The sequence below is a fragment of the Camelus bactrianus genome, chromosome 32, assembly GCF_048773025.1.
Source record: "Camelus bactrianus isolate YW-2024 breed Bactrian camel chromosome 32, ASM4877302v1, whole genome shotgun sequence".
Lineage (NCBI taxonomy): Eukaryota > Metazoa > Chordata > Mammalia > Artiodactyla > Camelidae > Camelus > Camelus bactrianus.
In genome coordinates, this window is record NC_133570.1 from 4342801 (window position 1) to 4484506 (window position 141706).

Here is a 141706-nt window from a genome sequence, read left to right on the forward strand (position 1 = left end):
TTTCCTTACTTAACACTTCCCTCTATTTACTTGGTGGTATTTGGTGATCGTGGCTTGAAGTCTGCCTGCCCACTGTTCTTTAAAAGCAGGTATCCCATCTGCCCTTTCCTGTTGTGCCCTTGTGTCTAGAACAGGGCTTAGCAATAGTAGGTGCTCAGTGAATAGTTGTTGAATAAATAAAGAATGAATAACAATGATTTTTTCAGCCTTGAGGAGATGTTTCCATTACAATGTTGTCTTATTTTCTTCCCTAAACATCCTTCTTCATTTCTAAAAATTCTTTATTGGTTCTGAGGACAGAATAAGAGGAATGACATTAGGTAGGGGCCTGTTTGGGTCTTCAAGCGTGTCGATCATACCTCCTTTCTCAAAAACGAGCCGACACACAAAAGGCCACATATCCCATGGTTCCATTTACATGAGATGTTCAGAATTGGCAAATCTGTAGACACAGAAAATGTGGTGGTTGCCAGGGGCTGGGGGCCGGAGGTGGAACAGACAGAGAGTGTTTAATGGGTACAGGGTTTTATTTTGGGCGATAAAAATGTTTTGGAACTAGACAGAGGTGGTGGTTGCACAGCCCTGTGAATGTACTAAATGCCGCTGAATTGTTCACTTCTGTGTTATTTCACCTTGATTTTAAAAAAGAATTAAGCCCATCATGAAAAGACACACATTGTCTGAGTCCACTTATGTGAATCTAAAGTCGTCAAACAGAATCAGAGAGGGGAGTGCTGGGGGCCAGGGGCTGGGAGGAAGGGGTGGGGGGTTAGTGTCGAACACGTATAGAGTTTCACTTTCGCAAGGTGCAGAAGCTCTGGACGTTTGTTGTGCTGTGGTGTGAATGTATTCACGCCACAAAACTGTGCACTTGAGAGTCATTAAGACGGTACATTTTATGTTGTGTGTCTTTTTAAACCACAATTAAAAATGTTTCAAAAGTATTAAAAAAAAAAAAAAACAAGCGCAGTATTACATACGTAAAATGTAACACTACGTATTAAGGTTTATTAGAGCCAGGTGCTGGCTAAAGTATTCTCTGTCCTTTCATGAGTGTTTAAAATATTCCACCATCAGGAAAAAAATTCTGAAATTAGTTCCTTAACATACACGGGCAAAAAACTGTCATCTAGAATTTTTTTTTTTTTTTTTTTTTTTTTTTTTTTTTTTAGCTTTTATGCAATTCTTGAGACTTGAAATGCAGCAATTAGGCTTTAAGTATCTTTTTAAAATTAAAAGCAGACCTTGGGGGTGGGTAGAGCTCAGCCGTAGGGCACATGCTTAGCGTGTCCGAGGTGCTGGGTTCAATCCCCTGTAACTCCGGTAGAAACAACAACGAAAAAGCATGCCTAATACGTACACGTGCTTTAGAAAACGCAACAGCATTGCTTTGATTATCGCTGTTTAATAAGCCATTCCGAACTTAGCAGTGGGACCCCGCGACGATCTGTTGTGATGGTGTCCCCTGGTTCCGGGGCGAGCCGGTTCGGCGGGGCGCTCTCCCACGTGCCTGGGGTCAGGGTTTCTCAGTCACTCGTCTGGTCCTGGGAGCTGGTCTGGGCTGGGACCTCCGAGGGGGCTGTTGCCAGAACGCTCCACGGAGCAACTTCCTGTGGTCTGGGGTCCCTCCCAGCGCGGCGGCTGGGTTCCAAGAGCCAGCAGCCCCCAGGGGCCCCCGTCACAGTCTCCACGTTAGAAACAAGCACGGCTGGAAGCTGTGACTTCAAGGTCACGTTGTAAGAAGGAGCCTGCTTGTCCTATGCTCTCTCTGTCTTCCCGCATCTGCTTGAATGTGGACCAGGTGCCAGTGAGCCTGCTCTGACCCCAGTTCACCCACGTTCAAGGTGAACAGAATTCGTTTCCACCCTTTTCTTCTCGCTTATGCCTTTTTTTTTGTCCCAATATGGTTAAAAAACACAGAACATAGAATGTGTCATTTTAACCATTTTTAAGTATACGTTCGGTCCTGTTAAATACATGCTCATTGTTGTAGGACAGATGGCCACCGCCTCTGCATCTTGCAAAAACCAAAAGTCATTAAGTAACAACTCGCCACCTGCCTCTGCTGAGCCTCTGGCCACCAGCACTCTCCTTTCTGTCCCTATGAGTTTGACTCCTCTAGGGACCTGGAGAACCTAAGGTGAAATCCTACAGTATTTGGCTTTTTTTGTGTGTGACTGGCTTATTTCACTTAGCATAACACCCTCAAGGTTCATCTACAACGTCGCATGTGACAGGATTTCCTTCCTAAATTTAAGGCTAAATAACGTTCCACTGTATGTATGCACTACATTTTGTTTATCTATCCATCAACGGACACTTGGGTTGGTTCTCTTTTTTTTTTTTTTTGCCTCAAAAAGTGACATTTATTCGAAGAAAAAAAAATGACAAGATGTCCATCCCTGGGCTCCCTTCCCACCCCACTCCTGCTGCCCCTCAGCACCCCTCTTCCAGGGTGGCTCCTGGCGGGGGCTGGGTAGCAGAGGGCCCCTTTCAGATGGGGTCAGCCACGCCGAGGGGCGACTCCCCGATGGGGGTGCTGTAGAAGGTCTTGGCGTCTCGAAGGGTCCTCTTATCTTCTTCTGTCAGCGTGTTGATGGCCACTGCACATCAGTGCCTCTGGCCTGTGGTCACGGACGAAGGCCAGCTTCAGCGTGTGAATAAGAGGACACAGAAGACTATCCAGAGAGACTTAAGCACACGTGGAGGCAGCCGAAGGGAGCCCCTTCTCCCCTGGAAACCTGAGGCATGCCAGATTTTATTCCAAGTAGCTAATTTCCTGATGAGGGGCGCCAGCCGGCCCCTTGGGGTTCTACCCTCTTGGCGGTCATAAATCATGCTGCTGTGAACATGGATGTGCAAATATCTCTTTGAGATCTTGCCTTGAATTCTTTTAGGCATATACTCAGCAGCGAGATGGCTAGAATATACGGCAGTTCTATTTTAACTTTTTGAGGCACCGCTGTACTGTTTTCCACAGTGGCTGTTCTGTTTTACAGTCCCACCAGCGGCGCCCAAAGCTTCCAGTTTCTCCACATCCTTGCCAACACTGGTTATTTTTGGGCTTTTTGTTTGTTTGTTTGTTTGTTTGTTTGTTTTGGATAGTAGCCATCCTACTAGGTATAAAGATATCTCACTGTAGTTTTGATCTGCATTTCTCTGATGGTCAGTAATGTTGAGAATCTTTTCATTTGCTTGTTGGCTGTTTGTGTATCATCTTTGTAGAGATTTCTGTTCATGTCCTTTGTCCATTTTTAAGTCGGGTTATTTGATGGTTTTGGTTGTGGAGATGTAAGATCTCTTTATATGTTCTGGGTAGTAACCCCTTACCAGATAGATGATTGGCAAATATTTGGTCCCGCCCTGTAGGTTCCTTTTCACTGCGTTGACTGTGTCCTTTCATGTGCAACAGACTCCATCTTTTCATGAGGAAATATCAAAAAATTTGCAGACGTGTTTTAAAGCCACCATAAGCGTGAAAGGGTTTTTTCGGGAAAAGGGAAAAAAAAAAAAAAGTCTACCTCTGCTCTGACTGCCCTCCCCGGAGATAACCTCTGTTACAGGACTCTTGTGTAGCTTCCCAGAGGTCTTCTTTGAGATGTTGTGATGTAAGGTTCCTGGAGAAATTGTGCAGAGTTTGTATTTCTGCAAAATGAACTTGGCCTCTCCGGAACAGGTCTTGCAGGAACTCATAACCCCCCGTTTGAAGCATAAGGCAGTCGGAGCGGGTGATTTGTAAAGACCTTGCTTTCCAGCGCCATTCTGTATGAACACGGGCCACATGCGGGGAAAAGGCACTTTCCCGCACGCTCTGGGGCCTCCCTCCACCCAGTTGATGGAGGCTGAGTCTTGCCTTGGACGGTGATTTCTTAAAGGAGAAAGCGTTTGCTCTGAGCAGAGTCTGAGTTGCTGTTCTATGGGAGTTTGTGTTTTGTTTCACTTATGTAAGAACGCAGTTCCTCTTGCTAGTTCTGTGCTGGGCAGAACTCTAATTTCAGTTCTCAGTTTTCAGAAATTACAAAGGATGTGAAATGTGGCACAGGAAGAAAACAAGAAAACAAATCTGCTGCCCGGTCCTCAGATGCTTCTCCAAGCTGAGATTCGTAGCATTGAATGAAAATGGTTCTCAGCTTTCAGTGAGCATCGATCACAGTAGGTCATGGCTTAAAAATGCAGAATTCTTGGAGTTTCAGCCCAAACGTACTGAACCAGTCTTTGGACTTGGCTACATGTGTACAACTTTGCTTTAAATGGGAGAAAAGATCCAATTTGCAATAGCAACCTTAATGATAAAATATTTAGCAGCCAACTCCCCGAGAAACGTGGAGGCTACAAATATAAAAAGTGTTGGGGGTGGATTTAGCTCTGTGGTCGAATGCATGCTTAGCATGCACGAGGTCCTGGGTTCAATCTCCAGCACCTCCATTAAAAAATTTTTTCTTAAGTGTTAAAATTCTGCTATGAACTGTTAAGAGGAAGCTGGGCTGAGTGGCAAGGTGATCTTCGTTCTTAGAGAGAAAGAATCCGTTTTGGAAAGATGTCAGAGTTCCCTCAATTTAGCCAGAAATCGATGCAATCCCAATGAAATAACCAACAGGGACTTCGGAGAAATTTGTGAAAATGGTGCTGAAGTACATTAAAAAAATAAGACAAAGAACAAGTTTCTACTGCACAGCACAGGGAACTTTATCCAACATCTTGTAGTAACCTATCAAGAAAAATAATATGAAAAGGAATATATGTATGCATTTGTATGACTGAACCACTACGCTGTACACCAGAAACTGACACAACATCGTAAACCGACTATACGTCAATAAAAAATAAATAGATAAATAAAAAGAAAACATGAACAAAAAAATAAATAAACCTAATTACCCCTCTGGAAAAAATAATTTAGAAAATTAAAAATAAAAGAATACATGATAATTGCCAGGAAACTTCTGGAAATGGAGAATAATGAGGGGAAATTAGCTTTCTTAAATATTACAGTGAATTATAAAGATGGAGTACTGGATACAGTTGGCCCTGGAGAAGGACTGAGCAGATTGACAATATTGTAAGAGAGAAAAATCCAGTGAGAGACTGAAGTATATAAAGAAACTGGAATGTTGAAGACGACTACTTTATTCTACAGAGAAAAGAGTGAAAATAAATGGGGTTGAGATAACTGGATTCCTTTCTTATTCCATAGCTGAAAACTAATTCCAAATAGAGCAGAGCTTTAAAAATAGAAACACCCACAAAACACCAGAAGAGAATGGAGATTTACAAGCAGTTCTTGCTTTGGGAGACTGTTCTGAATGTGGCACAAAATTCATAGAAAAAGTAAATTTCACGAGAAAATAAAATCGCGTCTTTTGCAAAATATCAAAAACAAAGCCAACTTGGAAAATATATTTGCAACCCCTGTGTGAGGCAAAGAGTTGATGCCCTTCATTTACAAAGAACGCTAACAAACAAGCCAGTAGAATAAGTGATCGGGGGAGGGTACAGCTCAGTGGTAGAGCGCCTGCTTAGCGTGCATGAGGTCCTGGGTTCAATCCCCAGTACCTCCCTTTAAAAAAAAAAAAAAAGATCACAGGAGGTCAGTGTGACACTCACAGAAGAAAAAATGCAAATTGCTGATAACCATGTGAAAAAATGTTCGGCCTCATTTATCGTGAAAGAAGTGCCGAGCAAAGTCGTTGGTAATTTTCCACCTCCCCAGTGTGCGCGGAGAGTTAATGATACACAACCATTGAGGATGCAAAAAAAGTACTTGCATGTGCTGTTAGTGGGAGTATAAGTGGTGAGCTTCTTTTTGGAGATTGGCTTGGGAAAGCTTTTCGAAGTGGGAAAGGTGCATACTTTCGATCCAGCGGGCACGCAGCTAGGTGTTCATCCCCATGGGTATGCCGGTGCCACTGGAGGTTGCCCCGCCAGGATCTTGCTCCTCCTTCCTCCTTCAGAGTAGAACCCTCTTCTCTACAGTGCAAGTGTCCTGCATCAAACCCCAAGTTCCAACAAGCCCCTAAAACAAGAGTTTCTGGTGACTTTTAAACAGAGACTGAAGTTTAAAGGACAAGGAAGCCACAGCTGGTTGGAAGGTCTTTCCAGGCAGAGGGAACAGCATGGGCAAAGGCTCTTAGAAGGAAGGAGTAGCAGCTGTAGGTGTGTAGAGTTCAGGATTATATCAAGTTGAGGGTTCTGGGCGGCAAGTTGGTAAAAACTCAATCAAAAGTGACTTGAACAATGGAGACCTTTGTCGTCCTGCATAACAAGAAGCCAGGAACCAGGCCGCTCCTGTGTGGGTTAATTTAGTACTTGACTCTCACCGTAAGGACCCAGGTTCTGGTTTTTCCATGGGCTCTCAGAGCACAGAATTGAATTAATCATCGTCCAGAGCTCATGCTACAATCTCATTTGGTCTGTAGAGGACCTGCTTGTATTCTTTTAAGAGTTAATTGGATTCCATCTGTAGGATTTGTGCAGGGAAAAGCAGATCCATAGAGATAGAAAGTGGTTGTCAGGGGATGCGAGGTGAGGGCAGGGAGTGCCTTTTAAAGGGTAAGGGGTTTCTTTTTGGGGAGATGAAATTTCCTGGAGTTAGATGATGGTGATGGTTGTGCAACGTTATGAATATACTAAGACCACTGAATGGTACACCTGAAAAGGCTGAACTTCATGCTGTGTGACTTATATCTCAATAATTTTTTAGAAAGGAGAAATCAACTGGTTATTTTAAAGTAATCCATTGTCCAAGACAAAAAACCAAGGCTTTGACAATGGCTGGGAGCTGTCTGACTCCAGGGTGCCCCCACCCTATTTTTCCTCACTGTCGTCCTAAAGCCGTCTTCAACATGGCCTGGTTTTTTTTCAAGCACACACACAAATGTACACAGAGATGCAAACGGTATGTGTCTTTTTTAAAACGTGTCGTTTTTACCTTGGCGTTATGATAATATATAATATTGTAAGGGTGCTAGGTGCTATGCCTGGGGAGGGCTTTGCAAAGTCCACTGGCCAAACACACTCAGGGCTCTGCGAGCCGGGGAGGGGGCGCCGAGGGGCGGCTGCTGGAGTCTGGAGTGGAGCTTCTGGAGATTATAAACTCTGAAAAAAATGATGCTGCCTTCTCCCAAAGAAGCGATTCAAAATAACCCCACGGTTCAGCAGTGATGTGGGTAAAGCAAGCCTAACAGCCTTCTAATAACCTTCTCACGCTGACCATTCGGGTGCATTTAAAAAATATAAAATATCAGAGTGTTTCCAGAATCTGTAAGAGTGGAACTGGCGGCTGGGGCACTGGTGAGGGAGGGGGCTGACCTCATCAAATGTGCCTTCCTGCTTCTCTTGAATTTTGTAGCACTCAGCCTCGGAAATCTGAGGATTCAGGTTCAGATCCGGGCTTGGTCACTTCACTGCTCTGTGCCTCAGTTTTCTCGTCTGAAAAGTAGGGATGATGCGGGTTCTGACTTCTGAGGGTCAGTGTGAGGATTCAGCGAGCTAAGATGTAAAGCATTTAGAATAGTGCCCGGCACAGCTGGGGCTCCTGAAGTATCAGCTGTCACTATGATCAATATTCGTTATGGGTTGAACCATGTCCACCAAAAAGGAGCGTGCAAGCCCCAACCCCCACAACCTCGGGGTGTGACCTTGTTGGAAAGTAGGGTCACTGCAGAGCCGTGAAGACGACGTCATATTGGAGTAGGATGGGCCCCTAATCCAAGCTGGCTGGTGTCCTTGTAAGAGACGAGACACGTTTTACAGTGTCTGTGGGTCAGGGATCCGGGTACAGCTTAGCTGGGTGTTCTGCTCAGGGAATCTGAAGACACACATGGCCACGTGATGACATGTGTCTACAGGCCAAGGAACGCCAAGGAAGCCAGCAGCCACCAGAAGCCAGAAGAGGCAAGGAAGCCTCTCCCCTATTGTCTCCAGAGGGAGTGTGGCCCTGCCCACGCCTTGGCTCCAGATTTTAGCCTCCATGTCAGAGAATGCGTCTCTGTGGTTTGGTTTTGTCTGTCATGGGGAGGATAATTCAGTCTATTTATTTTTTTATTATTATTATTACTTTTAATGGAGGTACTGGGGATTGAACCCTGGACTTCATGCATGCTAAGCACACGCTCTGCCACTGAGCTGTACCCTCCCCCCACGTCACCCCATTTGTGGTTCTTTGTTACGGCAGCCCCAGGAGACTGACACAATATCTATTCAAAATTATTGGATAAATTCATGCGAGCAATTTTTGAAAGCCTTGCTTCTCCATTTCTCCTTGTGCCCTGGGGGTGGGGCGGGGCGTCCTTTCCGAGCACCCACAGCTGAGACCAGGCAGTCCGGGTGGCTTGTGAAGGTGTTTGGCCTTTGTCCTGCAGGCCCTGAGAAGCTCCTGGAGGTTTTAAATCGGGGAGCGGCCATTTCCCAGGTGAGTTTGAAGAAGCTCTGGCGCCTGCGGGTGGAGGACGAGGAGACAGTTTAGGCCAGTGGGGGGTGGGTCTGTCATCCAGGCAAGACAACGGTGATTCAGTGATTCTCAAAGTGTGGTCCCCAAAGCAGTGGCAGCAGCCTCTCCTGGGAGCTTGTTAGAAATGCGAAATTATAAGCCCATCCAGGCACACTGAGTCAGGCGCCCTGGGGTGGGCCCTGCGCTGCGGTTTCCCTGTCCCCGGGGGGACACTGCTGTGCCTTGGGCGTGAGAACCACCGGCCTAACAAGGGCGGTGGGGATGGTGCGCCATAACAAAGTATCTCAAACTGGGGCGCTTCAAACAACAGAAATTTATTTCTCACATCTCTGGAGGCCAGAAGCTGGAAATCAAGGTGTCCCATGCTCTCCGCAGCCTCTCGGGGAGGATGGGGAGCCTTCCTCGCCTTTTCCGGCTTCGGGTGGCTCTTAGCACTCCTTGGCTTGCAGGCGCATCACCGCAGCCTCTGCCTTCATCACTGCACGGCCTCCCTGGTGTCCTCTCCTCTTATAAGGACACAAGTCATTGGATTTAGGGCCCACCGCAGTCCCGGGTGTCCGCATCTTCACTTGGTCGCACCCGCAAAGACCCTTGTTTCCGAATAAGTTTGCACTCCTGGGTCCTGGGGGTTAAGACTTGAACATATCTTTTTAAGGGGACACAGTTCCACCCACTACGGGTGGAGGGCCATGGAGGGATTCAGGAAATGTCAAAGCAAGAGGAATCTTAGTGACTAGCTGGGGGAGGGAGGAGGGAGAACAGAACGAAGAGGAGACAGACTCAGACACCGTGGCATAAACCGCAAAGCCTGCAGGGGCCAGCTGTCTAGCTTCGCTCTGAATGAGTTCCTTAGGACAGAGTTTCAGGAAGCTGATTCCAGTATCTTGGGACCAGTAAACACGCTGCTGAAATAAACTCCTTCCCACCTGAGAACCTTTCTCCATACCTGTGGGGCAGGTCTGAGGAGAGAGGAGCTGGAAGAGAAGGTGCCCTTCGCCCACAGAGCCTTGCAGCTGACGGCGCCAACTTCAGGTCAGGTGACACTTTGGAGCTAAAATCATGTTCAAGGTTACAGAGCCTGGGGACACCTGAAGCTGCTCCAGATCTCAGCTGTCTCAGAGGAAATGATGGGACAGGAGACACAGGGGGCCTGTCTCAGGGAGGAGGAGCTCTAGGACCAGTGCGTGCGGAGTCCCTCCCTTTGAACACCAGGGATGTTGCTCAAAGCATTCATTCTTCTGAAAGATTCTTCTCTTCTCTGCCTCCGATTGCCCGGGGCTTCTGATCCCATGGAGGCCTTGTGAAGACCCAGATCACTGGGCCTCATCCCACCACGTCTGATTCAGCAGGTCTGGGGTAAGAACCAAGAACCTGCATTTCTGTCATGTTCACATTGCTGAGAATGGAGAACCGGAGGCCCAGGTGAACGGCTCTGAGTGCTGGCTGCCCGTGGGAATCACACGGGGATTAAAGACTACACCAACCCTAGTGCCGGACCCCAGACCCCGGGACTCCCCGAGGATGGGGCGTGAGTGCTGGCTTTACAGCACCCCCGGGATTCTAAAGTTCAGCTCAGTTTGAGGTCGACAGCCCAGTTTCTCCTAGTCCATCAGATGGCAATTCAGGAAGCCTTCCCTGGCTGGCCTGGATAGGGTCAGGTCCCTCGTTCATTCATTCATTCCACAAACCAGGGCATATGTTGAGCCCCGCTGTGAGGACAGTCAAGGTCTTTGCGCTTGTGGTACAGTGGAGGAGACAGATGGAAACAATCAGGCTGGACAATATTAGGGTGCCATGAAATATAACAGGAAGCTGTCACAGGAGTGTTGCTTCAGATGGGCTGGCCAGGGGGGGCTTCTCTGAGGAGCCAGAACTTAAGGGAGAGCGCAGAGACCTGTGAAGAGTGTTTAGAGCAGTGAGCACAGCATGTGCCAAGGTCCTGTGGTGGGCACAAGCTGCACGCATCAGAAGAGCCACAGCAGGCTAAGGAGTCTGCATCTCGGGGAGTGGCAGGGGGAGGGGAGGGGAGCTGGACCAGGGCCAGAGCTCGGGGCCTTGTGGGCCCTGGGGAGGGGGGAGTCTGGGCAACAGGAAACCAGTGGCCGGTGTGAGCAGGAAGTAATGTGATCCTATTTGCTTTGAAAAGGTCCACTCTGTGAACTCTGTAATACCTTCTCACCGAACGGATTCCTTTCCCTGAGAGCATTTTTCTCCAGCATCATTATGGACTCATTGGTGTGACAGCAATATCTTTGTCCCCACTGCTCTGGGACCTGTGTGAGGCCATGGCTAATGCACCTTGTGGCCCCGCTCCATTTTCTTTCTTGAACATCATCTAAAATTATTCTGTGGGTTTACTTGTGGACCTGCTTTTGTGTTTGTCTCCACCCGCTGGAATGCTGCTCTAGGAAAGCAGGGACCTCTCTCATGCTCTCCAGGACCCAGAACCATCCCACAGAAGACACATAGAAGGCAGCTCAGTAAACATTCGCTGAGCATTGGAAATCCTCAGTGAATACAGTGAAACAAAGAACCGTGTGACTGAGTGTCCGGTGGTCCCCCTTGGCATCACCCCATCTCTGCCCAAATGGGAGTTTCTGCTGCTGGTAGCTGTGTGCAGAATGGTGTCGCCATCCATTACTTGCCAAAGAGTATTTCTGGAAACTGCTTGTACCTGGGTTCCAGCCACCTCTGGCAAACACCTCAGCCTGGTGTCCAGGAACAGTGTCCCACTTGGGAAAGAGACTGGCAGCTTTGCTGTTCTACAGCTGAGTGAATTTTTTAAAAGGGCAAGGGCCTTTTCTATCCTAAAGGATTGTTTGTACCAATGTTGGCTTCAAGAAGGCTCCTGTCTGGCTGCACAATGTCTGTCCTCTTGCTCTGATGCTGCGGAAGTTGCCTCCAGGCAGAGGCGGTGGGTGCTGGAAAGGAGGAGCCATGACAGGGGCTGCAGTTTTCTGGGCAGGATGGAAAATGTTGCTCTGGCAGGAAAAATAATGAAACAGCTGGGGGACTTGCTGCAGACAGAGCTGTTTAGTTAGGCTGAAGCACAAACACTTGGCTTTCATTGAAAAAAGCCAATGTCCCTCGGGCCACACATGGTGAGAGGTTAAGTGGTTCTCTTGACTTAGGAAGAAAAGCTTGAAAAACTCAGCTCAGATTTCAACAAACCAGGGCTCATACACTTTGGGCTTGGGAACAAAAGCCCTAAGAAATCGAGAAAGGGAGAGACAGAGAGAGAGAGAGAAACCTGAACTGTGGGGCTTTTGTCTGTTTTTAGATACTTCCCTAAAAGCTGCTGCCGTAATCATTCCACATTTCAGCTCTTTGAACCTGCAAAGGTCACTCTCACCCCAGGGCCTTTGCACCTGCTGTGCCCTCCGCCTGGAATCCGTCCCCGGGTTGGCTCTTCTTCATTCAGTTCTCTGCTCCAATGTCACCTTCACAGAGAAACCCCACCGTCCCTCCCTCCCTATCAAACCGCTCCATTTTCTTTCTTGAACATCATCTAAAATTATTCTGTGGGTTTATTTGTGGACCTGCCTTTGTGTTTGTCTCCACCCGCTGGAATGCTGCTCTAGGAAAGCAGGGACCTCTCTCATGCTCTCCAGGACCCAGAACCATCCCACAGAAGACACATAGAAGGCAGCTCAGTAAACATTCACTGAGCGAATAAATCAATAAAGCCGTTGATTGTGGCTGCTGGCTGCTTGCCGGAGGGCTTCTCGTCTGTAGCCATCGAAATGTTTTTGGCTGAAAGTACTGGAAAGCACCAACCGGAGCTGTTTAACAATGAAGACTTTTATTATTTCCATGCAAGGGTGGGTGGGGGAGTCCTTAAATGGAGCAGCTTGAGGGCTCTCAGTTTCGGCGATCAAGGATGGACATCACCGAGGACCCAACTCTATTCATCTTCCCGCTCCATTATTTTCGGCCATGCAAGAGGGCCACCGTCCACCAGGAAGTTCCCCGCAACCACCCCCGTGTCCCATTGGCCAGAATTCGGTCACGTGCCCCACCCCTAAGCCAATGATAGTGAGGGAGGGGCGTGCCGCGATCCGGATTCCCTTCCCACGGAGGCACAGGGTCCAGTTTCAGAGCATCTCTGGCTGCATCGAGGAAGGTGGATACTCTGCCATCAGGAAGGAGGGGGGTAGCAGAGAATGAATGCATTTGGGGAAAGCAACCAATGGCGTCTTAATGTTTAATTTCATCCTCACAAATACCCTGCCGATAGTGTACCCAGTATTTGACCCCTGAGAGGATCCTTTTTCAATGCCCCTCATCCCCTTAAACAATTATATTCAGTAAGAATCATTATACTCTAAATTTATTCTTTGGTTTTGAAACCAGAAAGAGGAAGACATTTCAATTTTGAGGATATTTCTTAAAATATTTTATGGGTGTGCCTGAGTTTGTGTACTTGGAGAAGGGGCATCCGAAGATCTCTGAACTAATCTCCATGTAGAATATAATGTTTAGTAAAGGATAAGTAACACAGATGTGCTAATTTGAAGCTTACTGATGAATTACAAAAACGCAACAATAACCAAGGCAATTGTTTAGTTACAGGGATTGGCCTGCTTTCTCTGAAAAGGACCAGATAATAAATATTTTAGGGTTTTGGGGCTGGAGAGTCTCTGTCACAAGTCTGCCATTGAAGCAGGAAAGCAGCCGGACTCTTACGGAATGAATGGAGCACGGCTGTGTTCTAATAAAACTTTATTTACAGAAACAAGCTGGGGGCCAGATTTGGCCTGTGGGCTGTGGTTTGCCAATTCCTGAATGAGAACTTAGACCAATAGAGGAATTTTTCTGGGGGAACGTTTTATCACTGACACTTTTTTTAGAGGTATTGACTGGTGGATGGTGATAATAAGTGGACTGACTTTGAGTGGATTTTATTATTGTTTTTATTTTTAAGCAATCTTTTAAACATTCTTATTGAAGGGAGGTAATTAGGTTTATTTATTTATGTTTAAATGGAGGTACTGGGGATTGAACCCAGGACCTCGTGCGTGCTAAGCACACAGTCTACCCCTGTGCTATAATCTCCCCTCAGCTTTCAAAATTCTTATTACTGTTGCTACAGCCCAGAGATGGATGGAACCTCCAGCATTCTCCAAAATGGGAGTGAGGTGTTCAGGATAAGGGTTTGGGTAGTGGATGGGGGTGACTAGAGTTCATCTTGTGATTCCTTTGCAGATCCTGTGAGCCCCCATCTGCTCAGGGAGTTTTCGGGTTCATGAGTCCTCTGCCCCCCCCCCCAACTTACTTCTTGGCCTCATTCCCACCTCTCCCCTCTACTGGGGTATTTCAGTTTGTTTATTTAATAAACACACTAAGGGTTAGAAGCCTTAAGGCCTCACAGATGTGACCTCATTTGATTCACACTGAGACAGGAGGGAAGAGGGCAGGGCACTGATCTATCTGCTGGGGCTGTGGGCTCTGTGTCCCGGGTGCACCTTGAATCTGTCCAGCTCTCCCGGGCTCCCCCAACCCACGTTGCTACAACCCAGGCTACTCAGCATAACCTCATCTCGTCATAACTGAGCCACACTTTTCCTCTTGACCCTCCAGCAGCAGCAGTCAGGAAGATGTATTTTTATCCTCTAGATAAAAAGGAAATTGTCTTAGTCCTTTCGGGCTGCTGTAACTGAATCCACAGACTGGGTGGCTTATAGACAGCAGACATTTATTTCTCACGGCTCTGAAGGCTGGAAGGCCAAGGTCAAGGCGCCGGCAGGATCTGTGTCTGGTGCGGACCTGCTTCCTGGTTCATAGATGGTGATGGGCTCTCTGTGTGCTCAACTGGCTGAAGACGGAGGGAGCCCCCTGGGGTCTCCTTTCTAAGAACACTCATTTCATTCAGAAGGGCTCCAGTGGTGGGGGGAGGGCACAGCTCAGTGGTAGGGCGTGTGCTCAGCACGCACAAGTCCTGGGTTCAATCCCCAGTCCCACCATCTAAAATAATTAAATAAACCTAATTACCCCCCCCAAAGAGCCCAAAATGGCTCCAACCTCATGATCTAATCACCCAGAGGCCCCCATCTCCAAAGACTATCACACTGAGCGTTTAGGATTTAACGCATGAATTTTTTTTTGGTGGGGGGAGACACAAACATTCAGTCTATAGTAGGAAGAGACACAAAAGTAGAGACAATTGTACCATGAAGCCCCATATAGCCATTTTTCAGATTCAACAAATATCAAGTTTTTTTGTTTTTTTGTTTTTTGCCACAGACGTTTAATCCATCCTTTTCTCTTTCTCTTTCAGTGAATTATTTTGAAGCTGGCCTCCACCACGGGGGCCTTTCTCCCCCACCCCCTATGGTTCACACCTCTAAGTGAGGGTGTCGTCCTGTACAATCATGATGCTTTTATCCCCCGTTCAAAATGAGCAATCATTGCAAGGTATTTTAAAACCTAGATCAGATCTGCTGCAAGACCTTCACAGCTAAGATTGGAATTCTTTACCCACGGCCTAAGAAAAACATGACAATTTAATTTATTGCACAGACTCTGAGAGTAAAAGGGCAGTGCTATCAATGATAAGTTGGGACAAGTGAAGTAAACTGGGTGGTTATGCTGTCTGGGAGGCTGGCCCTTCATGGCGCCATCTGTGCTTATCTGTTCCTTGAACAGACAGAACATCTCCTTGCCACAGGGCCTTTGCACCTACTGGTTGTTTTTCCAGAATGTCCTCCCCCAGTCTCACCCTTCTGGTCTCACCCCTCCACCCCCTCATTTCTCTGTGATGTTACCTCATTTTTTTCTCTCGTTAGCTCTTGGCATCGTATAAAATCCTTATTTATTTGCTTAGGTGTGTTTTGTTTTGTTTTGTTTTGTTTTTAAACTTCTCTCCCTTGCTAAAATGTCAGGCCAGGACAGAGAGGACCTATCTGTCTTATTAACTATCCCAGCCCCAGCCCCTAGCACACAGTAGGATTGGCACAGAGTGGGTGCTGAGTGGATATTTGCTACATGAATGAGTGAATGGATGGCTGTACGTCCCTTCTCTGGGCAGGCCGGGCAGGGCCAGGTGACCTCAGAGGAGCCTTCTGGGTCCTGGAACTGGGACCATCCTCATGTCTCCAGCTGTGTGGGCTGTGGGAACAGAGGACTTTCTTTTGGGTTCTGGCAGAAACAGCAGAATTATTAACTCCTGGCTGCCAGCTGAGCCCTCCCACATATTAACGCCTTTGATCTAGAAAGTGATTTTGTGTTGGAGGCTTAGCTCTCATGAGAGAGACGCTGTCTCAAGTCCTGAGAGGTAAAGGGCAAACGTGAAGGTCAACTGCCAGCTCTTAGAGAAGGAAGGTGGCTGGAGACTCCCAAGGTGGGTGATTCTGCAGGAAGCCGGGATTTGTAGGGGCTTGGCTGAGCCTCCTAGGGGATGTCTGGGGGGCTCTGGAGGCCTCCACTAATATTAATATTCACAAAATTGCTAGTTTCTGTGTGTTTCCAAAATGGTGGCAGCGATGGATGTGGGTGCCCTGGGTGGCACCAACATCAGCATGGGCAAGAAGTGCTTTGTAGTAAAAAATGGAATGCAGTAGCCCTCAGATGTGGGATATTATGGTTGGTAACTGTGGCATCTGCCAGAACCATGTTCCAGATCTTTGCATAGAATGTCAAGCTAGCCAGGCACCTGCTTCTTCTGAAGAGGGCACCATTGCACGGGGAGTCTGTAAACACTTCCACTGCATCTCCTGCAGGCTCAAAACACGGCAGGTGTGTCTGTTGGACAAAAAGGGTGAGAATCCTCAAAGTATGGGCACTAGAAAAAGGGAATTCTCCCATCAAGCTCAACTGTTTTGTTATTCATTTAATGACTCGCCCTCCTGTTACTTAATTATAAATTAGAACCGTGTCCTGCTGTTTCTTTTCCATTTGCTATTCCTGCAGCCACATCATACTCTGTGTCAAATAAAATCTAGTTGCCTGAACTCTAAAAAAAGTTTTCTAGGATTGTTAAAAAAAATGCAAAGGCCATTTTCACTTATTGAAGAAAAATAGCTCCTGAGAAATCATTTACATCAACAAGAGAAATTAGCATCTTAACAAAAATGTATCCAGGCAAACTCCTGCCTCAGGACCTTTGCACTGGCTGTTGCCTGGGCCTGCCAAGTCCTTCCCCAGATATCTACATGGCTTATTCCTGCACTTCCTTTAGGTCTTTGCTCAAACGTCATCTTCTCGTAGAGGCCCTCTCCCCACTGGGGGCACTTACTCTGTTCTCTTATTTTTTTCCCCTCAAGTACGTATCTTCCTCTAACACAGCGGTGTCCAACAGAAATGCACTGGGAGCCACCTATGCAGTTAAAAATTTTTTTTAGTAGGGCATTTTAAAAAGTAAAAAGAAACAGGCAAAATTGATTTTAAAAGTATACTTTTCTTTAGCCCAACATAACCCAAGGTAGTCATTTCAACATGTGATCAATATAAAAATAGTAAGATATGTTGTGTTCTGTCATTCACCGTAAGTCTTTGAAACCTGGCGAAGTGTATGACCCAGCACCTCTCATTTGGGGTAAGCACCATTTCCAGTGGCCAGTCACCATCCATGGCCAGTGGCCACAATCTTGGACAGCACAGCCTTGACATATAAAATTTACCAGTGATTATGTTTACCATTTATTGGTCTCGCTTGTCTGCTGGAATGGAAGATCCTCAAGGTCAGGGAGCTTTGTTGTGTTTACTTCTGGGTCCCCAGAACCTAGCAGCATGCCGGGCACACACTAGGTGCTCAGTCAACATCAACTGAATGAAGAAAACCAGCGAACCAGTGAGCTCTGGGACTGTCGTCACCCAGTGGTCACCTAGGTGGCAGGTGCGTCCAAATGCGATTGGTTCCTCTTCCTCCTGGCTTTTTCTTTTCTTTCTTTTTTTCCCTGTCCTTTCTCTCACTCTGCCCTCCCTCTATCCAGCTGCTCCCTCTTTTTCCTCTCTCTGCTTTTTCGTTTTCCTCAGCGAAGAGAGTCGTGATTCATGTCTGGGCTCTGGAGCCAAGTGACTTGTTTTCATCCCTCCTCTGCCTCTAACCAGCTATGCTTCTTCTGAATTAAGCCATTCAGCTTCCACGAAAAACATCTCCTGCATTGCCCCGGGGGGTAATAATAATTCTTCCTGGGCTGGGGTGTGGCGGACAGCATGTGGTGGCCTGAATGAGCGATGATTGCAATGAACACTGGCGCCTTGCTAAGTGTGTAACCTGAATTAACTCATTTAATCCCGTGAGTGCCCCAGGGGTGGGCACTACTGAGATTATCTGGACTGCATAGATGAGGAAGTAGCCAGGGCACAGAGAGGGTAAGCAACTTGCCCAAGGCCACCCAACTATGCAGTGGCAGATTCTTAACCATTGGGCTCTCCAGTGCCTGTTGATTAAGGACCTACCATGTGCCCGGCATTGTTCTCAGAGCTAGGGATACAGCAATGGACAAAATAGGTGGATTCCTGCCCTCATGGGAACTTTGTTATTCTAGAGGGGGAGTGAGAACCAGTGAAACGAGGAAATACAGGTATAACGGATTTGCCATTCTAGGGCAGGGGGACCGGGGTAGTGTGAGTGTGGATTGATAGGAAGGAAGTCCGCACTGAGAAGATGACATTTGAGCAAGGACTTGAAGGAAGGCCACAGGGAGGTTTGAGAGAAGAGCAGTCCAGTAGGGGGAGCAGTAAGTGCAAAGGCCCTGAGGCAGGGGCAAGGTAGCAGTTTCCTTGAACAGCCAGGAGGTGGAGCAGAGGGGGCTGGAGGAGAGGGAAAGACGAGGTCGGGGGCATGAGGGTGACCCTGCAGGCTGTGATGAAGACTTCGGCTTTTACTCTGAGTGAGGTGGGAGCCATAGGAAAGTTTTGTTGCTTTCTTTTAGTAACAGCTTTATTGACACATAATTCATATAGTATATAATTCACTCATTTAAAGTATACAACTCAGAGGGGAGAGTGTAGCTCAGTAGTAGAGTGCCTGCTTAGCATGCGTGAGCCCCTGGGTTCAATCCCCAGCACCTCCATTAAAAGAACTAAATAAACCTAATTACCTCCCCCCCAAAAATAACTAAAAAATTTTAAAAGGAGTGTACAATTCGATGGGTTTTAGTGTATTCACAGAGCTGTAAATCATCACCACAAGCCATTTTAGAGCCTTCCATCACCCCGAAAAGAACCCTGAGAGGTCACTCCTGATCCCCACCGACCAGCCCAGGCCAACGCTAGTCTGTTTTCTGTCTCTGTGGGTTTGCCTGTTCTGGACATTTCACATCAGTGGAATCAGACCACACGTAGTCTTTTGTGACTGCTTCTTTCACTCAGGGTAACGTTTTTAAAGTTCACCCATGTTGCAGCCTGTATCAGTGCCTTTTTAAAAAAAAATGCAGAGTAATATTCCACTGTGTGATATGGCAAATTTTATTTATCTGTTTATCAGCTGGAGGATATTTGGGTTGTTCCACCTTTTTGGCGACTGTGAAATTTTTGTATGGACACAGTTTTCATTTCTCTTGTCTATATCTAGGAGGGGAACTGCAGGGACTTATTTTAATTCCGGATGTAGTCTTTTGAGGAGCCATTTCCAGAATGTTTTCCAGAGGCCGTTTTAGATTCCCACCGGCAGCATATGAGGGTCCCAATTTCTCCGCATCTTTGCCAACACTCTGCCTAATTGTCTCTTGTTTGTTTTTGGGGGGGAGGTAATTAGATTTATTTACCTGTTTATTTATTTTTAATGGAGGTACTGGGGACTGAACCCAGGACCTCCTGCCAGCTGGGCATGTGCTCTACCACTGAGCTACACCCTCCCCCCTCCGCTAACTGTCTTTTGATTGTGGGAGGTTTTTTTTTTTCAATTGAAGTATAGTCAGGTTTTTTTTTTTTTAAATTGTATTATGCGGAAGGGTTTTGAGCTGAGGAGGAACGTCACCTGACTTGGTTCTTACAGGATCTCTCTGACATCCACACTGAGAATATTTTATGTTGTTAATCTTTCTTTTCCTCCTGCATCTTGGTCTTGCTTCATGCTGGCAAAGCCTCTCTCTAAAATATGACGAAGTTTCTTCTCCCACTTCTTAGGTCACCCCGCCAACCATCGGATGTGACTCCCCCAGCGAGGTCATGGCTGGTCACATGTGTCAGACACCCTTTCATCTTTGTCTTTCTCTCTTGTCAAGTGACAGTGTGGCGTGACACACAGACACTCCTGCTGTGGCCTTGGGGTCTCTCTTGGGTAAGCATCACGTACATTTGGACCTTGAAGACTTGAATGTTAGGCTGGGTGAGCTGGTCAAGGTGAATCAGTCCTTGCCGAGGGAGGCTGGGTATCGAGGAAGGGGGTGGCGTCAGGGTGAGTGCAAACACCAGATTTTAGTTCATTGGTTCATTCTCAAGAACTACAAAAGTCAGTGAACGTAAAACTATCTTCATAGCTGGTGGCCATTGAAGGCCCTAAGGAATCCAATGAAAGTGTGTTAATTAACTAATTAGTTACTTGATTAATAAAAGAATTAATTATCTTAAGCCTTCATTGAGTAGGTACTAGGTGTTAAGCATTGTTCCAGGTGCTGGGGACACATCCATTAGCAAAAACAGACCAGCTTCTCTCTCTCGGGAGTGGGGGAGACAAAGTAAACAGATAAATGCATAAGACAATTTCAGGTAAAATGGGGTGACAGGTGGGTTGAGACTTCCATGCTGGACGGATTAAACCGGGAAAGCCTGTCTGAGGAGCTTGTTTTGGGCTGGGACCTGGAGGAGGAGAAAGTGTCAGCCCTGGAAGGGTCTGAGGCAGAGGAAACAGCAAGTGCAAAGGCCCTGTGGCTGGAAAAAGCTGGAAACAGCAAGTGCAAAAGCCCTGTGGCTGGAAAAAGCTGGGGCTGTTTAAGGAACAGAATGAAGGCCCGGGAGGCTGGGGTAGAGAGAACAAGGGGGTGGAGCTGGGGGATGAGGACAGAAAAGTGAGCAGAAGCCAGGTGAGTTAGGGCCTAGGGACAGCAGGGGCAACAACCTCTAGCTTAGCTGTGCTCCCCCTTTGGGCACTATTCTAAGTATTGTCACATCCTCCCAACTCATTGAATCCTCCCAACAGTCCTTGAGGAGAAACTCTTATCATCCCCACTTGACAGATGAAGAAACTGAGGCCCAGAGAGGTTCAAGCCAATTTCCCTGGGACTCTAGGGCGAGAAACCCTGGAGCATGGACTTCCTGGAACCTGTTCCCATCTGACACCACAGCCACCTGCTCTGGCCACCTTTGCCCTAGCCACCCTGATCTAGGTCAGGGCTGGGTCCCTGCTGCTGGTGCTCTGGACAAGGCTGGGTCTCCTGAGGGGAAGACAACACCTGGCAAGGCTCTCTGGATAGTCCGTAGAGGCTTGATAAACACCGTCTCAGGCCAGGCTGTGTTGCTTAAGGACAGGCTGTGAGAAGGCTGCTTCCCTCCGGGGTTGAATAAGAGTTTCAGAAGGCCTCGGTCTCAGCCCTCAGGGACTGGCCTGCCGTACCCAGGTGTCGGGGACACTGCCCTCCCATCCCTGTGTGACCCCATCTAGAGAATGAGGGGGTTGGCCTACATCAGAGGTCCAGAGCACCATGCGGGGTGTGGGGTGCAGGCCCTAGGAGCAGGTCAGGCGGGGGCGGTGGAGGACTGCAGGGGAGCGTACCTGTTTGATTTTCCTGGGGCACTTATCTGCAATCATCCATCCTACATTGGCTCACTCACCCACTGTGTCTCCCTGTTCAGTCGGAAGCAGGAACTTAGATATGTTAACCTGACCCCTCTGTGTCTGTTTCCTTACCTGTAAAATGGGGCTGCTGTGTGCAAGGCACTTAGCACAGGGCCAGGCACCTAGAAGGCTCCTGGCTGGTTCATTCTAGAATGTTCATCGGGAGCGAGCATTCCCAGCCTGGCAGTGTTCAAGCGGCTACTGGGGGCAGGACAGGGGGCCGGAGAGACAAAGCTTCTGCCTGTATGTAGCATTCAAGTTCCAGGTGATGGTGGTCAGAATGATAGAACAAATGAACGAGGAACATGCCAGGTGGTGCTGGGTGATAAGGGTGAGGGGTGAGCTGGGAGAGCTGGCGCAATTTTATTTCACACAGGGTAGACGGGGAGGCCTTTCTGATAAGGTGGCCAGCAGCCGTGAAGGAAGGAGCTGGGCAGATATCTGGGGGAACAGAATCGTCGTGGGTGTACAAGGCCCCGAGGCAGGAGTCTGTTAGACTTGATCCAGGGAGAGAGAGGCTGGGAAAGAATGTGTGTGCACGTGTGTGTAGACCGGCGCGCGCGCGCACGCGTGTACGTGTGGGGCTGGCGGGGGGTGGGGGGAGGTGAGGTCTCAGAGGTGGGGACAGGGGCTCTGGGGTTTCTGCCAGAGGAGAGAAATTCCTACTAAATATGAACAATGATGATGCTCACGACAGAGGAAGTGGGAGGGGAGGAGGGCTGAAGAAGGGGGCAGGAGGAGAGAGGCAGAGGAGGAGCGGGGAGAAAATGGAGAGGTGGAAGAATCAGGGATAGGAGTGAGCTGGGAGCAGGTGGGCATGAGGACGGGGAGAAGGGCTGTGGGGGAGGCGAGCCAGGCCCCACGTCTCACGCGGTCCACGCGCCCTCCACTGCTCCCTCCCGCGGAAACTGACGCACGGGCGCGGGGCCAGCGGTCGTGGCCCCGCCCCACTAGGACCGTCCGATCCGCGACCCGCCCCGGACACGCCCCTTGCTAACTTAGGCCCCGCCCCGTCGCCCCGCCCGCTGGCGCCCGAATCCCCGTGCCCCGGGCGTCCCGGGGGCGGTCCGCCCCAGCGATGGCGCATAAAATCGCTGGCCACCTGCCTGGTCGGTCCTCCGTGCGCTGCTGTCAGGGGCCCGCCGAGCCGCTCCGGTCCCCGGAGTTGCTGCCTCTGTCGCCTGCGTCCCCGTCTCCTTCCCCCGACAAGCGCACAGGAGCCCTGCCAGCGCCGCGCGGGTGCTACGGCGCGCAGACATGGGCAGCCACGTTCGAGCGCGCCGGGCGGCCGTGGCGCTGGGCTTCGCGGGGCTGCTGTGCGCCGTCCTGGGCGCCGTCATGATCGTGATGGTGCCCTCGATCATCAAGCAGCAAGTCCTCAAGGTGGGTGAGGGGCCCGGCCGGGGGTCTGCGTGTGCTGTCCTGTCCGGGGCTGGAGGGCACTGGGCGCTGAGGAGAGCCAGGAGCGCATCCGCAGCCTGTGGGGTGGCGACCTGGAGCCGGGATCTGCCCTCTGGGCCCAGGACCCTGAGCACCAGGGTCTCCACTACCGAGGACGCATGCTGAGTTTGGGGGCCAAGGAGGGCACCCAGGGCCTTTGCTGGAGGTCCAGGCTGGGGTTGGGGAAGCCTGAGTGAGAGACCACCTGGGAGCCTGACCTCACCTTAAGGGGTCTGGGGCCAGGGGGAGCCTGGGAGAGTGGCTGCTTTTCCGTGTTGCCTGGAGAGGAGCCCAGGAGCGAGCTCGCATGCCTCTTTCCTCTTTACTGTAGCAGCCTGTGCCACTGTCTGGTAAAACTAGGGCTGCATTTTGCTTGTTTCCTGTGAGCCCATGAGGACCGGAACCCTTCATTCATGTACTTCTGTGAGACTCACACGGGTGCCCAGGCCCTGATAGGTGGTCAGGAGAGCATTCTCTGCTATCCAGAATCTGCCCATACAAACCCCTTCTCAGAGGCAGAATGGGCAGCTCTGTCCTCCCCTGGCCCTGCCTTCCTGATGCAGATTGGAAATGATAAGCTGATTTTCTCCCCAGATTCACACAGAGGCAGGCATAAGCCCCAGGCTGCATAAGCAGGGTCCTTTGGGAGCCCACAGCCTGAGAGCTTTCCTCTGAACCTAACCTTATACACCACTGCCCTTTTAACCAGAGTGGCAAATTAAGGCCATCAGCTGGCCTTCAGACCATCAGACTCTGCCCTGGGTGTCTGGGCGGCCTGTCTGAATGAGCCTGGAGTTACAGAAGGACGGGGAGATTACAGAGTATTACGCTTGAGCTAAAAGCATTCAGAGCTTGGAACCAGGGCCAGTACCTGCGGGGCCAGAAGGGGAAGCTGAGGCTTGCCTTGGCCCAAAATCCAGACAGGCTGCAGAGCTGGGGTAAAGCTGTGGGAATCGTCACTTGCTAGTTAATTTCTCTGTTTCCGTTTGCCCATTTCTTTAGGGGAAACTCTTGAGAATGGGAACTTGCCCACATTCCATGTCTGTGCCCTGTGCCCAGCACAGGATGCTTGGGAGATGAATGAATGAATGAATGAAAGCTACATCTGCTTAGACTCAACTGCCATTTCTCCGCTTTAAAGATGGGGCAAGTTTAGTTTTCCTCAAGGTCTCTGGGTAAGCAGTTGTCCAAGTCATCTTGGCTACACTGTGGTTTTTTTTTTTTTTTTTTTTTGGTTTTCAAATTCTTGTCAAATTAAATCATGTGATCTGATTGCAAGGAGATCCTGGCCAATGGTGATACTGAGCACTGAGTTTCTCTTTGTCGGTTTTTTGTTTTTTGTTTGTTTTTTGCCTCGAGATGGTGGGAAAAAGTTGTGTGGGGAAACCTCAGAGCGAGGGTGGCAGAACTGCATCTTTCCTGGGGGTGTATCTGTTTTGCTTTCCAAAGTAGCAGTACGAGGTTTATCTCAGTGCAAGCCGGCTGTAAACGCCCGCCAAATTTGTGGTTTCTGCACTGTGTGCATCCTGGAGAGACCGTCACTCAGGTAGCGTGAGCATGGGGAGCCTGTCGAGATTAAGTGCAAAGAACCTCTTGCTTTGGGGGTGTGGGAGTGGGTGAGATTTATAGCCGATGAAGAATCTTGTCAGCCCAGTCCTTCTTGGACTTAACTCAGGTGTTTTCTTTTTATGGCTGTCAGCCAGATTAAGGATGTCTCCACATGAGCGAGTGTGTGCGTGTGTGTGTGTGTGTGTGTGTGTGTGTGTGTGTGTTCACGCACACACGCATGCACCCTGTAATTTCCCATTCCTCCCCTGGGCTTCCAAAGAGGAAGGCGCCTCTGCTGGTCTCAGTTGTCCCGGAGCTAAGATTTCTGGTCTTAAATTTGGGTGAGAGCCGCCCAGCCTCCTGTGTGAATTTCCCAAAGGAGACTGGTTTGGGGCCGAGTGGCTTGAAGGCACCAAAGGCGAGCCCAGCCGGTGACAGCTACTTCTTGGACAGCTCAGACGGACTCCCGGCCAAGTGCCTTCTCTTGGAAGAAGAATGCCGGTGTTCAGGGGACCGAGCGGGTGGGACGCTGGGAGAGGGAGGCACTGCCTGCTGGTGTTTTCATTGGCTACATACATGTCCATGTACAACTTGAATGGGAGGCCTTGTGCTTCAATTTCTTTTTTTTTTTTTAATTTTTTTTGTTTCAAGAAGTCCATGTATCTAAAGGCATGAATTCTTTGTAAAAAAAATATTCAAGTGGAGGGAAAAACATTTCCCCCCATTTTATTTCCTTTCTCCCCTCCTCTCCTCTCAGATGATGGTACCACCATCACCGAGAGTATCTTTCTAGACTTTCATCGAGATGAAATTTATATGCATTAATATATATTTTTTACTTATATTGAACTAAACTACATATAAATTGCCTGCAGATTGCTTTTCAGTTCACGGGTATTGCTTGGAAATTTTTCCATGCCAGAACATATAAATCTATCACATTTTCATTGCTGCATAGTATTCCTTCGAATGGCTGTACACTTCATTATTTGCCTGTTTCTCTATTGACTGATAATTTTCTCTATCACCGACAAATGAACAGGGACCATCCTGACATGTACCTCTTTGTGTACATGTAGGAACCCTTCCACCAGGCACATTTCTAGAAGAGAAGCCTGTAGACCTCTAAGTCTGTCTAGTTTGAATTTTGATAACTCACAGCCTAATGGCCCTTCCGAAGATCTCTAGCTTTTCTGGTTCCCATCAACAGAGTCTGAAAGTATCCACTTCCCCACGCCTCTGCCATTATTGGTGATTACCCATTGATCATTATCATTTTGGGGGATTCACCTGATGCATGTGATTTACATTTCTCAGGTTGCTAATGGGGTGGGGTAGGGACGAGACGTGTTTTGAAACCTGGGTCAGTTTGAAACCCAGGGTGGCAGTGCAGTTTGCTAGCTGGGGGCCTTGGGCCAGTTACTGCACCTCTGAACCAGGGCTTGTGTCTTTAGCGCTGAGGCAGGCAGGGGTCAGATTAGCTTGCTTTCTGGCAAGATGATAAAATACAAAGGCAGTTACTTGTGTGTGAAAATGCCTTCAATGTACCTGGTCTCTCATTTGAGTGGTATCACATCCTTATGAAATATGACAGGATTTTTCCTTCCTACAGGTAAGGAAACTAAGGCACAACAAAGCTTGCTGGGGTTTACACACCTTGTGGCAGTGGTGGGCAGGAATCTTGACTGCCAAATCTGGGTCTCCACTTCCATAGGGGCATAAAAAGTAAAGCAGGAGCTTTCTTTCTATGGCCCTGTTGGACTTTTAAGGCCAAAGTTAGAAGGAACTAGATATTTATGTTTTGGCACAGAAAAGTAGACAAAAACACATTACTAATTGAAAAAAGCTCTGGGGGTACTTGTGTTGAAAAAACAGAACTCCACAAATAATATTCTGTATTTTCACTGGGTTACTATTAGTGCATGGAAAAGCACAGAAAAAGGTGTGGAAGGATGTGCACCAGACTGACAAAAATGGTTACTCTCAGGGGACTGGGAGTGTGGTGAAGGGAAACTTCACACTCTATCTATAATGTTCCTACCCTTTTTTTTTTTTAATGAGGAGAATGTATTCATGTATTATGTGTTTAGTAACGAACCCATAGCTTTCCCCCCAAAGAATGGCCAGGTGAGTTAGATGTAGGATGTGGGAGGCACTCGGTGAAGGGGCCCCATGAACTGAGGTCCCTGGGAGGCCTTGGGGGAGAATGAGACTCATTTCTTCTCCTTTCCCTTGGTGGGTAGGTTTGGATGAGAGGTGTTCAGACTGAATGCAGTAATGAGTGTAATCGGGGATGACTGTGTGCTGGGGGTCTTTGTGAATGTCAATCATCTCGTTTAGTCCTGGGGGAGGGAGTTCTGTGATACATGGCTCCTTGTCATCATCAACAGTGAGGGAAACAGAAGCTTAAGAGAGTAATTTGCCCAGGTGACCTTGCTGGGGTGTGTGTGTGAAAAGGGCCTGGAGGCAAACCCCAGGAGGACGGGTTCTCTCGTAGCCACGGCCTAGAACTGAGCCTAGCATGTGTGGAATGAATGGAGCAGGAAGCAGGGCTCAGGAGCCTGGGGGGATATTTCCAAGTTACTGTGTGTCTCTGGTCCACCAGGGAAGGCCCCGCTGGTGGACGCGGGGAGGGACCCCTCACTGCTGCTGGGCCACAGGGCTCGTCTGTGGGGCCACCGGGTGCCACAATGGGCTTCATGGCCTTGTCCAAGCTTGGGGGGAAAGCTGAGTTCCCCTCAGCTGTCTTTAAGTTTTCTGGCTGGAATCAGCCTTGCGAGCTTCATCTACTAATTTCTCCAGCTGCCAAAATCTCCCCTGTCTGTGTTCCCCATCTCAATAAAAGACACTTCCGTTCGTTCCCTCCAGGAGTAGAGGGAAAGCCTTGGGCCAGCCTTGACTGCACGCTTCTCCCGATACCCCTGTGTCTGGTCCACCAGCAAATCCTGTCCGCTTTACCTCGAAACAAAGATCTGCATTCTGACCCCTTCTCAACATCTCCATCACGACAGCCTCCTCCATCCACTGTTTGGACCAGTGCAGTCGTCTCACCTCTGGTCTCCATAGCAACCGGAGGGATCAAACACTCATCAGATCACGTGCCCCCTCTGTTCACAACCCTTCGGGGTTCCTGTCTCACTCTGAGTGAACACCAAGGTCATTTCGGTGGCCTGGAGCTCTGCCACCCCCACCACGATCCAGCCCTCCTTCCCCGTCTCACTGCAGCCCCCTTGGCCTCCCTGCTCAACCTACCACACTCACTTCTTTGAAATCCTTGGTCCCACCAAACCCTAGCTTGCTTTCCCCACTGCCTGGAAAGCTCATTCTCTGATATCTGCATAGCTCACTCCTCATGTCCCTAAAAGTCGCCCCCTTTGTGGTCCGTGTTTATTTGTGTGTTCTCTTTCTCCGTCGTGAGGAGGGCCAAGGGCTGTCGCTGTCCCTGCAGTGTCCCCGAGGGTCAGAGCAGCACCTGGGTTCATGGTAGGATGGCGGCATGAGCAGGTGGTAAGCACTCTGAGGTCATGTTGTTTCTCTAGCCCCTTCCCCAGCCTCAGACTCTATTTTGCCCCCTCCTTCCTCAGCGGTATCCACCCAGCCACCCAAGGCCCTGCCCTGCCTCTGGCAAACCTCCTTTGCCCACCGGCTAGTAAGTGGGGGTTGGGGAGAGACCACTCTTACTAACCAGAGGCTATTCTAGGTATTTTTCGTGTATTAACTCACTTCTCACCTCGTTTAGTATCTAAATAGCTCCCGTTGTCACTCTTTTATTGAGGGAAATGGGTCACTTGGCCCAGGTCACACAGAGTCAAGACTGCAACCCAGCGAGCCAGCTGCCCCTCTTTCTGAGCAGCCCCTTCCATAGCCTCCACCTGGGTCAGTAGGGTCCCTCCCAGGCCTCCCTCTTTATAGTCACTCCCCCGCCAAACTGGGGGTACAGGGTGCCCCCAGGGCGGTCTCATAGGCCTGGGCATGTTCTAGGTTTGGTTTTTTTTTTTTAGGGGAGCGGTAATTAGGTCTTATTTATTTATTTACTTGTTTACTTTTATAATGGAGGTACTGGGGATGGAACCCAGCACCCAGTGCGTGCTGAGCGCCTGCCCCAGCACCGAGCTACCCCCTCCATGCCCTGGTCTGGACACATTCAAGAATCACAGATGCCAAGGGAAGCTGGGGAGAGACGGCCTCTCCCTGGCTTGTGGTTGCAGCGACCCTCAGGGTGGCCCTGACTGTCCTGCAGAGTCTGCTCAGCCAGTTCTGTGCCCGGCCCTCCATCGGGAGCTCCAGAAAGCCCCGGGGTCGCGTCTTGGAGGGCATCCTGGGGCCCCAGCCTGACTGCATCTGGCCACGTCTGGCCGTGGAGGGCAAGACTATAGAACTGGCCTGTGGCCATAGATGGCGGGGGTCCCTTCCTGGGGTGGGGGGAGCAGCAGGGTCGCAGGTGTGCCCCGATTCTGTTGTGTTTTTATTCTCCTTTCCTGCCCGGGACTTCTGAGTCCTCCGGTGCGTGGGAGGGCGGCTGCCGCTGACTCCAGCCACAGCTGAAAAACACGGGCTATTTTTAGTTTCACTGAGAGTCAGTTATTTTTGTTTCCCTCTTTGCTCCTGATGGATTTGCTTTTCTGGCTTCATGAGTGTGTGTGTGTGTGTCTCTGTGTGTGTTGATGTGTGCACACGTGTGCTGGTTCTACACACATGACTGGTGACACGTGACCACGCCTGTTGGCGCGGGAACACACGTGCGTGCGCTAAAGCACGCACGCACGTGTTGTGTGTCTGCACGTGTCAGCATGGAACGCAGGGTCTGTGTTGGCACATGTGTGCAGGTGCACGGACATATATACATGTGCCGATGGAAGCTCCACTGGGTTGGTTTTCAGGAAGCTGGGCACACATGGGCCCACGTGTGATGGTACACATGTGTACGTGGGTGGGTTCACATGCACACGTGTGGACGTGTGCCCACTCGTACTGGGGGTATATAGTTAGAGATTAACGCGGTATTTCAGTGTTAACACGCGTCTGCGTGTGTTGGGATGTGCAGTGTACACTTGGAAGGCCAGGTACCTTCCTGAGGCCCGGCACCAGGGCTGTGTTCAGTGCTCCTGGCTCTTCCCATGCAGTGAAATGTTCTCCATCCCTTTCTGGAATGATTAATACTTGCGGTGTCTCCACTCCGTGAGTCACGTGATCGGCTAGAATTTGGTTCAGTTCTGCTTCCTGGAATCATCCCGCTGTGGCCTTCGACTTCTAGCAGACGAGTTGGAAGTGAGCTGGTGTTGAGGGCTTGCATACTGAGGTTTCCCTTGGGCACATTGGGTCCCTCTGGAGACCTGGCAAAGGCATGTCTGTCCCATCGACATCTGGGGGTCCTCTGGTGGTCACAGTGCCCAGAAGGCTGATCCCTGTGCTCTTGGTCAGCAGCAGGGAGGCCCCTGGGGTCGTGAGCCTCCCTCAAGGCTGATTTCAGCCACGAGGCTGATGCAGACTCTTCTGGCTCATAATCTTAGAACTAGTGAATTCGGTTCCGAGCGTCCGTCCCCAGCCCTTCAACACCTCAAAAATTTAGCGTCTCGGTCCGCATAAACACATCTGTGGTGCAAAGGATTCAACTCTAGGGCTCAGCCAAAGTGAAAAAGACAGAACAAAAGAAGTTCTTTTATGTACCTTATCTCCCTCCCCCTGGTTCAAATGCGACCTTGGCCTCCACTGGCCCCGGGAGTGGCCGCTGGAGCTGAAATGCAAAGAGAAACAAAAAATGGCTTTGGAGCTTCCCTGGGCCTGGGAGCTGGCGAGTTACAGTTTGTCTAGGGACGATTTGGGTCCTGATTTGAAGCTGCTCGGGCTGCTCAGAACATCCCCAAACCCAGAGGTCCAGGCTCCTGAGGGCCCAGGCCTCGGCTGACTCATTGTCTGGCTTCTGTCCCCCACCTCCACCCCGCAGTTTCCTCCTCTTCCCGCTGGCTTCGTGCTGGGCAGAGGGAAGGAACAGGAGTGGCCTGACCCATGTTCGCTTCCTGGCATTTTGGGTAAAGTTCCTTCCACCTTTTCTGGAAGCTTCTTAAAAGACTCTTGAGACACTTCAATGGCTGCTCTCCTGGGGTCCCTCCTACTTGGCCGGCGGGCTGGCGGGCTGTCCTTGGTCTCAGATGCTGGTGTCTCCTTATCTCCCTGACCACCTGCCATGGGCACATCCCAGCGCTCATGCCCTGAGCTCACCCAGTCTCACATGTCAAAGTCTGGCTCTGTCCCGGCCCCTCCCAAACTGACATCCCAGGCCCAGATCTTCCCCCTGAACTCTGTCTTCGAGCAGCCAGTGGCCAACTCCATCCCTTGACTTGGGCGGGCAGAGGTGGCTCACACTCACCCCGGCCAGCACCCGCCTTCCCATCCCTCCCCCCGAAACCCCATCCCTCCCGCCATCCTCCCATCTCAGGCTGTCGCTCCCCGGTCCTCCAGCTGCCCAGGCCGAAAGCCTTGGAGTCAGCCTCGACTCCCTCTCACTTCCCACACTGAGCCATCAGGACCCTGTATGGCTTCGTCTTCAAGATCTATCCAGAATCCATACATTCCTCTCCAAAGCCATGGTCACCACCCTGGTCCAAAGCACCATCCGCTCTGACTGGATTCTTGCAGGCCTCCCTATGTCCACCTCTGCTCCCTGTTGGGTTTTTTCAGCACAGCAGCCCAAGGAATCCTTTTAAAACTGCACTCAGAGCACCACCCTCTTTTGCTGAAGGCCCTGCTGGGGCCCGTCCCGTCCCCTCCGAGTCAAGGTGAGCCCTCACATTGGCCATCGAGGCCTGTGCCTTAGGCCCTTGGCCCCTTTCTGCCCTCCCCTTCACCTTGACCTTGCACGTGGCCCGTCTGGCCATTCCTCAGACTTACCGGCACTTCCGCCTTAGTTCTTGCCTCTGCCCACGAGCCTTTCCCTGATGTGATATGTGCATGTCTCGCTCTCCCACCTCCCCCAGGCTTTTGTTCAGATCGCCCTTGCTCACGAATCTCCCCTTTTTAATATTGCAAGTTCCCTCTCCGTTCCCCAGTGCTCCCAACCCTGCTTACCCTGCTGTAGCCCTGCCACCTACTGACACACGTGCACATCCTGTTTATTGTTTTTTGTCCATTTCTCCCTGTGAGAATGTCTGGCCCATGAAGGCAGGGACCAGGGTTTTTGTTCATCGCTGTGTCCCAAGCACTTGGAACGATGCCTGACACCTTAACGTAGGTTCTCAAATATTTATTTATTGAATGGATGTTTAGAAGAGGAGGGTGGTTTCACGGCAGGTTTGTGACAAGTGGCAGGTTGTCGCCCTGTGCAGGGACATGGGGACTGCTCCCCTCCCCCTGTACGGCCCCCACGCCACACCCTGCCGCTTGCCCGCTGCAGGGGCTTCCTCACCAGGCTGTCTGCTCCTGTCTGCGCCACTCTGCTGTCAGTCCTCTCTGCTGAAGCCAGAGTTGCTCTCTAACATAATGCAGACCGGATCGTTTCACTACCCTGATTAAAACCTTCTGGCATGTCGTATGAAACCATCTACCCCGTGGCCTGTAAGCCCCTTACCTGCCTCTACTGCCAACATTCTCTCCCTGCTGCGGCCTCACAGGCGGTTCTTCTCCTCCACCACACCACAGGGCCTTTGCACAGACTGATCCTTCTCCCAGGAATGCTTTTTCCTTCTGCCTCTTTTGCTTGGTTCCTCTTGTTTCAGCTCAAGTGTGGTCTCTTGAAGAAGATGCCTGCTGACCACCAACACCCCCTGCCACGAACCCCACCCACCTCTGTTATGAGCCCTCCATGTTAGTATCTGCTAAGCCTCCACCATTCTCTGGAATTATATTGTTGCTTGAGAGTCCATGAAGCAGGGACCTTGTCTGTCTTGTTCACGACTGTAGCCCATTGCTGGGGGGCCCTGGGCTGGGGTAGGACCTTGGGCCAGGGCAGTGAGAACATCCCAGTTGGGGGTCCTCAAAAGCATGGTCTTTGGAGCCCAGACTTCTTGGCTTCCAGAACTGGCACTTCCACCGCTATCTGTGTGCCTGGCACCGGGGAGCACCCGGGAGCCTGGTCTCTGTGATGCATTCGTGGATTCAGGGCCTGAGTCTTAACGAGCCCCTCCTGGATTCTAGAGACTTGTCTCTGATTCCAGTGACTGGGTGTTTCTCCTGGCTGAGTGCTGGTGTCTTCTGATTGGCCCCTTCTCTGTCCCAACATGAAGGTGGAGTGGCCAGGAGGAAGGGACACAGGTTTACAAAGATGTCATCAGGGCCGTCTGTGGGTGGTGGGTAAAGAAACAGCACCTGTCCCGTCCAAGGGAGGCGTGGAGGCTGGTCTGGGGCCACCTTGCGCTGCCTGTCCGAGGGGGAAGGGATTTTCCTGCTGGCGTCTTGGATTTGGGTGAGAAGGTATTTCTCTCCTGCTGTATTTAAGCCCAAGTTCAGCATTAAAGTGGAATCATTTATGTTTCTTTTTTCATATTTTACCATTATTACTTTGTTTTTATTTCTTTTTGCTTTTGTTTTATATTTTTATTTAAAATTATTAAAAATTGAAATATAGTTGATTTTCCATTTATGTTTCTTGTCCCCGTGAGCAGAAACTGTATGAGGCTGGAGTTGGGAGACCCGTCCCATTTGTTGGTGATTTTACACCATACGTGCAGGATTGCACATCATTTCAACCGTGTGGAATCATTCATCTGTGATCAATAAAGAGCGAGCATGGGGAGGGAGTTTCTTGTGGTCCTGCTGTTCCTCCTGAGGGTCCAGCCTGAATGCAGTCCGAGTTAAAGATTCGTTTCTTTGTATGGATGCTTCTGTATCAGTCGCCAGCCGCTCTGTCTGGGGCTCAGCACACACATGGCCATATGCCACACACGGGGGAGAAACTGGCTGCTTTGAATTTCCCCAGGGGCTCCAAAGGGAACCTTAGGGAGGGACCTTCAAGGGTACTTAGAGAATTTTCCCAGTGGCTGGGGAAAGTTGTGGTGTGATTGCTCATGAGCTCTGATTGGCTGAGCTTGTCTCACATGCTTATCCCTGAGCCAGTCGCTGTTGCTGGAGAAATGGACTGCTCTGATTGGTCAGGCTTGGATTCCATGCCCATCCTTGGAGCTGGAGAAGGAAATCTTTTTTTCTTCCAAAGCAGAGGGACTGAGGTGGGGTAAGAGTGGTACCCTAAAGGAAAAGGTGTGTGTGGGGGGAGACTGTTAGCAGAAGGAGGAAAGGGTGACAGGCAGCAAAAATGGTTGATGGGCCCTTTGCCCCAGAATAGCTTCCTCACTTAATCTCATTGCCTCTTGCTATTATAGTATTAGAGATTATTTTCTTTGGCTCTACCCAAGACCTCTTGAAGGGGTGGTAGCTTATCAGCTAATTGTTTTTAATCAGGGAAGTTTTCAGAAACTTAGATTGTTAGATCTGGAACTTGGGTTTTACTCAGTTCCATCTTTTATTTTTCTTTTGGGAACACCGGAACTTGGAGCAGGGATTTAAGTAAGGCCACAGAGCAAATTAGCAGTGAGTGCTGGCAGGGAGGACTATCCCAAGTGGGCACGGGAAGTGGGTGGAGGCTAGACGGGCTGGGGGAGCAGGGCTTGGCCAAGAGGCCAAGTAGTTATAAAAGCAAGTCACTAGCTAGCATCCTTCAGGCAGAAAGTCCCCAGGATCCCCTGTCTGCACCCCTGCCTGACCACCTCCTGGCAACAGTCTGGGAGAGGTGTCAGGGCTGGCAAAGTGTGCCAAGTACAGGCTTTGTCTGCCCTGGGTTGGGGGGTGTGGGAGAAGGGCTGAGCAAAGACTCTGGCCTTATCAGAATCTGCCCAGGCATAGATGTGGAGGGGTGGGTCTGGAATCGTCAAAGCAGCACGTATGTTCTGCAATGTGAGCCAGCATGCCTGTCATCCACAGTCCCCTGGGTGGACGGCTGCCAGCCCGCTGGCCCTTGCCCCACATCCTGGGGCACAGCTTCTTCACCTAGGACAGCGTGCAGCTGTGTGTGTGGGAGGGACCCACTTGGACAGCCAGGCCGCTAGGGTCCCTGGGAGCATCCCTTTGTGTGCCGAGAGCGGCCTCTGTGCCCTCATAAGAGCCTTCCGCCTGGGTGAGAGGCATGGGGCAGAGAGGAATGTGAGGAGCTCCAAGGCAGTGCCAGGTGAGGCGGTGTCGGACGAGACATGTCGCTGTCAAGGTCGGGCATGAATTCTCAACCCCCCAGGGTTCTTTCTGGGCCAGGGGTTGGGTATCCAGGAGCTCAGGTGAACCCAAGAGCCAGACAGCCTGGATTCAAATTCTGGCTCTGCCACTTCCCAGCTGTGTGTCTTTGGGCAAGGGACTTAACCTCTCTGTGCCTTATTCCCCTCTGTAAAATGGAATTAACAGAAGTATCTCTTGTACAGGACTCTTAGGAAGATGGGGGAGTTGGCACGTATAGAGCACTTAGAATATAAGTCATGTAAGTGTTTGCCCTCCAAGCTTTATAGACACATGTACAGAAGAATGAGTCAGTCATTTTACCCAAATGGGACCATACTAGGCCCACTTTTCTGTGTCTTGCTTTTCTCACTCCGTTGTCTCTTCTCTGAATCTTCCCCTGTCACCTGGGTAGCTCTGAATGGGTATCTGGATGACTGTGGCCGGCCCGCGGTGTGGACGGACCAGCCATTCCCGTGAGGGGGCTTCCAGACTTGCGAAACAATCCATAAAGCAGCCGGACGTGTTCTTTTCTCGCGCCGAAGGTTCAGTTTGAAAAAGTTCATTTTCGGAAGAATCGCAGTGTCGGACAGTGCAGCAGACTCCTGGAGGCCGTCTCCCGAGCTCCCCTGATTACAGTTTGCTGCGTTTACGTTCTCAGTCTCTACCTGCCTGCCCGTCTGTCTCTCGCTGCCAAACCATTTGCGAGTTGCCTGCAGACGTCGTGACGTCGCGCCCCAGAGTGCTGCAGCGTGGGGGTCTTAGGGATGCAGGGATATTCTTCTCCGTAGCCGCAGACCACGGTCACACTCAGCAAGGCTCGGGATGATTTCACCTAACACTCAGTCGACATTCGGATTCCCTGCTGTCCCAGGAGCACCCTGCACAGCAGTTTTTTGGTTTTGATTGTTTGAATCACGTCCTTTGCCCTGTTTCGCTGTTTCTTCCTCCTCTTTTACTCCGGGCCAGTCCTCTAGCCCTGTTCTTCTTACTGGGGCTGTCGCAGCACGGGCGTTGGTGCAGGGACTGGGCCAGTGTTTTGGCAGAATGTCCCTCGAGGGGGATTTATCTAATTGTTTCCTCGTGAGTGCACGCTTTCTTCCGACAGATCCCTACACAAAAGTCCCCTTGTGTGTCAGATGGGAGTAGAGCTCTCCCGGCCGAGCTGGGGTGGGCGTCTGGACTCCCCCAGCCTGGCAGCCGCACCCCGCAGCGGGCCTGGGCTCCGGGGCGTGCGTGAACCTCCCCTCAGACTGGAAGAAGCCAGTGGTTCTCTCTGGCCCGGCCTCTCTCAGCCGCCCCGCCATCTGCTTCCTGGTTTTCTCAGCTCTGATTCCTTGCCCTCACGCCCAGACGCGTGGATTCTTCCGGTGGCCCTGGGCCAGCCTGTCCCCTCCACTGCAGCCCTCCCCTTCTCCCAGCGCCCCTGAGGCATGATGGCCTGTGGGCTGGGAAGGTGCTGCAGCCCTGGGGTGCCAGGGCCTGTCGGGTGGGGATGGGATGGCAGGTGGTGGTGGGGGAACCTTCTCATCTCCCCCCGCCCATCCCTCTGAGCCTTGCACAAATTCTTGTGCCAGATCCCCCAGCCCCATCTGGCCCCTTGGCTGGCAGGTGGAGGTCACTCTGGCTTTACTCGGCTCTGAGCCCGCTGCAGCCGGAATCCCTTGGCAGCTTTGAAAGGCTCTCTAGGCCCCGGGACTTCCTTCAGCTGCCTGTTCCCAGGCTCCCCGGATTCCACCTGCTGCAGCCTCCTGCTTCCACTTTCCCGCTTTGATTCCTTTTTGTTGTGAAATGCTACGCACTTCAAGGAAAGTGCCTGGACACACGCAGTTCAATAAATAACTAAGATGACCCTCAGTGTGATCGTCCCCAGATGAAAAAGCAGAACCTCGCCTGCTCTCCAGAAGCCCCTGCCCAGGAAACTGTGCGTGCTCCCAGCTTGCTTGGCTCCTTCTCGTGTGGCCTGCTGTCTGCCTCCCTAAACGCTGCGTTTAGTTTTGTCTGATGGTGAACTTAAGTTAAATGGAATCATACTGCTATGGTCTGAATGTCTGTGTCCCCTCAAAAGTCACATGTTCGAAGTCCTGATGCCCGAAGTGATGTGCTAGGAGGTGGGGCCTTTGGGAGGTGATGAGGTCGTGAGGGTGGAGCCCCCATGAATAGGATTAGTGCCCTTATTAAAGAGACCCCGGGAAAAACAAACAAAGAGACCCCAGAGAGCTCCCTTGCCCCTTCTATGAAGTGAGGACACAGCGAGAAGTCTGCAAGCAGGAGAAGGTCCTCACTCGACCATGCCAGTACCCTGATCTCAGATCCCCAGCCTCCTGACCGTGAGAAATAAGTGTCTGTCGTTTATAATCTGCCCTGTCTGTGATATTTTGCTATGGCATTCCAGCCCTGATGGAACACATACTCTGTTGGGTTTTTTTTTCCTCTGTCTTGTTGTTCTTGCGTCCCACTATGTGTGTGAGATCCATCCACATTGTTGCAATAAACTACACTCTATCTTCGTGGCTGTATAATATTCCAGGAGGCCGTCGTGGTTTCTCTGTCCTAAGCCATGAGTATCTCCAGCTCTGGGTTGTGAACTATCTCGGTCCAGAGGGCACAGGCCTGACTTCCTCTTGGGTCCAGAAGGAGGGGCAGGACTGCTAATCATGGCCTGTGCATCTTCGACATAATCCAGAAGTGCCAGACTGTTTTCCAGAGTGGTTGCATCAGTTCAGTCCCGTCATGAGCTTTCTATTTAATAATCTATAGAGGTGAGGGGTGGGTATAGCTCAGTGATGGAGCACATGCTTGGCATGGATAAGATCCTGGGTTCAATCCCCAGCACCTCCGTTAAGGGGAAAAAATTTATAGAGGTGAAATTCACTAAACATGAAATTAATCATTTTAAAGTGATCTGTTCAGTGGCATTTAGCCCTTTCACAGTGTTGTGTCACCTCTGTCTCTTTCCAGAACATTTCCATCCCCGCAGAGTGAAACCCCACTTCCTATTCTTTCTTCCTTCTGGCTCCTCTGTTCCCGAGCAGCTACTAATCGGCTTTCTGTCTCTGTGGATTTGTCTGTTCTGGACATTTCCTATAAATGGAATCATGTCGTGCCTGGTCCTTTGTGTCTGGCCTCTCCCACTCCCCATCATGTTTTTAAGGTGCATCTTGCTGCACCACGTGTCAGCACTTTACTCCTTTTTGTGGCTGAATCATACTCCCCTGTGTTGAAGGACCTCTTTCTGTTCATCCATCCGTCAGTCAAGGGAGACGGTTTGTTCCACCTCTTGGCCGACGTGCAGAGGGCCTCTGTGGATGTCTGTTACCTGTTTTCTCTTGTCCCCTTCAACTTCCTCTTCCTCCCTCATCCCTCAGGAGGTGCCGGGCATCTGCTTGCAGAACTGGGGGAGCGGGGTCCAGTCCTAGCTCTGCCTCTCGCCTGCTGTGTGACCTCAGGCAAGTACGTCTGGTCTCTGGGCTTGGTGAGGCTCCTGTCCAAGACAGACCACACCTTCCCCTCGGGTTGAGGTAAGGCTCGAGCAGGCTCATGGGGGGCATGTGCTTGGAGCTGGGCACCGCCCGGGCAGACCCCACGTCCGGCACATGGGCTGCCGGGGCCCCGGGGAGGGGGCGGACTTCGCTCTTGGTACCTGACCCCTGCCTGAGCTCTGCTTTTCTCCTGTCCTGTCCCAGTCTTTGATATCTGTCCACAGTGCCGTATGCTAGTGTGGCCCGTGGTTTCTCGCGGCTGCCTGGATTTCCAAGTTCACATTCCTCACATTTTATTTATTCCTTTCCGGAAGAGTACCTGGTTCCGTCCATTCCTGCCACCCACAACAGTCAACATCCTGGAACCTTCCGTCTTAACATTCTTAAGAATTTCCTCGGGATGTGCTGGGCACAGAGCTGTCAGGTCGGAGGGCATGGGAGCGGGGAGGCGGGGAGCCGGTGTCACCCACTGTGCCTTCTAGAAGCGCTGTCACATTCTGTCCTGCATCTGCTCCGGCACCTCGTACCATCTGGCCTTCTGGAATGTCTGTGGTTGTGACGGCCACTGTTTTTATTTGATTTCTGAGTTGTCGGTGAGAGCCTTTTTCTTTCTGTAAGTCAGTGGCGGGGATGGAGTCCGAATCTCAGAGAGTTTCAGGGGCTTGTGAAAGGTCACACAGCAAACTCGGGCCAAACCCCAGGCCTTGGGCTTGGTTTAATCAGAAATTTTTGGCCCCTGGTGGCCAAGGTCAGCTGCGGAGAGAGGACAGAGGACGTGAGAGGCCTCTCTTCTGCTGAAAAGGCTCAGAGAAAGAGGTCAGCTTGTTCAGGACGGGGAGATAGTGTAGCTGACCCCACATACCAGCAACCAGCCTGAGCCCCGGCCTTCTAAGCGCGTGCCCGGGGCCCCCTTGGTGTGTTACTGCGTATGTGTGTGTGAATTTCCGTGGGCCTCTGTCCCCACGTGGCCGTCCCCTCTGTGCACTTCCAGGTCCTTGCCACTTCTTATAAGGACACCAGTCATTGGATTTAGGGCCCACCCTGACCCAGGGGGCCTCATCTGGGGACCTGTAATCTGTTCACACCTCCAAAGATGCGATTTCCCATTAAGGTCACACTGAGTTTTCAGCTGGACATGAATTCTGGGGGACACTGCTTGACCAGGGGTTTGCCCGACCCTCAGACCAGCAGAACCCCAGGTTCAAATCCACGTCTTAGCTCTTGGCTTCTCTGGGAGCTTGGTTTTCTCCTGAAAGCTCGTGTCCTCTTCTGCATGGGGGCCAGTTTTCTCAGCTCCCACACACAGGGGTTCCGGGGGCCTGGCCTCGGGCGGTCACATCACTTGTGACAGCTTGGCTGGATGTGCTTGCCCAGATGGCCCCTGTTGGCATCAAAAAGAAGATAAGAAAAGAGAAATATGGCACAATGAAAAAAAAAAAAAAGTTGAAAACGTACAGAAAAGAGTGACAGCCTCAAAACAAAAGGCACAACGTGAAAAGCCGCTGCTCCCTTGCCCCGCAGCGGGTCCTGGCTCCAAAGGCAACTTGGGTTAATAGTTCCTTCCTGAAAAACAATGTTTGTGTCCACTGGTCCGGGATATCCTCCCGTCTTCATCACACCCATGGGGGTCTGTGTGCCTTTCCCCGCCCTGGGTTTGGCACCGAGGGGTGGATCTTGGCGAGCTTTATTTTGGCACAGAACTCACCCTCGTATGGCCCCTGTGGGGCCTGTCTTTCTGCCCTGCGGCTTTGTAAACACAGGGCTGCCGAGGACAGGGCTGTTTCCCTATATACCGCCGGAGCCGTGACGGAGGGAGGCCTCGGTCCCTGGGACGTGACAAAGGAAGGTTGTGGGTCAGGATCCATGTTAGAAAAAAACCTTCCTGCTGGGAACACCTGTATGTCTTCTGGAACTTTCTCCTGGTGCATACATTTCCCGGGGCTGCAGTGACAAGTGATCATAGATGGGAGGTTTAAAATAGACATGTTTTCTCAAACCCAGTTCTGGAGAAGTCTGAGATCCAGCTGTCGGCTGCGCTGCCACCGAAGGCTCTAGGGGAGGGTCTTGCCTTGTCCCTTCCGCTCCTGGTGGCCCCATCGCTCCAATCTCAGCCCCTGTCTCCATGTGGCCTTTGCCTCTGTGTCTTCTCTTCTAAGGACACTCGTCATTGGATTTAAGACTCACCCACGTAATCCGAGATGATCTCATTTTGAGATCCTTGATTACATTTGCCAAGACCCTTCTTCCACAACAGGTCATGTTCACAGGTTCTGGGCAGAAGTTACTGTGTGCCGGGCACCAAACTGTGTGTGGTACAGGCCCATCAGATTCTCACAATCCCCTCCACGGTGCGGTTATGCTTGGGTCCTGGAGGCCCAGAGAGGGTGCGGCACCTGCCTGAGGTCACACAGCTGGTGGTAAAAGCGGAACCTGGACCCGTGCCTGTGTCCCGCACTTCTGTCCCAGACCTGGCTGGGGAGGTGTTTTGTGCGGTCCACGCTGCTATTAAAAAAAAAGTTCAATTAGTTGCCAGCATTTAAAGGCGGGCAGATTTACATCCAAATCTAGATTTCAAAGTACTCCTGACAGTTTGGGAGCTCCACCTGGCAGCTGTCGGCCAGGGGCTGCCCCGTTGGCCGAGGTCTGTTCCTCAGCAGGCCTTGTTCTCACCAGGACGATGCTTCCGGGCTCTGTGGCCGTGGGCAAGTGACTTGGCTCCTTCAGGCCTTGATTTCCTCATCTGCAAAATGGGGATAATAGTAGCCCTGGCCCCGCGGCTGTTGCAGGGGGGATGAGCGAGTTGGTAGATGGGAAGTGGGTAGGCGCTGCCCCACGGCCCTCAGCTGACTGTGGTTGTGGGCTGTGAGGTGGCTGCATCAGGCCGGCCTGGGTCCTATTAGCTACCAGCCGTCTTTGGGAATGAATTCAGACTTGGTTCGTGGAGGCTGTCCAGGGTCCTGGGGGCGGAAGTGTCCGTTGGGAGCCCCTCGGGGCTCTGAGGCTGCTTGCGGCCTCAGCGCATCGTAACCCTCCTGCCTGCTTCCTCGTCGGTGACAGTCCCTGCTCTTCCTACCTGGTCAAGTGAGGGAATAATGGAGAGAATTTAAAAATACGCCTTAGGGCTATAATTATTATTTTAATATATGTGGTGGTATAGGGTGAGGATTCAGAAAACAGCCCCAAATTCCAGCCATACTTTTGTAGTGGCCTAATCTCCCCGAGCCTCAGTTTCCTCATCTCAAGGCAGGATGTCGTGGAGCTGTTGTGGGGACTCAGGGAGCAAAGTGAGAGAGCCATGAGGATGATGGGGGTGAGGATGGTGAGGATGGTGATGGCGGGGGTGGTGGTGGGGATGGTGACAGTGGGGGTGGGGACGGTGGGGGTGGGGACGGTGGGGGTGGGGTGATGAGGTTGGCAGGGGTGGGGATGGTGATGGTGGGGGTGGGGATGGTGATGGGGGTGAGGTGGGGATGGTGGGGCTGATGATGGTGGAGGTGGGGGTTGTGGGGGTGACGATGGCAGGTGTGTCCAGGGCACCCGGGGAGGTGGGAGCAGAGGCGGCTGTGGCTATGGGCTGGGGTGGGAGGCTGTCCCTCATGGGCAGCCGGGCCCTCCCTGTCATCTCCTGCAGGAGAATAGACGTAGCCAACCTCCACGCGCCCTTGGGCTCTGGCAGCTGTGACGTGTGCCAGGGAGCCCAGGTAAGTGCGGCACAGCTGACAGCAGTCTCGGCCACCTGTGTCCTTGGTGGGGAAGGGAGAAAGGGTGGGGGCTGGGGTGGCGTCCAGCCGAGGTCTGAGATGTCCTTCATTCTTGGGGGCTGGGTGTGGGGAGGGGATGCGCTGAATGGTCTTCGTGGTTTTGGACTTGATAACCAGCAGCCCTCAGCACGTGTCTTCTGAGCATGTACTGTGTGCAGGCACCGTGCCAGGCATGGGGGCTGCGGTGCTGGGTCCTCCTCTCAGCAGTCTGCACTCTAGTGGCGGGGATGGCCTGCCAGCAAGTCCATAAAGACACGCACAGATGTCTCTGGATGCTGACATGCAGGAAGCGCTCTGAAGGGAGCAGGGCAGGCGGGCTGACATCAAGGGACTGGTGGGGAGGGGTCTCCTTTGGGTGGGTGGTCAGGAGGGCCTCCCTGAGGAGGGGCCATTTGAGCATGGGAACAGCGTGCCAGGCAGAGGGCACAGCACGTGCAAAGGCCTGGAGATGGGAAGTTGCTTACGGTATTGGAGGAGGAGGAGGAGGAGGAAACAGGCCAGCGGGGTTGGGGAGAAGTGGCAGGGAGGGGGGCCTGGGTCTTGCAGCATGTGGTGAGGAGTTGAGATTGGTTTTCCGTTCCATGAGATGCCAGTGGAGGGCTCTGAGCAGCGGAGAACTGCGGTCTGACTCATGTCTTATGGAGCCCTCTGGCTGCCGTGGGGAGAAAGCAGTTTTGGGGGAGTTGAAGAAGAGGCGGAGGGGATGGTGGCTCAGGCCAGGGTGGAGGCAGTATATTTGGAACAAGGAAACAGAGTCAAGATTTCCTATGCGGGGAGAGCAAACAAGACGTGGTCATGAACTAGACTTGGGGTGTGAGGGAAGGGGAGAAATAAAGCTCTTAAACTTCCATCTGAGGGACTTGATGGATGGAAATATCTTGCGGGGAACCGTCAAGAGCAAATGGAAAGTGGAGGCGTTAAATCTGGTCTTAAATTCTTGGTAGGACAACTGAACAACCTGATTAAAAAATGAGCCAAGAACTTAAGAGAAGTTTTCTCCAAAAATACGCAAATGACCAGCAAGCACATGAAGAGATGTTCCACGTCAGTAATCCTTGGAGAAATCAAATCCTAACCACAGTGAGATATCACTTCATGCCCATCAGGGTGGCTTCTATCAAAAAAAAAAAAAATGACAGTGGTCGGCCAGGATGTGGAGAAATTGGAACCCTGGTGCACTGTCGGAGGGGATGTGAAACATCGCAGCTGCTGTGGGAAAGGCTGGCAGTTCCTCACAAAACTAAAACACAGAATTACCACCTGCAGCCCTTCCACTTCTGGGTACACATCCAAAAGAACTGAAAGCAGGGATATTTGCACAGCCATGTTCACAGCAGCATTATTTGCAATAGCCAAGGGGTGGAAACAATCCAAGTGTTCATCAATAGATGGATGGACATGCAGAAGTGGTCCATCCGTACACTGGAGTGTGATTCAGCCTTAAAAAGGAAGGTAATTCTTTTTTTTTTTAAAGTTCAAGCCACTTTAATTCACATATTTTTTAAATTTTATTCTTTATTGAAGCATAGTTGATTTACAATGTTAGTTTCAGGTGTACAGCAAAGTGATTCGGTTATACATCTATATATACATATATATTTCAGATTCTTTTCCATTATAGCATTATAAGAAATTGAATATAGTCCCCTGCTATACAGTAGGTCTTTGTTGTTTATCTGTTTTATATATAGTAATGTGTATCTGCTAATCCCAAACTCCTAATTTATCCCTCCCCCTCCCTTCCCCTGTGATAGCCATAGTTTGTTTTCTATGTTAGTGAGTCTATTTCTTGTTTATAAATGATATTTGTCTCTCTTTTTTTTAAGATTCCACATATAAGTGATATCATATGGTATTTGTCTTTATCTGTCTGACTTCACTTAATATGATCATCTCTAGGTCCATCCATGTTGCTGCCAATGGCATTATTTCTTTTTTATGGCTGAGTAGTATTCCATTGTGTGTGTGTGTGTGTGTGTGTGTGTGTGTGTGTGTGTGTGTATGCACCACATCTTCATCTTCTTTATCCATTCATCTGTTGATTGGCATTTAGGTTGGCTACTGTAAATAGTGCTGCTATAAACATTGGGGTACATGTGTCTTTTTGAATTCGAGTTTTTTCCCAGATATATGCCCAGGAGTGAGATTGCTGGATCGTATGGTAAGTCTATTTTTAGTTTCTTAAGAAACTTCCATACTGTTCAACATAGTGGTTGCACCAAATTGCATTCCCACCAACAGTATAGGAGGGTCAAAAGGAAGGTAATTCTGACACATGCTACAATATGGATAAACTTTGAGGGTGTTATACTAAGTGAAATAAGCCAATCACAAACAGACACCTATTGTGTGATTCCACTTAAGTGAGGTCCCTTTGGGGGTCAAATTCATAGAGACAGAAAATAGAACGGTGGTTGCTAGAGACTGAGGGGAGTTAGTGTTTAATGGGAACAGAGTTTCAGTTTGGGAAGAGAACATTTTGGAGCTGGATGGTGGCAATGGTTACACAGCAGTGTGGATGTATTTAATGCCACTGAGCTGCACACTTAAAAATGGTAAAGATGGTAAACTTGATGCTATGTGTATTTTACCACAATTTAAAAAAATGTGGGGGGCAGGGTACAGCTCAGTGGTAGAGCACGTGCCTAACATGCACAAGGGCCTGGGTTCCACCCCCAGCACCTCCATTAAAAATAAATAAATAAAAACCCAATGACCTCCCCCCTAAAAAAATAAAGAAAAATTTTAAATGTTAAATAAAAAAGTAGAAAAACAGAGGAAAAATATTTTTTTTAAAAAAAAGAATTAAAAAATTGTGATGGGGCTCTCTTCCTCGGCGCTGCCTACGGAGGCGGCAGCCATCTCCTAGTCGGCATCATGGTCGCCCTGAAACCCCTCCTGAAGCCCCAGATCATCAAAAAGAGGACCAAGAAGTTCATCCGGCACCAGTCAGACCGATGTGTCAAAATTAAGCAGAACTGGTGGGAACCCAGAGGCACTGACAACAGGGCGCGCAGGAGGTTCAAGGGCCAGATCCTGATGCCCGGCATCGGCTACAGGAGCAACAGGAAAACAGAGCACATGCTGCCCAGTGGCTTCCGCAAGTTCCTGGTCCACAGCGTCTAGGAGCTCGAAGCGCTGCTGATGTGCAACAGATCTTACTGTGCTGCGATCGCTCACAATGTCCCCTCCAAGAACCGCAAAGCCGTTGTGGTGAGAGCAGCCCAGCTGGCCATCGGAGTCACCAGTCCCAACGCCCGGCTGCGCAGCGAAGAGAACGAACAGACAGCCCGTGTGCACACTGTATTTGTGTTAATAAAGCCATGAAACTCAAAAAGAAAAAAAATTCTGCTGGGGTTTACCTTGAGGGGGCATCGGTACTGGTCCCCCCTCCCAGGGGCGTGAATTGGGTGTGTAGGTGGTAGACCGATTGCTCAGCCGCAGGCCACGGTGATTACAACACGCTGTTCCTCTAGCAAAAGATCAAGCCTTTGAAGGAGGTACCGCTGAGCCTCTGATGCCTGCAGGCTTGAGCCACTGTTGCCCCATCTTATGAGACCTTGGCAAGCTTCCCGTGCGCCCTTGAACCAGGGCCAAGTGGAGGAAGGCTCCTTCAGCAATTGTCCTTGTCTCCTGTTTGCACCCAGATGTTGCCTTCAGAACAATGCACGTCGTTGGTCATTTCGTTCTCTGTGCTGCCACCGGGTAGAGGGGGGAGGTACTCACATCTCCATGTGGCGGGTCAGGGGACCTAGGGGGCTAGGACAGGGGCTGGCACACTTTGTAAAGGACAAATAGTGAATATTTTCGGCTTTGCAGGACAAACAGATTCTGTCTCAGCCGTGGGGCATGTTCGTCAGTGGGCGTGGCTGTGTGCCATGGCAGCTTTGTTTATGGACCCCAAATGTGAATTTCATGTAACTTTTATGTGTCATGAACTAGTGTTCTTCTATTTTTTCCAGACATTTGAAAATGTAAACCCATTGTTAGCTCCTGGGATGAACAGAAACAGCCGCCAGGCCAGATTCACTGAGCCCTTTCTTGCTTGAGAACAGCTAACTTTTATTACTGGGGTGAGGTTGTGATGTTTGAAGGAAGGGCTATCCTCTGCCTGACTGGTGTGGAGACAGTGGGGCTGGAGTCGGCCCTGGTAGAGATGGTGCTTGTCCTAAAGATCACGGACAGGTGGACTGCCTGGAATTCTTATCCTGGTGGCGTATCCGGGGCGTGGGGGGTTCAGATGAGACCCTGGCTTAGGGGGTGGAGGGTGAGATTGTGCTTGATTTGCCTGGGGGCCAGGGGTCAGAACGGCGTGTGCCTTCCAGCAGTCTCCTCCCTTACCTGCGATCCTTACCCATCCACACTTGTAGTAAGCCTTTACCGAGGCAGTTGGATGCCGTGGTGAGAGCAAGGTTATGGGCTGCAGGCAATAGAAAACCTGCTCCTGAGTGGCCTGTATAATACAGATGTTTATTATTGTGCTCCATGAGAGATCGGAGGTGGTGGATGTTTCCAGATTTATTCAGCAGTTCAGTGATGTCAGGGCACTGGGTCAGCGTTGGTCTGACTCTCATAGCCTTGCCCTCATAGTCTCATGATGGCTGCCACAGCGCCGAACATTACACTGTCACACACATCATTCAAAGCGAGAAGGAGGGTGGTGCAATGGGAGGGTTCTGTTCAATTCTTCCTTTTATTGGAAGAGGAATTTTTTTTTCTCAGTAGCCCCCAGCAGACTTTCCTTTCCTTCTCATTGGCTAGGCAGGATCATGGGCCTGGACTAGAAGCCTGGGCCAACCTTCCCTGAGATTTCGGGCTTCCTACCCAATATTAGAAGCAGATCAGGGTTTGTTCCACTTAGTAGGAGGAGGGGATAAAGGTGGCCTTTAGGTGGGCAGCAACACTGTTTGCCACGCCCAGTGCTTATTTAGTACACGGCCTGGCACCCAGTAAATGCTGGCATCGTCAACCTTAGCCTACTCCATATCGGGCAGGCAGAGTTTGCACAGCTGAACATCCTCAAGTAACCAGCACCCAGATGAAGAAATAGCAGCACCCCAGGGTCCCCTTGCTTTCCCCTCCAGTTGCTACGCAGCCCCGAGGGTGACCGCCACCATGACCTACTCCAGCGGAGCTTCGTTTTCCCTGGTTTTGTCCCTTGTCAAGATGGAATCACCCAGCGCATACTCGTGGTCTGGCTTCTTTGCTCAATGTTACGCTTGTGAGACTCACCCACGCGGCACGTGGGCTGTTCTTTCTCATCGCTGTGTGACTGCACCACGGTGCGAATATTCAACAATGTCCTGGTTAATTGTTTGGTTGTTTCTGGTTCGGGGCCACCAGGAGCGGAGCTGCTGGGGACACTCGTGCACGGGTCTCTGTGCGGACACGCGCTTTCATTTCTCTTGGCTAATACCCGGAAGTGGGGTTACTGGGAAGTCGCGCATGCACGTATGTGCTTTAGTGGCCAGTGCCCAGCAATATTCCACAGTGGTTGTACCCGTTGGCACTCCTGCCAGCGTTCAGTGATGTTCTGGTGCTCGCCAACGCATGCCGGTAAATAGGTTTGATGAGCTGATCTCTTCCTACTTTGTGTCTGTCATTCGTGAATAATGTATCATCTTGCCCACTTCCTGCTCGGCTCCTGTTCGATGATCTCTGCACCACCCCATCCCCCCAATAGCATTGAGCACCAGCTTGGAGCATATTAAATGCTCAGGTAGGGTTGGCATGGATGAATGAATGAATGAATGGGTGAATGAATGCGTGAATACCGTGTTCTCATCCTGTGTTACTGTAGGACACGGATTGCAAACTCAGATCCTGGAAGGGCCATGTAGGCAGTGCCAGTGAGTGGAGCGGCCTGGTGTGAGGCACTAGGGAGCAGTGGGGCCTGTGGCAAGCTGGAGAGCGAACCCTGTGCTGGGAGCAGCTGCTGCTGAGCTCAGGAGGCTGTGGCTGGGTGGTGATGCCGGCCCAGAAGAAGCCAGGAATCCAGAATTCTTCTGCTGTTTTTAAGGTGTTGTCAACAAATTCAAATATTTTGAAATACCATGTGATCCACAACTCATCCACTGGCCAAATCTGACAGTTTGTAGACCCGGCTTCAAGAAGACAGAAGACCCTTCTGTTTTTTGGTGGGGAGGGGTTAATATTTTTAACTGTTTCAAAAAAAAAATTTTGTTATGATAATTTCAAAGGTACATTAAAAGAGAGAGAGCGAGAACAGTGTGATCGCCACATGCCCCTCGCTTGCTCTGACAAACATCAGGTCATGTGCCTCCAGTTCCACCTGTGTCCCCACCCGTGTCCCGTTCCCCTTTCCCGAGTCAGTCTCGTGCACACATCTGACATCGGTTCGTTTGAGTCTCTGACGCGGTGGTTCTCTAACTTAATTGTGCGGCTGAAGCCCCTGGAGGGCTTGTTAAAACACAGATGGCTGGGCCCCACCCCAGAGTTTCTGAGTTGGCCTGCAGACCAGCACGTCCAGGGACCACACTTTGAGAACCACCGCTCAGACAGGTTACATGGAAGACTAGAGACCCCCCTCCCCTCGCCACCACGTTGCCACAGTGCTGTTATCCCACCAAAACTAATTCCGAGGTATAGTGGTGAGTTTTTGAAACAATGAAACTGCTCAGCTGTTCAGAAGTTCCCTAGGCCCCAACCCCCTGCAGTTGGGTCCCTCTGGGACGGCTGAAGCAGTGTGCTCAGTGGTCAGTCGGTCCCTGCCCAGGCAGGAAGCTTCCTGAGACCCCTAGGACCTCTGAGTCGCTCTGTCCTCTGACCTTTGCTCCCTTGCATCTGTCCTGCAGGAACCTGTTGGCTCTTTGAGGTCTGCTTTGGTAAGACCCCTCCCCCCCGTTTCTGATGCCACCCCGGGATGGGGAAGGCTGGCCTTCCAGGGCCCCTCCACCCCAGTGATCTCGAGTGCATCTTCAGCTGCGGAGTTGTTTTGGGGCATGTCTCAGTTTGTGTTCTGACACCTTAGTGTCACTGTCAAGCCAGGCCAGCCTTTAGTCTCAGAAGTCGAGGAGGCAGGGGCGTGTCTGCAGCTCAGAAGGGGATCCTCTGCAGAGCCCAGTTTTGAGAACAAAGCTGCAGATTTAAAAGAGGAGGGGGATGTTCCGAGCATCCTGGGCGTGGGGCCGCACGTTAAGAGGGTAGTGGACCTCCCAGGGCAAGACTTGGTCCACCGTGTCCCCGGCGGGGCTCCTGCCTGTTGGCTGCAGACAGGAATGCTCTGGAAAGGAAGGGGCACGTGGGGGACGAATGTCACCTTACCCCGGCACTTGCGTGCTCCTGGGTGTGACGGGGGCTGTGTCGGGGGAAGCCCCGCGTCTCTGAGTGGATGTGGGAGGCAGGGCAATGACCCCCCCCAAGATGTCCTAATTCCAGGACCTGTGAATGTCAAAGGGACTTTGCAGAGGTGATTAAATTAAGGCTCTTGAGATGCGGGATTCTGGGAGAGCTCAGTGTCATCATAAGGATCCTTGTAAGAGGGAGGCCAGGGGGGTGGTGGTTAGATAGGATGTGATGATGAAAGCAGAGGTTGAGTGATGTGAGGGATGCGAGTGGATTCTAGAAGCTGAAAGAGGTGGGGGAGTGGGTTGAAGGAACCAGTCATGCCGACACCTTGATTTTAGCGCCATTCCGGGATGAGACCCATTCTGGACTTGTGACCTCCAAAACTGTAAGGCACTAAATCTGTGATGCTTTAAGCCCCTGAGTTCTTGATAATTTTCCCCAGCGGCGGTGGGAGACGGACGCAGTGAGTTTGCTTCCATTAAAGCCAGGGTAGCAAAATTGTGAGAAATTCTGACTTCTGTGTAAGTAAAATACTTAAACTAAAAGTAATATTGTTTTAATATATCTGCTTTTAAACATTTCAGTCGTTTTTCGATGACTTTAATGTTCTGGGGAAAAAAACGGATACAGGGGCCCACATTTTTCCTTTGCCTCGAGCTCCGATACGGCTCGGCCAGGCACCGATTTGACCTCCCTGAGACGGGCCCTGTTTTTGTTTCAGTGGCTTCCTGTTTTAGGGCACTGTCAGGTTTGCAGAAAAGTGGGGAGGATAGTATGGCGGGTCCCCTCACACCCCACATCCGGTCTCCCCTGTCGTTAACATCTGTGAAGAGTGTGGTCCGTCTGTTACAGCGAAGGAGCCAGTGGCCATAAATTAGTGTTAACGAAGGCCGGCCCTCTGTTGGGATTTCCTTAGTTGCTATTTCGTGTCCTCTTTTTGTCCCAGGGTCCCGTCCAGGACGCCACATCACATTTAGTCATCGCATCGCCTTAGGCCCCTCTCGGCTGCGCCCGTCTCTCCGGCTGCCCTCAGCTTGGGTGCCCTGGGTGGGTTTGTAGGAGGCCCTCCTACTGGGGTTGGTGGGATGTTTCTCTCGTGACTAGACGGTCGTCCTGGGCTTTGGGGAGGAAGAGCACAGAGGCCAAGTGCCACACTTGCCATAGAATGTCATCATGACATTCCCGTAGAGGTTGGTCCTGTTTCGAGTCCCTTTTTACAGATGAGGAATCAGGCACAGGAAGCCGCCTCGGGCCCCAGCTGGTAGGTGGAAAAGGGCAGGCAGTGAGGAGGCAGGGAGTGGCTCGCTGCAGATGGAGGGCTGGGTGTCTTTGCCTGTAGGGAGGGCCCCTGGCTTCCCGTCTCTCTCCTGGGTCCCCCCCCACCCCCCCCGGGTCTCCTGCTGGTCTCTGTGGGGCAGGTGGAGAGCTGCAAAGATCAGATTTGATGGGCTCCAGCACCCTTGTTGAGCCTTTGTGGGCCAAGGGAGTGCTGGACATCTTAAAAGCACCGCTTCCATGTTACCTTTTTTTGCTTTTTGTTTTCTTTTTAAAAATCAAAATTTAGCATCCCTACGGGAAAGCACACGATCTTAGGTGTAGAGGCTGATGAACTTTTGCGTGGTGTGCGTGCTTGCTGTGATCACCTGGCTCACGCGTAGAAGGCTCTCCTGCAGCCCTCCCTGTCAGCACCCACCCCGAGGAAGTGCGGCCCCCGCCTCCGTCACCAGAGTTGAGCTCTGCCCGTTCCCTGGAGCATCACTCCTGGTGAGTTCTCCTGGCAGGCGAGCTTCTGTTTTGGTCAGCGTTACGCTCCTGTGGTCCATCTGTGTCCACTAGCCTTCTCTGCCGGGTGATGTCCCATTGTCTGAATGTGTCCCCATTTGTCGTCCATTCACTTGTTCGTGGACATGTGTGTTATGTAGCTTTCGTAAATAATGCCACAGCCTTGTCTGTAGTGATGGTACCAAACTTCACCTCCACCAGCAGTGTGAGAGCATTCTGATTGCCCCACATCCTTGCCAGCAGTTGTTATTGTCTGTTTGTTTCAGGTGAGCCCGTTTGGTGTATGCTGTAGGACCTCATATAGTGAGTCTAATGGACATTTCTCTGATGACTACACGGCTCAGGGCTGGTGGGGTGGCTCCATGAAGTCACAGGGCACAGGGACCTAGTTTCCTGTCTTTCTGCTCTACCATCCTTTGTGTGTGGCCTCCATTCTCAAGGCTGCCTCATGATCCAAGGTGGCTGCTGTAGCTCCACCTATTATTATGACTCCAGTCCAGGTAGCAGGAAGAGGGACTTGTCAACAAATCCATAGGAACTGCTGATGTTGATAATGCTGAGAAGACAAAACAGGGTGATGGAGAGACTGTGATGGGGGAAGGGCTGCTTTAGAAAGGATGGTCTCTTTGTCCACTTCATTCACCGCTATAGTTCCCAGACCTAGAACAGCGCCAGACATGGAATGGGAAACTCAGTAAATATGGTTGAGGGAATAAAGAGTGTTCAGGGAAGGTCTCACTGAGAAGGTGACTTTAGACTTGAGAAATGGGGGGGGGTCACCTATGTGGGCATTGGAGGAAAGACTGTCCTTGGAGGAGCAGTCAGTGCAAAGGCCCTGTGGCAGAATCTTGCTCGGTGGGCTCAGAAGCAGTGAGGTCATTGTGGCTGGATCAGAGTGAGTGAGGTGGACAGTAAAGGGAGGTACGATAGGTGTAGCTACAAGGGAGCCAGATGGTGGCCTTGTAGGTCACTGTCAGGGATTTGGATTTAATTCCGAGATAAGTAGGGAGCCACAGGAGGTGTTTGAGCAGGGGAACATGATTGGGTGTATCTTTTAAAAGGGTAACTCTGATTCTGTGGGGGGAATAGACTAGGGACAAAAGCAGAAGCAAGAAAACCAGTGAAGAGGTGACTGCATTGGTTCAAGCAAGGGATTCTGGGGGCCGGGGCGGTGTTGGCGAGAAGTGGATGGATTTCGGGTACGTCTTAGAGCAAGAGCAGCCAAGACTTCCTGATGGATGGGTTTTGAGTGGGAGAGAAATGGAGGAGTCAAGCATGACTCGACTTCTTAGCTAAAGCAACTCGCCCCCGTTGTTCTAGCAATGTGCTTGGGTTTCCTATAAAAAGCTTTTGTTTTATCCTTCCTACCTTTAAAATTAAGAGAAGTTGGAACATTAGCCAAAGGCATGGTGTTCTCAAGTTGCAGACTGAATCAGCCCACGCTGCAGTCTTCCCTGTGTCACGGGCCCCACGGGGCTGGGGACGTCTCTGGAGCCCTCGGATTCTGGGGCTAGGAAGTGACCGACTGTCTAGTCTGGAGTGGACAGGGTCTGGGACAGATGTCCCAGAACCCGGCCTTGTACGTGAATCAGCCTCTTGGCTCATCTGGTCAGAGGTGTGTTTCCTCTTATCACTGGGGGAGGGGGTTAGGTTTTGCAATTCAATGGCCAGGTCAAATTAATGATTAATCTGCAAAACTCCCGTCCTGTGCGCCCGGAGCCCAGTGGGAGAGAGATGTGAGGACACAGGCCTGCATGTTGGGACAGAACCTACGGCTCGGTCTCTTCCTGCACCTGTGACCTCGGGGAGACATTTGGCCTTGGAGCCTCAGTGTCTACATCTGTTAAATGGGCCTTTGAGAATTTAATGAGGTGAAGTAGGCAGAAGTGTTCTGTTACCCCAGCAGTGCTATCCAGTGGTTGTCAGGATTCTCCGGCTCCCTGTCCTCCCCCAGCTTCTCAGGGGCTGGGGCCCCGTCTTTTTCATCTTTGCATCTTTAAATTCAGAACATAGCATCTAGCATGGGGTGAGTGTCCACAGAACGAACCAGGTCGTAATTAGATCAGAGCAGGCTCATTTAGGGTCAGCCTTCCCCGAAGGCAGCCGGACGTGTGGGATTTGGCGGTCAGGGGCATCCTGGGAGCCGGGCAGAGTGCTGTGGGAGGCAGCGAGCTGGTCCACCTTCCCAGGGTGGGCTCACCTTGGAGAACAACGAGGCATTCCAGTCGGAAGGCTGGGGCCAGACCTTGAGTGCCGAGGACAGGAGTTCATACTCAGAGCCGGTCAGGAGCCCAGTGATGTTGGCAGCTACCTCTAAGGAAGCACCAGCTATGTGCTCTCTCTGTCTCGTGGTCGGCTCTGCCAAGCAGGACCTGCCACTACTCCCGTTTTACAGATGAGGAAACAGGCAGGGAGAGAGAAGCTTCTTGCTTGAGGCCAAACGTCTAGGAAGCTGTGGATGGAAGTGGGGTCCGATCAGATCTGCCCACACCCCACATGAGTGCTGTCTGTAGAAACCATGAATGCAAGTCGCATGTGTGATTTGAAATTTTCTAGTGGCCACCTCGAAAAAAGGTGTAAGAACAGGTAAACTTAACGTGAGTGGTTCGTCTTATCTCACCCAAGACATCCAAGATATCGCCAGTGAGGCATGTGGTCAGTGTAGAAAGGTTATTACAAGCTAATATGCATTCTTTTGCTTTTCTTTGTACGAAGCCTTAGAAATCCGGCATGCAGCTGACACTCGCGGCCCATCCCGGGTAGGCTGTTCCACATTTCAGGGGCTCAGTAGCCGCACGTGGCAGGTGGCTGTCGGATTGGACGGCGCAGGTCTACACCAAAGCCCGGCCTGAGCCTCCGGGTGTGCCATCACCCGCTCCTGTGGAAGGGGAATTTCTGGGTAACCAAGGGTGTCCCGCTTTGAGAATTTCTATACTGGGCTTCTTTAAACTGAGAAAAGGACACGTGTGCTAAGTGAAAAATAAGAAATTCCACCACTGGAAACAGCACCTGTGCCTAGAATAGGGTACGTATGATGTTAAAGTAAGTATTTTTCAGGGGGTGGGTGTCGCTCAGTGGTAGAGCACATGCTTAGCACGCATGGGGTCCTGGGTTCAATCCCCAGCACCTCCATTAAAAATAAATAAACCTAATCGCCTCCCTACAAAAAACCCCCTAAAACAAAAGCAAAACAAAAAACAAACAAACAAAAAAGATGACGTACAAACAATATCGTTCATAACTGTTTCAGACTATTTTATTGAGATAGAATTCACATCCATAGTCCACCCCCCAGTTTTAAAAATTGTGGTCAAGTACACATAATATAAAACTGACCATTTAAACCATTTATAAGTGTACGGTTCAGGACCATTAAGAACATTCACATTAAAAAAAAATAAAAAATAAAAGAGCATTCACATTGCTGTGAATCTCCACCATCCATCTCCAGAACTCTTCTCATCTTGAAAAACGGAAACTCTCTCCCCATTAAATACTAACTCACGCTGACTCCCCACTCCCTCTCCCTCCAGCCCCCGGCAGCCACCGTTCTGCTTTCTGTCTCTGTGAATTTGACTGTCTGAGTGCCTCATCTCAGTGCAGTCACACAGTCCGTGTCCTTTTGTGATTTGCTTATTTCACTTAGTATAATGTTTTCAAGGTTCATCCATGAGTCAGACTCTTTTTAAGGCTGAATAACGTTCCATGGCATGGATAGGCCACATTGTATTCATCCGTTCATCCCTCGCGGGACACCTGGGTTGCTTCCGCCTTTTGGCTAATTGTGGACAATGCCACAGTGATCGCAAATGTGCTGAAACATGCACATCCCTTTTTAACAGGTGTGATGAAAGTGTTCCATCTCCTGAGTCTGGTTGCCCCACAAGCGAAGGATAGACATTTGATAAAAATCAACAAACTACACTCAAAAAGGATGCGTGCTGTGGACCTTGAAAACATTATGTTAAGTGAAAGAAGACACGTGTGAGCGTTTGTCCCTCTGCTGGTTTCTAAGACATAGAGAATTATGGACACGTTTGAAGACTCCTGTGATTCTCTTTATCTGAAAAAAAGCAAATCTATAGAGACAGAAAGTGGATTAGTGCTTGCCAGGGGCTTGGTGATGGAACGGACTGCTAATTGGGGTTTTGTTTTGCATGATGAAAACGTTCCGAACTAGACGGTGATGATGGTTTTGTATGTCTGTGAACATACTAAAAACCATTGAATTGTACACTTTAAATGGATGAGTTGTATGGTATGTGGATCATGTCTCAATAAAACTGTCAGAAAATATTAATGTAGTGTTTTCAAGGTTCATCCCTAACGCTCATCCTTTGTAAGTGTAGTTTGATGAGTTTTACCTGCCTGGCAACCAAAATCAAGAGGTGGGACGTTTTAATCACCCCAAATAATTTCCTGATGCCCTTCTGCAGTCCGTTCCCTCCCTTCACCCCCAGCCCCTGGCAACGACTGATCTGGTTTCTGAACCCTAGGGTTTTCTCTTTTCCACAGCGTCATATAAGTGAAATCATATAGCACGCAGCTTTTTGTATCTGGCTTTTTAAATTTCACGTGGGCTTTGAGGTTCATCCATGTTGCGTTGATCAGCAGTTGGTTCCTTCTCATTACTGAGCAATATTCTTTTCTATGGATGCACAGCAGTTGGTTTTGAGTCTTTGTGGACCTTTGAGTTGTTTTAACAACATATCTGTTATTGATGGACATTCAGGTAAGTCACGCTCTTTATTAAAGGCGTCCTCACCTTGGCACACAGGCTGTGTCCCCTGCCGGGAACACCCTCCCATCTGCTTTTCCTGGCAAAGCCCAACTCATTTGTTGAATACCCAGCTCACACACCTCCTCTTCCAGGCAGCCCTCCTGACTGTCCAGAATGGGCTTCTGAGAATCTTGCAGGATTAGAGGGAGTGGCGTCGATCCTTCTCTCTTCGTCTTTGTGTTCCGGGCTGTGATCTTTGACTTTAGGGGAGGGGGCAGGGACAGAACCTGCTACCTTAGGCAAAAGGCTGTGAGCTTGGCCAGGGCACTGTTATCTAATCAGCTGCCTGATCCTGAAGCCTCTTGTCTGGTCTGACTGAAAGAAAGCTATCCTGCAGATCGTAAGCTGTGCAAAGTCCATCCCCCACCGGAGGTGGGGCAGCGACTGGGGGAGGAGGACAGCTGGTCACTTCATGCCAAGTGACTGCACAGCTGACCTTCTGGATCTCGGGGCTCTGCCAGACCCTGTTCTAAGCACTTTACCTCTATAAACTCTTTCTTTAATGGAGTTACTGGGGCTTGAACCCAGGACCTTGTGCATGTTATCTACCACTGAGCTGTACACACCCCCCACTGAAAACTTTTAAACCTCACACCAGCCCTATGAGGTGGACACTATCATAATACCCATTTCATGGATGAGGAAACTGAGGTCCAGAGAGGGTCAGTGACTTATCCAGAAGGCAGAGCAGGGTCCTGGGAGATTCCCTGTGAGCGAGCGGGTGCATGATGAGCGGGGTGGAACCCCAGAGCCCCACGCCCCTTCTGCTGGAGAGAGAGACCCATGGCTTTATCTGGTGACTCACTGGTTCGACCCTGATTTATCCTTGACCCCAGGTGGGCAGACCAGGGGATTAGGAAACCACAGTGGGGTTCCAGGATTCTGAAGGCTTCCCCAGGACCAGGTACCTTTGCCCAGAAACAGGGCCGGGGGAGGGAGGCTGGAACTGGAAACTTTTTTTTTTAACCCACTTTATTGAAGTATAATTGACCTTTTTAAAAAAGCAGCTGTATGTATGTAATTATACAACGTGATGCGTTCGGAGCTATGTCTACACCTGTGAAACCATCGGCCCCAGTCTATGTCTAAGCGCGTTCAGCACCTCCAGAGTTTCCTCCCATCCTCTTATGTATGATTTTCATTATTATTATTGTTAGTTACGCACAATGCATACATTCTAGAGAGCTCTGCACCACGGTGCCTAGAGTTAACACTACAGCATAATATATTTAAGCATTTGCTAAGTGGATAGTGTCTTATTAAACACGTAAAAAGAGGGAAACGGGACTAGTGTCATGTTTCTCCTGGTGGAGCCCAGCCCGTGCAGGTGAGCCCCTATCTGCTGGCCGCGTGTGTATCTGTTCTGTGAATGCAGGATGGTCGGGGGCAGGGGGCAGAGGGACCGCCCCTCTGTCACGCCTCCCCGTGGACCTCTCTTTGTTGCTTCAGGTTAACATGTGAAGATTTCTGCCCCGGGTGGTTCCCTGACCCCTACCCCAGCCCTGAGGTCTGAATTCCACTTGCCAAGCCTGTGCCTCTGGGGTTGGACCTGCCGTGTGGGCCCTGGGGAGAGCCCCCCGACCTCGCCGGGCCTCCGTGTCCCCTGCTGTACCCCGGAGAGGTCACCCTCCAGAGGATGATAGCAGTGAGTGCTCTGGCAGGCGTGGCCAAGGGGCGTCCCGTGGGCCAGCTGTGGCCTGAAGGCACACCATTTGGCTCCCAGGTGTGCTCAATTTTGAAAAACAAGCGGTTGATGTTGAAGCGATTGGGAGCATCCATAGAAACATCTGGATTTCTGGCAGCTCCCAGAACCTGGCAGGAGCTGGCAAAACGGAGCCCCGGGGACGTCAGGGAGAGGGGTAGCAGCTGCTGCCTCTGGTTGGGGAGGTGACAGCCGCCGGCTCGCCACAGCACCCCCAACTCCAGGCTCACCCGAATTGCCCTCTCGGTTGTACGTGTCAAGACTGAGCCGGGGACGGGCCCTTCCCCCCCACAGCTGTACCCAAGGACGGCCCCTCGGTCCCTCCCCCACTTCTCCCGGTGGCCCAGAGATGTTGCCTCTTTGCCTCTTCTGCTCCAGGGCTGGGGTCCGGGGTGGGGCTGGACGCTTGCTTCCTCCTCCTTGCCTTGAACTTGGGAGAGGAGCACTCAGGGTTGGCCCCCACCAGGGTCCTGTGGCCTTCTCCCTCACATGGAAGAGGTCAGCTGTAACCTGTCACTGAGGACCCTGGCTCCCTCCTGCTACCCTTCTTGGCCGAAGGTTGGGGTCTGAGGGGGGCTGGGAGTACACCTGTGGAGACTCCTCCCCTCGCTTATGTCTTCATTAAAACTGACAGAGGAAACCAACAATAATGATGGTAATAATAATAATAATCGTGGCTGCCTTGAGGGGTTGTGGTGCTGGTCAGGGAGGTGACAGTGCAGGGAACAGTCTAGAACAGACCTGACCCACAGGCACACCCTGGAAATGCTCATTTTTGTTGCGTTGTATGTACCATGTTTACTAGTCACCTTTGTTTGCACGCATTGGATGCTCAGGTTATAAAAACTGATCCTTGTGATTCCCAGAGCTGGTAGGAAAATGTGTTTATCAATAAAGGGTCGTTACCCCTGAAGGCAAGTCTCTGATCTCCTGATATTTTCAAGAGAACCCCAAATCCAGATTTTATGTTAAATCTCCCAGTTTTTTGTTCTCGTCGATGAGTTCAACTGTTCTTGATTTAAATGCCACGTAGGTCAAACGAGACACAGCTGAGGCTGCAGTCATTGGCCCCATTGTACAGATGGGAAAACTGAGGTTTGGGGGTGACCAACTTGCCCGAGTGGCTCTCAGGTCTGACTCCCTCCAAATCTCCTCCTTCCCAGAGAATGCCGATTGGGGACAGAAGGTGGGGCTTGACTTGGCCACTTCCAGTCTCTGCCTCCTCCGGAGCCTCTGCCCATTGGTTTTGGCCGTTTGGGGACAGTGGGAGTGGCTGTCCTTGTCCTGGAAGGCCACGTTCAAAGAAAGGATGAAGGTGACACAAGCTGCCCCAGACGCCTGCTTTGTGACATCTTTGTGTCTGTGTGATGGGCTGGGTCGCGTTTTGGGGGATTGGGTGGCATCTGGGGGACCACTGGTGTCATTGGGGCAGGGAACTCAGAGCTGAGGAGGGAAGCGGGGATTAGAGGCCAGTGTGTCTGACAGACAGACTGACCGAGTGGGCTTCAGACCTGCTTCCCTCAGCCTTCAAAGGAAATCCAGTTTTTGCCAAGCTTTATAAATCGAGAGATGTCATGTAAACTTCTATACTTCTGGATTTTCATGGAAAATTGCTCTCGTCCTCATCTCCTTCTGGTTTTTTCCTCCTAGGCTCTGCCCCAGCCACCCTGGCCCCGCTGCTGTTCCCGAACTCTCTGTCTCAGTGCCTCAGGGCCTTTGCACGGGCCATGGCTTCTACAGAGACTTACCCACCACCACCAAATCCATATGTTCCCCTCACTGCCTTTAGTTTTTGGGTTGTTTTTTTTTTGCTGTCTTTTGTTTTTGCTGACATTTCACCTACCTGATTCCTCTGTTTAAAGTTGCAAGCCTCTTTCTGGTCCCTGCTATGCTTTCACTGCGCCCTGCCACATAGCACACACTTTACCCTAATTATTGGGGACCTGCCTTTCCCCTGCTGGAATAAAAGCCCCGTGGAGTCGGGGATCTGAGTCTGTCTTGTTCGTTCTCATCTCCCCAGCTCTGAGAATAGTGCCTGGCGTGTAGTAGGTGCTCCATAAATGTGTGTTGACAGGCAGAGAAAAGAAACTTCTGTGACCAAAGGGGAAAAAAAGGGGAGGGATAAATTAGGAAATTGAGATTAGCAGATGCAAACTATCATATATATAGTAGAGAAACAGCAAGGTCCTACTGTGCAGCACAGGGAACTACATTCAGTATCTTGTAATAACCTATAATGGAAAAGGATCTGGAAAAGAATATATGTGTGTGTGTGTGTGTGTGTGTGTGTGTATAACTGAGTCACTTTGCTGTACATCTGAAACATTGTAAATCAACCATACTTCAATTAAGAAGAAGTGTTGTGTGAATGAGTGAAGGAATGACTGACACATTTGGCACACGGAGCCCACTTCCTGCAGGATGCCACATGCTGTAGTTGAGCAACGGCCACCTCCTGGTTTCCCAATCAGGCTGTTGTTATTAAAACACATTTAAAAAAATTACACACATAAATAATATTACCTATTAATGTTAATTGCATCAACTCCAGAACAGCATGTGTGGACAGCTTTCTCATCAGCTACTGTCCCCAGAGACCTCCCGCCAACCCAAGGGGCCCCTTCCCCATGTGCCTGTGGGGTCTGCAGTGCAGGCTGGCACCGGGCAGCTTTTCTGGAGCCATGTGGTAGGGCAGGCAGCTGGGTGGGGGCCTCGGCCGTCCTCCTCACTGGTGTGTGTGTGTCTTGTCCCCCACAGAATGTGCGCATTGACCCCAACAGCATTTCCTTCAACATGTGGAAGGAAATCCCCGTCCCCTTCTACCTCTCCGTCTACTTCTTCGACATCGTCAATCCCAGCGAGATCCTCCAGGGCCGGAAGCCGCAGGTGCGGGAGCGCGGGCCCTATGTGTACAGGTGAGGATGGAGGGGGCTGGGCCGGGACCCCCCAGGTGGGTGGCTCTGGCAGCGGCAGGGTTATCACCCCATTTTACAGATGAAGAGACTGAGGCCCCTCAAAGTAGAGGGACTTGTTCAAGGTCAATCTGCTTCTCTCTATCCAGTGCTCTAGAGTGGCTTTGCCACTCAGCCGCCCTCTGACCGTGGGCAAGGGCCTCAGTTTCCCTTCTGTAAAATGGAGATAACTGTACCCACTGTGGGATGGTTATGGGGATTGGACAGGATAGTTAGCCAAAAGCCCAGTCCAGTGCCTGGCATGCAGTAAGCACTCAACAAATGGTAGTTGCTAACGTATTATTGTTAGCGAACTCAGGTTCAGCTGCTCGCTGTTGGTTGGAAAGGAGAGGTTGCTTTACTCAGGAGGCCCCCGGGCAACCGGGGGAGAAGGCAGACTCACGTCCAGAAATCAACTCTGAGGATTCTGCTCGACCATGGAAGTTTTTAAAAGGAGAATCATCTGGGGAGGGCGTCAGAGTCTTGGCTGGCTCCCCTTGTGTGCAGCCTTTCTTCTGATTGGCTGGCAGTGGGGCGACAGAGCGGGGAGCTCCAGGACTCTCGTGCTCGGCCTGAAGTCACCATCCTCCACCTGAGTGGGGGCCTTAGTCCCTGCAGAAGAATTCAAAGATACTGTTCTGTATCTCCCTTGGGCAGGACCCAGCCCCTGCCCCATCGCTGCACTGTTGTTTCTTGACTGCTCCTCCTTGTCTCAACACTCCCTCCCTTCCCTGATTGACAATGGTTGGAATCTGCCCTTCGGAGCTCAGGGAAGGTCAAGGAGGCTGAATGAAGCCTACTTCCTACAAAAAGAAATGGGGGGACCCCACAGGGTCCTGTTCTGTTTCGTTATCACCACTGCTGCCACAGCCTCTTCATTTGAGGGTTTGCTTTGCGAGAGTGCAGCTCTCCAGCCGCTCCTGGGCTCGTCCCTCCAGGGAGGGCTGTTAGAATACGAGAGCCGATTTCTGGTTCTGCCCAGTCTGCCCTCTGGGAAGAAGCCGGTTGAGGAAACCGTGATCTCGGCTTAGTCCATCCACAAAAAACTCCTGTGTCGGAACAGAGCCTGGTTTACCAACGTTCCTATTTATTCCTTCATTCTGGAAGCGTTTCCTGAGCGCCTCCTGTGTGTTAAAGGCAGACAAAAGCCCCTGCCTCACAGAGCTGACCCTCCTACAGGGACAGAGTAAACAAGTGGACAAATAAGATAAAATCAGACAGGTATGGTGAAAACAAAATGGGTGAGGTGACAGAGAACGCTGGAGGCAGGGGCTCGGCTGGGGTTAGTCTAACTGGAGGGTCAGGAAGGACCTCTGCCAAGAGGACACTTACCTGGACCCAGATGGTGAGAAGGGGGCACCACTATGTGAGAATCTGGGGGGAAGTGGGTCCTGGACAGAGGGAGCGGCAGGTGCAAAGGCCCTGAGGTGGGAACAGCCTGGTAGTCCAGGAAGGGCAAGGCCTGTGTGGCTGGCATGTTAGGAATGCGGGGGAGACTGAGAGAGTCAAGGCCAGAGGCTTGGACGGGGCCAGTTGGTGTGGACCCTAGAGGCCACGTTAGGAGCTTAATTTTGTCCGATACGCAAAGGAGGGTTGTGGGCAAGACAATGACATGATCTGATTTCCAGTCTTCAAAGATTCTTCTGGATACTTTGCAGGGAATGGATGGCAGAGCAAGAGATAATGATAACCACCTAACAATAAAGATTGCAGCTGATCTGTAATTTTTTCTCTGATTCTGGCAAAGGTTTTAATTGCTTGACATGTATTAACTCACTGAATCCTCACAAGTAGGGACCTGATGAAGCAGGTCTTGATGTTTTTCCCATTTTATAGATGGGAGAACTGAGGCTTAGGTAGTAAGTGGTGGAGACCGGAGTTGAGCCCTGGCCCTGTGTCTCCATAGTGCATATTCCTAACCATTGCCCTCACCGCCTCCCTCAGGAGAGCAGGAACACATATGGGAGGAGGCTGATGAGGGACGGTGGGAGCTTGGAAAGGTGGAAGGGGACGGGTTGGGATTTGGGGTCCTTACAGCTGCGGTGGCCAGGCAGCAGGAGGACAGGTGTTGGCTGTGGGGCTGCCGGGTCGGGTGGGGTGCACAGACAGTGGGGGTCCCACGGCTCCCCGGCAGCTGACCCGCCAGCTTCCTCGCCCACAGGGAGTTCAGGCACAAGAGCAACATCACCTTCAACGACAATGACACAGTGTCGTTCCTCGAGTACCGCAGTTACCAGTTCCAGCCCCACAAGTCCCGTGGCCTGGAGAGCGACTACATCGTCATGCCCAACATCCTGGTCTTGGTGAGGTGCCCGGCGGCCGCGGCCCCTCACACCCACCTTCCGTCTCTGCCTGACTGTCCCCTGCACGGGGCAGTCCCCGGGGGGACGCAGCCTGTGGCCCCCGTGACGACGCTGAGCCCCGTGTGCCTCCTGGGTGCACCCTGGTCTCTGGTTTGAGGGTATTGGCCAAAGTCGTGGTCTTTTCCCTCTTCAGTCTGCAAATCTGAAATCTCCAAAAGGAGGTACTAGTTGAGGGACAGAAGGAGGGACCCTCCCCGGGTCATGTCATATCTTTTTGGAGGGAGGTTGTGGGCAGAGCCTCCATTCTCTGCAGGTGGAGTCAGAGTAGCAGCTGGATTTACTGACTGCTTGCCACGTGTATCGGGGTCCCCAGGGCCACACCCAGTTTGCTGATTCACTAGGGGGGTTCACGGTCCTGCTCTCGGCTGCGGTTGGTACAGCGGAAGGAGGCAGAACAAAATCAGCACAGGGAAAGGGCACGTGGGGTGGAGACCGGGCACTGGCTTCCTGAGCCCTCTGCCAGGGGATTCACACCGGACACGCTTCACTCCCCGGCAGTGGGCTGTGACCGCACGTGTGAGTGTCCTTACCAGCGACGCCCAGTAGAGCCGCAGCTCCGGGGTGTTTATTAGCGGCTGGTCACGTAGGCACTCTTTCCCTGGCACGGACCCAAATTCCAGATTCCCCGAAGGAAAGCGGGTGGTTAGCTTAACCACGTTTGTACAGTCAAGGCGCAGTGAGCCCCTCTTGTCAGCTAGCGAGTGGTGGGACCCCTCCTAAAACCAGGATCTCAGACGCCAGCCAAGGGCCAACTTTGCCAGCAGATCTTCCTAGAGACAGCCGCCTCCAGTCTGCTGGGTGAACGTCTTGCTGACATTGTGTTTAGGACCTTACGCATATTACCTTGTTTACTTGTCAACAATACGTGATCGTTAGGTACTATTACTTTCTTCATTTGTAGGGAGGAAAACTGAAGAACAGAGAGGTTCAGTGACTTATCTAAGGTCACTCAGCTAGCAAGCAGCAGACTAGGGTTTTGAACCTACAGAGTTTGGATTATGTCGTACTCAGCCCTCTGTCTAATCCTCTGTCCACCCGGAAGGTCATCAGGCATTTGCTCTGGGCCTGGCCCTGGGCTGGGCTCTGCATCAGATATGAACTCACCTGGTGAGTCCACTGGATGGACGGGACGAAAGAAGCTCAAATAAATGCAGCCCAGAGCCTCGCAGCTGCCTCCCTCAGCTAGATACGCGTGTTTTGGCAGCGAAGTCAACAGGTGATCCTGTTGCTGAAGGGTCAGGGAGTGATTCTGGGTACCCCAGACGTCCCACATGTCCACTGCAGGGACCCTTCTAGACCTGAGCATTTCCCGACGTGGGCTGTGGCTTGAAATCCGGGGGGACAGGCCAGCTGAGTCTGGCCTTGAACTCGTGGTGTTCCCTGGCCCTGCAGGCCGCAGCGTTGATGATGGAGAATGGGCCCATTAGCCTGAAGCTGATCATGACCTTGGCGTTCAGCACCCTTGGTGAGCGCGCCTTCATGAACCGCACCGTCAGCGAGATCATGTGGGGCTACGAGGACCCCCTCCTGCACCTCATCAACAAGTACTTCCCAAGCATGTTCCCCTTCAAGGGCAAGTTCGGGCTATTTGCTGAGGTAAGTGTGGCCCAGTGAGAAGTTCAGGGCCTGTGCCTTGTCCTCCACGAACACAGCCTGAAAGCTGGTTACCGGCTTGCTTTGGGAACTGGCTGGGGGCCCTGGGACTGTGGTTGTGAGTGGTGGAGAACCTCACTCAAACTGTCTTAAGCGACATGGAGAATTTATTGGTTCATATAACTGAGAACTGTAAAGATGGATTTAGGTGCAGCTTGATCCAGGCTCAAGTGATGTGATCGGGGCTGAGCTTAGATGATTGTAGGTTGAGGCTAGAAGAAGGGGGAATGGCTGCTGGGGAGGCAGGTCACAAGTGTCAACTATAGCATTGCTCTGAGTTGCCTCCTTTTTTTTAATCTTGACCCTTGGTAACCCAGTAGGGTCAGTGACTGGGATCCTGAGTCATAATCTGATGTAGAGTCGAGCTACTGACCTTTGATCCTTGACCTTGGCTCCCTCAACCACAGATTTTAATGAGCCCTCTGGGTTGCTCCAGCCTCAACCTCCTCTTTGGGCTCTGCTGATCTGGTGTTGAGGGTAGTGGGTAGAAATTGTGACTCTGTTCCTGGCACATGATAGTTGCTCAGCACAGCTTTGACTAGAATGACAGGTTCTGGTTGTGTGTGTGTAAGTTGGCACTTTGGGGGTAAGTGACATGATTCTTGTAAAAGCATATTTTAAACTTAAAAACCAATGAAAATTATTACAAATTGAGTAGCATGCCTGTTACCTATACTTGACTATATATAGTGGAAATCCCCAAATAACAGTCCCACAGTGACTGTTCAGTGTTGGTGTGGTGGCTTCATACTCTTCAGGGATCTAGAATTCTTCTACCACTCTGCTCTGCCCTCCTTAGGGTGTGGTTTCCATACTCAAGATTACCACATGGTCCAGCATGGCTGCTAGAGCACCAGCTACCACATCCACATTCCAGTCAGTGCAGCAGGAGTGAAGAAGTGGTGGGGGATTTAGGGTCATTCAGGGGAGCTGAGGACAAAACAGTGTGTTCCAGCTGTTTCCCTCTTCCAGAGGGAGGAAACCAATTTCCAGTTGCTTTCCATTGGCCAGAACTTAGTCACGTGGCCATAGTTCGCTGCAAGAGATGCTGGAAGATGTTGCCTTTTAGCTAGTGTGTTGATGCCCTGAGTAAGGTTTGCATCTTGTTATGAAGGAGAAAGGAGAGACTGGACTTTGGGTAGTAACTAGCTGTCTCAGGTACAGTTTGCCGATTGCAATGATTATGTTAGGATCCTTTTGGGTGAGCATTTATTAATAATAATAACAATAATCATAAAAGGAAAGCATTTTGAGTTCTTATTATTTCTCAGGCACTGTGCTCAGCGGTTCTCACACATTAGCTCTTTTAATACTCCTAGTGCCTCTTAAGCAGCTCCCGTTACCCTCCCCTCGTGCTGGCTGAAGTCTGGGCTCCTGCAGCTCTGAATGCACAGGTGACGGGACACGGGTATTAGGAAGCCAGAGCAGGCTTTGAACTTGGGCCCTGCTCTGGAGCCTGTTTGTTTAACCAGTTACTAATCGATTTAGCCATTCAGCCAGTAAACCCATTCAGTCCGGTCTCCCCTTTCTCCCTCATAACAAAACAAAGCATCGACACACTAGCTAAGAGGCCACGTCTTCCTATTGAGTTCCTAACGGGTGCCACACCTCACGTTATACGGCGTCCTCAGAGGTCAAAGGGTGCCTTCTAGATTTTACCCAGCGGTCTCTCATTTCTTCGTATGCATTTCGTATCTTTGCTCTGAGTTAGAAATCTGTTTCTAAGAAATACCCTTTGAGTGCCAAAGCCGGGGTTTCCTAGAAAGCACGGGATAAACATCAGGTCCCGTGTCCCCCAGGACAGGCCGGGTTAAGCAGCCCCCAAACTCAGTGGCTTGAAACAACAGAAGTTTATTTCTTGCCTGTATGCTGTGTCCAGTGCGGGTGGCCAGGGGGCCTCTGCTCTTTGTGGTCGCTCGGACCCAGGCTGAGGGAGGCTCCAGCCTGACACACATGTCCCCGGTCTCTGCAGCAGTGACAGTTTTCACGCACCAGCTCGTAAAGCTCCCACCCAGAGCTGACATGCCACTTCCGCTGCTTTTTTATCGATCATTTTCACTGTCGAAGAAGTCACTTGGCCATGGTTTATTTCACAATGCGGCGGGGGGTGGGGGGAGGTGGCTGTACCATTTACATGGGAAGAGAACCAGACTCTCCCAGAGGCGGGAAGGGAAGGTGGGACGCTTTCTCCAAGGGATGCTGTCCTCAGGGGAGTGTCTCTCCTAGAAAGCTCCCGGGTCCTCGTCCTCTTGACCCTCAGGTGCAGCGGTGAACAAGAAAACGCGGCCCCTGTCCCCCGGGTGAGGGGGGGAGAGCAGCCTGTGACTGAGCGGGCGGGCTTGGGTGCTGGCCCCCCGGGGTCCTTGGCCTCCATCCTGAGGCTTAAAGATGCCATTCTCTGCCGTCGTCTGCAGCTCAACAACTCCAATTCTGGGCTCTTCACCGTGTTCACGGGCGTCCAGAACTTCAGCAGGATCCACCTCGTGGACAAGTGGAACGGGGTCAGCAAGGTGAGGGCAGGAGGAGCCGTCCTGCCCAGGGGCTGGGTGGGAGGCAGGGGCTGCCCTTCCCGGTGCCTCTTCTTGCTCCTAAAACTCGGGGAGCGATCACATCCGTGAGGGAGGACGCCTTCAGAGCTGGGGATTTTACCTTTGCCTAAGCCTCAGCTGGCTCTTGGTTCCGGATGAGTGGGTGAGGCCTGGAACTACTTAGTTAGCACCTAGTGTATGCTAGGAACTGAATTCTTTCTTTCCTTTGGTGCTTCTTTTACAAGAATGCTTCCAAAATATTACACTGATAATATAGCCATCCATTGTATTAAAAGATTATTGAGTAAAAAATAAATTACACTAGAAACGCAGGGAGACATCACATTAAAAAATAAAAGGATAGAAATAAAGTGCACTTTGTACTCCTTCACGCTTCCAGCCCCCCCCCCCCCACCGGAATCGGGGAGGAAACCCACAGTTACCAGGACTGGGGTCTGTTCTTATCCATTAGCATGGGTGGTTTTTTCCTTCTTGGAACAGAATGAAGTCATATTACGTGCACTGCTTTGCAAGCTTGCTTTCTTCACCTTCGTGGCCTTTCCTCACTGTGCGTGAAAATGCACAGCGGTGGTGCCCACCTTCCAAATGCTCACCAGGGTGATGACTGCAAAGACCCGAGGGCTGGGGACAGATTACATCCCCTTGGTGCCCAGAGTGGCAGGATAATCATTTGCAACCAGTAATAACCATTCCGAACGGGCACTACTGAAATTCTCTTTGGCTTGCTTTTTCAATATAAAAGTGTACACGTGACTAAAACTCTTCTGTTAGGACAGAGGGGTAGAAAGTGAGAAGTCTGTTTTTTTTCTGTCCGGCTCTCACTCCCCAGAGGTACCTCCTGTTCTGAGATCTCCTGGTGGCCACATTATGATTCTAATCCTTTTACATACTGTGCTACCTTCTAATTTGACCTGTTTTTAGGAAGTATCTGGTGACTTCCTCTCTGAGAGGTGAGGATGTCCCTGTGCTCCTTGGACATGTGCGCAACAGGCCCATTTTACAGATGCAGTAACTGAGTCCCCAGCAAAGTGGCACATTCACAGTTAGGGAGTGGGGAGCTGTCGTCGACGGTTTCTCTGGCTGTCTGTCTACACAGCCTGCCCTCCTCCCGCCATGCCAGGCCGCCTCTCGGAGGAAACTGTCAGTTGGGTGGTGACGTCCCCAAGGGCACCTGGCCTGTGACAGCTCCGAGTCGGGGGGGGGGGGCAGCGCCCAAGAGCATCTCTGTAGGAGGCCTTGCTCAACTAAGTGGGCGTATCTAAATGCTTCCCCGCAGGTCAACTTCTGGCATTCGGATCAGTGCAACATGATTAATGGAACTTCTGGGCAGATGTGGGCCCCATTTATGACTCCAGAATCCTCCCTGGAATTCTACAGCCCTGACGCCTGCCGGTAATCGCCCTGACACGGGACCTTCTGGGCCTCCTGGGAAACCCGCCAAGTGGCTTTTGGCTTATACTGGGAAAGCACCTGGCTCTCTGTGTGTCCGCTGGCCCTTGGCGTCACGTTGAATCCTCTTTGGTCGCAGGTCCATGAAGCTAGTCTACAAGGAGGAGGGCGTGTTTGAAGGCATCCCCACTTTTCGCTTCGTGGCTCCCAACACCCTGTTCGCCAACGGGACCGTCTACCCGCCCAACGAGGGCTTCTGCCCGTGCATGGAGTCGGGAATTCAGAACGTCAGCACCTGCAGGTTCAGTACGTGCCGTCCCCGACGGGACAGCGGGCGGGAGCGCGCGGCTCGAGGCAGGGCGTATCTGCCCCCAACGCTACCTGCTTAATTTCTGGCCTCTGTACTCTTGATAATCCCATTAGGCCAGAGATAATGAGAGCGGCAAAAAGATAACCTGAGAAAAAAACCGCCATGTCCATCAGTTGCTGTCGTAACAAATTCCCACAACATGGTGGCTGAGGATGGCACAAATGTATTATCTTAAGCAGTCCTGTGGTTCAGAAGTCCAACCCAGGCCTCTCCAGGCTCAGAGCCAGGTGGCAGTAGGCTGCATTCCTTTCTGGAGGCTGGAGGGGAGAATCCGTTTTCTTGCCTTTTTCAGCTTCTAGAATTCCTTGCGCAGGGTTCCCTTCCTCTGTCTTCAAAACCAGGGACACCACAGCTCTCTGACTCCTGTGGCTGCATCTCTTCTTCTGACCCTCTTCTGCTTCCCTCTTCCGGTTTTCAGCGCCCTGAAGTCTCTGCCGGGGTCCCCTGGGTAATCTAGGCCACGGTCCCTGTTTTAAGCTGATTAGTTAGCAGCCATCAGCCCCCTGCGGCCGTAATTCCCTTTGCTGGGTGACCTAGTTTATTTGCAGATTCTGGAGATTAGGACGTGGGCCTCTCTGGCAAGGACATTGCTCTGCCCTCCACGCCACGACACGAGGCTTCTTGGAGAGGACCTTTCAGCCCATCTGGGGAGGGAAAGAAGCTAGCAGCGGCCCGCTGGTTCCGTGAACCCTGGTTCAGTGGGGACAGCTGCAGGCCTGGGTGTGGTCACTGGCGCTGGCAGACTGTGCAGCACCATGAGTGTTTTCCAGTTGTGGGCTGGTCCCTGAGACGCCCCCACCTCACGCTCAACTTGGACACTTGGATGTCAGCTCGAGTCCCCTCTCCTGACGCTCATCCGGTCACAGCAAGCCCCGTGGGTCCTGCCTCCAGATCAAGTCCCAGGTCCTTCCTGTCTCCCGTTCCCCGGCTGCCTCATGGGCCAGGCCCCTCCAGTCGGGCCTCCTCCTGCGTGGCTGCCGCCCTGTGCCCGCTCTGTTCCCCAGACTGTCCAGTGCGGTCACCGCTGGCCTCATGTGGCTATTTAAATTCAGATTGGTTTGAATGAAATCAAATTTAAAACGCAGCGCCTTAGTCTCCCTGGACACTTTTCAGACGGTCCCCACCCACACGTGCCCAGTGACCACCTTGTGGGATGGACAGAGAAAACAGAACGTTTTCATTGTTGGATCCTGTTCCAGAGAGCAGCCCAGGGGACCTTTCAAAAACGGGAATTGCCACCCAACCCTTTGCTTCAGATGTCTGACAGCCCCCCGTGAGTGTGTATAGTGCAGCTCTTAGCGCGGCCTCGGGGCTGTCAGGATCCAGCCTCTGCTGGCCTCTCTGATGTCATTTCTTCCTGTACCTTCCCCACTGACTATTCTTTAGCTAGCACTGCTGCCTTCTCTCTGTTGCTAGAATATATCAAGTTTGGCCCCACCTCAGGACCTTTGCATCGGCTGTTCCCCAGGCATCCATGTTGATCTTTGTGGATCGTTCCCTTACCTCCTCTTGATCTGTTCAAATGCCACCTCCTCCAGGAGGCCTGCTCTGATTTCTCGTTCTAAAGCTGCCCTCCCCTCCCTCAGCTGCTCTCTGTCCCTTCACCCTTTATTGTCTTCCTGGTGCTAATCGCTCCCTGAAATCGCTGACTGTGCATTTTATTTTACTTCTTGTCTGTCTCACGGGACTGTAACCACTGTAGGCAGGGCTCTGTCAGCTTCTAGACCTGCGCCCAGTATATAGTGGGTACTCAACACAGTATTTGAACATATTAATGTGTGGTGTATCCTGCACTTGGGAAATTGAGGCTCAAGGCTGGGATGTGACCGAGCTCACACAGCCGGTAGGAGAAGAAGCCACCCCTCATCTTTCTTGGTCTTGCCTCTTGGGGCCTGTTTGGTTGGAGCCACATTTCCAGCTGAAGATGGGGATTGGGGAGGGGTCGTCTGCAGCAGGGTTGGGAGGAAGGACGATCAGCAGGTTGGACGGTTTCCCCAAGTTCAGGACAAGTGGGCGAAAGGTTTCAAACTGGGGCCTGGAAATGCCCACCTCTGTCATGGCCTTTTCTGGCCCTCCTACCCTTGTCCCCGATTTGTTCAGTTCTTTCTTTCGCCCTGTGCCAGTTCGGTTTTCTTCTGGGCTGGCTTTGCTGCCTGGCAGGCTCTCCCCTCGTGGCTGCAGGCCCACCTCCTCCCAGCTCTGGGTCCTGCAAAAAGGGGGCAACTGGGTCCTCCTCACCCCAGTGGAAGTCCCAGGGTTTGCTCCGATTGGTCTGCTTTGCATCACATGGCCAGCTGGGACCCAATCAGTGGCCAAGTGGGCTCTGCTGATTGGCCAGGCTGTGTCAGATGCTGGCCCCACCCACAGAGCAGGGGAGGGGCTTAATCGGGGTGTAGGTTCCCAGAGAAAGGATGGATGCTGGGCAGGCAGAGACGTGTCCGCACACCACCGAGGGCTAGGGGTGAAAATCACACTGCCTCATCTTAGCGCATGTGCCAAAGGTACTTCAAAAGTGCAAGGGGATTATTTATGTATTATGTAAATAAAGTTTTTTCTTTTACTTTGAAATAGACATGTGCACAGAGATGCCCAAGTGACGTGCAGTGTGGAATTCCACAAAGTGATGGAGAAAGAGAGCAGGAGCAGGAGTGGTGCTGGGTGCCCCGTGGCCCCTCCCGGTCATGGGCCTGACTTCCAGAGCCTCTGCTTTGCCTGCCTTTGGTCTTTATGTGAATGGAATCGTAAAGCATCTACTCCTCTTTTCTCTTTTTCTGGCCTCTTTCGCCCGTTTTCGCACTGGGGAGGTCCATCCCTGTCGTTGTGGGCGTGCTCTTCATGGCTGTATAATACTCCACAGCGGGGCCGCGCCTGCCTTTCCCTACCCCTCCTGTTGATCACAGACGTCCGAGGTCCCATTTGCTGCCTGTTACCCCAGGGCTGCTAGGAACGGTCTCTCCCACGTCTTTTGGTTCACTTGTATCCGTACTTCTATGGCATTTTATCTGAAGATAAGAAATAGCCACACATTTCCCTTTCTGGGCCTTGAAAATTTCTTGGACCCAGAGAACATTCTCTCCTCCAACCTCCACACTGTGTGAGGCCCTTAGACTTGCTCAGTGGAGCCCTTTAATCATAATCTGTTGTGATCCTGGGTAATTAGATCTGGTTGGATGTGCCATAAAACTATAAATTAATTACCACTTATTACCTGGGCGCTGTCGCTCCCAGTCTGTTTGGAAATAAAATAGAAATTGTTCATGGGCACCCAGGGTTCCGCTCGCTGCCCATTACCCTGGTGCTGCTAGGAGCATTCTCTTCCATGTCTTTTGGTGCAGCTATGTCTGTATTTCTGTGGCATTTTATCTGAAGATAAGAAATTAATTTAACGGCGCACATGCATGCATGTGCGCTGTTAAAGAAAACAAACAAACTAGACAGGCATGATGTCTGAAGCAAAGGCAGGTGGTGTCAGATTGGTCCGGCCCGCTTCAGTCTCCCCTGGCCTTGGAGGAGGATGGGGCTTATTTGGGATTCACCACCTTCAAGGGCCTGGGTTGGTGACCACTTCCCTTACAGAGGGAAAGGGGGTCCTTGTGTTTGCTCTGCTGATCTCCTTTCATGTCGGAGATGGGAGGATGGGAAATGGGAAAATTGTGGGATGTGGTTTCTGGAGGCGCTCAAGATGGCTTCAGAGGTCCAAGGAGGCAACTTTAAGTAACACTGATTTACCTGGTGAGAGAGGGCTTTTGTGTTCCATTCTCTTTCTGTCCTTCTGATCTCTCCCTCCAAGAGGAAGTCTCCATTAGCACTAAGAGAGCTCGAATGCCTTTCTAACATTCATCTGTTTCTCTTTTTAATGGAGATAGAGCAAGTCTCAGAGTCAAAGCCTTGTGTAGGTAACAGCATCTCATTTGAATGTACAATGTTCAGTGGTTTCCTTGTGTTTATTCGTGTATTTGTTTTCTAATTCTGGCAGGTGTTTCTATCTCAGGTGTTCTGACGCCTGAGATAGAAAGCTCCTCCTTTAAAATATAACTATTTGAGAAAGTCATGGCAGTTCCTTCAAAGAGACACGTTACAGAACAGCGCAAGGGATATCCAGACACCGCAATGTTGGAGAGATCCTGGGGTGAATAAATTCATGCTGAGACACATTAAAGCAACGAATGTTAAAGGACTCTGGGGAAAATGAAGTCAGACAGCAGTAGAACCCCAGCTTTTATTTCAAGCCAGTGCTTGGCTTTGCTAAGGAAGGCGGAAAGAATCTAGGCATTTGAGGCTGTCAGACACACATGAACAGGAATGCCGGTCACCTGGCTGGGAGAAGATGGGCTGCTGGTTTTAGGGAAGGCGACCTCGTGGGTTTGTTTTTTCTGTCTTTCTTTTTCTCGTATCGAGGTGAAGTTTGCGTAACATAAAATGAACCATTTCAAGTGCACAATTCAGTGGCATGTAGGACATTGGAAACGTGTGGCCACCCCCGCGGTCTAGTTCCAGAACATTGTCATCATCCCAAGAGGAGACCCCGTACCATTAGCACTCACGCCCCACCCCTCCTCCCCCAGCCCTGCCCCCACCGGTCTGCATTCTATCTCTGTGATGTGCCTGTTCTGGACCCTTGTGATTTTTCGAGAGAGGCTCATCCCTTCCCTCGTTACCTTGTTGAACATCAGGCCAGTTGTGTGTTGTCCTGAGCACACGAGGATGCCCTGGGGTTTGCCTTGGTCGGTCGGTTGATGGAGAGATTCGGCCTCAAGTAACCGGGTGTGAACTGCTCACTCAGAGGGACCTGGGTCAGGCCCCGTTCTCACACGTTGGCTTCCGTCCCGCAGACCAGCTGCGGGGGGAGAAGGAGCAAAGAGGTATCTCCTCTGCTCCCGTGGCCGTTAGGGAGGCCTGGCTGCGATGTGCACACCTGAGCATCTCCTGAGCATCTCTGATCATTGCCACGTTGCCTGCAGAACACAGTCTGGGCTGCTTGGTGTGGCAATCCAGACGCCCCTCCTCTCACCCAAGTTCAAGTCTTCCTATCCTCAGCTCCCCTAACTCCCCTCCACACACTGCCTGCTCCACATGTGCTGTCCATTTCCCACCTCCCTGCCGTTGCTTCTGTCATCCCTTCCAGCTGGAATGCCGTCCTCTGGCCTCCTCTGCCCGGCATCTTGGAGCCATCTTCTGTTCTTTCCTTTGGTCTCTCCTGCCAGAAGCAGAAGCTCCTGCTTTCCCGTTCCTCTGGCTTGTCCGAGCTTGTGGCTTGCTGGACTCCAGTGCCTGGTGCCTCTTGGGCACTTGGTACATATTTATGGACGGAATAAATTCTTTCTGTCTAGTTATTGTTGTTTGCACCTTGTCATCATCCCGGGGCCGGGGAGGAGTGCACTGCAGGCAGTGGCTGTGTTTCCTCATCGCACAACCCCCTGTGCCCAGCTAGGGCCTGACCTGAGCCCGTCTCCGCACGTGCCGACACACTCTCTTTGTCTGACACCCCCTCTCTGCCCATCTGCCTTCCAGATGCACCCTTGTTTCTCTCCCATCCTCACTTCTACAACGCTGACCCAGTCCTGGCAGAGGCAGTGTCTGGCCTCCACCCTAACCCAGAAGAGCATTCTTTGTTCCTGGACATCCACCCGGTGAGCAGGGGCCTGGCAGCCTGTGGGTGGGCGGTGGGGGTTTCTGTTTGGTGCACTTGGGCCCCCCTTCCCCACCCCTATGCCAGGCACCAAGGTGTTCCAGGTGGGAGGTGATGGGGAACCTGCGTTTCTTTGGCATTGATACCATCTGGGCTATCAAGCCATCAAAGTTTGCCCCGACTCCATAGTTCAAGGACTTCATTGTCTCTTTATAAGGGAATTGCCTCTATAAAAGGACCATAAGACAGTAAATTAATTAGGAATTATCAGCCTGCAAATTAGCCAGAGGCAGCCCTCTGGCTGTGCCAACATTACCATAAAGATCTTTAGGCACCGGCAAGAGCCCGGGATCTCTTGCAGATAAACTGGGTTCTGGGGAACTGGCCCACGCGATGTTCTGTCTATAAACAGGGACCAGGAGGGTATCAGGGCTGTACGTGTGACCCCACCGAGGGCATGTCTTTAGCCCGTTGCTGCTCCTCCCCGTGCCTCCGTTCACTGCAGAGTTCCCCATTTGGACTTGGTGGCTTCTACCACTGACTAAAAAGTTCTGTGGGTTTGTGTTTCCTGAGTGGACACTCGTGGTCTTCCCCACAGGCCTTTTTAGGGAGCGCTTCTGCCCGATGCTGTTCCGTGCCATTGTCCTGTGCACTCACGGTTCCTTGGCCACTGACCCGGCCCCCAGCCCCCAGCCCCCAGCCCTCCACCTTCTAGTTCTTTATCTTTTTCTCACTAAAAACCCAGGCCAGTGAAGTCAGCTGTGACTGCGCCCACTTCACACACAGCAGACATTTCTAGAAGGCTCATCATGCTCCAGGCACTAGCTAGATTCTTCCCCGCGCACCCACTCAGTTAATTTTCACAATAACCTGGGAGGCGGGCATTGCTCCTCCCGTTTTACAGATGGGAAACCTGCAGCCCAGGTAGATTAAGTGGAACAGCTAGCAAATGGGGTTCCTGGCTCCACGAGGGGAGGGTCTGTTCTGTCTCGTTAATCGCATGAATTCTAGCAGTGGGCACAGAAGTGCTAGTGTCTCAGGAAATACAGGTGGGATCTTCTGAGATACGAGTGATTGAGAATAAGGAAGGGCTAAGGCTGAATTCAAATATAGGTCTCCTTTTTTAATTAAAAAAATTAATTATTTTAAAATTTGCTTTTTCTCTAAACTTGAATACTCAGTTGCATCTGTCTTTTTTAAAAAATGTTTATTGAAGTGTAGTTGATTTACAATGTTAGTTTCAGGTGTACAGCAAAGTGACTCACACATATACGTATATATTTTTATGTATGTCATATAGTTGGAAGCATAGAGTATGTAGCCTTTTTAAAAAATTGAGGTACAGTTGATGTATAATATTATGTAAGTTACAGTTGTATAATACAGTGATTTACAATTTTTAAAGGTGATACTCCATTTATAGCTATTTAAAATGTTAGCACTACAAACATAGGTCTCCTGATGCCCACTACATTCTGTCCTGTGTTAACATATAGTTAATATTAATTAATCAAATTGATAGAATCAATTAATATTCCTATATCATGTGTTCTATATTAAATTCATTCCTTATTGTTCGACACCTTAAGGCTCTTCCGTATTGTCTTAAACTTTTAACCCTCCCTTTTTCTTTTTTCTCATATTTCCTTATTTTATTATTATTTAATTTTGTTTTTTACTGAAGTATAGTTGATGTACAATGTTAGTTTCAGATGTACAGCAGAGTGACTCAGTTATACCTATACATACATATATATATATATTTTTTTCAGATTCTTTTCCATTATATATTATTACAAGAAATTGAACCTAGTTCCCTGTGCTACATACTAGGTCCTTGTTGTTTATCTATTTTATATATAGTCGTGTGTGTCTGTTAATCCCCAACTAACTTATCCCTCTCCTGCCCTTTCCCCTTTGGTAACCATAGTTTGTTTCCTATGTCCATGAGCCTGTTTTTGTTAACTAATTTTTCAAAGGTTTTTATTATAAACCTAACAAGTGGTTCTCCAGCTTCTCTTCCAGTTCGTCTGTTTCACTGCCCACCCCCTGTCTGCTGGCTCCTGGGAGTTCCAGCAAGAGCACGGTCTTGTCTGTTCTTGCTGTGACTTCCATTGTCCTCTGCGGACTTTCTCTTTTCCTCCCACACTGAGAACAGGCAGTTAAGTGTGGGAGGCTGGAGTTGTGCAGCAGCCCATCGGCTAGTCACAAGCAGTCTTCTCCTGCGTCCCGTTTTGGGTCAGCACGAGGCAGACGGGGGAGGAAGCAGCCTTTGTTTTTTTTGTTGTTGTTTTTGCTGCTTTGGGGAGGACGGTCATGGGATCGACTTGCTGGTTTCTGATGTCGTTAGCCCGGGAAACAGAATGCCTGCTGCCTACTTTTCTGCTCCTGAAACCCGGGAGGGTGTGGTGACAGGCGCAAATTTCTGTTTGAGGTGGGGGGGGTTGTGAGGGGAGACCAGTGGGACTTTGCCTGCAAAGAGGTGGCCTGGTGGAGCTGGAGAAACGAGCCAAGGAGAGGGGCACACGTTTCCTGGGAAGGATGTAGCCCGAGTGGAGATCCCAGAACGCAGAGAGCAGAGGAGGGTGGCGGGTGTGTCCGGGTCTCCAAGACCACCCCACGTGGGGTGGTTTGCTGGAGGCCTCCCGGGAGTGAGCACGCGGTGGTCTCATGGCCCTGCCGTAGTACAGCACAGTCAGCAAGGGGAGAGGCATGTGGGCGTGAAGTCCGGGGGAACCAGACACCGGTCTCCAGAGCCCCCTCCCAGGGGCCACACGGGACACACTTCATTCCTGCATGAAGTGTCCTCTACCTGGGACGCCCAGGAGAGACTCAGTGCCCAAGATATTTATTGGGGGCTGGTCACGTGGGCACCCTGTGCCTGGCATGGACCCAAATTCCAGACCCCCCGAAGGAAAGCAGGTGTCCGCATAAACCACGCTGTCTGTGCAGACCGTCCAGGCACAGTGAGCCCCTCTTATCCATCAGGGAGCGGTGGGAGCCCTTGTGAAATCCAGGCTCCCAGACAGCAGCCAAGGGCCCACCTTTCTGAGGAGGGCAGCCTCAGGGCTGCCGGGTCCGCGCTCTTCCACACGCAGGTGACCTCACTCCTGCCCCACCAGGTTCTCAAGTTCAAACTCCCCCGGATCACGGGAGCATGGCCTTTGGCCAGCTCCTCCGTGCCCCTGGGGCCCCCCAGGGCTTTGGGAGGCTGGGCTGTGTTGGAAGATAATGCCATTTCTCACTGATGGATGTGATGATGGCACATTTATGGCCCAATAAATACCCGAGTGTGGCTGTCTTGCATCCCTTATTTTTGCCCTGGCAGAAATTGTCTCCCTTTTCCAGATAATGGGAGGGATCTCAGCTAAGAAGCAGCAAACTGACCTCAAACCTGGGGTCCTTTCCCCTCTAATTTGCTGACCTAATCCCGAAGACACCTTCCTGGTTTTGGTCATATATGTGTATGACTTCTCCTGTTATTGACTTAACTGCTTTAAAAATTATCTCATTAAAAGGAATATATGTATGTGTGTGTGTAACTGAAACACTATGCTGTACACCAGAGATCAACACATTGTAAACTGACTGTACTTCAATAAAAACCAATCTCATTAAAAAAAAACAGATTCCTGCACAGAGGAAGCTTTCGATCACTACCTCCAATTGGAAATTAAAATTTTCTGCAGATGAAAGAAGGCAACCATCAAAATAAGCACAAGGGAAAACATTACGAGGCTTTCTGTAAAATACCTTTGTCTGCCAGTGCTGTGAGCCTGAGGCCAGCTCTGTTGAAATGGAGACTGGGTGTAGGTGTATTAAAGAGACACAGAAAGTGGAGGGGAGGGTATAGCTCAGTGGTAGGACATGTGCTTAGCATGCGCAAGGTCCTGGGTTCAATCCCCAGTACTTCTGTTAAGAAATAAACAAATAAATAAACAAACCTAATTACCCACCCTCCCCCAAGAAAAAAGGAAAAATAATATACAAGCTCCCTGGTGGAGACCTCTTTTTGAGACAATGTGGGCATGATGTAGGGAGGGAATGAGGGTAAGTGGAGAAGAGAGTGACTTGATCAACATGCAAACCCTTTTTTTTTTTTTTTTTCATTTAAAGGGTGGTGGGAGGGGCAATGACTAAAAAATGTCATTCTGCTCTTGGGGAAGCATTGTCGAAGCCGACAGATCAAAAGGACTGGGTTTTTTCTACTTAGAGAGGCTGGCTCTCTTAGAGGGGCGCCCTGGAGGGCGTGGACATAAGACCCATTTGGGAAACACGTGTTGACCCGGCAGGGCTTGGAGGGAGCAGGGGAAGCCCCAGCGGGTGGGCGGTTAATTTGGGACCCGCACCCTCTTGAGCGGAACCAGGGAGGGGGTGTTTGAAGGTGTCCCTGGGGCTCCAAGGAGGCCAGGCCCCTCACTGTCTTCGTTGCTGCAGGTCACCGGGATCCCCATGAACTGCTCTGTCAAGTTGCAGCTGAACCTCTACATAAAGTCTGTGAAAGGCATCGGGTGAGTGGGGTCTGGGAGCCGGGGCCGCCTCGCCTGCTGAGAGATCAGGGACTGAGCAGCACCTGGAGGAGGGAGGTGGTCCTCAGGGATGTGGAATCTGGTCCCTGCCCATCTTCCCGCTGAGGGGGGCAGTCTTAGCTCTGGGCTGAGTTCCGAACCACATCCTGACATCCCTGCCCAGAATCCCCTTCTCTCCGGACGTTTGTCCCCCAACTTAGTCAGAACCTCCCATCCAAGCTGTTTTCCACTCAACATTAAATCCCGACAAAACTAAGTGTTGGAAAATGGAAACAGGAAACGGCATTCTGAAGCGTGACAATTCACTTTACAGGAGGAATCTTTTTAAACACTGGTTTTTTTTTTTTTTTTGAGTTTTCAATAACAGCTTTATCAAGATTTCACTCACATAGTATAAAACTCAGCCTTTAAAAATACACAATTCAGTGATTTGTAGCGTATTCACTGAGTTGTGTAGCCATCACCCCGGTCAATTTTGGAACATTTCCCTCAACCCCCAAAAGAAACCCCAGCCCCATTAGCAGTCACTCTCCGTTTCCCTCAGCCCCAGGCAACTCTTCATCTACTTTCTGTTCCTACGGACTTACCTCTTCTGGACATTTCACGTAAATCGAATCATACAACGTAAGACTGGCTTCTTTCACTTCACGTGATGTTTTCAAGGCTCATCCGTGGGGTAACACGTGTCAGTGCTTCCCTCCTCTTTTAGGGCCGGATCACATTCCATCATATGGAAAGAGCATGTTTTTTATTCATCTGTCGATGGACATTTGGGTTGTGTCTACTTTTTCACCGTTATGCATAGTGCTGCTATGAATAATCATGTAGAAGTTTCTGTGTGGACGTCTGTTTTCGTTTCTCTGGGGCAGACACCTTGGAGCAGATTGCAGGGTCATATGGCGACTCTATGTCTAAGCGTTTGAGGAATTGTCAGATTGTTTGCCAGAGCGGCTGCGCCATTTCACATCCCCGCCAGCCGCGTGGGAGGGCGCCAGCGTCCCACACGCTCGCCAGCTCTTGTTAGAGCATCGCGTTATGATTTAAGCTGGGTGAGGGAGTGCACTGATTGGTGGTTGTGTCAGGGTTTGTACTTCGTAGCATGAAGTCATTTTTTTGTGTGTGGGAGGGTAGGTAATTAGGTTTATTTATTTTTTAATGGAGGTATTGGGGATTGAACCCAGAACCTCATGCATACTCAACACGCGCTCTGCCTCTGAGCTATACCCTCCCCACTCCGTTCTTAGCATATTTAAAATCGTTTCATTAAAAGAAACACCGCCCCCCCCCCCCCGCCCCGGAGAGATTCCTGGGCTGCAGGGATGTGAGCATCTATTCGGCTTTGCGAGACGCCTCTCAGCTGGAAAGACGCACACTTTGTCTGAGGGCGCCGTGGGAATAATCAGAGCAGCTCACCTTCCCCGCCCCCCAGCTTTTCACTTTGACGCTTTGGGACCGCTCAGAGAACTTGTTCCTGAAGCATCTGTGGCTGGTGAAATCATGTGTGCACTGGGCGTCTCCTGCCCAGGCTCCAGCTCTGGGGCCCACGTGACTCAGCACCTGGCCTGCTGACTCGGATGCACTGGGCCAGCAGGTGACTAAGACAGAGGAGCCGGCCAGGCTGGGTGGGGATGGGGCCGAGGGCCAGCCTCTGTCCAGCACCAGCGGACGTGGGCTGGAGGGTGGCCCCATCCTGTGTACTTGCAAATGCACTTTTCAAAATCTGGATTTGAACACCTGTCCTCTCAATTTTCACCTGTTTGGGAGTTAATTTCGATTCTTGACAAACATTGCCCAAGCCAGTTGTCCATCTGGGCAGCTGGATTCTGCCTGCTGGTGGCCGTGCACCCCTGCCCTGACCTCTCTGGGCCTCTGTGTCCCCATCTGTTGCTGCCTGGCTGCCCCCGTGGGCAAGTAGGCGGTCTCAAGGGATGTGATCTAACAGCCGTGCTTACCACCATCCCCGAGGGCTCGCGGGGTGAAGTCTGGGGGAACCGGGCACAGGTTTCTAGAACCCTCTCCCGGGGAGCCACACAGACATGCTTAATCCCCCAGCGACAAGTTGTGACAACACATGTGAAGTGTCCCCTACTAGGGACACCCAGTAGAGACTCAGCATTCAGGGTGTTTACTGCGGGCTGGTCATGGACTAGATTCCAGACGTCCCGAAGGAAAGCAGGTGGTCAGCATCAACCGTCTTTGTTAGCTGGGTGCATTACCATCCTGAATAAAATTGGGGTTCTGTTTCTCAAAGAAAAGCGTGGATATCAGTTAGGTCAGCCCCCACTGCATAGGAAATGTGAATTTTTCATTTAAAAAGGTGCTGTCAGATGGTCAGGTGGCTCCCGGTCGGGAGATGCCCATTCCTCAAGGCCACACCAGTTAAGTCGTTGAAAATCAAACCCCTCCTGGCCCTGCGGCTTCGATCACAGGCCCGGAGTTGTCTGATCTAAGACAGCCCGACAGAACTTCTCACTTGCTTGGTCTCACTTATTTCCAGACAAACCGGGAAGATCGAGCCGGTGGTCCTGCCACTGCTGTGGTTTGGAGAGGTAAGGCCGCCTCCCTCTCCCTGGGTACCAGGCACCTGTGGTGTCTGACGCCGTGATTTTGTTAACGCATGTGACCACTTCTCCTGAGACAAAGGGAAGTTGGTTTTCAGAGTGTCAGCTTTTCACTTGGACTTTCTTTTCTCCCAGCTTTTCAGGGTTCCTTCTGGCCTCGCTCATTTTAAATCAGGGTCAGCTAACAGCCAGTACAACCTCTGAATGTCAGGTTCACTTCCTGCTCACGTCACAGTCTGATGTGGGCTGGCAGGGTGGTGGAGCTCTGCCCCGCGCAGTCTTTCAGGGACATCCAGGCTCCTGCCCTCCTTGAGACGCTCAGAATCCGTCTCTGTTCTGTAAATTGGGAAAGAGATAGAGAGAATCACATGGGAGCCTGGCATGGAAGGTGTAACATCACTGTGCCCACATGCCATTGGCCAGAACAGGTCACATGGGCTTGCCCATCTGCAAAGGCATCTGGGAAATGTAGTCCTCTTGTGTGGCCCTGGAGGAAATAGAGGTACTGGCAGGTTCCATCACACACTTCGGCCAGTGGGCTCGAGATGGGGAAGAGTGGGGAGGGCAGAGGGCCGTGGCATGGGGTGGCATCTGCACCGTAGGCTCACAGCATGTGGCTTCAGTCCATTTGTTTGCCCTTCTCCCTCCCCAGAGCGGGGCGATGGAGGGTGAGACCCTTCAGACGTTCTACACCCAGCTGGTGTTGATGCCCAAGGTGCTGCATTATGCCCAGTACGTCCTCCTTGCCCTGGGCTGCGTCCTGCTGCTCATCCCCGTCATCTACCAAATCCGGAACCAAGTAGGTGCTGGCCAGAGCGCGGCCCCGGCCGAGCGGCCCCTTGCTTGCCTGCTTGAGGGAAGGAGGGGCTCAGATCGGATCCCAGCACCGTCCCTTCCTGCTGCGCCCACAGACACCCTCAGCCTGGTCCCCGGCCTCTGCCTGGGGCCTGGGAGCTGTTGCTACATCCTTGCCTCTCTTGTGTCTTCTGTTATCACTTTTCTGCCTATTCTGGGAGGCCTGGGGACCCTCCCTCGGAGGGGCTGCAGGGGGCGTTTGGATAATGAGACCTGGTACTGGAATGGTTTGTTCATCAAATCAGCAGCTGCAGGGTGCCAGGCTCTGGCAGGTACAGGGCACACAGCCGTGAACAAGGCAGACGCAGTCCCTGCTCTGGAGGTCGGGGTGGGGAACGGGGGCTGGCGTTCTAGTTGGAAAGACAGATGGAAGCCAAGTAAGTAAACAGAAAGATGATTTCACCCAAGATAAAGATGGTAGAAAATGTGATGGGCTTAGGGCAGTGCTGTCCAGTAGAAATACAACATGAGCCATGTGTGTGATTTTAAATTTAAATTTTGTAATAGCCACATTAAGTAAAAAGAAATTAATTTTAATATCTTTTATTTAACCCAAATACAGCCAAACTATGACGATTGCAACACGTAATCAACATAAAAAATATAAATATAACTATTTTGCCTTATTTTGTTCAGGTTAAGTCTTTGAAAGTTGGTGTCTCTTACACGCTTACAGCTGGTCCTGATTTGGACTTGCCCCATTTCAAAGGCTCATCCGTCATGTGTGGCTTCCAGGCTGGACAGTGCGGTGTCCAGAGGGGTTGGGGACAACTAGAGAGAGAATGTCAGAAAAGGTTTCTCTGAAGAGATTGACTTTAAGCTTAAATGTGAATGCTCAGCACAGAATCACGGAAAGAGTGCGTCTGGCGGAGGAGTGGCCAGTGCAAAGGCCCTGAGGCAGGGATGGGTGAGACCTGTTGGAGGATCCTGCAGGGCCAGGATGGCTGGGGGGGAGTGGGCATGGGGGCAGCAAGGTAGGAGGTGGTGCCTGAGAGGTGGAGGCAGGTCATGCTGGGCTGGGCCTGAGAGTAGAAGCAGGGGGACCAGTGAGGAGGCCCATTTGAGCGAGGATGGTGGCTTGGACCAGGTTGGGAGCAGGTATTTCAGGAAGGGAGCATCAAAGGAGAGGAGCTCTGAGTACCCAGCCCTGAGGCATCTGCCCTTTAGAGGCAGGAAGAAGTGGGGGCGGCAACAGATACCCCTTCATTTTTTTTAGTGGAGGTACTGGGGCTTGAACCCGGGACTTCATGCTTGCTAAGCATGCGCTCTACCACTGAGCTGTATGCTTCCCCCCAGACACCCCTTCTTGACTACATAGCATTCATTCATTCATTCACGGCACTCACTGACACCTTCGCAACTTGTTTTGGGGGGCGCTGTGCACAGTTTGGGGGATACAGGCATGAGCAGAATATGGGGTCTGGACCCAGGGGCAAGACTGCTTTCAGCAGGTTGCTGCCGTCAGGACGAGGCCTGCGAGTGCAGGGTCCCCGGGTAGTGGGCGTGGGGGAGCCTCGGCAGGGCTGCCCGGCTCTCCTGCCGCCCCTCCGGCCCCCGCATTGCCAGCTTTCTTGCTTTAGCTTTGGCCAAACAGCTTTCTCTCTTTCTCCCCTTTCTCGGAGGCAGCTTGCTTGCTCGCTTGCTCACTTGCTGGGGCGATAATAAACCTTTCCTGGCTCTTAACCTGGGCTTTCAAACCCTTAACCCAATTTCCCTTCCAAATTCCCCATCCTTTGGGGCAAAAGGTTTGCACTGGGGTGAGGGTGGCAGGGCCTCGGCGTTGTGAGCCCCCGATAAACGCTGGGTGCCCCGTCCTCTGCCACTGCCCCAGTCAGAGCAGAGGGGAGCTCCTGATGGTTTGGGGACTGAATTATGCTGGGAGGGCAGAGGGAGCGGAAGCCCAGCCCACGGATACCTCCCTGGGCCCAGCATCACCATGGGTTTCCAGCAGTGAAGACACACCCAGCCACATGCAGGGCCCGGGGGGAGCAGCTTGGAGAGGGGCTGGGCTGGAGAAGGAGGCCGAGACGGCCTCTGCCTTCTGTCCCTCAGTCTGTCTCTTGATCATCCATCAGAGGGGGAGGGGGAGGGAAGTCAGGACACAAACTATGAAAGCTTCACACCCCACCCCTCATCAGTGACCCCCAAATCTGATAAGAATGCTGTTGTTTCTACTGATGCTGGTGGAGGCTCCCTCCCCATCGCTGGAGGCCAAATCATGGAAATTTATCCCATTATGTATTTTTTGGTTTGGCAAGGGTTAGGCTTTACGTGTTTTTTACGTGTTTTTATGTATTTGTCCTAATTGTGGGGGGAGAAAAAAGAACAGCATGTCGTTAAACTCAATGTATTTTCATCTCTCTTCAAAGACATTTCTCTCCTCAAGTCATTCTTAAAAGAAAAACAAATTTTTTTAACAGAAATATCTCTGTTTCTGGTCGATTGAAAATGCCACCTGCTAGCTCAGTGGAGCATGAGACTCTTAAAACGCCAACTGCTCAGCCCGCTGTGTCTCTGCCAGGCCACCCTGCCTGCCACACGCCCCGCCTTCCTACCTCAATTCGGCCCTAAATTTTCAAGCGAACAAACCCCTTTCAGCGTGGCTTGTCTGTTCAACTCAGCGTGTTTCCCGAAAATTGCCGCGTTTCAGTCCCCGGTGAAGGCCAGCCTCCTGCCCCACATCTCAGCCGGCCCCAGTCGTTAATGGGTTTTAGGCTCTCATACCCCCACCCCACCCTCTGCTTTCCCCCCAAATCGAAGAACTGCGTAAACCCTCTTCCGTTTGACTGCAATGTCAACTATAAATTAGCTTGGTTATCTTCTAGGAGAAATGCTATTTATTTTGGAGTAGTAGTAAAAAGGGCTCAAAGGATAAGGAGGCCATTCAGGCCTATTCTGAATCCCTGATGACATCAGCTCCCAAGGGGACTGTGCTGCAGGAGGCCAGACTGTAGGTGGGTACCAGGTAATGCCTCGCGCCCCCGCCTTCCCGCCCCCCCCCCCCCCCCCCGTAGCGAGTAGAACTCTGGCGGCTTGAAACGCTTCGGATCTTACACATTTCTTCAGCCTAAACTTCACCTGGAGTGTCTACGGACCAAAAACACAGACTTGTGTGTGCTGCTGTGTTCTGAGCGAGCGGCGGTTTCCTTGACCCCCAGGCGTGCTGGGAGACAGAGGGCGACCCGCCATCTGTGGGCTGGTGTCTTACTTGCAAGGTTATCTTAGAAAGGCAGGATCAAGGTTTAGGGGAGCTGCTTCTCAAACCTCTGGGGCGATAGACTCTTTTCCGGGGAAGTCTGCTAAAAACACAGGACACCCATCTGGACCTCCGGGAACAGACTCGTGGCTGGGGCCCCCGCATCTGTATTTTAATGGACCCCTGAGGGGATTTTGATGTAGATTGGTTTAAATATATCTGGATGGTGGACCAAGAAAAAAAGAATTTAGGCAGCAACTGAGCACCAGCTGTACATCCAGGACTCAGTCTGAGGATAGCGTTCCCAGATTGAGCAAAAACAAACAAACAAAAAACCCAAGAATTGGCAACAAGAAAAGGATGCGCAGTTAAATGTGAATTGCAGGTAAGCAGTGAATGATTTTTAGCCTGTGTGTCCCATGCGATTATAAAGACGTGCTTATACTGAAAACCTGTTTGCGGTTTACCTGAAATTCACGTTTAGCTGTTTGCTGTCCTTTTAGCTGGCAGCCTGCTGTGGAAGAAGTAGGCTAGTGCCTTTGGGGGTTCACCTTCTCCTGGGCGGTGCCCCTTTAGGCTTGAGGTTTTTCACAGCCCCGCCAGGGGATGTGACAGGCAGAGCTCCTGGCCCTACGGTTGGGGGTTGGGCGGGGGTGAGTTGCTCTACTGTGACTCTGACAATAGCTGTTATTTTGTTTTCCGAAAACAGTGCTGCCCTCGCCAGCTTCCGCGGCTGGGCCTGCTCGGGTTTAAATAGCTTTAAAGCTATTTGAGAGCCACAGACCCAGGACGAGGCGACAGCGCCGCTCGTTCGGGCCAGTTGGCTGCCTCCAGTTCTCTTCGATTGCCAGGGCTGGAGGAGGAGATAAAACGGAACATGCCAAGTGCTGGGCGTGGGTGTGTTTGTGTTGGCAGGTGCTGCCAGCCCTGCGAGGAGCAGGAGGGAGGGCCAGCTGTGTCCCCAGCGAGGCTCTTGGGGGGGCTCCTCCTGCCGGTCTGGGGATAACAAGTCAGGGCGGAGTGTTAAGGGGGTGTCCTCCTGAGATCGGGAGCAGAGTATCCGGGCTACAAATGAGTCCCCCTTTCTTTCCTCTCTCCTGGCATTTCTCTGAGATGCCCTCTTGTGTGCACTTTGACTCCGTGGGCACCCTCGCCCCCTTCCAGCCACAATTCTCTCTGCAGAAACTTGTCTTGGTGTTCTCGGGGTGCGGGGTGGGGTCCTCGGGCACAGAGAAGGGGGTTATTTGCTTTCAGCACAGATAGAGCTGGTGGTTGTGATGTCAGAGGCCCCCAGCTGCCCCTCCCTGGACACAGCCAGGATGTCCTGCCACCCCCCTCCACCCCACCCAAATGAAACAAAAGCAAAACTAGGATCTCCTCTTGATTTTACCAGCAGAATCCAAATTTCAAGTTATCAGGGAAGTTTTTGATTAGAGAGATTCTACTGCCATGTCTCCTGGAAGGTGGCTCAGTGTTCAGCTCAGATGGGACCCCTCCCTGCGGTCATGTATACTTGGGGACTGCAGTGTCCTATAGTCTCCGGTTTAGGGGACTGGGCACCTGGGAAGTGGCTGGTGGTCCTGGAGACCTGGAATCCCTGTAGGGCGGCCTCCAGCCTGTGCTGAGTCTCGGCCTGGGTCCCTGGAGGGAGCTCCCAGACCTTGCCCTGCAGCTGGTCATGGGGGTGGCCTTGAAGGGCTGCTTTGCTCCAGGAAAGGCAGGAAATGGGGCCTCTGCTAGCCCAGAAGGGTGCTTTTATGTAAATAAGAAAAAGACAGCCCCTCTGCAGACATGGCCAGCTCTAGGGCAGACGGTTTGGCAGAGAACAACTCGTTTGTAGCTCTCTTGCCTGGGTACCGTTGTGCAGTGAACAGCCTGGACAACTGTACTGGGCAGCCCTCAGGGAAATGTTTCTGGATCTTTCTTACCTTCTCATTCATCTCTCTTTCATTAATTTCAAGTCCTCAGTCCTTACTTAAAAGAAAGTGGAAGGGAACAGGAGGAGGAGGGGAGGAGGAATGGGCCTCAGCTTCTGGTTCCTTGAGGGTTTGTTACGTGCATCTTTCGCTCTTTGGGCCTATGTTGCTGAGAACTTGGCCACACCTGGCCGCCCCATGCTGCCTCTCTGCGGTGGCGTGTGTCTGCAGAGGGTGCTGGTCTCACTCTGGCCTTTCTCCCCTCGTTGCCCCTGGCTTGAACGTGGCTCAATCCAGGAAGCCTTAGATCTGGCTTTGAGGAGAGGAGCCAGGAGTAGGCCCCTCTGGGGCTTGGGGTTTGTGAACAAGGCCCCAAGTGGGGTGGGGGCATTTGGGATTTCCCAACCACAGCTGCTGGGCAGGGAGGCCTCTGTTCTTCAGGGGAAGACAGAGGATTTAGGGGAATGAAAAGTTGCCCCCAATTCTTATAATCATTGCTACCTTTAGAAAGTTTATAACTCTTTATGTTGAGAAATTTTTTAAAATGTAAAACTAGGTAAATCACAGTAAGTTCCCTGAGTCCCTGCTCACCCAGACTCCACATTTATCGTTAACATGTCCTCTTTCCCCTTCTCCCTGGGTGACCTTTGCCCCACCTCTCCGACTCCCACTGCCCCTCCCCTTGTCCCCAGAGGCACCCATTGCCCACCTCTAAATCTGTACGTATGCACTCATGAGCGATAGATAATTTTTAAAAGGATCATCTCAGTAGTGTCAGACTATGAATCAGTCCACAGCAGGCTGTCCTCCCCTCAGTTTTCTGTTTGTCACAGCTTTGTAGGTTGAATACCAGCTTGTGGCTATATTTTAAAAATGCATTCTGCTGTCCACGGACATTTAGACGGTTTCTAGTTTCTCTGGGTTAACAGTAATGGCTTATATAAGCCCTGGACTGCTTGCTCTGCCCTCCTCACTGTGTCAGGCCAAGTCCCTCTGGGCCTCAGTTTCCCCATCTCTAAAATGGGGTCAAGGCAAGATGGTGTTTCGTGGGACAAGGAGACCCTCTGTAGCTGCGTCCCAGGAGTCTGTAGGTCACTCCAGTCTTTTCTCATCTCGAGCTTGACAGATGGGGGGCTGCTGCTGGGGACTCTCAGGGGGTTTCTGTGCTGGTGGAAGATGTGCAGGGGTGGGGCGGGGCTGGGGATGTGGGCGGGGCTTGGTGGCGGGGCTGGGTAATCCAGCGCCCCCTCCTTTTTCCGCAGGGTCCCAAAGATGCCGAGAGCCAGCCTGGCCTGGCCACTCAGCCAGACGGGCTCCCCAGCCCCTACACCCCACTTCTTCAGGACTCTCTCAGAGGACAGCCCACCAGTCCCAAAGCCTGAGCCCCCACCTCCTGCTGCCACATTCGTGTCGCACACTGCACACCCCCAGCACGTGTCCACACGTGGGCACAGGGGTGTGCAGACACACTCAGGGATGGAGCCGCTGCTGAGAGGACTTGGAGAGAGGCTTGTCAACAAGGACTGTTTCCAGAACCTCCTCTTCAAGTGACTCTCAGGCCCGACCACGGGCGCCCTGGGCATGGGGTCCCCTCCCCTGGCTAAGCCGTCGGGCCCAGGCTCTTAACGACTCGTGCCGTTCTCCCCAGCTGTTTTCTCCATCAGTCTTGAAACACTGCAGCCCCCGCCTGGTGGCTCACCCAGGCAGGACAAGGCCTTTACTCCGAAGGACCAGCCGCTGTCCCGAAGCCCAGCCCGGGAGTGGAGACTTCTTGTGCGGGGGCCAGGCGGGCAGGCGGCCGGGGCTCCGCGCTTAGCCGGGCCCAGAGCTTTGGCCGGCCGAACGCCCATCGGGGTTCGGAATCCGAGATGCATCTAACCGCGTCCTCATCCCCTGCAGGATGGTGACCTCCCTGAAGTCTGCACAGGCCTCGGGTTTGGGGTTCGGCCCCTTCCGTTCAGCCTAAACTGACGTCATCCTGTATACTGAGCCCGGAGTGGCCGGGGTGGCGGGGGCGGGGGGTGCTGTGCCCCGAGCCGCCCCCACCCGCCCCCACCAGGGCCCTCAGCTTTAGGTGCCGGGGCAGAGGTGGAGAGGCCCAGGGCCCGTGAGCCTGGGCGTCTGGTCGGGTGGGAGACCCGTCCACCCTGGGCTCCCGGGCTCCAGGGCGAGCCTCTGTCTCTTTTCTACTGGAAGAGAAATGAGTTTTATCATCTTTTAAAAATAATTCACAATTGAAGTAATAAACCGTTTTAAAAAGTGAACGCTTGAGTCTGTGGCCGCCTGTGTGCTGGGGGCTGGCGGCTTCCTGGGACGTCCTGGGCTTTTATTCTTCAGAAAGCAGTTCCTTTCTGGCCGTGGCCACGAGCGTCTCTCAGGGACCGGGCTGCCGACCTGTCTCTCCGTGGTTTTCGAATTTGAACCTTGTGTTTATGTAACATTTTATATAAAAACTGCCCCAACTCAGTTCTTGTTTAGGAAGAGGAGGGTCAAGGCTGCTTGGCCCACTACCCCCGCCCCAGCTTTGCCACTTGGACATGGAACTTGCCAGGGATTTTTTTCTGTTTATTTATATACAAATCAAGGTGCGCAGGATTGGTCTGGATTTTTGCTTTCTCTGATTACATACATACCAGAAAAGAGAAAGGGTGAAGAGAATGGATTTGAGCCAGGTGGCATGGGTTTGAATCTAAGCTCCGCCGCTTCGTAGTTTTGGGATTTCAGGCAAGTCACTTGACGGCTCCGTGCCTCAGTTTCTCTGCCTGTAAAATGGGGATAATAGCACCTCCCTCTCGCAGGGGCGCTGGGAGGCTGCAGCAAGTTAACAGGTGAAATGCTGTTGGAATGCAGCTGGCATGTGGTGAGGGCCGCACACATCTGCAACTCTCCTTCTCATCCACTGTGATTTAGCATCTTTCCCACCCAGCTGGGCACTTCCGCTGTTCCTGTCATGGGCACTGTGCCCCGCTGCTTCGCGTTGAACTAGCTCATTCCTTTTAATGGCCTCCAAGCACAGGTCATCACAGTCCCTCTGGGTGCACACGTAAGCTGCTTCCGGTTTCCTCCATTGCAGACACAACATTCTTTCCTCCCTTCATTGAGTCTTGAGCAGGTACGAAACGCCAGGCACCGCCCAAGGAGCTGGGATGTCAGTGACCGAAACTCCCCCTTGGCCAAGTTTCTCTAGGTAGCTCCTGATGGGGAACTGCGGCGTCACGGGCCTCCCGTGTCAGCCTGACCGGACACAGCCCCGTGGCCTCCAGCAGCTCCCCGCCCGCCCTCCTTATGGCGCCGCTGGGGGTTGGGGTGGGTCCCCCAGCTGGTGACTAACGGACGGGATTCCCATCCGGTAAGCCAGGGTCGCGTTCACAGAGCCCGGCAGGCACAGAGCCTATGCCCCGCAGAACTTTCAGGGGCCCAGATACGTATTTTCATTTCTTTTAAAATGAAAAGGAAAAAAAAAAGCTTTTACATAGAAAAAAATGAACACCTCGTGTAATATGTTCACCTTTATACCAGTGCTGTTGTAAGACGCCACGTGAAACGTTTTTCATGGAGGAAGGGGCCCGCCATGGGCTTGGTGGGGTGAGCGGGGGTGGGGGGGCCGCCCCACCCCCACTCCCGCAGGTCAGTTTAAAGGCGCCTGTTCTCAGTCTGGCCCCAGCAGTCCCCCAGGATTTGATGTGAAACGCCGTGCGCTTTTCTTGGGGGTGCAAGTCCAGAACTTTGAACCGGATCCCCCGGGGGGGGGGGTCCAGAAAGACGTAGCATTCCCTTTCGGAGGGTCATCGGTAACACGAGAGCTGCTGTAGTACACAGACGCGCTGTGATGCCCCAAGGGGCGCCGCGATGATGCAAAAGGCCTTGTGATGACGCAGAAGCCGGATCGTGATGACGTAGGTGCCGCTCTGACGAGGCAGCCTTTGGCCTGGAAGACCCGCCCCCGGGTTTCTGCGCCGGGTCCTGAGGGCGGGGCTCCGCCGGGCCCTGCGCCTGCGTACTGCACACCGCCTCCTAAAACTACCCAGCTGCTCACCCAGGCGGACGCGGACGCGCTTTATCCAAGTTTGAATAGTTGCGAAGGATGACATTTCCCGCTTATTGTTACTTTTGCCGTTTTAAAATAAAACCATTTCATTACTTTCAGACGGGGCCCAAAGCGATCTAAGTAGAATGGTGCATGATCCTCGCCACCGCTAAAAAAACAAAACCAAAAGCATAGGCTCTCCTAGGCAGAAAGTTTAGCCTCCACTTGCTCCTTGAAGCTGTATTTTCTTCTGTTCCCCCCCACTAAAACTGTAGCTAAATATCATATAATTTATACCTTCAAGTCTTAATATTCATTCTGCAACATAGTATTTATATAGGTTGACATGGACATTTATATTTTTTCTTGTGACCAGAAAGGTTAACATTTTTGGGGGTGTGTGTGTCTGGATTGCCATCAACTTTAGGTACCCAACTGATCAACAATATCAGTATGTTTTGTATTTTATTATATATCAAAGAAGTAAACCTTTATTGGAATGTATCTCCTTTTTATATATACTTTGTATTTTTAAAGATTTACAGAGTAGAGCTGATGTGTGTGTGTAGTTCAAGGAGATTCAACACACAGGTCATAGATCCAAGTAGCCATAAGGCGGGAAGCCCCATAAAACAGGCATGACCCCTAGGCAGGGCCGCTGCTCTCCTCCCAGCACCATCTGGTTCCCTGGCCCAGAGCCTTTATCTCACTTTTTGCCTCTAAAGCGGCTAACTTACACCTAGAATTCTATTGGTTCCCTTAGCTCACTCCTGATTGGTTATTACTCTCACTTCTGATTGGTTATTACTCTCACTTCTGATTGGTCCACTTCCCTAACTTCTGATTGGTCCATTTTTAGTACTTCATTTGCATGGAGCTCACTCCTGATTGGTCTATTTCTACAAAGCTTGTTCCTGGTTGGTAAACTTCTGTTGTACTTTATTTGCATAGAATGTTGCAAAGTGTAAAAGTGGCAGCCTATAAAAGGCCTGTGTAAACGTACAGTTGGGGTCTCGAGTTTGAGGTGTTAACGTTTGTGGGCTCGCTGGCGTAATGGATTTGCGTTTTCCAAGTCTCTGATTGTTGCTTGGTGTTGCTTGGTTGCTCGCCCTGGTCCAGGTTGCTGTCACAACTGAGCTGTAACACTGATCTGTAACACATTTTTCTGCAACAGTCACCGCCTAGCGAGGTGCAGAGCAAGTTCATCCTCCCTCGAAATTTCCTCCTGCTTCTCCCGTTGTCACGAAACCCTCCCCCAAGTCCTAACTTTTGGCAACTAGACAGTTTTGCTTTTCCCAGAATGTCGTAGAAATGCGATCGTACAGGATGTAGCTTTTTGAGGCTGGCTTCTTTCACTGAGGCTAGTATTTTGAGATTCATACACGTGGTTGCATATCAACTGTTGCTGTTGGTCGTTGAGTAGAGTTCCATGCTGGGCACATACCGCAGGTTTCTCACCATTCATATGAGCCGAAGGACATTTAAAGTGTTTCCAGTTTTTGGAGATTATGATTATAAAGTTGCTACAAACATGAATGTGCAGGTTTCTGTGTGAACATCTGATTTCATTTCTCTTAAGGAAAATCCCTAGGAGTGAGAGTGCTAGGTCCTAAGGTAACACATGACATTTGTCTGTTTCGTATTCTGAGATGCTGCCAGCTTTCATAGTGGCTGTACCATCGTGCATTCCCACCAGCAAGGTGTGGTGGTTTCACCTGCTCTGCATATAGGCTGCTACCTTGGTGTTTCCAGTCTCTTAAAAATTGTAGTCATTTGTGTCATCTCATTGTGTTTTGCATTTGCATGGAAATAATCTCCTAATGAGATGAATGCAACTTCCTCTTCACCCCAATTAATTCATGTATCCAGGAATGACTGTTGCTGCCAGAATGAGGCCAGTTTTGTCATCACTTCTATTCTTATTTTGTGTAAGTGCAGAGAAGCCTGGTTTCCATTAATAGCTGAGAGTGGAAGGAATAATCTGATAGCAGTGTCACTCAATTCTCTTGCTGCTGAGTAATGGGCAATCAAGTGACAATCTGTCATCCAAAAGTATTTTTACTGATCTATCAGCTGACCAGTCCTTCTAACCTTTCTTCACATTTGTAGAAAGCAGCGAAGTGGAAACCACAGACTTGCGAAAGGATTGCAAAAGGATTAGTCAGTCTTCAGATCAGTTCCCGAAACCAGTATTTGGGAGTGTCCCTCCAGTGGGGGCTGGCGGGCAGGGCAGGGCAGGGCAGGTGCGGGGGGAGGCTGGCACCTGCCTGCTGCAGGGTGAGTAGGGGGGCTCGGGGAATGGTGCCTGCTGCTGGGGAGACCCACAGGCCCAAAGCGCCCCCCAACCTGAGTTTGATGATCACTGAGGGGATTGTTGGCTTTCCTGTGTCGGACCCTCATCACACTTTTAACTTCTGCACTCAGCTCTACCTGCTCAGGAAAAAGAGGCGTTCTCTATAAAGCATTCTGCTGTGTGTGTGTGTGTGTGTGTGTGTGTGTGTGTGTGTGTGTCCCGAGGCAACACGGGGCAGGGGAGGTGAACGTACCCTCCATGCGGCTCCAGGTCTGAACATCTTACTCTGCACGTCGTGGTGAGGTTCAAGCTGCTGTGTGTTTTGGTACAACCTTGGCCCCTAAACCCAGCTGATGACTTAACCCGGAACTCAGTAGCGAGGACAGGGGGCACCTTAAGGGACACCCGCAGGCTTCACTGTGGCTCTGGCCTCAGATATTCTCAGGAGGGTCTTGGACCCTGAGACCTCCTTTCTACACTCTCACTTTACTTACTCCCCAACCCCACCTACTCTGTGACTCTGCTAACAGTATTTTTCTTCATTTGACTCACTTTTTTACTTAAAGATTTTTTTTTGTATATATATATATATTTTAATTGAAGTACAGTCAGTTTACAATGTTGTGTCAGTTTCTGGTGTACAGTGTAAGGCTTCAGTCATACATGAACATACATCGTTTTCATATTCTTTTTCCCGTAAGTTACAGCAAGAAATTGAATAGAGTTCCCTGCACAAGAATTTTCTTTTAAAAGAAAAGCAGTTTTAGCTGAATTTGTGGGTCCAACAGGCAAGTTATATTTTTCTAGTATCCATTAAAATAAATACTTAACTATGTGGAATCCAAAAAATAAACTAGTGAATATAACAAAAAAGGAACAGACTCACAGATACAGAGAACAAACAAGTGGTACCAGTGGGGAGAGGGAAGCGGGGAGGGGCAAGACAGGGGAAGGGGATTAGGAGGCAGAAACTACTATGTATAAAAAAATTAGTTACAAGGATATATTGTACGGCACAGGGAACACAGCCATTATTTCATAATAACAATGAGTAGGGGAGGGGAGAGCTCAGTGGTAGGGTGTGTGCTTAGCAGGCATGAGGTCCTGGGTTCAATACCCAGTCCCTCCATTAATAAAACAAATAAACCTAATTACTTCCCCCCCAAAGCAAACAACCCCCCCCTTAATGAACAATATTTTATAATAACTATAAACAGAATATAACCTTTAAAAGTTGTGAACCACTGTGTTGTACACCTGAAACGTATATACTGTTGGACATCAACTATACCTCAACAAAGAAAAAAAATTTTTTTTAAAGATACTTAACTGTTCAAGCTTAAAGACGTTCGTCCAGGTACCACCAGACCTGCCCTGTTCGAGAACCCTGCGCTGTCCCCTGCTGTGTCCTGCACTCCCTCATCGTCCCACCCTGCCTGTGGACTAAGTGCTACCCCTGTATGGAAGGTTTCCCTCCTCTGTCTGCCTCAGTCCTTGGCCAACATCAAAGGCCCAATTCCAGCCATGCCCCCTCCTCCAGGAAGCCTCCCTGAACACTTTTTGCTCACTCAGCTTTCCCCCCTCTTGGAGTTCCTGGGCAGCTGTGTCTGTGCCCTAGATGATACTACAGTGTTCTAGAATATTAGAAGTCCTCACTCCAGTTGCTGGAGCCCCCAAACCCCAAGGCCCTGTAATGCAACCCCCGGTAACTGCAGCTGCCCCGGACGCTGGAATATGCTTAACCAAGATGGTTACTCACATTCCTGCACATTCCTTCGCTCACCCAGATGGTCACTCCACCAATATTTATCCAGCGCTCACTTTGCACTGTGAATAAAATTACTAGGTTGGCTTTCCTCGTCTGAAAAACATTGTGAATAATCTGATGCCTGTCTGGCAGGGTCAGTGTGAAACTGAAGAGTTAAGAGTTAGGTTTGGGGTTCGGGTTCGGGGCCGGGACCCTGCGTCCAAGCCCTCTGTTCCGGAGCTGTCCGGACTGATGCCCTGGGGCCTCTCACCTGGAGGCTCTGCCAGCCTGGCCCACGGGTCTCCTGGCTCCCACGCGTGTCCTGTGCGGTGCGTTCTCCAGGCAGCGGCCCGAGAGGTCCTTCTGAAGTGTCAGCTATCATAAGGTTCACCCTCTGCTGAAATCCGTGCGCAGCCTTTCCTCTCCTGGAGGATCAAGTCCCCGTCTCGTCTCTCGGGCTGCTGGGAAAATCCCTCCCCTTTTCGGGATGCGATGCTGGGCGCCCGGGCAATTCCGGGCTCGGCCACTGGGGAGCGAGCTGCGCACACAGGTTGTTCCGAGGTCCGCGTTCTCAGAGGTGTTGGGTCACCTCTTAAATTCCATAAATTAGAGGGGTGTTATGTGGGGTCACAGTCTGGCTTCAGGAACTTGCAACCTCCAGAAATTTGTTAGCGCATTATGTCTGAGCGGTTTTTTGTGGGAGGGGCAACGTTTCCTTAATGTTCTTCAGATTTTCAAAGGGGTCTTGCTCCTCTCCAAGGGTCCTATGGGCAAGAGTGACTTTCCTAAAACAAAAACCGGTCATGTGATGTTTGCTCATCCTTAGAATGTAAAGGAAAGGGCTCTGGCCTTGGAGGCAGGCTATCTGCATGCGAATACCGGCTTTGCTCCAATCACTGGGCAGCCTTGGTTCTCCTAGATCCCCATAAGAGTGGAATAAAAATGGATGTATGACAATTATCTACGGGGTCCGGGACTGCCATGAAAGATCTCTGATGATGAATCTTCAGCAAGCATTTATTAGATACCTACTGTGTGCAGAACACTGGCTGGGCACTGAGAGGGAGTCAAACTCAGAGGGCTGTGTAGATGCATTCATCCTCTCATTCACTCATTCATTCACTCAACAAACTATGTGTCAGACACTTGAGTATATACTGGGAGTTGTCTTGGGTTGGGTCCCCCAGTTGGAGATGCTGACATGTAGATTCCTGGCCAAGGGGTGTCCCACGAGAGCAAGTTGGGCTCCAGCAACCAGAGAGGGCAATTTTCCAAGGAAGACTGGCAGGTACTGGTTTTGGATGTGAAAGTACACTGGAGCGAGAGGTTCACAGAAACAGTAAAAAAGGATCTATTTGGATCTGTTACAGCACCAGTGTTGATCGGCCTCAGGAATACAGTGGTGGACAAAGCAGGAGAGGTCCTTGCTCTTGTGAGCTTACATGCTAGTAGGAGAGACAGTGGGCAAGTAAATGAATAAGTAAGAAAACTCCAGGGAGTGATGGATGCCAGGAAAGAAAGAAAACAGATGACATGATGAGGGGAGGTGTTTGGGGGAGGGCAGCGCTACTAGATGAGAGAGCGGTTCCAGAAGTGTCCTCTGAGAAGTGCTGTTTATGCTGATTCCTGAGGGATTTGAAGGGATCAGGAAAAGAGCCCTGCAGGAACCAGGAGCTGCATGTGCAAAGGCTCTGAGGCAGCAACATACAGAGCAGAAACGAGTGGCTGGAGTGTAGTAAATACATCCCCCCCAGAGGGGGATGAGGTTGGTGGGCTCGACAAGGGCTGATCAGGCAGGGCTGTGGAGTTTGGATTTTCAGTACAGTGGGAGCCAGTGGAGGATTTCAGGTTAGGGATCACTGTTTGGCTGTGTGGGGAATTATGGTGGGGGCAGGAGTGGATGCAGAGGCATCTGGCAGAAGGCATTCTACAGTTTCTAAAACCTCCCTTGCTCCTGGCTCATGCCACGGGACCCATGGAGCCCCCGGAGATGCTCGGGGCAGGAGAATCAGGCCAGTTTTACAAGTGAGGAAACTGAGGCACGTTACTTGTGTCTCCTTCCTTCTGTGGCCTCAGTGAGCTCTTTAGGGGAAGCTGCATCCTTTTGTTTTCCTCTCGAGGCCCCAAGTACCTGCCCTGTGCAGCTTGATCTTTGTATGTAAACATTTGGCCACCCTCTCTGTCTCCCTCTGCAGACTCTAAGCTCCTGAGGGCAGGCTTGGGGTCTGCGGAGGTATCCGGCTGCATCCCCAGAGCTGAGCACAGTGCCTGGCTGGTAGGTGTGCGTGCCCAGTCTTTGTGGAATAAATGAACGAATGATGGGGAGTGGCGGAGTTGTGGGCTGTGAGGGCGGGAGGAGAGAGAGCAGAGCTCACCTACAAGCAGCTGCCCCGCTCCGCCCCCCTCCCTCCCCTCACCCCACTGCTATAGTCAGGTCCCGGAGCCCGCCTCGGGCCCTCCAGATGCCGGGAATGCAGGCTTTGACCACCAGGGGTCGCTGTGGGCTCGCTCTCTGCAGGGCGGCCCCAAGTCTACGGGACAAAGACCTGGGCTCACCCTGGGTCTCTCTGGCAGCCTAGGGGCCTGAGCCACGTCTACATTTTGAAGCTCTGGATACAATAAAAGTGAAAAAGAAAAGAAAACTTGACAGGCCAGGGGTGCACAACCTGTGCTCCCTTGTATGTTTTTATAAATGTCCGGCATCATTTCTGTGTAGGGGTTGTAAAATTGTTAATTAGCCATGTCTGCAGAAGGCAGGATGGGCTGATAGGAAATGATTAAGATTCTTTCAGTCTGGGTGGCTGGGCTCAAGGACAGTACATTCAGCATCGTCTGGAGAGTAGCCCCTAAATCTGTGTTCTGGTGAACAGAGGGCCCAGGCCATGTGGCTTCCCCAGGGAGGGACCGGACCCTCAGCAGAATCTCAGGTGCTGGACACTTGGTCCAGTCAGGCCAGAGGTGGCCGGGGTACCAGCTCCCTCTCCTAAAACAGGTGGGTGCTAACATTTATTGAGTGCTTGCTATGTGCGATGCACTGGTTTAAACTCTTGATATGAGCTCATTTCATTTTCCTCATAACCCAGGGAAATGCTATGATCCTCACCATGCTCGTGTTACAGATGAGGAAACAGGTGCAGGGAGGTAGAGTCAGCATCCAAATTCTCAGGACATCTCCTCATGGTCCAGTTAACCAGACTTGTTACTGTTGTTGGCAACCAGAGACTTCTGGACTCATGCTGGGGAAACCAGCTCCGAGGAACGTCAAGTCCAACCAAAAGAACAGATGAGCCCTGATTCTGGAGAATCTGACACTGAAAGACTCATTTCCCCCAAACTCAATCCTGGCTCCATCCAGGAAGAGGCTCTGCCCACCAGGCATGTGCCCAGCTACTCCGGAAAAGTCCCCAGCAGGGGAACATCCAGGCTCATTCCAGAGAGGTTGAGAACGGGAGGGGAAGGAGAGGAGTGAGAATAAACATTCCTAAAAATAGTGCTTGGCTGTCTAATGCCCACAGCCCAACTCCAGAGGGAGGGCAGGAGACACCAGAGGAAGCCACTGAGGACTTTTGCCAGAGGGACGGCTAAGGTCCACTGCTTTGCTGGGGGCCGTTTCTCTGACTTTCCTCTCCGAGGTTTCAGGTGCCAGTTCCCGAGGGCTCTAGGCCTGGCATGCCTTTCCAGAGAGTGAAGGCCAAATGGCAGTGTCTTGGAGCCTGGAGTCATGAATGTTTCCAGACTTCATGGCACATGTACCATGAATCCTGAACCTCTGCAGACTTGACAACGTCCACAAGTATTTGGCTGGGGAGGAAGGGGGCCCCTTGGAGATGGAGATGTTTGTTTTTCACTTTAAGTGACAGATGTTCTAGTAGCATTAGCCAGGATGCACGTTCCTGCAAACGAGATCTCATTTACCTCCTCAACTTCCATTACGACACAGGGCTTCCACGCCCCCAGGGAAGACATCTCAGCAGATGGAACAGTGTGGTGTGGGAGGTATTCACGTGGTGGCCGGGCCGGTGGCGGGCTTTCAGAGCTGTGGAACATTCTTCTGGTCTCTGGGATCTTCCATCTGTGTCCATGGCCCGCCCCATCTGCTCTTCCCTGGGCTGCAGGAATTTCTTCCATTTTAGGGGATGGAGAGTCCCAGATGAGACAGTGAGATCTCTGGCCCTGTTCTTGGTGTGCTCAGCCCTGTGGTCCCTGGCTGTGGCAGCAACAGCTGTTTGGGGGAGGGACGTGGTCTCTCCCATTATATCAGCCTCAGAGATTAGGCGGGTGGCAGTGTTTGGAAGCTAGAGCTGTTTGCTGAAGAGGCCTGGACATACTGTGTCCTTCAGGCAAGTCATTTTGATCCCTCTGTGCTGCGCCCTCCTCTGTCCAACAGGAATTCTAATTCCTGCCCCAGCAATTTCACAATTTCTCATGAGTATCATAAAGAAGGACATTTTATGCACCTCAGGATGAAAATAGTTTGAAAGGACCTTCAAATGTGTCACCAAGTACACTTGGAACAAATGCGAACATTCGGGATTGCAGTTGGTCTTAAGTATTTACCAGGTCTTGTAGAGCTGAGCTGTAAAACCGTACATCACCAGGAGGTGTCGCTGTCGAACGCGTCATGGGCAGCCTCGCACGTGCATCATTGGGTGGTTCTCTCATTGCGTAAAACTAGCGTCTTTAAGCGATGTGTGTAGCTCAGTGGAGGTGAGTTCAAATGCCCGCAGAGCCAGGCAGCCACGTGAATAGGCCCAGAAGGCCCGGTGTTTGTTCGCTGGGTGACAGGATGCTACTGGGAGGAGATTCCCCCTGCCCAGAGCTGAGCTAGAGAGCCGGTGCCTGTGCGTGGGGGAGGGGCGGCGCTTTTCCTCCCCAGAGCGGCGCCTCTTCAACACTTTCAAAGGTACACAGTTGACACCATTATTGCTAAGGCTTCAGTGAAATGATGTTACAGTGTGAAAGTGGGGCCGTTACACCTGTAGTTAAAGACAGTGGCGTTTTGTGTGTTGGGTTCTGGGTTAATGACACCTCTCCCTCCAGACTCCAGCTCTCAAATGCCTGTCATTTGAGAACCTGGCTTTGTCTTCAGTCACACTGACGACTGCCCTACGGGAGTACAGACTATTGTTGCCAGATCTTTTCTTTTTCTTAAGTTTCAAGAGAAGATGGTTTTTAAAAGCATGAAATCTGATTTTTAATTAGTGGCAGCGTATTCCAATAAAGTAAAATACTCTGTGGGCCGAAGCAAACATGTCTTGAACAGGACCTAGCCTATCTGTTTTTGAGCAGTATGTCTTTGCTTGTTAGTTATGTAACTCAAGTATAAATGTGGTGATACACCCCTTTCTGGAATTGTGTGGGTGGGCATCTGCCACCAGCCCAGTTCACTGAATGTGTCTATCTTATGTAAAAACACGATTAAACAGATCATACTTCGGTGTTTATAGATGGGAACTGCTGAGATACTAGTGTTGCAGAAAAATGTGTTACAGCTCGGTGTTACAGCTCAGTTGTGACAGCAACCTGAAGCCAGGCAAGAGACAAAGCAGCACTCAACGAGTTGGAGAACTCAGCTTTATTACACCAGCAAAGCCAGACAAGTCATCATCTCAAACTCTGAACCCTGTCTGTAGGTTTACACAGGCCTTTTATAGGCTGCCAGTTTTACACTGTGCAACATCGTATGCAAATAAAGTACAACAGAAGTTGACCAACCGGGAACAAGCTTTGTAGAAATAGACCAATCAGGAGTGAGCTCCATGCAAATAAAGTACTAAAAATGGACCAATCAGAAGTTAAGGAAGTGGACCAGTCAGAAGTGAGAGTAATAACCAATCAGCAGTGAGAGTAATAACCAATCAGGAGTGAGCTCAGGTAACCAATAGAATTCTAGGTGTAAGTTAGCCGCTTTAGAGGCAAAAAGTGAGATTAAAGGCTCTGGGCCAGGGAACCGGACGGTGCTGGGAGGAGAGCAGGGGCCCTGCCTAGGGGTCCTGCCGGTCTTTTTATGGGGCTTCCCACCTCACTAGTTTCTAGAGTCAGACAGAACTGAGTGTAAATCCCAGAACTGCTGCTGCTTACTATCTGTGTGATCTTGGGCAAGTCACTTAACCTCTCTGAGCCTCAACAGCCTCATCTGTAAAAATGGGGATGTGTTAGTTCGGTGTCTTAGCCATTAGCAGTCTGTGCACCGAATCCTTCTAACTTTCACCTTCTGGGCACATAGGAAGCAAGGCACCTCCTGACCCCCTTGTGGTTGAGTAGGATCATGTGATGCATTCTGGCCAATGAGATGAGAGTGGAGTATCACTTCTTGGGCTGCAGCATTTAATTGCTGGGGTGAGAACCTGCAGAACTCCTTTTCTCACTGCTCTAGGCACAAGCAATGTCTGAAATGTTGGGTGCTCCATCAGCCTGGGTCCCAGAATGAGGCCTCCACAGAGTACAGCCCCAAGTTGAGTTCTGTAGTGTGAACAAGAACTACATCGTTTTTACTCTAAGCTACTGAAATTCGGGACATTGTTTGTTACAGCAGCATAACCTAGACCATCCTGACTGATACAACCCACCTCCGGGGAACGTAGTGAGGACTTGATGAGACAGTGCATCAAGGGGGCTTAGCACAGTATCTGCACAAAACAAGGACTCCATAAATGATCAACTCTTCATAATTCATTCAACAAATATTTATTGAGTGCCTACACCTTGCCAGGCCCTGGAGGAGAGAGTAGGGAACAAAACAGACCAAAACCCCTGACTCACTTGCCGAGCTTCCGTTCTAGCGACCCGGCAGCTCTCTCCTGCCTCACCTGGGGGTACGAGGAAGATGGAGTCACGCGCCTTGTTCTGGGTCTGAGGTGAATTGAGAGCAAGTCTGCTGATAACATCGGTGGCGGATAGACAGGGATTGGCTGAGCCCCTCCCTTTGGAGGAAGCAGCAGGCAGGTTGTGGCAACCGTGAATGTTTAGGGCCAGGTCACCCCAGGCTGCCCTGGGTGACGTCAGTAACAGCCAGGCCTTGGGCAGAGGCCAGTATTGACTTTGCCTGGGGAGCAGGTGACACCGAGCTAGTATAAAACATGTTCGCACGCAGGTGGGGCACTGCACATCCCAGAAAACCTGAAGGTGTAAGGCCTTCTGCACAAGCTCCACCCACGGTGGTGCCTGAACCGGGTAAAGAGGGATGTCGGGAGCTTCTGAGAGGACGCTAACATTTCAAGGGCTTCTTACTGCGCTTTGTGTTTGCCTTATCTTACACCTTTTAGTCCCAACAAATTCCTCCTACAAGGAGGAATTCACCCCAGATTACAGACGAGGGAAACAAGGCTCAGAGAAATTGAGTGAGCTGGTGAAAACTGCACAGCGATGTAGTGGGGCAGCTTGGACTTAAACTTGACTTCTGCTCCCCAGATCCTATGCTAATCTCTCATGATATTCTTGGGAACAAGAGGAAAATACAAAAGATTGTCTTGGGCCCCCTTCTCTTCTCCTGGAGAATCCAGCCAAAGCCATCTTTTATTGTTCTTTTTGGTTTTGATGATTTTTGGCTGAGCACTCTGTGTGGGCTCCTTTATTCCATGCTCACAATGCCTCACAGAGGCCCATTATACAGATGAGAGGACCGAGGCTCAGGGAGGTGACCTGACTTAGCCAGGCGGCCAGCAGGTATGCAGCGTCTTTGTGCAACTGGTTTGGTGCGGAGCTCTGGGGGCAAAGGGAGGAGTCCGCGGCAGGTAAAGGTCAGCGAGCTTCAGGGGCACGTATCCTGGGGCCCAGTGGAAGGGAGGGGCAGCATGAGTTCTAGCGTAACTCCAGGCCTGTGTGGGGTCATCTCCCAGGGGATAGGAATGACCGTGGACCAGGGGGTGCAAACGAGTGGCCTAGAGTCACTTTGATTTTGGCTGACACCATGTTTAAAGGGGAAAAATCCCTGAATTAATGACCAATATTTAAAAATCAAGGGATTTCACAGCAAAATCTGCATTTCAGCTACTTTCGCAAAATCTAAGGATCTGGCCACCCTGGGCCCCCATGCCTCGCCTGCAGTTGTCACAGCAGGGTGGTTGCCGCTCTGAGCCAGGATATGTATTCTCCGTGTCACTGCCCAGGCCAGCCCCGCTCGATAAATGCTGACGAGCCTGGTGGCGTCCCAGCCCATTATACAGATGAGCGGGCCGCCTGAACCTTGCATGAGCCTGAACTCTGGGAACAGACTCCTGGAAGCTGGCAGAGGGCTGTCCAGGGACCCGCAGCCCGTCAGCCCCTCATCTCCATTCTACTGCCACCTTGAAAGCAACCCCTCGACATTCCATGCTTCTTCTTCATTTTGGGGGGAGAGAGAATTAGGTTAATTAATTAATTAATATTATTATCGTTTTAATGGAGGTACTGGGGATGGAACCCAGGACCTCATGCATGCTAAGCACGCGCTCCACCACTGAGCTCTACCCTCTCCCCTGCCGTGTTTTATCTTGAGAAGCACCATTGAACAGTAGGGAGCAAACCAGATTGAGAGGAAAAGACCAAGATATGGTAACGATGAGGATGAGTGTGTCCCCTGCCCCCCAGATGTCCACATGCTAATTCCTGGAACTTGTGAATGTCTGACTTCATGCAGCAAAAGAGACCTTGCAGACAGGATGCAGCTGGGGATCCTGAGATGGAGCCAGTATCTTGGATTTTCTGGGGGAGCCCAGAGCGATCACAAAGGTCCTTGTAAGAGGGAGGCTGGGGAGTCAGCGTCGAAGAAGGAAGTGGGAGGATGGAAGCCAAGATCGGAGTAATGTCCTCTGAAGATGGAGGAAGGGGCCTCGAGGCAAGGAAAGGGCGTGGCCACTTGAAGCTGCAAAAGACAAGGAATGGATTTCAGCCTCCTTAAGGAAGGCAGTCCTGTTAACACTTTGATTTTGATTCTGACCTTCAGAACTGTAAGAGAATAAACTGCTGCTTTAAGCCACTACATTTGTGGTAACTTCATACAGCAGCAATAGGAACCAAACTACAGTGATGACAGTTCTGACAGCTAAGCCACGTAGCTAGAGCTACGTCAAGGCCCTGGTCATGTAAATGTGCCTCTCTGTCTATGTTTACTCTCAATAATCCAGTGAAGGAGGCATTATTATTATCATTGTCTCCATGCTATCGATGAGAAAGCAAGGCACAGAGAGGGTGAGCCGCTTGCCGCAGGTCACACAGCCAGTCAGGACTCAGTGTGGACGTGAACTTGGGCTGTTGGGCTTTGGAGCTCACCGTTTCTTATAACCAGAGGTGGGAAGAGCTTTCCTTCCTTTGTGCCTGGGCTGTGCTCTCTGCCTTGCAGGCGGTGCTGGTTATTCCTGATACATCCCTCCAGTCCCACCCCTCTTCCTCCCCCGCTTTGCTCCATGTCCTGGAAGGTGACCCTGGGGACTCGCCCCTACTACTCGGGCTTCTGGCTGGGTTCAGCCAATAGGGAGCGTGGGCGGGAGGTGGGAGGAGAGAGGCTGAGGTGTGCAGCCCTCAAAGACTTGCCGGCTCCCGGTTTGGCCATGGCTGGTCCCTGGTGACTGCAGCTCCAGCCTCATAGTGGCCTGGCACTGGCCCCTTCTTCTACCTACGGCCCAGCTCCTATTGGGAGCCCCTTCTCCATGGCTTAGTCACTCTCCGGCTTCTAGGCATAATGTCCCTTCCCCAGCCCCTTCCCTCCTAGGGGTGGCAATGGCGCCCTGTGGTGCTGGCCCCTGGGTGTCTCACGGCCCCTGCTCAGCATGGCCCACCTCTCTGTCCATAGTTCCCTTGACTGAAATCTCCCGAGCCTCTGCACCTGGATTCTATTTCCTGCTTAATGTACAAGGGCCATCTCAGCTTGTTGCCGGGGCAACCTCGGGGGGTGGGGCAGGTTAATGAGCCCATTTTACAGATGAGAAAACAAAGGCCCAGAGAGGTTGAGTTGCTCACCCAACGTGACCCAACGTGGCAAGTGATGTGGATCTGCGCCCAGGCCACACTCTCCCCCGCCGACTCGTCTCCCTCACTGCCCACATGGCTGGGCACGTCCACCCCGGGAACCTCAGGTTCCTCATCTGCAAAATAAAGAGGAAACATAACAATGACCTCAAAGGGCAGATGGGAAAACCCAGCTGAGACACGGGTGGTTTTTACACTTGCCCTCCTGGTTTTCATATGCTCCCCTCCCCCGGCCGTCTAGAAACAAGCTATGTTCTGTCCTTCAGAGGTTGCCCCAGATGTTGAAGCTACATATTTGTCCATTTTCTTCACCAAGTTGGAAGTTATGCAGTATTTCTAGATGCTTCTCAACCACATCAAGGCCCCTTGCCTTCCCCAACGACACACCGGCCCCCTCCCCTCTCCCAGTGCTCTAGACCCGGCTCTCAGCCTCTGCGCTGTCGGCCTCTGGGCTGGATCATGCTTTGTGGTGGGGGCCGTCCTGGGCACCGCAGGACACGCAGGGGCATCCCTGGCCTCTACCTGCTAGATGCCAGTAGCACCCAACCCTTGGTTGTGACAACCAAAACCCTTTCCAGGCTGTGCCAAATGTCCCCCACGGGAACAAAGTTGCCCCTAGTTGAGAAGTACTGGTTTAGAGTCTGCCTTTTCCCTGGCTTGTGTGTGGAGCGCTGCAGCTTTCAAAGCATGAATTCACTTGGCCCTTCTTGCTCCCAAAGTGTCAGGTTCCCATAAATGTTAATCTTCTGAGTCTGACTTCTGGTTGACCCTCGGTCTCTAAAAGCTCTTTCCGTGTCCACCAGTTCCAAAGGAGGCACCCAGGTCTCTTTCCCGAGCCATTCCAGAGCCCTGCCCCGAGCACCCCCTCCCAGAACCCTGTTCCCTCTGAACTTGGGCGGATGTTTCTTCCGCTCTTAAGGACCCAGAGGAGTTGCAAAATGGGATTTCCTCCAGACACTCTTCCCTCGACCTCCCTGCCCCTGAACGGAATTAATTTCCTGGAGGGGAAAAAAAAAGTGCTGTGTGTCCCCTCTGCACTACGTAGCAAACCGTTTTGCAGGACTGGAGTTGAAGGCCTGTTAATTGTGATGGGGTGAAGTGCCCTCTGATTTGGGGGATGGGGAGGGCTGGGAGGGGGCAGGGGGACAAGCCCAGCTGATGCCCTGAAATCGTCACCTCCCTGCCACCTCCTGCCACCCTGCCAGCTTTGTCATTGAAGAGGCAGGATGCACACAGGGCCCCCAGATATTCATTCGTCTCCCCTCATTTGCAAGCGTTGAATGAAATCGTTCATCCTTTCCCCCGACAGGACAGAATGCAGCAACTCCAAACGAGCTATTTATGGGCCATTTTTTTCAGCATTACTTGCATATAATAATTAAGAGATAATGTCAGTGGAATAGAACATTGTCACCGGGTAATGGTCTCCTGCTGCTTCCGAAATGTCAAGGCAAAGTCACAGCATTTATCAAAAATAAATGTTGGCGGGAAGACGCGACGTTTGTTTTCACAGCGGGGACATTAATCCCAGGACAATGATACGGCAATGTCTTTATTTCTCTTCTCCGGAGTGATGGATGCCAGTGGATGGTCCTGTCTGGAGGATGTGGGATCTTGCAGGTGCGGGGGGGGGGGTGGCTGGGGCAGGGGCGCCGGTGGCAGGGCCAGGGGGCCACGTTTGGATGGGGCTGGCGGGGGGAGTTTTGGCTGCCCTGTCACTGCCCAGAATCAGCAAATTCACTCTCCACCGACGCACTGGAGGTGGCCTGTGGGGGTGTCCTGGCTCCCGATTGGGCAGGGTGTCTTCTGCAGCTGGCAGTGGCCTCCTGATTGGGTGGGGAGAGGGCGGACACTTGGCAGAAGGCCTCCTCTCTGCCTCTGCATCGATCCCCAGGGACAACCTCAGTTTCTGCATCGCTACCCCAGAGGGAGCCAGCATGGGAAAGGGGCGGCGGAGACAGCTGGCCGCTGGTGACTCCTGCTGATCTGGGCACCGTCCGCACTGCACTTTGGCACGGGGGCCTCCAACTCTCCAGGCAGCTTCACGGCCGGGCTTAACTGCATGCTCGGCTGACATCCCTTCCACACCGCTGCCCAAGTGATCTTTCTCAAGTGCACATCTGATCACGCAGCATACGGCTGAAATCCCCCTCGGGACTTCAGAATAAAGTCCCAGCTCAGAAATGCTCCAGCACAACTTTCCCAACGTCCTTGCCGTTTCCTCAAGCAGCCAGGCTCTGTTCCCCCCACCAGCCAAGACCTTTACTCTTCTTCCTTCCGCCTAGGACACCCTTCCCTCCTCCCGCCTACCCACCAGCCCTCACCTGGCTGTCTCCCACTTGTTCAGGGCTCCATTTCAACAATTCCTCTTCCAGGAAGCCTTCCCTGACCTCCCAAGCCTTAGACAAGTGCCCTTCTCATGTGCGTCTCCCGTAGGCCTTATACTTAGGCCCTTCCTTCACAGCACTTAATCACTCTGTCGTAAGTACTTGGGTCTCGGTCAGTCTCTCCTTCTCAACCGTGGGCTCCATGAGGGTCTTGCCAGCTGTTCTGTCTCTGGATACAGAGTAGGTCCTTAGTAAGTATGTGTTGGAACAGTTGAATAAATGAATGAAGGGATGGAGGCCTTGTATGTAAGTTTGTATCAGTCATCTGTTGGCAGAATAATGCTATATAACAAATCACCCCAAATATGGATGACCTCAAACAATAAGCATTTCCTTGGCTCATGAGTCTGCAGGTCAGCGACTGGGGCTGGACTCAGCTGGAGGGGGTTCTTCTTCCTCACCTGGGCTCACACACATGTCTGGGGGCAGCTAGCTGTTGGCTGATCTGGCTGATGGCCTCTGCTGGGATTTCCAGGAGAGCTCAGTTCTGCTCCACACCTGTCTCCTCCAGCAGGCTAGCCCCTGTGTGACCCTCAGCAATGGCAGAGGTGCAGGAAGGCAAGCGGGAACACGCCAGGCCTTGTGGAACTGGCACACTAGTGCTTCGCTTGCCTGAAGCCAGTCACAAGGCCAGTTCAGACTCAAGGGGTGGGAAATAAACTCTCCCTCCTTACTGAGAGGAATTGCAAAGCCAGGTGACAAAGGGCACAGATACAGGGTGGGGTATGGAATTGGGACCATCAACGCAGTCCGGCAGAGAGTTTGTCAATCGATTCTTCTTCTGGTGGTGATGAAGATAATGGTGTATGTGTGTTTCTTGTAAAATGCGCATAACTTTGACCATGTTATCCATGCTTAGTAAGTTCAACGAGGTTAAGTACATTCACACTGTCGTGTAGCCGGCGTCCAGAACTTTTTCATCTTGCAAAAATGGAAACCTGTCCCCCTCCCTCAGCCCCTGGCACCCACGCTTCACCTTCAGTCTCGATGAATCGGACTATTCTGGACACCTCATATAATTGGAACCATACGGTATTGGTCTTCTGGGGACTGGCTTATTTCACTTAGGATAATATCCTCAAGGTTCATCCATAGTGTAGTGTGACAGGATTTCCCTCCTTTTTAAAAGCTGAATAATATTCCATTGTACAGATAGACCGCATTTTGCTTATCCATTCATCCGTTGATAGAAATTTGGGCTGCTGCCACCTCTGGGTTACTGTGAATAATGCTGCTGTGAACGTAGATGAACAGGTATCTCTTTCAATCCTTTGAACAACGTGGGGGTTAGGGGCATTGACCACCCCCACACACCCCCAGTAGAAAATCTGAGTATGGTTTTGTAGTCAGCCCTCTGTGTCCAAAATTCTGCATCTGTGGATTCAACCAAACTTGGGACCCCGTAACACTGTAGTACACATTTATTGGGGTAAAAAAAATCTGCTTATAAATGGACCTGTGCAGTTCAAACCCCTGTGGTTCAAGGGTGCACTGTATACCCAAAACTGGATGGCTGGCTCCCAAGGGGTGTGACTTTTAGCCTAGCAGGGAAACTGATCCACCCATTTGACGGAGTGGCAGGTACCTGGAAAAGCTCTGGGGCCCGACTCCTTGGTTTGGATCCCAGCTCTGCTGCTTCCTAATTGTGTTTTCTCAACTAAGTCACCCACTCTGAGCCTCAGTTTCTCCCTCTGTGAAATGGGGATAATGGGAGCATGTATTCGGAGAGTGTAAAGATTAAATGAGTAAGGTGTTTAGAGCCAAGCCTGGCACAAGGGAAATGGTACCCATGTGTTGTTTTATGCCAAGTGCTTGCCCTGGATGCTACTTTTGGCCCTGCCCCCGTGGATGGCTAAGAGTGATGCTTTGTGCTGGATCTGAACATACCCGAGGGGTTACCTGCCTTGGGCAAACCCCAGGGACAACTGGGTTAGTTCTTGGTGATTGGTGCCGACCCAGCTCCCCTCTGCTGGGGTGTCTGGCTGAGGCTTGGGGGGGGCCAGTGACGGTGCAGCCTCGGGCTGGTGGAGGGTTAGTGGGGGGAAAGGTTTTCTGCCGCAGCTGTTCAGCTCCCTGGTTCGAGGCCTCCGTTGCCTTCCCTCCCACCCCCCAGCCCTGCGCAGATTGCAGTTTGGGCCCGGCAGGAAGAGAGAAATGAGCTTGCATAATAGAGGAACATTTGGTTCTTTCGGGCTGGCCCTGGAGAGGGGGAAGGTTTTTGTGCTGAAGTGTGTAGCGCGGGGGCAGACTGGAGACACGTGGGGGCAGACACGTTCCCAGCGTGCGGGTGGGGGGCGCCCAGTCCACCTGGAGGGAGGGAGGGAGGCGCTGAGGGCCAGATGGATAGAGGGGCGGGCAGCCTCCCTCCCCCTCCCCGGGAAGGGCAGACAGAGGGTGTGTGACTTTGCTGTTTTCAGCAGGCAGGAGGGAGGGCTTGAGGGAAACCACACCGAGCAGAGCTGTGGCCTCAGGGGCTCTGGGCCAAGCCCACGGGCCACAGCGGGCTGTCCTTCTCTTCTGGGGCCACTTCCTTCTCACCCCAGAGAGATCTGTGTCCTCAGCACAGAGCTGAGCCTGAACTTCCCGATCTCAGGGGATGGGCTGGAGCTGTGGGGCGGGGCCGCTCCAGGACCACCGGGCCAGACCTGAGAGACTCGGGCTGACCACAGTCAGTAGGTTGCTCCGTGGATGTGATGCCCCACCTACAGTCGGACCCCTGGCTCTGCTGTTTATCGGGGGGACGGAGATGGGACGTTTACCCGTGCCCCTTGCAGATTCAAGGCCTGGGGGTGGGGCGTCAGAATCGTGATCTGGGAGGGCTTCTGTGACGCCCAGAGCGCTGCTTGTGTTCCTGACCCAGTTTCATCCTTGAGACGGTGTGGGGGGGTCAGGGACAGTGTCTCAGTCTTTTGACAAGTACTTGCTGAACACTGATGCTGTCCCAGGCCCTGTTCTGGGGGCTGGAGATGCCACCGCCGGGAGCAGGGCAGTTAAAGGGCCACGTGCTTGGGGAGGTTATAGTCCAGTGGAGCAGCAGAGTTGAACAAGGACACGGGTCAGCAAAGACGGTCACGTCTCTGTGGGAGAGCGTGCACTTGGGCTCTGTTTTCTGCCCCTCCCCCATCTATGCTCTTGGCCGTGTGACTTGAAACTTCTTCCCACCAAAGGGATAGAGTACATTTCTCTACCTCTTGACTGCAGGTCCCCAGCCCTTAAGGGGCTTTGTACCTTTCTGCACCTTCATCATGCTGTGGGACACACACGCCCTGGATTAGTCAGCTGATCCAAGAGAATGGGAGGCAGGTGGATCAGAGCTGACCAGCCAAGCCCCAGTCTGCATGACGGTTGTTTTAAGGCATTGAGTTTAGGGGCTGTTTGTCATGCAGCATATCACAGGCAATATCTAACCAATAAAACCAGTTACTGGTAGGTGCTATTATTAACCGAATTCCATAGGCAAGGAACCTGAAGCCCGAAGAGGTGAAGAGAGCTTCTTGATCTTACAGAGACAATGCGGCCGAGTCCAGACAAGAACCCAGCTGTCCCGACTCCAGCTTGCTGACTCATTCACTCAGCCCATTTTTATTGAGCACCTACTAGGTGCCTGTAATTGGGCCAGAAGCTAGAGACAGCACAGTGAAAAAGACATTCCTTCTGCAAGGAACCTCTGTTGAAAGGAAATTTCTCTTTTCTGAGCGTTTCAACAGAAGTCCAAGAATCGAGTCCCATCGCCCTGGGGTATATCCCTACCCTGAGCCGATCATGGCAGTGACAGGACCAGGACATGGGGCTCCGAGCGGCCAGGCTAGATCACGTGTCCACTTCCTGCAGCTGGGGGGAAGCAATGTCCCCATCCGAGATGGGATCTGACAGTGGAGGAGAGGTGATTTTCCCAAGGAAAAAGCGGTGCTGTGAAACCTTAAGAAGGGGAAATTGATGCTGGGTGGAGGAAAACCCAGTGATGTTCGCCCCAGCCTTCTGGGGTCCTGATGAAGGCCTCCCAGCAGCTCTGTGATCCTCGGTGAAGTCCCCCGAGTCCGTGGTGGCTCCAGGCCTCCCCCCACCTCCAGCACCCCTCGCGGGAGCTCGTCCTGACTCTTGGGAGATCAGATGTGATTTATTCCTGGCATCTGTGCTGCCACTTGCTGCGAGGTGCTCTGCGGCAGAACAGTAAGTTACAGGGCCATTTATCTTGCTGGCGGCTTCTGATAAAATGAGCAGCCTGAGCAGACAGGGCCTTTAACGAACATGATCAGGGCTGTTCATTTGGAAACCAGGAGACCTTGAAATTGGCTTTAATTGAAGGGGTTAGCAGCGAGGGGTTCGGCTGGGTCTGTTGAGCATGGAGACACCCCACCTCTGGAAAGGTGGCAGTGGTGGGCAGGCCCGGCTTTGAGTCTTGGCCGTGGCTCCATGTTTGACTTTGGGCAAGCTCTATGACCGCTTCCAGACTTCGTTCCCTCATCTGTAAATGTAATGGTTAGCATTAGCTCAGTCATGTTGCAGTAACAAGCAACCCCAAATCTCATGCCTTGAAACAGCCGAAGTTCATTTCTCACTCATGCTCTGTGGCTCCGATGGGTTGGCTGATGGCTCTTTTCCATACCTTCTCTCTGTGGGACCCAGATGGATGGAGCATCCTTGTCTGCAATATGGACCATATCATGGGATGGGGCACAGGGCAAATTGTGCACTGGTTCTTAAAGCCTCTTCTTGAAGCTTTAGAAGCTTAAAACCTCTTCAACGAAGTCACTTCCACTCACGTCGCGTTGGTCCAGGCAAGTCACATGGCAGTGCCTCACTTTGGTGGACAGTTGGGAAAAGAGCAGAAAAATCCTACTGTGTGACTGTTAGCAGGACAGCCAGAAGGGCTGGTATTTATCAGAGAGAGCCGTTCTGCTGAGCCATCAGAGAAGTCAGGGTTTTTCCTCTCTCTTCTGGAGATGCTAATTATCTGACTTTAATCCATTATGCATTTCCTGGCCAGCTTTGTCACCTGCCCCCACCTTTGCTGGTCCCTCTGTCTGCTGTGAACTTCCACGTCTGCTGCTGAACATGAAAGCTGATCAGTCTGGCATTCACAGAACCCTTCAGCTGGCATCTCTCAAAGGCCCCAAATCTAGCTCAGAGAGGGCTAGGTCCACGTCTTTTTTAGCCCCTCCACCCCACTGTATCCTCAGAATCTGGAACAGTACCTGGCACACAGCAAGTGCTCAATAATTATTGTTGCAATTGTGCAATGATGTGCTCAGCATCACGAGCCCCAGGAAACGTCAAAGGCAGGATTCCACGTGCTCAGTGCCGCTGCTCCAGGGGTCATGGCCACTTCCCGGGCACTCACTCACTCACTGCGGGTCAAGCCTCACCAGCCCACTGCCCTGCATGCACGTGTTACCCCTGGTCCTTCAAACAACCCCCTGCTGTGGGCGTTACTGTGGCAGGATTCTTTTTTTAAAATTTTAATTCCCCTCCCCCAGTTTTATTGAGATGCAACTGACATGAAACATAGCTTTGTTTTAGGTGTACAGCGTGGTGATTTGATATACGTCGATACTGTGAACCGCTCACCACAATAAGTTTAGTTAACATCCATCACCTCACAGAGTTATACTTTTCTTCTTGAAATGAGAACTTTGAGGATCTACGCTCTCGGCAACTTTCAAATGTATGAGATGGTCTTGTTAATGAAAGGCAGGGTTCTTCAGGGAGCTCGTCATTTGTGGTTATCCACCCTGTGATTTTCTCTCCCCGGATTCCAAGACAGTATCCAGCCCTTTTATTTTCTTGATTTTTGTTTTTTTTTTTTTCCAAGTAGAGAGTAGAAGTTTCTGGAAGATAGTCTGTCAATTTGCTTTGTATTAATCTGGGCTCTCTAGAGACAAGAGCAATAAAGAATAAGATACTATATCCGTCTATCACCTCTATCCATCCATCTAAGAGATTTATTATAAGGGAGTTGTTCATGTGCTGATGGAGGCTGAGAAGCCCCACAGTCTACCACCTGCAAGGTGGAGGCCCAGGAGAGCTGATGATGTGAGCTCCAGTTCATATCTGAGTCCCAAGGCAGGAGAAGACCGATGTCCCAGCCTGAAGACAGTCAGGCAGAGAGAGTGAATCCTGCCTTTTTAAAGTCAGTATTTATTTTAAGAATGTATTTATTTATTTGTTTTTTAATGGAGGTCCTGGGGATCAAACCCAGGACCTCATGCATGTAAAGTGTACACTCTACCACTGAGCTATACCCACCCACCTTCCTCATCTTTTTGTTCTACTTAGGCCTTCAACTGATTGAACAAGGCCCACCCACATTGGGGAGGGCCATCTGCTTTAGCCAGTCTACTGACTCAAATGTTAATCTCATCCAGAAACACCTTCACGGACACACCCTGAATAACATTTAGCCAAATATCCGGGCAGCCCATGGTTCAGTCAAGTTGACACATAAAATTAACCATCACAAGACTTTGGTGAAAACTGCATGTGTTAGTCAGGGTGTCAGCTCAGCTGCTGTAATAAAGAACCCTCCAAACACATTGATCAAAACAAGACAGCTGGTTGTGTCTCTGATGTAAGAGGTCTGAGCGGGGTGAATGTTCCTGGGAGGGCCAGAGGCTCGGCACTGCAGCTGTTTGGGGACCCAGATCCTTCTGTTTTGTTGTTCCAGCACCTCTGGGATCCTGTCCTTCATGGCCTGGTTGAAGCAGAGTCAAAAACAGCCATGTGCCAGCTCTCAGAAATGGGGAGAGAGAGAAAGAGTTGCAGATAGTTAATGTCCTGCTAAGCAGGTGGTGTGAAATCCACACAAACCATCAGTCCGAGGGAAGCAAGAGGGGTGGGACAGGAGGCATCCCGGAAGTGGCTGAGGAGAGGTTACTTTTGGTTCTGGAGGGGGAGCGAGAAGGGGAGTGAGATTTTCACATGCTGGGGTTGGTGAGAGGGAGGCAGGCCTGGCGACCTCCCGGTGGCAGGGCTGTATCGTGCACCAGGAAAAGAGCACCCTGACCTGAGAGATCCCAGTGCAGACACGCTCCCTCCCTGCCCCCACCCACAACATGGATGCTGGGCAGTCTCACACCAGAATGGGCTACATGGTCCTCAGTGGGAACTGGTGGCCAGAGGGACCTCTCAGACATTTGGTCTCTGACCTGACCCCGCATGGGAGAGCCCCCATCCTCCTGAATTTCCCATCATCTTGGGAGGATGAGGGCGTGGAATCGGCTCTATGCTGATTGGAAAGATAGAAAAATCAGTTGCATCTTGCAGATCTGGATTTGGGGCCTGGGAGGTATACTTGCTGCATTGAGGTCCCCATTTTATGAAGTGAGGAGACGGGCTCAGAGATGTCAAGTCACTGTCCCCCAGTCACACAGCAAGTCCATGGTCAAAGTGGAACTTGGAACGTGGCCCGCGGTTAGCAGACCCCGCAGGCATCACCACTGTGCCATCCTGCCCTGCTTGGTGTGCAGGCACCATGTGGAGTTGAAGACGCAAGGCAGAAGGAGGCCCTGGGGTGGTGCGGGATTCTGGGTACCCAAGGAGAGGGCTGTGACGTGTGACGTAGGTTCGCCAGCTATTCTAGAAAGTTCAGCAGGCTCCTCCCCAGGAAGCCTCTTGGAGGCTCTTCCATATGTATGTCTCGGAAGCAATGGGCTGTTTTCTAAACAAGTTGTCACCCGCTGTCATCTCCCCACCCAGGCTGGGCTGGAAGCAGCTGTTAAATTATTCAAAGCTGCTTCTGCACAAGCCCTCCCACCCCCCAACCCTTACTGCTCACAACGTGCCTGCTTGGAGAAGCCTGTCACTCAGGCTTGAAGGGGAGTTAACAGTGGGTTGTGTGGCTTAAGTCTGGTCTGCCCCTCCTGGGCCAGGGCCAGTTAATTCACCTCACTGAGCCTCAGTGTCCTCATCTCTAAAATGGGTGGGAAAACAGGTAGACATTTAGCCCAGTGCCTGGTGTGCATGGCATGTGCTCAGTATCACAGCTGGCATTTTTGTGAGCTCTCCTATTCCTGGTGACTCAGTCATTTTTCTCTTATGTGCCAAAATGAAACTCTTGGACATGTGCCCTGAGCGATGGGTACAGAAATGTGCAGAGCAGCCCTGCTCACTATAGCAAAACCTGGCACCAACCCAGATACTCACCGGCAGGAAGATGGGTAACTCCATCGTGTTGTGGTCACACCATGGAATATTACACAGCCATGAAAATTCAAAAGTACCAGCTGCATGCCTGAACAGGATGAATCTTAGTAAGAGAAGGTACAGCCGAATTTCTCAACTCTGACACAATTGATATTTTTTCTCATTATTATTATTAATAGCAATTTTATTGAGCTGTAATTCATATATGATGCAATTCACCCACTTAAATCACATAAGCCAAATGGATTTTAGTGTATACCATCACCACAATTAATTTTAGAACATTTTCATCATCCCTGAAAGGAAACCCCCTACTCATCAGCGGTCACTCCCCAGGCCCTGCTTCCTAGGCCCCGGCAACCAATCTACTTTTTGTCTCCATGGATCTGCCCTTTCCAGCCATTTCCCGTCAATGGAATCACACCATATGTGACCTTTTGTGTCGGGCTTCTTTACTCAGCATCATATTTTCAAGGTTCATCTGCACTGTAGCCTGTGACTCACAATTTCATTCCTTTTTATGGCTGAATCATATTCCATTGGATGGATGGACCATATTCTGTTAATTCATCTCTTGATGGACATTTGGATTGTTCCCATTATTTTTGACTATTGTGAACACTGCTACGATGAACCTTTGTGTACAAATTTTTGCGTGGACAAGTGTTTTCACGTCTCCTGGGACGGCTGACACTTGGGGCAGGATCGTTCTGTTGCAGGGAGCTGTCCTGGGCCTGGTGGGATGTTTGGCTGGATCCCTAGATGCCAGCAGCATACCGTGCCGAGCCAGTCACGACAAGCAAAAAATGTCTCCGGACATTGACCAACGTCCCCTGGAGGCAAATTTGCCCCTGGTTGAAAATCACTGGGATTAAGTGAAAAAGCCTAGTCGCAGGAGATCACAGGCAGCATGACACCCTTGTTATGAAGTCCGAAAGCAGCTGTGATTCCAGGCTGTATCGTTTAGGATCGTGGTTCTCAAACTGTGGTCCTCAGAGCTGTAGCCGCAGCATCCCCTGGGAATATGTTAGAAATGCAGGTTCTCGGGTGCCACTCCAGACCTGCAGAATCATAGCCCTCTGGGTGATGCCAAACGCAACACACTCCACAAACACAAATTCTGGGCCATGTGCCTGGCGCAGAGTGAGGACAATATAAATGTTGATTAAGTCAAGGGACGCTGCTCACTCCTGGGGAGAGGTGAGGGGACACGTGGGTGCGTGCATGAGTCAGTCTTGCTCTGTAAATTCATGAGTGTCCATTATGTTATGAAACAGTGTATTAGACAGTGCGGGGAGAAATGAAATAGACAAACCTCATAAAATGAAAACCGGCCAGGCACCCACCAACAATGGGGGTGAGTCGGGAGATGAGGATTAACCCGATTTTGTGCACCTGAGGTCGTTAAGAACCACTGCTGGCCTCTGCTGCCTGTAGACCACCCCTCCTTTTCTCAGACACCCCTTGGTCCTAGAAATTAGGAGTAGTTGCTGGGATTTATTGAGCAGTAACTGTATGCCAAGTCTGTGTTAGCTTAAGCCCTCATTGTCACACAGGTGTGCATGGTGTCCCATTTTACAGACGGGGAAACTGAGTCTCAGAGATTAAGTGATTTGCCTGAGGTGTTCAGTGGCTTGGGAATGGAGCCAGACCTCAGTGCTTGACCTTCAGGGGCAGGGCAGGGTAACTCTGAACATTCTGGGATTTCCTCCAATGAAAGCCAAATTCAAGATGTCTTGGTTTCTTCGTAAATCACCTAATGCTGTCCGCTAAAGGCCTGGCTGACTTGGGCTGCTGTTGTTTTTCCTGAATTCCACCTCAAAAATGAGATCACAAAGCCCAGAGAGGCGAAGACATTGCCTAAGATCCCCAGCAAAGGCAGAATTTAAACCTGGCTCTCCTCCTCCAGGAAGCCCTCCATGCCTGCTGCATTCCCTCAACTCCTACAGAACTTGGTGGCCTAGGAACATGTCCCCAGAGCCTGTTTGTCTTCTGCCCAACTCAGTTGGTTGTCAGCCCCTTGCAGCAGAGGCCAAGCCTTCCACTTCTTTTTATGTCCCTTCTCTTATCTCCCTGCTTTTCCCCATCAGTACAAGACAGACACACACCAAACATCCAGTAGGTCCCCCGGATGTGAGCGGGCAGAGCAAGGAGGCGACCCAGGGCGGGGTGTCTCACAGAGGACCCTCTCTGAGCATTCGCCCTTTACTCCCCCACCTCAAGGTGGTTCTGGGGCAGAGACATTCAGCGCTGCAAACTAAATTGAAATAGGGAAGCTCCAACTCCCTAAACAGTAAATCCAGGGACCACTAGCAGCTACCAAACACTGCATGCCCAGCACCCTGCCTGGGTGAACACACCCCAGACAGCCTACAACCTTTCCTGGTGTTATCATCAGCCGCATTTTACAAGTGAGGCGACGGTGGCACAGAGAGTTTAGATGACTGGCCCAAGGTCACACAGCTACAGGGAGAAGGAGCCAGGATGTGAACCCCTCCTTTGGGTGGAGAGGCTTCAATTAGGGCAGTATTTTGGGCTCCCCATAGGTGAGGATGCGACCCAAGGCCAGGAGGCCTGTTAGGCTGTTTTTAGGTTTTTGTCCTGTTTCTGCCTGGTTAGCGGCAGCTCTAACCCACGCTCAGCCCCGGCCAAGGAATGTCACAGCGGCTGTCGCTCAGCGGGGCGGGGGCGGGGAGCAGAGGAGGGAGTGGCATCTTGGCAGCTGTGACAAATAGAAAACAGATTGTGTTTCCCTTTGCTTCCACCCCCAGCCGCGGGAGGGGATGCTCCGGAACCCAGTTCCCACTTACAATGCCTGCTCTATTGTGGGATGGGGCGAGGGCAGGGGCAGGGCCGGGGCGCATCCTCGGCACAGCCGGTTGGCTGCGCCCTGGCTGACCTGGCTTCCTCCTGCCGGCCCCACCACCCCGTCTCCTGGCTCACAAAGACCCAGCGTCCCTCCAAAACCGGTTTGTTCTCCAAGTAACTTTGACACTCTTACTGTCTAGAACAAGAACCCTGGATCCTGCCTGGAGGGCTCCAGGCTTTAGAAAAGGCTCTGTCATTCATTCATTCATTCATTTGTTCATCTCTCACCTCCTCCTCCATCTCTCCATCTCCATCTATCTTGTTAATGATCTAGAAATGTTTGAACAGCCAGGCAGCCTGGCTTCCACTGAGATTCATTCATTTATTCACCATTTGTGGAGCACCTACTATATGCTACATGCTAGGGCCAAGTGTCTGTGGAGCACCTACTGTGGGACAGGTGGTAGGGATGCTGTTGTGAACAGGACAGACATGGTCTCTGCCCTCAGGCATCTTATGGTCCAGTGGGGGGCAGTCACTCAACAAGGACTGGATGTCATCTGCATGTTTCACACCATGTCCTAGGCTCTTGGAAGGCAGGACTGGAGATGCATGATGGTCAGTGTGGCAGCAGGAGTGTGAATCAGACTCAGATTAAGATTGGAATCCTGCCTCCCTCATGAACTAAGTTTGTCACTTTGAGAGACCGACTTTACCTCCAGGATCTCAGTTTACTCGATTGTAAAATGGGTGGGAGTGAAACTTAGCCAAGGTGCCCAAGAAACATTAGTTGGCTTCTGTGGGAGACAGTAGTCGCAAATTTTGAAGCCTCAGCCCCTGTTCCTTCTTGTGATAACGATGCCCTGATCTTGTTGGAGGAAACGATTCTCTTTTCTCCTCTCAGAGCCTGTGGTTCAGGTGGGGCTGACCCCTCCCACCACATTCCTGGAGGAGCACATGACCAAACCCGGCCAATCAGATCATCCCACCCTCTGACCACAGTCATTGTTTGGAGGGGGTTGGGAGGATCACATGATCCAGACAGGATGCAATGAGATTCAGTTCTGGAACATCAAGGGGAGAACCTCTTTCGACTGGGGCTGGCAAAGGGATGTGATGTGGGTGCCATCTTGCCTCATGAGGGGAGAACCTCCCTGAGAATGAAACCAACCCAGAAGAGATGGAGAAAATGAATACTGATGGTGCCATGTTGAACCCCTAAATCCAGCTATGCCTGAAGCTTGCTCAACTCCTGGACTTTTCAGTAACATGGTCCAATTAATTCTCTTTGTTGTTCAACCCTTTTGAATTGGGATTTTATCACTTGGAACCAAGAACCCTGACTCATGACTAGGCCTCTTCTCTTCCTTCGTTTCATAAAACAGAAATTCTGCCTCACCACACATGGAATGGGGAAAATTAATTCCCCTGCTTTCTAAAAAGCTGATGAGAAATGGATAACGGGAGAAGCCACATGACCACTCCTTTCTCTTTGGTGTGTGAGGACATCCATTTTCCTGCGGCCCCCGACCTCACCGCACTGAGCTGGAGCAGAAATCACTTAACCTTCTGGGCCTCGGCTTTGGAAGGTTTATGATGAATCGCACTTGGCCTCATGGGCAGAAATGGAAAATTCTCTGCTGTCTGGTGGGTCCCTTCGTTCTGCTTTTCCCAGCTGGTCCAGGCTGGGGAAGTTGTTGATGAGCTAAAATTGGTGGGATTCAGAGGCAGCAGACTTTTTCCAGAAAAGGCCAAATAGTAAATGTTTTCGGCCTTGTGCACTATAAGGTCTGTTGCATGTTCTGTTTTGTTTTTTGTTTGGTTCTTTTTTTTTTTAAATGACCATTTAAAAATGTAAAATATCATTCTTAGCTCTCAGGCTGCACTAAAACAGGCTGGATCTGACTCATGGCTGGAGTGTGCTGACTCCTGGATTAGATTATAGTTATGGGGACTGACCGTCCCTTTTCTTCCTCCTGTCTTTATTTTTTTCTTTTCCCTCCCTCCCTCCTTTCTTTTTTTCTTTTTTCTTTTGGGACAAAATTCTCATGCCTCCCCCCACCCCCGCCAAACCCAGGAAATATCCTAGCAATTCTAATATTTTGGTGTCAAAACTTATATTTACAAGTAAGCCTGTCTCCTTTGCCTGCCATTTCTCTCTACGGAACTTGTCACAGTTTGTAACTCGAGGTTTATTTCTTCGATTCTTTTGGAGCATCTGCCTCCTTATTTTATAATATGAGCTCCATGAAGAAGGAAAGCCCTAGGAGGCCTGGGGCCTGGGTTTCCTGGCAATTTGGGACTGATTTCAATGCCCATGGGGCTGGCAAGAATGTGTGATGAACTTGGCAAAGTACAGAGATGCCCTCTTAGCTGTGTGAGCGGAGCTGGGCCAGTGGGTGGCTGCTGGAGTCCTCTCTGCAGAGGCAAATTCAGTTCATGATCCTGAATCAGGCACTCAGAGAGGAGCGAGCTCCCCGTCCCTGGGGGTGTGTAAGCAGAAGTCGGCTGCCTGCTAGGGCCAGCTTGCAGATGTGATTCCTGCTGTCAAAGATAGGTCGCTCGTCTGCCAGAGGACACCCACGACTTTCTAGCCTGGCTATAATTTGTCGAGATCCAGATTTGGCTTCTTTAGGATCAGGGAGCTGCCAGGAGGTATCCCGCAATCTTATATTTGTCAAGCTGAATCAGAGAGACACGTGGGCTCAGAAGTTCTGAGCCCAGCTCTCTGGGGAACTCCCAGCTCGGTGAATTCCAGCAGCCTGGGCTCGTAAAATCCAGAGCCATGCATGGGGCCCTCTAATAGGGCCCTCTCGCCACTCACATGTATCCCGCCCTCCCACCCCAGAGCCCAGGGGGGATCAGGGTCAGGCAGGCCTCAGAATCTCCCCTGGGTGTGGGGAGGCCAACCTGGGTGGAGAGTCAGGGGTACCCTCCTCTCCCTTTTTTCCAGGCTTGGCTGCCACTCCCGGAATCTGCAAACCATCCCAGTGACTCACTCATCCTGTGACCATTCCTGTTCCTGTAAGATCCCCCTGGCTTGTCACAGTGCAGGTGTGGGCTGGTGGGGGCCCAGAGCACCCACCTGGTAGGGCTGTGCACCCCCAGTAGGTGCCCAGCGGACAGACTTACCTGCCATACACTGTCCTGGGTAAAGTTTATTGCCAATTTTGTTCTGACAGTGGGTGCCCGGGCTATCAAGCCTGTTAAATATTTATAATATCACCCCTTCGCACCTCTTTGGGGCAGTGTGACCTCAGTCACTGACTGGCAGATGTGTTTTGAGACCCCCTCATATCTTATATGAATTTCTTGTGAGATTCCCCACTCCAGAGGAGGGACTTAGGTACACCCTTGTCAAAGTAGGTGCCATTTTTATCTCCATTTCGCAAAGGAGAAACCGAGGCACAAAAAGGCTAAGTGCCCAAGGTCATGTGGCTTGATTGCACACTCCTTTATGTATTTACACATCCATTCAGTGATGGTGCCGGGGGTCAGAATGAGGCAGTTCCTCACAGAGCACAGGGTCTGACAGGGGCTGGGGGCGGGCAGCACAGGGGACTTGGCTAAAATCCAGGGATCCAGGAAGTCTGCCCCAAAGGACCACAAGTCCCCAGCTTGGTACAGCTCGGGGGTTAGACGGTCAGCCCTGTGGACACCTCTGTCAGTCTGCCACTCACCAGTTGTCCCAGTTTCCTCCTCTCTTAGGCTTTTGGTGAAGATTAAGTAAGTTATGTGAAACTGCAACAGACGGAACAGAGCCCGGAACATCCTAAGTGCTGTATGCACATCATTAATTATTTTTATTAACCCCAGTTGATTAAATAAACAAAAAGTGACATATCTACTCCAAATTCAAGCATCAGGGGAAGACAGTAGTCAATCAAAGGTATAGGCAGTGTGGGGAACAGTGTTCCAGGTAGAAGGAACAGCATATGCAAAGACTTGCATTCTTGCTACACCTAAATGCATGAAGAGCTGAGTGCAGGACTGGACACAGAGGTGGGAAAGGCTGAGCCCTGCCCTTTGGGGTTCACGGAGGATAAATCAGACCCTTCAATGTGAGACAGGAAAGGAATAGGCAGGTGTGTCTGGTGCAGAAGAGAGGGAAGAAACCCTGCCTCCAGGTTCCTCATTTCTCAGGAACAAAAGTCGCAGGGACTTTTTGATTAAAATGATAGCTCAGTTCTGATGACGGAGACAGGTTTTCCAGAGAGATTTTTCTTCTCTCATCTCCTCTCCTCCAGCCATGAAGGCTCCTCCCCAAGCTGCGGCCGCCCAGCCCAGCAGTCATGGAAAATGAGGAGTCTGGCTTTTCCTAGTTGCAGAGGGACCTGCTGTGATTCTCATTTAAGAGCAAGGCGCTTCCTGACCAGAAATGACTCAGATAGATTTGCTGGCGGAGGGCTGCAGCTGCCATCCTGGGATTCATTTGGAAGTGCTGGCTCAGGATGGCCGGGCTGCTGGCTGCCCACGAGGGTCAGGCCTCTCCGAGCCGTCTGTCTGGGTCACTCCCAGGGCCTCCCTCTGAGGAAGCTGCCACCTCCAGAGAGGAAATGACTGGCCTTCCATTCACCCCTGGAAAATTCTACTGAGGTCCCTCTCTGCCCTCTTGTTCTAGTGATGGCCACTGAGGGCAGGCGTGTGGGAGGGTGTGTATTTAATTGTTCAATCAGCAAATTGTTATTCAATCAACAAACCTTTGTTCAGGACTTCCTATGTGCCAGGCACTGTGCAAGGTCCGAGGATACAGAGTTAAATAAAGTATTGCCTCCTGCTCTCAAAGAACTTCAGCCTCCCCGCAAGCTGGTAATTACTCATTGTGACATTCTTTTGGGTTGAGGATTGCATTAGTCAGGCTGTCTGTTTGTAAGCGATAAAACAAAACAAAAACTTCAAACTAGCTTAGGCAAAAAAGGAAGTGTAATAATCATCATGTAACTGAAAGGGTAAGTGTATAGCTTCAGGTGTGGGTCAAGGCTCCGCCCCTTGAGGGGGTGGACCCCCACAGAAACAGCCTGAACTGAGAGTCTTGGCAGGTGAAGGAAATCCAGGATTCTGCCTCATTAGAAAGAGGAATGAATGCAGTTGAGTTAAAAATAGCAACTATTCTCTCCAACAGAGGAGGGGAGACTCTCACCCAGTGCTAAGGTAGGAGGAAAAAGTGTTGGGGGAGCATTGGGAGACTTGGGTCTTATTCCCAGTTTTCTGTCTCATGAGCTGTGTGACCTTGGGTAGGTGGTGCGACCTCTCTGGTCCTCTGTTTTCTCACCAGTAACACGTGGCTGATGGCCAAAGCCTTGTGACTTCCTCGGGCTGGGGTTGTTCTTGAGTGACAGGCCAGCATCGGTCCATACTCAGTTACTGTCAGACCAGTCCCGGGACCCTGGGTGGTGGGCACACTCACACGTCAGCGGTCTCAGCGCTTCTGCCTTATCAGGGCTTTGAGATGGAATCCTCATCTGGTGACTCAGACTTCAAAGGAGGCTGAACTTCTGGGGAAATGCTCCCTGGTCTGCTGGTGGCGTGTGAGAAAGAAATGTGGCTCTTTCCGTTTGTGGCGTTGGCTCCGGACTGAGCCTGCACATCCCTCTGGCTGCCGTGGGCCCTGGCCATTTGTCTGTCAGGGGCTCACTGAGGGGCGGCTCAGCCCCCAGCGTGACTCAGGGTGAGCGCCGGGGGGCTTGCAGGATGCATTAATCAGGACTTGGTGGAATGCGACTGAATACTGTGTATAAATTATGTCTCAGGAAGTCTGACTTTAAAAAAAGAGCACTTTCCACGGAGCCTAACTTTGCTGACCGCTCATTGACTACCTACGTCTGCAAGGGAGGCTGGGAATGGAATTCTTCAGCCCGGGACGCGGCCCCCCCGCAAAAGATCATGGTTCTGAAACTTCATGCAGCCCCCAGAGTCAAAGACAGTTTCTTAACTGCTCTGCCTGCCTCCAGGGTTTCCAGAAAAAGTAAATCTTTTCTAACCAAGCCCACAGAACCCTCCTAGTCTGATTTGACTTAATATCCAAACCCCGGGCTGAGTACACACGGCCGTGGGGGTACACACACCACCCCCCGCACTCACAGGATCTCCTTTCTTTTGCCTCGGTTCTTTCCCACTTAGGGGCTTTTGTGTGCGGTGTACTTCCTGCCTAGCACCGGCCTCCCCAGGCTCTTAGCACAGCCAGCTCCTTCTTACCTAGTTTTCAGCTCAGATGTCAGCTGTGTGGAAAGGCCTGCTTTGGCCTCTGAGGCAGAAGAATCTAAGGCCTCGTCAGGCTCTTTTATCCCAGCACAGAGGAGCATTATCTAAAACAACCCCGTTTGCTTGTTTTCTTGTTTATTGTATCTCTTTCCCCAGGAGAATGTAAGCTTGAGAGTTGGGAGGAATCTTGTTCCTGCTATTTTCCTGGAAACTCAAAGAGGCATGGGGCACATAGTTGGTCCTTAGTCAATCTTGGCCGAATGAGTGAATGTAAACACCCAGCACACACCTGTCATGCGTGGTCCACGCCCCCTGCAAACACGGGCCCATTCATGCACACTTCACCCACTCCCCCTGAGCACACACAGCCGCAGATGTGCACAGACCCTCACACATGAACCTGGCTGGGCCCCCCTCACCCAGGAGGGGATGGGATGGGGGTGGGCCTGACATTCGATGGGTCCTGTTCCAGGCTGACCTTCCTCCTCAGAGCTGCATACTAGAATTGCTGAGATGTTTCCCACAGGGAAGTGAAAAAACAAAGAGCTTTGCAAGAGAGAAAGGGAGAGAGGCTGGCTGAATGCCAGTGGCCGGCTGGGCTGGGGCTGGTGCCAGGGAGGATTCGGGCTGCCCCTCGGCCCAGCCCCCAGTGCTGCTCCAGATGCCTCAGTGGGGCGTGGAGAGAGGGGGCCTTGAACCCTCACTCAGGAAGCCTCCGGGGTGGGCTTATGTAATTCATCCCTTGTTTCCAGCTGCGCCCCCAACGGGGCCCTCTTGGGAGAACCAAGTCTTGGTGTTTGAGATGAGGCAACCTGGACTGTCTCTCATTTTTTGCCATGTCACCTTGGGCAAATTCTCAAGCCAGCAACCAAGATGTTCCTAAGCTGGCAGTCAATTCAGTTAAACAGTAATCTGTGAGCCAGGTGGGCCCTGGTGGTCACCTGGCCAGCAACTGTTCCCTTCTTTTCATTTCCAAAAGAGCCTAGATATTATTTGGGGGATGAGCTGCCCTGTCCCAGGAGAGTAATCGGCTAAGCCCAAGGAAATCCTATTTCTTGTTGAGCTGAGGTGGGCACCCAGCTGTAGTCAATGAGATGTTAGGTGAACTCTGCAGACCGCCCCCACCCCCTTAATAAGAGAGATGCACAGGAGAAGAAATCTCTTGCTGCCTCACCCTTCTTTCCTGCTTGGTTCACTGTTGTGTGAGGGAGTGTTGCCTGGAGCCACAGCAACTGTTTTATCACCATGTGGCTAAACATGGCTGACCCACTGAGGACAGTAGGGCACTAGATTCTTGATTGTGGAGCCAAAATTATGCTGACGCTGATGCTCTCAAGATCACGCTTCCCTGCTTCATGCTCTCCTAGCATCTCATGCCTTTAAAACCCCTGTAGTTCAACAGTTGCTAAATGTCTGTCTCTTACACAAAACTGAGCTCACCCCGAGACTGCCCTTGTGTTCCCTCCCAGCTGTTCCTAAGGCTTTGTAAGTGTGCAGCAAATGCTTGTTGAACGCGTGAGAGGATATTCCGGACCTTAAAGATCTCAGAATCCAAAATCGTGCTGAGATAGCACACTGCACACCAACTAGAATGACTAAAATTAGAAAGACTGACAGTGTCCAGGGTGGGTGAGGACATCGAGGCACCGGAACTCACACACAGCTGGAAGGAATCCAAAATGGCACAACTGCTTTGGAAAACAGTTTGGGAGCTTCTTAAGAGGTGAATCACACACCCGCCAGAGGACCAGTCAATCCCACTCCTAGGTATTCACCTAAGAGGAATGAAGGGGTATGTTCACCCGAAGACTTGTACCTGAACGTTCAGAGTTGCTTTCTTTGTTACAGCCGAAGACTGAAAGTAGACCAACGGTCCATCAGCGGGTGAATGGATAAACAGACAGTGTTTAGCCACACAAGGGGACACCATTCAGTAAGAATAAAAAGTGAACTATTGATACGCAGAACAGTACAGGTGACTCTCAGCGTAACTATGCAGCATGAAAGAAGCCAGACAAGAAGAGGGCAAACTGGGCTGAGGATGAGCTGGGGTGGGGGCGGTGGACACTGCAGACCAGTGAGTGCGTCACACTCAGAGGAGGAGCCCAGGTCCTTACAACGTCCCACAAGTTCCACAAGATCTGGCCCTGAGACCCTTCTGACTTCATTTCCTCCCCTCCCCCATCCACTCCAGCCCCCCGGCCTCTGCCCTGCTTCCTGAACCCACTCCTACCTCAGGACTTCTGCACTGGCTATTCCCTATTCCCCCAGAGCCAAACGTCACTTAGACGCCTACTTCCTTCAAGTCTTTGCCCAAATGTCACCTCCACAGGGAGGCCTGCCCAGATCTCTTCTCTCTCTGAAAGAACTCCAGACCCCTCTTTGGTTATGCCTCTTGCTTTATTTCCTTGATAGCATTAACCTCCATTCAGTTAGTTACATATGTGTAAATACACAAACAACAACATGATGACTCGCAAAATAATTATGCTAAATGAAAGAAGTTACACACAAAAGGAGGACCTACTGTGTAATTTCGTTTACATGCAATGACTCCATTTATATGTATTTTAATCATCTCTCTTCTGTCTTGCCCAAAACAATAGCTACACGTGGCTATGGCGCACCTGAAATGTGGCTAGTGAGATGGCAGAATTGAACTTTAAATTTTATTTTGATCAATTTAAATTTAAAATGAAAAACCCAGCTGGCTTTGACAAAGGCAGGTGTGGATATTAAAGCAAAAAGATTTTTGGATGCCCAGCGCCGTGCAAGACTTTGAAGTCTCTGCAAAACAACTTGGGTAGATGAACCTACCTTTCTAACTGTCGATTTTATGAAATCAAAATACAGATCAAGTATTTCAGATGGGAATTGAATGTCCACATTGGGATGGACTGCAAAGTAGAATACACAGAGGATTTCAAAGTGTTCGTGTCAAAAAAAAGGACTGTGACTCTCTCACTGATAATTTTCCATGTGGATTAGATGCTGAAGTAATAATATTTTGGGTCAGTTAGGTTAAATAAAATAGTAAACTTAATTTCATCTGTTTCTTTTTCCTTTTTCTTTTTCCTTCCTCTTTCCTTCCTTCCTTCCCTCCTTTCCCCCTTCTTCCTTCTTTCCTTCCTTCCTTCCCTCCTTTCCCCCTTCTTCCTTCTTTCTTTTCTTTCTTTCTTTTCTTTTTTTCTTTTCTTTCTTTCTTTCTTTCTTTCTTTCTTTCTTTCTTTCTTTCTTTCTTTCTTTCTTTCTTTTTCTTTCTTTCTTTTTCTTTCTCTCTCTCTCTCTTTCTCACTTTCTCTCTCTCTTTTTTAATACGGTACAGGGAATTTTTAATTCTGCAGGTGGCTCATTTATGTTTCCAGGGGACAGAGCTGCTGTGGAGCGCCTGCTCGGGGTGGGGGGAGGCAGCCATCTGGTCTCTGGGCTCACCTCTTTACCATTAGCATCGGGGACCCAGGCTGCCCTGTGCTCCGGGTCTATTTCTCCCAGCGGAAGGGATCGTCCTTGACTTGCTGACCGTGGGCGTCTGTCCTCAGAAGCAGGGCATTCCCGGCCCACAGCGGGAAGAGCAGCTGCGGGGACTGCGCGGGCAGGATGACTCAGTTCCTGCACTGGGAAGGGGAACTTGGGTGTCTGCTGGGACCTTGTCACCGTGGCCCCAAGCCAAACGCCTCTATCCCTGCCCGCCCCCGGCCGACCACGGCCGGTTGGCTGGGACACCTCTCTGCTGGCTGCGGAAATGGTTTGCATCATTTTGTACCCGAGGCCTGGGGGCATCTGAAGTTCAGATCCACTGGAAAGAAATCAGCCTGGGCCTTGTTCTCCCCGGGAAGCAAGGATCAATACGGCATTGATTCCGAGGAGACCGCCTCCCTCATCAAGTGCCTCCCAGCAGGGGTCTCCCCAACCCAGCATCTGGGACGGGGTCAGAAACGGGCCGCTGGGTGGAGGAGGTTTGTGTGTCCTGGCTCGAGTTTTTTCTTTTTCTAAGCATTTAAACAACTTATGGTAAAACAGGCATAACATTAAATGTACCATTTTCACCATATTTCAGTGTCCAGTGTCCAGTGTCCAGTGGCATTAAGTTATATTCACATTGTTGTGCCACCATTAGTCTCCTGAACTTTTTAGTCACCCCCAGGTCACTGGCTTTTCAGCTCTGGGGAAGGGCAGGGGGCACCCGGGGGAGGGGCTGGTGCAGGAGGATCATGGGAGAAGGCAGGTGTCCCAGCCCGGGCTGGGTTTCCTCTTGGCATCTCTCTGGGAGCTAGACTTCAGGAAATGCAGGCGGAGTCACAGAAGGGTAATTCCAGGAGGGATGAATTAAAGGGCCTGTCTGCAAAGGTGAGGGCAGGCCTGGGGGAAATCCTGGGTGAGAAATGGATGAGTTGTTACCACCTGGGGCTGGAAGTGGGCGGGGAGGGAGAGATCCAGAGACCCAGTGGGAGAGAGGATGTAGCTTCTGCTTCCTTGAGAGGCGCGGTGCCCCTCAGTGGAAGGGAACAGCCAGCCCTAGGAAGCCCTTGGCCTTGCTGTCCCCCAGATCCTGCTAGGGCTCAGATTCAGCCAAGTCCATCCAGAAGGCAGACAGCAGCGGGCTGTGGGTGGTGTGGGTCAGCCTCGAGGCAGAGAGGGGGAGACAGATGCGGACAAACGGAAGATGCCGGCACACAGGGTCTGGTTCGTTTCTCAGCGCAGTGAACACCTGTTCCTCCTCCTTCTGGCAGCAGCTCTATTTGTCATCAGGGGAATCCGCCTTCTACTCTCAGTCCAAAGGTGGTGCACCCCAACTCCAGGGAGGAGGATCCTGGTCTAAGCCAATCAGTTCATTGCATTCCTCCAGCCTCTGTGATTGGTTTAGGATGGCCAGTTGTGGCTGATCCTGGAGACTTGGCTGTAGGAACCCTGAAAGGGCATCTCTTTCCTGTTGGACTGGACCTGGGGGACGTAGCATAAAACTCCTGGCAGCCATTTTGCCACCACGTGGCATCTATGAATAAATCAAACATGCAGGAGAGGATAGGCGAGAGAGACACACCCACACACACACACTCAGGCCTGATAATATTGTCTACGATCCTGGATCCAGCTATGCCTGAAGCTGAAACTATTCCTGGAATTTTAGTTCCTTGAGCCAATACACTCCCTTTTTGCTTAAGCTGGTTTGATTTGCATTGGCTTGCAAGAAAGATTCCTGACATTATCAGTTTTTTCTTTTCTCTTTTTCATTTTAAGCAAGCTACAGCTCTGGTTCTGGCATTCTCAAGGATTTTTTTTTTCAAGTTCAGCAAGAATGCTGAGCAAGCAGCAGATGTGGAGAGCACCAAGCCATCATCTGCCTCTCATCTTCTGGGTCAGCATTATCTCAACAGAGGGCTGGCGAAGGGCCTGGAAAGGGTGGGGTCCATCAGGGCCTATTCGTGGTACAGTCAAGATGAAACCCAGTCACCTCTGGCCTGGCATCAGCTTCTCCAGTGGGAGCGATGAGGAAGCCTGGTGGTTAGAACACTGGCTGTGGGTCAGGTGGGTCTCAGGTCTGTTTCTAAGTAGCTGTGTGGTCCTGAGCAACCTGCATCACCTTGCAGAGCCTCAGTTTCTGCCTTTGCAAAATGGGCTAACATGGGAAAGAAAGGAAGTAAGGCTGAGAGAGGCAGTGGAGTGTGGAGACTGAGGGCACAGGGCTCTGGGCTAGAGTCCTGGCTCCACCACTTCTTAGCTGTGGAACCTTGGGCATGGCACGCTGCCTTTCTGTGCCTCAGTTTCACCACCTGGAAAATGGGGATGCTAATATGTCTTCCCTTCTTGGATTGCCATGGGAACTAAACAACTGCCTATAAACAAAACCATTAAAGCAGCGCCAGGCACACACTAAAAACAGCTGCTGTTTTTACCTGAAGCCCGGTTGGTAGTCAGTTTTCATACTGGCAAGGTTCACAGTCGCTCATACAGAATCTCACTGACATCCCTCCCACTGTGTCTGCAGGCTGTCTGCCTCCTGCTTCTGGCCCAGGATTCACCAAACCACCTAAGCTCTATGTGCCCCAATTTCCTCATCTGCAAAGTGGAGCATAAATAGTCCGAACACCCAGGGTCCATATCAGGGTTAAATGAGTAAGTACTTAGCCCAGGTGGCTAGGACACTGGCTGTGGGTCAGGTGGGTGTCGGGTCTGTTTCTAAGTAGCTGTGTGGTCTGATGACGATATTACTCTTCCCAGCAAGATCTCAGGGGAGAGAACCGGCAGGTACCAGAGCCCAGATTCTGGTCAGTTACTTCATCTCATGCTAGAATTTTAAAAAACATAATAAATTTTAAAAGATATGTGTTTGTAGTTCTTAAAAGAAAAAGGAGGTGATTGGAATTTCACCCAAAGGACATTTGCAGCAGAAAAAAACATCAATATCAATTTGCCCCACATCAGCCTCTGCCCTTGTTTCAGCAAATTCTTGACCTTAACCAGCCCCTAAAGATCCACTGAAACCTTGTTCAATTCCTTGCTTGGTTTAAGAGGTCGTGGGGGGGCCAGGCTGTGGTGTTCCCAGCCTAAGTCTGAGTCCCAGGCTGACTGTATCAAATGAGAGACCTTGGGCGAGGCACTAGGATAAGCCTTCATGCCCTCATCTGGAGAGTAGGGATAATTTTACCAGCCCTGCAAAGTCCACACTCCAGGGGAGGAATCATATGAGGGTGTGAATCCCAGGTGGTGAGGATCATAGAGTCGCCTCAGAGCGGGTCTGCCACCTTCTGTGTCCAGATTTGCTTCTTACTCTTAGCAATTGTTCAAGTAATCGTAACGTTTATCACTTTGTGCTGCCTACTACGTGCAGGCAATGTTCTAAGGATCTTTTTATATATTGACTCATTTAATCCTTTATCAGTCAGGAAAGGTTAGGATTTGCTGCAGTAACAAATGACACCCCCCCACCCCCAAATATCAGCTTAACAAAAACAATAGTTTATTCCTTCTTCATCCTGGGTCAGCACAGATAGCTCTCTTCTTGGTAAACAGCAGCTATCATTTGAAGGGAAGTGAATGTAGTGAATCATGGTGCACTGTGCTTGAACTCTTAAAGCAATACTGTCACTTCCACACGAGTTTCATTAGTGGAAACAAGTCACATGACCTCACCTAAATTCAAGAGGTGGGGAAACACAGTCCTATTGTGTGCTGGGGAGGAGAACCAGAAAGGCAAGAAATGATTTGGGAAAGAATAGCTGTCACATATTCTCCCCAGCTGGGTTATGAAGTAGGTGAATTATCGTTCATATTTTTCCGATGAGAAAACCGAGACTCAGAGAGGTCAAGTAATTTGCTCAAGGACACACAGACTAAGCAAAGTAGCTAAGCGAAGAAATCATCTGATGTCCTCAGGGAAACCTTCACATTTCTCATTTATGCCAGACCTGTTTATGGTCTACTCTGGGACACACACGCAAGGGGTGATGGTTTGGAGCAGGAGGGCTGTGGGGGCCACCCCCACCATCCTCTTGTTCCTTCTGCAGCTCAACTGAGATCACCGTGATTTCCTGTTACTTTGTAATAATTTATGGCCAATCTAATGTGCCCGCTGCTGTGTGAGCTCATCCGAATCCCCTTCTATTGTCTGAGCCTCATACCAGGAGACGTCCTCTGAGGGCCCTGGTATCATCACTCGGTGATTTATGGCGCCAGCTTCCCCGCCGATGGAGGCCGACCCAGTTGGAGGCTCGTTGCGCTCAGGAGAGACGGCGGAGAAAGATCTGTTCGGTTTGTTTTATCCCCAGAGGAGAACAAATCTGAGGAGCGAAGATTTTCAGAAGCTCCAACCAGACAGTGCATTACATTTTCTGCTGCTGTGTCCTTAGGGGAAAACCTGGCTGGCTCAGGGCAGCTCAAGCTGTTTAAAACCGACCTCAAACCCCCTCCCCCTGCAGTCTTCCCATCTCTTTGAATGCTAACTTCATCTTCCGGTCGCTGAGCTAAAATCCTCAGAGTCCTCCCTAATTCCTTTTTTGCTGAGTGTCTCATTCCCAGCATACAATTTATTAGGAAATCCTGTTGTTTTTCTGTTCGCAATAGACCCAGAGTCTGACCACTTTTCCTCACTCCACTGCCGCCACCCAGGTTCCCGCGGCCGTCATTGCTGGCCTGGACTGTGGCAGTAGCCACCTTCCCTGACTCCTGGCCGCCACCCTGGGCTCACTGAGTCTGTTCCCCACATGGCAGCCAGAGGAATCTTGTCAAAACCCAGCAGGCATTCCTCTGCTCTAAAGCTTTCCATGGCTCCCACCTCCTTCAGAATAAAAATCAGTTATCACGGTGGCCTCAAAGCACTACATGCTCTCACCTCCCGTGATGAGAAAAACAACTTTTGTTTTTCCGAGTTGCTGCCCAGCCTATGTACAGTATGATAACCCTCTTGCACTCAGAGTCTGGACATTTCGGTAGGGACTTGAGTTTAGGATGCCCACCATGAGTTCCCGCTTTGATTTTCCTGGAGCACCTTTTAAAATTGCCACTTACAGTTAAGCCTGCACAAAGTTAGTGACATTGGTCCCAACCACCTTAGAAGTTATAGATACTGGCTACCCTGCTCCCTGTGTCCTGCTGGCTGGTGAACGGGGACAGAAGACTGCCCTTCTCTCCCCTCCATCACGCCGCCTCGTTTCTGGGATCTGTAAGGAATAGCTCTTATGACTCTGCTTCCTTTGTGGGGGTGTATGGAAATTGCGTCTTCCGTCAGAACAACCTCTGTGACGGGCTTCCAAAAATGGGAGCTTGGACGCTGAGAGAGCCACTGGCCCCAACCCCCCTGTTGGGTGGCTTTTGCCTCTGCCTTCAGCGGGTCACATTCTGCACATCCCTAGTGCAATGCAGCCTTCTGAGCATAACTCCCATTCCCTTTCTGCCCTCGTTTCCCAGTATTGACCCATTTGCTGATGCAGCATCAGCCACACTGGCCTCCGAACAGTTCCTGAAATTTGCCTGGCACATTCCAGCCTCTGGGCCTTTGCACTGGCTCTGCCTGCTTCCTCTTTCAGGTGAACTGACGCCTTCTCAGCCAGGTCTCTGCTACTGTACTTAAAATTGCACCTCCTAGTTTCCCTGCTCTGTTTTACTTTTTGTCCTTAACACTTACCAATATCCGGGGGAGATGAATAGAATGGGCCTTTGGAGAGCACTTGAAGCAGTGCCTGCGCGTGGGAAAGACTGAATAGGAGCTGGCCAGCGTTCTGTTTTTTGGTTATATGTGGTAGGGGGAGAGGGGAAAGGTACATAGACTCCATCTTTCAGGAAGCATCAGTCCTATCATTACTGTCCATTAAAAGCAGAAACCTCTAAGAGTTGCTTTGAGTTGCACTTGACTTGTTAACAAAATGATAGGTTCTGTCAAGCTCCAAGCTGACAGCTATTAACTTTGATTTTGCCGTTGTCTTTTCTATTTTGGAGGCAGCATATGCTCTGTTTGGACATTGTCACCAGCCCTTAGAACTGTCAGACTCTGAGTGCTATGCCCACAGGGCCAGCAGCCTCAATGCCCCGCGGGGCTGGTGTTCAGAGCATGCCGCCTGCACCAGCGCCTCCCCCGCCAGACTCCCAGCCTTCTCCGCCTCTGCCAGCAAACTTCTTATTGCGGGGACTTTACACCTGCTGAGCCCTCCTCCCAGGATGCTTTTCCTGCCCCTCTTCACAAGGGCATTACCAGGCATCTCTCAAGTTTCAGCTTCAGCATCATTTCCTTGGGGGAGCCTTCCCTCATCCCCCAGGGCTAGGTCAGGTCTCTTGTTACAGGCGCCCATAGCACAAGCGCCTCTTGTTTGGATGGCTAATCGCAGCTGACACTCATGCCCATGGTCCATTGTTTCGGGACCTCTTCCCCCTACACACCCTGTGAGGTCCACCAGGGCAGTGACTTATCAGTTTTTGTTGACAACTGTTTCTCCAGCACTCTACCGTGCCGGTTCCACAGTGCTGACTGGCAGGCGCTCAGTAAATATTTGCGGAATGCATGAATAAGTGGCCCACACTCAGTATGTGATAAACAATGGCTTCTTCAAGCAAACAGCACAGACTCTGGCACAGAGGATGTGCATGCGCCATATTTTGGCTTCGGTTTCCATTCCTCACTCTCCTTGTTGTCACACCTTTCCAGCCCCTCCCACTCCCAGCTCCTCCCACTCCTCCAGCTCCTCCCACTCTGTTAGCTCCTCCCACTCTCATAGCTCCTCCCACTAACCCAGCTCCTCCCACCCTGGGGGCGGGGTTTGCTTTTCTACTCCTTGACTGGCTTTAACCATGTGCCAGGTCTGAGCGTACACGTTGCTTGATTTTGCTTGCTCTTTTGCTACTCCCACATTCCCACGAGGAGAGCATCTGAGCCCCTGCTGGTTCCAGACGGAGGATGAGAGAGATGAGCCGCCGAGCTGCTCCATCAGCGGACCTGCAGCGGCTCGAGCCTGTCCAGGTCTCTCCTGGGGCGGCCGTCCTATGAGCCAGCCTAGAGCAGAGGGTTCCATCCACGCTGCAGATGCTCCAGCCAAATCAATGCTTCTCGTATTATGCACTGAGCTTCTGTGATTGTTTGCTGTGCAGCTTATAGTAGGTGATCAATAAAGATTTGTTGAATATTTGAACATACCGCCGCCAGCAATGAAAGGCATCTGGTTAAAGCACCCAGCATGCGGGTAGTAGATGCAAAACACGCGGAGTTCCCTTCTCCCCACGCCTTCCTCCCTCAACACTAGTAAGTCACGCAGGGCCACATTTGGAACATCTTGGCAACCTTTACACTGTTCACACTTGACTATTATGGCAGGGGACCCGATTCCACCAGCTACCCCAGAGCTGCCCTCATTCAAACAGGACCCATCTATCTTTCTCGAATTCTGATTCAGCAAAGGCTCTTGTCCCCGTGGTGAAGAAGCCCAAGTCTGGCCAGAAGTCTCTCCACAGTCCCAGCCGGGGGTGACTGCCCTTCTCTCTGTAAAAACCTGGAATCTCTTATCCAACCCAGCTCTTGCTATTCACTATAAATAATCAAATTAAGATTTTCTCCCTCTTCCCCTCCCTCTTCTTTCACACACAAAAGCAATAATTATTTCAATGCAACATTCCGTCACCAGTCCTTTCAGAAGGAGACACAATTAGTGCTGTCTGGGGACCCAATATTTCATGTTTGTACACAGTGATTATTTTGGCAAAGAGGGTGGTGAATTAAACCTGGAACCATGTATGTCTTTGAGATAACTCTGCTTGCACTCTGCAACCCAGAAATGAGACTTCCAACAGCAGGCGGCCCTTGGAGTCCCTTCCCTCCCCCCATGTGCTCTGTGCCTGTGGTGTCCACTGGTAACCCCTGAGTGAGGTCACCGGGGCATCGCTCCTGAGGTCAGAGTCCCGGGTCAAGCGAGTGGACTGTGAATTTAATAAGACACGGTTGGCTTCCGGCGAGCAGGGCCCTGGGGCAGGTCCCAGGAGCCAGGGCCTGCTGTTCCTGGCCGTTCCTGGCCATTAGCTCTCAAACCAGATTTTCCACAGGCTTCAGAAGGATTTCTGGCTGCTGGGGGACAGCCTGGGTCTGCATCAGTGTACTTAAACAAGCCAGGATGGACCTGCTGCAGGTATAGAGGAAACAGGGAGGCAGGGTGACAGGGGCTGTGGGTCTGAGTCCCCATGTGGCCCCACAGTGTCCCTGCTCCAGCATAATCTTGGCCAAGGCAGGGCACATCTCTGCACCTCGGACCCCGTTCCTCTGAAACAAGAGATTTCAACAACTGCTCCTCCAGGTTGCCGATGCCCATGGGCTCATGTGCAAGTTTCACCCTCTCAGCGAGGCCTTCTCCCATCACCTTATGATTGCAGCGCTTGACTTAGAGCCCAAGAGGGGGATTCGTACAGGAGTGATTTATTGGGGGAGAAGAGAGGGGCAGACGGAGGCGGGATGGAGCACAGGAAAAGCACGGGAAAGGTGAGCGTGTGGTCTCAGCCTGGTCCCAGTCAGGGCTCTGGGGTCTGGCATGTAAATTGCACAAGGACAGTCTCATCTTTAGCCAAGGGGGTCAGGCTTTGTGTGTGTTTTAAATATACAGTGAGGGTTTTTTTTGCTTTATTTTTTATTGTAAAATATACATGCTATAGACTGAATATTTGTTTCCCCTGCAAGATTTGTATGTTGGAATCATACAATATTCCTCCTTTTGCCTCCAGCTGACTTAGCATAATGTTTTTGAGATTCATCCTCGCTATAGCGTGTGTCAGTATTTCATCCTTTTTTTTTAACCCCACATACACTCTCTCTATATATCTTTTTTAAAATAGGCTTTATTTTTTTAGGTTCACAGCAGCTTCATTACTTTTTACAGCCAAGTGATATTTTATTATAGAGATAAACCGCATTTTGTTTATCCATGGATGGACTCCTGGGTTGCTTCCACTTTTTGGCTGTCGTGAATAGTGCTGCCATGAACACAGATGTGTTCACATCCCTGCTTAGGTGGGGGCGGGCTAGACTTTTGTCCCCCCTCCCATGTCGGTCAGTTGTTGGCCATATTGTCACGCTGAGGGAGAACCTCATGGGCAAAGTTAAGAATTTTTAATTAAACATTGTATGGAGGGACAATACACAGGAAGGTGCACAGATCTTCAGTGTGTAGCTAGATGGATTTTGCACATTTCCACCAATGTCATGAGCACCCTGATCAAGATGTGGACAATGTCGATCACCCAGAAGTTTCCCTCGTGCCTGGCAGAGCCCACCCCTCCTCTGCAGGGGTCACAATTACTGGGACTAGAATCTCCATAGATTCTTTCTACCCACTCCCAAACCTCACTGCAATGAAATGACAGCGTGGGAGCTCCTACAGCCACGGCGTCCAGCTTCTTCTGCTCTCCTTTGGCAGCAACAGTCATTCATGTTGTCATGTAAAGCGACCGTTCATTTCTTCTTCATGTCTGTGTGGTTTCCAGTTGTGTGAATGGATGACAATTTCTTTTTCACTCTAGTGCTAACGGACATTTGGGTTGTTTTCAGTTTGAGGCTTTTTCAGAGGAAGCTGCTCTGGATCTCATCTCTGTCTTTTTTTGGGGGGGGAAGGATTACAAGGTTCTTTTTTTTTATTGAAGTACAGTCAGTTACAATGTGTCTGTTTCTGGTGTAAGGCACAATGTCCCATTCATGCACATACATACATATATTCATTTTCATGGTCTTTTTCATTAAAGGTCATTACCAGACATTGAATATAGTTCCCTGTGCTATACAGAAGAAATTTGTGTTTTTTTTAAGCCTATTTTTATATATAGTGACTAACATTTGCAAATCTCAAGTGCCCAAATTTATCCCTTCCCACTCACTTCCCTCCGGTAACCTTAAGATTGTTTACTACGTCTTCAAGTCTGTTTCTGTTTTGTAGATGAGTTCATTAGTGTCCTCTTCTTTCTCTTTTTTTTCAGGTTCTACGTATGCGTGATATTATATGGCATTTTTCTTTCTCTTTCTGGCTTACTTCACATAGAATGATGATCTCTAGGTCCATCCATGTTGCTGCAAATGGCATTATTTTATTCTTTTTTATGGCTAAGTAGTATTGTATTGTATAAATATACCATAACTTCTTTATCCAGTCATCTGTCGATGAACATTTAGGTTGTTTCCATGTCTTGGCTAGTGTAAATAGTGCTGCTATGAACTTTGGGGTGAATGTATATTTTTGAATTAGAGTTCCCTCTGGATATATGCCCAGGAGTGGGATTGCTGGAGCATATGGTAAGTCTATTTTTAGTTTTTTGAGGAATCATCTATGTCTTTTGATGAATGTTTGTGCTCAGTTTTCTTGGGGAAATATCTGGAAGCGGGATTACTGAATCACAGACTAGACATGGACTTAGCTCTAGAAGCTACTGACAGTTTTCCAAAGTAGCTGTACCCATTTTCATTGCCATCTGCAATGTGTGTGGGTTCCAGTTGCTCCATATCTTCATCAGCACTCGGCCTTGACAACCCAAGGTACCTATTTTTGAAAGGGCGTGGCTTCCTAACGTTATTCAGTGTGTATCCGTCAGGGTCCAATCAGGAGGACAGAAACCACATTGGATGTTTCAGTGAAAGGAATTGAACGCAGGGCATTGGTCACACAGGTGATGGAAGAGCTGAGACGCCCGGCGGTCAGTAACAGCAGGATGCCGCTGCCATTGCTGAGCTGAAGGGACAGGTGGAGGAGGTGGTGGCGCCCAAACTAGGAGCTAGGGTCCATCCAGGAGAACCCGAGCCCTGGCTGGGCCGTCTGGCAACAGCTGGAGGCGCAGTAGCGATGCGGTCCCTGCTGGAGAAAACCACCAAAGAAGAAAGAGGTGCTCCCTTCTTCCCACCCTCCCATTGGCTGACCCTCGGTGGGAGCCAGCTGATTGGACGGCACAGCACATAGGGGTTGTAACAAGGGTGGGTGGAGTAAGCAGGCAGTGATGTGCACACACAGCGGAGGAACCGCTGGCTGGGCTGTGCTGTGCTTGCTACGGCATTTACGGATGATTTGAGGGTAACTTTGATTAAATTAATTTGTTTCCCTGCTGGTTCACTGGGGAACCTAATCCACAGGTAAAGATTCTCTGCTAGTATTTAAGGAATGGCTTCTTTTGGGTGCCCCTTCTCAGGCCAAATGTCAGCTGACCCCAGGTCACAATCCCTTCCCAAGCTTCCTTAGAAAACAGCGGGCTGCCCTCTTCCTGCAAGCGGGCCAAAGGGCACTGACTAAGTGTGTGGGCTGAGAGCTGGCCGGCCTGGGTTTCCTGCCTTGTATTTGACAGCTCTGTGACCTTGGCCAAGTTTCTCTACCTCTCTGAACTTCGGTTGTAAATGGGGATAACGGTAATACCATCTCCGGGGCTGTTGTGACGATTCACTGAGTTAGTCTGACTAAAGCAGCTTAGAACAGGCCTGGCACACGGTAAGTACTCAAGAAATGCTTCTGTTTTTCTCTCACCGGCACCTGGGGTTGAAAGGGTGCCCTCCACCCCATTCACAATTGCAGCATGGATAAGCCCGGGCTAGCAGATTTAAGATACGGGCACCTGGTATTAACTAAAGTAACCCTCATGCAATGGACAACTGGCTTGAAACTCTCCCTGCGGAGAAGCGGCAGATGGAGGCTAATTCTAGTAACACGAGTGCAGGTGATCAGGAAGAGAATGGCTCAGTAACACCGGAGGGCATACGCATCATTTACAAGTTAAGAAGTATTCATATCTTGGGGGTAGTCCTCAGATTTTATTTTATTGTTGCAGGGTATAATCAGAAGCGTATGGAACACTGTAGTCTGGCTGACCTTCGGAGGAGAGTGGGGTCACGGAACCCAGCTCTCGTGGGACTGGTTAGATTGTGTTCCCAACTGGTAGCGTGCTGTTGGTGGTAGGTGGGGCAATTTTAGCTGGTACACAGTTCCACTGTTTCTTTTAATTTGAATAGTTACACATTTACTGTACAATGCACTAGAGAAAAAATAAAATAGCACATATGTCTTTGGGCAATATTGGCCAGAAAAAATTCCTCCAAAGACCTACAGACTCCCAATGGGCCCGGTAATCTTATACATGTTGCTGTGGAGTGATGGCTTCAACTACGGTTGAGCAAATGAATTTCACCAGTTAGAATAAGAAAGTGGCTTTTACAACACAGCCTATGGCTTATGGAGACATTCTGTGTAGGAGAGGTATTAAGACCCACATGGGAGTGACATCTGCCAACTCCAGGTTTGGAGGCTGGGAGAGAGAGGGAGAGAGAATGCTGTATGTATTTGCAGGAGGAGGAGGATTTAGCAACCTTTTAATTCTGTAAAAAGAGAGATCTGAAGCAAATTTGGCAAAATGTTAATATCTGTTTAATGCGAGTGGTTGAATATATACAATCTGTTTCTGTTATTAACTTACCCTTTCTATGTTTGAAATAGTTTGCAGTTTACAAGATATCGAGAAAGTGGATTTGGAATAGGGATGATGTAATGCCTGCTTGAGTCTAGTTTTCTATTTGAAATATTTTCCCCCAAGGTGGGAAACACTCGAGGTGTTAGAAGGATTTAAATCACATTGTCTGTACACATGAGTCCAAAATATATAAGCATGGTGGTGTCCTTTTATCACTCCAAGTACCACCTCTGTCATCAGTGCTAAGGCCTCAAGAATGCCCTCAAAAAAGGTCACTTTCTTTCAACTAAAACAAGGCCACTTGGAGGCACCCCCAAAGCCTTAGGACCCTGTAACTGTTTGGACACTTTCTTGTCATTATGAGTTAGGAAAGCATTTGACAGGAAACCCCAGTAATGGGAGTTTAAACCAGAAAGAAGTTTACTTCTCAGAAGGAAACAAAATCAGGACGGAGTCATGGCTTACATCTCATGGTCTAAGAAGGCTGCTGCAGCTCCAGTCATCACATCTGAATTCCAGGCAGCAGAAAGGAGAAGGACAGAAGAGGACCATTTCTTCTCTATTTAAGGATCTTTCCCAGACATTGAGCATATCACTTCCACTTACATCTTGGGGGGCCAGTACTGAAACTGAGCAAAGGGCTTGTGCCTGCATTTTATAAAGCCAAACTCTGACAGTAGGAGTTTGCACCAAAGTAAGGATTTATTGCAGGGTGCCAAGCAAGGGAGTGGGAAACAAGCCTCATATCCACTCCAACTTGGTCTTTGAGTTAGGGGTTTTGTTTATTTGTTTTAAGGGGCAGAACAGGGCAGGTAGGTATCGCTCAGTGATAGAGCACATGCTTAGCATGCACGAGGTCTTGGGTTCAATCCCCAGTACATCCATTAAAAAAAAAAAACTTAAAAAAATAAAGGGGAAGAATAAAAAGGCTGGCATGAATCATCATGTTGTGACATTTCTGTGACATTTCTTAATCCTGGTTTCAGGAGTCAGGATGTCTCTGGTTTATGATTCTCTGGCCAGGTGGTCCATGGCTCAAGGGTCTGTTAGCTCATTTTGCCCTGGAGAAACGACTTGAGTTTGTGCATTCATGATGTTATTGACAACAGCAAGTTTAGTCATTGAGTCTGGTTGATT

General features: G+C 50.9%; 1 protein-coding gene, 1 non-coding gene and 1 pseudogene across 6 annotated transcripts; 2 read left to right on the forward strand and 1 right to left on the reverse strand.

Annotated features, from left to right (window-relative positions):
• Positions 1–2688: 2688 nt before the first annotated feature.
• LOC123612734 (small nucleolar RNA SNORA67) lies at positions 2689–2826 on the reverse strand. Its single transcript, XR_006720026.1, has one exon. It is a non-coding gene; the product is annotated as a small nucleolar RNA SNORA67 (small nucleolar RNA).
• A 19358-nt stretch (positions 2827–22184) lies between these two features.
• On the forward strand, positions 22185–89386 carry SCARB1 (scavenger receptor class B member 1). 5 transcript variants are annotated; one of them, XM_074356623.1, is made up of 14 exons: positions 22272–22550; positions 50462–50661; positions 59919–60076; positions 62274–62415; positions 63868–64071; positions 66543–66638; positions 67954–68069; positions 68206–68372; positions 73948–74066; positions 78503–78576; positions 81092–81143; positions 81808–81954; positions 84836–84964; positions 88385–89386. In XM_074356623.1, the coding sequence occupies exons 2-13, from the start codon at positions 50503–50505 to the stop codon at positions 84962–84964; spliced, it is 1563 nt and encodes a 520-aa protein (XP_074212724.1). In that variant the 5' UTR covers positions 22272–22550; positions 50462–50502; the 3' UTR covers positions 88385–89386. The 5 variants fall into 5 exon arrangements, with proteins under 5 accessions (XP_074212728.1, XP_074212724.1, XP_074212726.1 ...); XM_074356627.1 differs by lacking the exon at positions 50462–50661 and having other exon boundaries at positions 22185–22550; XM_074356625.1 differs by lacking the exon at positions 84836–84964.
• On the forward strand, positions 43055–50446 carry LOC141575815 (large ribosomal subunit protein eL32-like; annotated as a pseudogene).
• Positions 89387–141706: the final 52320 nt, after the last annotated feature.

Coding starts and splice junctions, on each gene's coding strand:
- SCARB1 (XM_074356623.1), top strand. CDS start 50,503: ATGAACTTTTGCGTGGTGTGCGTGCTTGCTGTGATCACCTGGCTCACG. Junction 68,373..73,947: donor CGTCAGCACCTGCAGGTTCA/GTACGTGCCGTC, acceptor TCTGCCTTCCAG/ATGCACCCTTGTTTCTCTCC. Junction 74,067..78,502: donor TGTTCCTGGACATCCACCCG/GTGAGCAGGGGC, acceptor TCGTTGCTGCAG/GTCACCGGGATCCCCATGAA.